This window comes from Cervus canadensis, chromosome 4 (genome assembly GCF_019320065.1).
Source record: "Cervus canadensis isolate Bull #8, Minnesota chromosome 4, ASM1932006v1, whole genome shotgun sequence".
Taxonomy (NCBI): domain Eukaryota; kingdom Metazoa; phylum Chordata; class Mammalia; order Artiodactyla; family Cervidae; genus Cervus; species Cervus canadensis.
The window spans coordinates 37807474-37951652 of record NC_057389.1 but is presented as its reverse complement, the minus strand read 5'-3'; the positions used below and the strand labels follow the sequence as shown (position 1 = coordinate 37951652).

The window sequence follows — 144179 nt, the reverse complement described above, 5'->3', positions numbered from 1 at the left end:
ATGCTGAAGCTGCAACTCCAATACTTTGGCCACCTGATTCGAAAAACTGACTCATTGGCTTTCCTGATGCTGGGAAAGATTGAAGGCAGGAGAAGGGAACGACAGAGGATGAAATAGTTGGATGGCATCACCAACTCGATGGACGTGAGTTTGAGCAAGCTCCAGGAGTTGGTGATGGACAGGGAAGCCTGGCGTGCTGCAGTCCATGTGGTTGCAGAGAGTCGGATAGGACTGAACTGACTGAAGTGTTAGTTGTGGCACTAAGGATATTCGATCTTCATTGCAGCATGCAAGATCCTTATTTGCTGCATGCAGAGTCCTAATTGCAGTATGTGGGAGCCAGTTCCCCGACCAGGGATCGAACCTGGACCCACTGCATTGGGAGCTCAGAATCTTAGCTACTGGACCACCAAGGAAGTCCCCACTCTTCCTTTATTGACAGTTAATCTTGCTGAGTGCCAAGCACTATCTAAGCACCTGGCAAATATTTACCCATTTCATCCCCCAAATATCCCTGTGTGATTGGTACTATTTTTGCCCCTGTTTTACAGATACAAAAACTAAGGCCCAGAGAGGTTAAACTGTCTGTCCAAGGTCACACAGCAGATAGTCCCCATACCTCCAATTCCAGAGCTTATCCCAGAGCAGAGATTAATAAAAATACAACACATTCTGTGATCAGCTGCCCCTCCAAACTACAGAGCAGAAAAATAACTGCTGATACATCATCCAATGCTAAAGGCTGGCTAGATCTGAGTCACTCAATGGCAGTGACCTAATCAAACATTTTCAGATACATCTGTGAGAACATCTCCTTCCATCCTGTGAGTCCCCTAGGAGCTGCCCAATAATGTATATCACAGCTTAAAAAGGCTTTGGCTCTGGGACTTCCCAGGCTTCCCTGGTGGCTTAGAAGGTAAAGAATCTGCCTGCAGTGCAGGAGACCTGAGTTCGATCCCTGGGTTGGGAAGATCCCCTGGAGAAAGGAATGGCTACCCACTCCAGTATTCTTGCCTGGAGAATTCCATGGACAGAGGAGTCTGGCAGGCTACAGTCCATGGGGTCACAAAGAGTAGGACACAACTGAACAATTAACATACTGGGACTTCCCTTCCTTGGTGGTCCAGTGTTAAGACTGTGCTTCCAATGCTGAGGTGCATGGGTTCAATTCCTGGCTGCGGAACTAAGATCCCACATGCTGAACAGTACAACCAAAAAAAAAAAAAAAAAATAGCTCTGTCTCTGAAGCCATGCTACCTGGCTTCAAACCTTGGTTTCACCACTTGGTAGTTACTTCACTGACCTCCAGAGCTCAGGTTTCTCATTGGTAGCATAGGAATAATAGAACTACCCCACAGAGTTGTTGTGAGATCTGAATGTGGTAATGCATGCTGAGCACTTAGCCCAATATTGATACACAGCATGGGCTCCATAACTGTTTTTGGTATGGTCATTAAGGTACAAGTAAGAACAGGCCTGCAGCCCCTGTGCTATGAAGTCACTCTGCCACACTCCAGCCACTGGACCCCCTCCTCAGATGCTAGGAGGAAGACCAGAGTGTGCGGGCTTAGACAGCATCAGTGACTTGTACTTCTGACAGAAATTTCCAGGTCACTGCACCTGCCAGCAGTGCCTGACACTGCTTCTTTTAGAAAATGGGGAACGTGTCACGTTTATGGGGGCCCTTTATCGCACATCAGAGAGCATTTGCACAAATGTTTGGATCAACGTCTCATGACTCTGGCCCCAGGCCTGCTATGAGTCAGTCATTCAGTCCCAACTCAGCTCCACACTCCTCCAGAGATGGTCCTGCCCCATGGTCCCTCCACCCCTACCTTAGGTTGCCAGCCACCACCCTGAATCCCCCAGGAATCTGGGATGGAAAAGAGAGATGTTGAGTGATGTGAATGACAATTGCCAAAGAGCCACACTGGCCCTCCAGGATTTGTTAACTGCTATTAAAAGATATTCCAAGTCATTATTGCAATTATTATGGGGATTAGCTGATTGCAGCTAATCTCAGACTCCCTTTGTGTTCCTAATGGAGGGGAGCGGCCTTGTGTGAAAAATCCCATTTTGTGCCTTTCTTCTAAAATTTCGTTTAAGAAAAACAACTAGGGGCCAAATGTGATATTCAGCCATTGAAAATGAGTAAGATAAGGGTTTAGGTACAGAGCAAGTGAATCACAGAAGAGTCAGGTAGACAGTAGGGATGGCAGACACACAGGATGAGTTAAGGAGCAGAGGATATTGAATCACTTGGTGAGCAAATTGTCCTCCTTCAATTCTCTTTAACGCCTTCCAATTGCATCACTGAGAAACTCTCCTTTAGATGTGTCTTTAACATTCTGCAACACTAGCTGATGTCCTTTTTTAACAGAAACATCTGGCCCACACTGACAGGCAACACAGGACAGCTTCTTGGATTAAAATCCCAGCTAAGACACACACTGACCTTGACACTTGAGTGAGTTAATCAACCTCCCTGTGGCTCAATTTATTCATCTGTAGAATGGGGTAATAGTCCCTCTTTCACAGAGTTACTGTGAGGATCAAATGAGCAATTTCATGAGAAGCTGACTTGGCTCAGGGCACTCAGCAATGGGAACTACTATTATTTGGCAGCCAACAGTATCTGACTAGAAAATAATAGCTTTGTTCTCACTGTGCTTATTTTTAAGGTTCTCTTCTACTTGGGGGACATGATATGGTTTTCCATTTTTAGTAGCAATATGAAATGAGTTATAAAAGAGATATACTTAAATGTCAGTCAAAAATAGTATACTAACAATAAAACGGGTAATACTGAGCTGTGACAAAAATCACTGAAATTGGGTCTTGAACAACTGAATTTTGGGAAGGCTGATTGAGTCCAGCCCATTCATTCTACAAGTGAAGACCTACAGCCCAGAGACGGAAAATGACCTTTCTGAGATCACACAGCAAGTTTCAGGCAGCACTCGTCTAAAATCCAGAACCCTAACTCTCAGCCAAGTATTTTGCCCAGCACACTGTATTCAAGTCACTAAGTTGATAGTGTCTTAAGGAAGGACAAGTTAAAAGGCACCTTTGAAGTGAGTAGCCACTCCCTTTGAAGCCCTAGAATTGGCGCTGTTATAATGGAAAGCCTCAGCTACAATGAGACACACTTTGCACACACACACAAAAATGGAAATAATATCGTTTTTGAAGTTTTGAGAGAATTCAAGCAGGGCACAAACACAGCTCAGAACCCAAGATGTTGTTTTCTTTGGAGCATGTGCAAGATATGTCTTTAGGTTCCTTTTTTTTTTTTTTTTTATAAAAGCATATTCAGACTAAAGTAGAAAGTACTGTAATGATTGTTTTTATAAAAGCAAAAAAGCAGGCAAGAGGGTGTTTGTCTCATTGGAGAACAAGGATGAACTTACATGGTCCAAGTGTAACCACAGCATAACAAGATTACATTGCAGGGGGAAAGTCAGTCCAGTGGCAGTTGGAGAGCAAAAAACAAATTGGTATCTAGCCATGGTCTGAGTGCTTACTGGCTCTGAAACTGAACACTGAACTCCCAACCCTCTTTATCTTTTCTCTTTACTTGGTAGGACCTGGTGGGGTTGGGGGAGTCTTTTAATTTCCACTATTCTTGGCATTGATTATTGATGAATGCTCTGGAGGCCAGGGAATGAGCTTCATTCTATTAGTAGGAAAAACCACCTCCACCCATACCCACTGCAATAAACAGCATACTGAACTTCACCTCTGAAGAGGTCCTTCCTTCCCTTTAGGAAGCTTGAACTCATGTCTTGTGAATAGAACCTAGAGCAAAGAGAAAGAGCTTGAGGTGAAAGCAGAAAAAAGAGAACAACCTAGGAGTACATTATCCGAGGAGCATGAATATTCCCCAGCTGTACGTCCCACCCATTGCTCTATGAGGATCACAAACTCAAAAGTCTTCAGGGTAATGGCTAGTAATGGAAATGAGAAGGCCAGGCCCTCTGGGGACAGTGGGGACCTAGAAAACATGGAACCCTCTAAAGGGGCCACAGCACCCCAGCTCCACCCACCCGTTGCCTTGTGATGTGGACCCAGTATTGCCACACCTTGCCCAGATGGCTCAGCAGTAAAGTATCTACCTGCAATGCAGGAGGCACAAGAGATTCAAGTTTGATCCCTGGGTCAGGAAGATCCCCTGAAGAAGGGAAGAGCAGCCCACTCCAGCACTCTTGCCCGGAGAATTCCATAGATAGAGGTGCCTGGTAGGCTACAGTCCATGGGGTCACAAAGAGTCAGACACCCCCTGAGCACAGCTAACACACTCCTTCCATCATTAAAGAGAAGCCAGAAACCTAGATTTTTATGTACCTTTTTTTTTTTTTTTTTTTTAATAATGGCTTCCCTGGTGGCTCAGCTAGTAAAGAATCCACCTGCAATACGGGAGACCTATGTTTGCTCCCTGAGTTGGGAAGATCCCCTGTAGAAGGGAATGTCTACCCACTCCAGTATTCTGGCCTGGAGAATTCCATGGACTGTATAGTCCATGGGGTTGCAAAGAGTTGGACACGACTGAGCGACTTTCACAGTCACAGAGCACAGCACCCACTGCTTCCATCATTAAAGAGAAGCCAGAAACCTAGATTTTTATGTACTTTTTTATTTTTAAATGTCAGTGACTAATTCAATTTTTTCTAAAACTTAATGTAGGCCTCACACAAGCATCTGAGCCCCAGATCCAGCCTGCAGGTACCTCTGCTCTGTAGCCTCTCCCTAAGCAGTCTCATTCCTTTCAGAGCTTAGAGCACAAAGTATGAGCAGTGACCTGCCACCCACCCCCCACCCCCAGGCTATACTTCAGCTTCACCCTCAGCAGTACTCTAAAGATCTGCATTTCTCAGCTCAGGCTCTCCTCCTGTGCTTTGCTGTTTATTTTGGACCAACATTAAAGGCATGGATGAAGGAGAAGGAAGCATCGAAGGAAAGAGAAGAACCTAATCCATGGCATCCAGCATGGTGGAGCTCAGAATGGCCTCTTGTTCTTCCTGGTAACCCCAACCCTGAACCCAGTGCCTGGTGCACAGTAGATATATAGTAAATGTTTGCAAATGTATGAGAAAATGATGACTTCCCTGGTAGCTCAGATGGTAAAGCATCTTCCTGCAATGCGGGAGACCTGGGTTTGATCCCTGGGTTGGGAAGATCCCCTGGAGAAGGAAATGGCAACCCACTCCAGTACTCTTGCCTGGAAAATTCCGTGGATGGAGGAGCCTGATAAAATGAAGGAGCAAACTGAAAAACAAATGGAGTCACTATGTTGTCCATAAGGAATAATAACCAGGATCCAAAGTTATCAGCCACTGTAATGGGATCATGAATGGAGAGACTGAAGCTTATAAAGTCAGAGGTCAAACTAGGGAAGAAAAAAAAAAGAGAGACTTTTAAATTCCATAGACTACATCACAGTTAGGACATATCATTTGGAGACCAAAAGCCTGGATTTGAGTCATTGTTCTGCAAATTATTAGCCACATGATTTGGGTCGATTCATGGAACCCCACTGGATCTTGATTTCTTCGTCTGGAAACTGGGGCCAGAATTATCTAGCTCCTAGCGGTGACTTGGGAATCAAATGAGATAATGGAATTTACAATGCTTTGAAAACTGAAAAACACCCCAGAAGTGGGTGAGGGAAACAGGAGAGTCAAGTCACACAGAGGATGATGAGTCAGAAGGACAGTGCAGAGCCAACACGTTTCTTGGGCTGTCTGCATCATTTAATGTGTCAAGATGGCTGTTGGCTTAGCTCTTGGCTTAAGTCATCCTGATTAACAGGTGCCTGGCCAGCCAGGAGCTGGACTCCAAGCTGATTGGATAACTAAATGAGGAGTTCCTGAACTTGGACAGTGAAAGAAGACAGCTAAGGCAGCAGCCAAGAGAGAAAGCAGCCTTTCCTATCCAGTTCAAGGACAACTGGGTTGTCTATGAAACATCCTACAGTCTGTCTGCAAGAGTACACAGATCACTTTTCTTCTGGAGGTCTCACTGTTGATGAAGAGGGTGTGCCAATGAACAAGCTCATTCAAGGTGTGAATTATTTATGTTCATAACATGCAAGTTTACACAGATCCATTAACAAAAATTGTATCTGGCAACTACTTCTAAGCAATTACAATTACTGGTTTTAAGCAGTGAGCAAGATAATAAAATAGAGCAGCCATCCTCAAGCCTCTAGCGTATCCTCTTGACCTCAGCAGCTAGAAGCTGGATAAATGGCTAAGAACATGGGCTCTGGAGACAGACAGACCAGTTCAAATCCTAACTCTGTAACCTGAGGCCACTTAGTCAACCTCTCTAAGTTTCAGTTTCCTCAAATGTAAAGTGGGAATAATAATAGTAGCTACTTTTGAGTGAGATTGTTAGGATTAAATGAACTGGCCTTTGCAAGACACTAAGCTTGGTGTTTCCTTCAGAGAAAGCAGTCCAAAAATGATATATAGGATGTTTTCTTCAACAGCCCCTTTGAAATTCTATCTTAGATCTGCTCCCTTTCTCACTGGGATCCGGAAGATTTCTAAACTGTTAAGGGCAGATGTATCATTTAATTAAGACTAGCGAGGTCTTCCCTGGTGGCTCAGATAGTAAAGAATCTGCAATTCTTCTTCTGCAATGCAGAAGACCTGGATTTGACCCCTGAGTCAGGAATATCCCCTGGAGAAGGGCATGGCAACCCTTCTCCTGTATTCTTGCCTGGAGAATCCCAGGGACAGAGGAGTCTGGCGAGCTACAGTCTGTGGATTCACAGAGTGGGACATGACTAAAGTGACTAACACTTTCACTCATTGAGGACAAAGGGCTTTTTTCCTTGGTGCCAGAGAGTATCTTAAAAGTCCATAAGAAGTTTTTTAGGGAGACAAAGAGGACCCCAAGTTAGAAAAACTCTAGACAAGACATGGGCTCTTCACCCAGAAGGGCTCCACTTCAACCTGTTTTTTTTTTTTTATTGGAGTTCAGTGTAGGACTTTTGCTTGATGAAAATTGTTCAGTAGTAAAAGATTCAACCTCTTTGTTGTACAAAAAGAACATCTGAGAGCCAGGGTGAAGAGACTTGTCCAAGGATACCTTGTGAATATAAAACAGACATAGGACTGGCCTTTATGTCTCCAAACCTCCAAACTTTTGTTAAATATAAATAACAATTAGTCTAAATGATTAGTTATTGGATAATTACTATCCCCAGTGCAACTATTCTGTCTTTAATCAGATCAAAGTTATATCAGTTCAATATGCTCCTTCTACTTTGAGACATGGACTAAGAAAATATTATCTCTCATCCAGGGATATAGGGAATCTCACTTAAATATTAATATGCATTATGTACCTTATGCCTGGTATCTGCACCTTATATTCCTGTATTTTGGCTTCTATTTTCAAAATAATGGAAAATCAAGCCAAGTCAAATTAAAGGAGATAGGGAGGAAGTGAGGAGGAAGAAGAAAAAGAAGGCATGAAATCCCAAATTAGAAGTATTCTGGGCGTGTACAGTGTCTAACCCCCTGAAGCACCATTAAAGTATCACTAATTTATCATCATGTGCATCCTCAGACCTGCAGTTATTGAGTGTTTTGGGGGTTTTTTGTTTGTTTGTTTTTGAGCCAGCCATGTTCTAAGCACTCTATACATGTTTTCTCATTTGAATCTCTCAAGGACCCTATAAGGTAAGTATTTATTATTCCCATTTTACATATGAGGAAAGAAGTAGAGAGAGAATTAAGTACACAGCACAAGATGACAAGACAGAGGTATAGACTGGATTCACTCTACTCCCACATGAAAATTACACAAGTTCAGCTAATGTTCAAACACTCAAACAAATAGATAATACAATAGTATAGGTGGTCCCACCTGTCCTTCCCACTATGGACCCCAGGGAGAGCATCAAATAGACTATGTTGTTGTAGCCACATGCCCTTCGTAACATCATTACTATAGCATATAGAGAATAATTATAGACATGATTTTTCATTTAACCTGACTGTAAGCCAGCAATATCATTTGAGAAGCAGCAGCAGTCAAGTCCAATATTGGGAGAAAAATGACTGTGTTTTGACTTCATCATTCTCCAACCAAGGCAAGTCCTTCAAAGAGATGGTCAAGAAAAATTTTGACCACAAACAATTTTTCTCCTTCCTTGCTCACTTTAGACCCTAGTTTCCTTAAACGTTATGCCTCCTTATCTGGACCAGCTGAGAGCCTGATGGGAAGGCAGGAGAGCCAGCTTTTGGTCCTGACCAAGCCACCAGTCTGGAGAGCCAGTGCCTCCTCACTGTCTGCCAAATGAGGGATTGGACTAAGCTGGTCACTGAGGAGCCAAATGATGAAGAAGCATGGACCTGGTATTTGGGCCTAGTCTCTGAAGGCTGAGGGAACTAGGTTAAGCCAAGTTGAGCTCTACAAGGGGTTTGTCCAGACCCTCAGGAGATTTTGGGCCTCACACAGCAGGCACCTACCAGCACCCCGCCCCCTTGCTGGGAGCTCTGAATTGTTTAGCAACTGGGCCAGCCTCTTCCTGGATATGCTGGGAAATAAAAGGAACAGCTTCCTGGCCTGGAGGCACAGCCGCAGCTGGGCTGGGACTTGGACTTTGAGCTGAGGAAACAGGCTTAGGCTTCGAAGCCTCTCTCCATCCAAACCAGCCCCGCCTCTTCTGCCCCAGCCACCAGCCACATGATAATTCATAATCTCGATGACAGGAGAGAGGTGGGGGAGCCAAGAAAAGAAAAAGAGATCCTTCCCAGCCAACGGGATCTGAGCTGTTGAATCCAGAAGTTTGTTTTATTCAAAATAAAAAGGGGAAAAAAATTGACCAAGTGTGATTATAGAGTGTCTGAGATTGCACGTGGCTGGGCCGCCTGTGAAGGATGAGGACTTCTCCGTCAGCCAGTGGTTTTGTCTACATCATGCCACACAACCTGCCACATTCTTTGTTTTCTTTAAATGAATTGACCCATTTTATTTGCGCCAACAAACAGACCAATTGTTTGAGTGCCAGGCAACAAAACCTTCATGCTCTCCTGCAGCTTAGCAAAGTTTCTCACAAAACAGCTTGCCTGCCTTTCTGAGCTGATGAAACATACAGCTTGATCACCTAAGGCCATGGGCCAAGGTGACTGCAGAGAATACAGTCAAATACAGCAGCCTGTGTGTAGTGAAGGTCCAAGGCTCTTTGGAACTCAGTGGAAAACAATGCTCTTTGGCGCCTCACCCTATTAAGTCAATAGGTCTTCTCCCAGTGAAATTTAACTTGTAAATACTGAAAGAACCAAGAGGCAAACAATTCTAGACTACTGAACCATTCTGCTGCTAACACTGAACTTTGTAAAGCAATACCCCCTGACTTCTAGGTCTGCCCTTTAGAGAGGCTCGCTCTGCCCCTAATCAGATGTGCTCTGCAGACCAGCCTGCTTAAGGAACCAAGCCTCTCTCTGTCTCCAAAGTCTAAGACAGGTACTCATTTGCTACCGGTGCACTTATTCCCCAGTTTTAGGAGGTAGTGTGTTTGTATATACACATATGTGCTTGTAATTAATATTGATTAATATTTTATATCTTTCTTGTACCTGTGAACTGTAATACAACCCAAAAAACTTTATCTCTTGTTGCCACTCTTTTCTTCTCGAACTTGGCCTTGAGTAAGTCTTTCCTTTTCTTACCAGACTATGAATATCTCTCATTTTTCTAAATCAAGAGAATTACAGTGGATGTTAAAGGCACATTTCCACATCCAGCGCTTGGCTCCCTGTCTCCCCGTCCCAGAGCCCAGTGCAAGACCATCTTATACTTGACGCTCAGTCAATAGTTAGCAATTCAATTAGAAGTGAAAGTATTAGTCACTCAGTCGTGTTCGATTTTCCGCAACCACAGGGACTGTAGCCCACCAGACTCCTCTGTCCATGGGATTCTCCAGCAAGAATACTGAAGTGGATAGCCATTCCCTTCTCCAGGGAATCTTCCTTACCCAGGTATTGAACTCAGTTCTCCTGCATTGCAGACAGACTCTTTTACCATCTGAGCCTCCAGGGAAGCCCACAATCAGAAGGTTGGTTAAAAGACTGACTGGGGCTTACCCCAATCAAAGGCAGCTTCAGGTCTTGGCTCTGCATCCTTGACTAGACTCGAACTACTGGGTCCTCTGCCACCATCTAATAAACATGATGTACACACACAATTGTAAGCTTCACAAGGACAGGTTGGGATCCCCTTTTCCCAGGGCAGCTGCTGGGTCAAGGACGCAAGGGCAAGTGCTTCATTTGGGAGGTGATTTGAAGCAGCACCCATAGGGTGCTTACTTCCCTGATCAGGTAAGCAAGATGGAAAGGAAGGCAGCCAAGGCGAGGTGTGTAAGTAAGCAACTGAGTCATATTCCCCATGGAGACCTCTGGGAGAACATGGAAAGCATGCCTCAGTTTGCCCCCATGTCGGGGGGGGGGGGGGCAGCAGGTATTGGTAGAAGGGTAGAAGGGTATCTTCTACCAATTCCCATCTGTGAATTAAAGGCTAGTCCTGCAGATAGCAGAATCCAGACTGCCTTGCTTGTAGACTGAGCATGCAGCCCAAGAAAGCATCCAGGCAGAATCACACATGCAAGCAGTAAGAAGCTTGTGAACAAGAGGAATCTGAGGGTAGGAGCAGGGTACTTACTGATACTGATAGTGGCTGATTAGCTGGACTCCCCAGTGCCTATAGCCGTGCCTGGCATATAGCTGGTGCTCAAAGCAAAGTTGCACAAATGCATTTATTCTGTTGGTTTTATGAAGAAAATTTTAAGGAGGACACTTTCTTCAAAGGAAATTTTATAAGCGAAGTTCAGAGTGTAAATGAGATTAAAAAGGAGTTGCCTGATTTAAGGACTGAAGCCCCCATCACCTCCTCTCACAACACACAGACAGCTGTGAGGAACATCCAGTGTGCCTCAGAGTCCTGGTGAGAAGCCCTAATTTAATTCCTCCCATTTTACTCATGAGACAGTTGAGGTGCCATGTCTCTGCTGACACCATGTGTTAGTGCTAGGAGCCAAAGACAGTCCCAGAGAGTTTGTCGATACGGGTGGGCACAACCCTGAGCATTGGTTCAGTGTCAGCGGGACCCTCCCTGGAAGCACGTGGGAAGCCCTTGCTGAGAGCTGGGATGCTCTTCCCCCAAGACTGGCAGAGGAAGAGAGAACCGTCTGTCACAAAGTCATGACACCTCATCAGTCTCCAAGAACACAAGTGATTAAATCTGTTGTCATTCACGTCCCATCACTTCAGAACCAAATGTTAGCAGCCAAGGGGGATGTTAGCAGCCAAGGGAGATGTCAGCACCTCCAGCTGTTGCCATCACCCGAATCTGCTTTCCACATCTGCCAGAAAGACTGTCAACTTGGACGTCCAGATTCTAAACCCCCATGCAGAATTGGATCTTCTCATTCCTAGGAAGGTATATGGAGCAAAAAATCCTGAAGAACTTTCAAACGCAAGTTCCTGCTAGAAGGCCAAGTCTGAGGCCACTAAACTGAAATGAACTCACAGTTTGGACAGAAAGAAAGAGATTGACATGTGGAAGGGAAGATTTCAGCATTGACTTCCAGGAGCTCTTGGATTTCCTGTGGCAACATTTGGATCTGTGCATGGCGCCCACTCCTCTGGCACCCACTAGGGTCTCTTGCTGCCAGCACTGAAAACTCTCAGCTCAACTGCCTTCCTTCCAGTCTTGACGTCAGTCTGAAAGCCAGGTGAGGCAGCCAAGGCTACCTACCAGTTTTAATCACTGCGAGAGGGAAATCCCTCCTCCTTAGTCTCGCTGGAGCACCCTAACTGGAACTTCCCTCTGCTGACAAGAAAGAGAAAAGAAATAATAAGGAATGGTTTAGTGTGAACCCCAGCGGAAATTAGCTCTTCATCTCCATCTATTCTCCTAAGAGGAGAGCTCAATGGATCATTCCAACTGGGGCAACTTGCCAAACTCCTCATTTTCACTGATGAAAATTTGAGTCCCAAAGAAGGAGAAGCGACTTGCCTAAAATCTCACAGTTATTTATAGAATATCTGTGACCAAAATAGCAGTTTTTCCTAATTCGTTGTCCAGTGCCTTTTTTCTACACTAATTTTAGATAAAATCTATCTTTTTTTCCTTTAGCTGTGCCTTTTCTTTTCGTTCTTTCTTTATGTCTGTTTGTTTGCTTAGTTCTGTCTCTGGCATCTAAACTCTCATCAGATATTTGTTGAATGAAAGATTATATGAATATATGAATGAATCTCCCCTCTAAGGGAAAAACTGGGACTTTTTTTAAAAGATGATTTTTTGACCTTCAGAGATCTTCCAAATAGTACAAACTTAAGCATACTGGACAAACTACATTCTTTCTTTTAATTGAAATATTGTTGACATACGATTTTGTTAGCTTCAAGTATCAGTTCAGTTCAGTCACTCAGTCGTGCCTGACTCTTTGCGACCCCATGAATCGCAGCACGCCAGGCCTCCCTATCCATCACCAACTCCCGGAGTTTACTCAAACACATGTCCATCGAGTTGGTGATGCCATCTAGCCATCTCATCCTCTGTTGTCCCCTTCTCCTCCTGCCCCCAATCCCTCCCAGCATCAGGGTCTTTTCCAATGAGTCAACTCTTCACATCAGGTGGCCAAAGTATTGGAGCTTCAGCTTCAGCATCAGTCCTTCCAATGAACACCCAGGACTGATCTCCTTTAGGATGGACTGGTTGGATCTCCTTGCCGTCCAAGGGACTCTCAAGAGTCTTCTCCAACACCACAGTTCATAAGCATCAATTCTTTGGTGCTCAGCTTTCTTCACAGTCCAACTCTCACATCCATACATGACTACTGGAAAAACCATAGCCTTGACTAGATGGACCTTTGTTGGCAAAGTAATGTCTCTGCTTTTTAATATGCTGTCTAGGTTGGTCATAACTTTCCTTCCAAGGAGTACACGTCTTTTAATTTCATGGCTGCAATCACCATCTGCAGTGATTTTGGAGCCCAAAAAAATAAAGTCAGCCACTGTTTCCCCATCTATTTCCCATGAAGTGATGGGACCAGATACCATGATCTTAGTTTTCTGAATGTTGAGCTTTAAGCCAACTTTTTCACTCTCCTCTTTCACTTTCATCAAGAGGCTTTTTAGTTCTTCTTCACTTTTTACCATAAGGGTGGTGTCATCTGCATATCTGAGGTTATTGATAGTTCTCCCGGCAATCTTGATTCCAGCTTGTGCTTCTGCCAGCCCAGCGTTTCTCATGATGTACTTACTCTGCATATAAGTTAAATAAGCAGGGTGACAATATACAGCCTTGACGTACTCCTTTTCCTATTTGGAACCAGTCTGTTGTTCCATGTCCAGTTCTAACTGTTGCTTCCTGACCTCATATACGTTTCTCAAGAGGCAGGTCAGGTGGTCTGGTATTCCCATCTCTTTCAGAACTTTCCACAGTTTGTTGTGATCCACACAGTCAAAGGTTTTGGCATAGTCAATAAAGCAGAAATAGATGTTTTTCTGGAACTCTCTTGCTTTTTTGATGATCCAGCAGATGTTGGCAATTTGATCTCTGGTTCCTCTGCCTTTTCTAAAGCCAGCTTGAACATCTGGAAGTTCTCGGTTCACGTATTGCTGAAGCCTGGCTTGGAGACTTTTGAGCATTACTTTACCAGCATGTGAGATGAGTGCAATTGTGTGGTTTCAAGTATACTACGTTAATTTGACATTTGCATACATTATGAAATGATCACAAGTCTAACTATCTGTCCCCATTCAAATTTATTACCATATTTTTGACCATATGCTTTATTGCTTATGCATATTACATCCCTGTGGCATTTTTATTTTAAAACTAGAGGTTTGTACCTCTTGGTCCCCTTCACCTATTTCTCCCCTCCCACGTCCCTCTCCTCTGCAACACCACCCATTTTTTCTCTGTATCTGAGTCTGTTTTCATTTTGTATTGTTTGTTTTGTTTTTTATAGTCCACATATAAGTGAGACCACTTAGTATTTTTCTTTTTTTCACTTAGCATAATACTCTCTAGATTCATCCATGTAGTAGTGAATAGCAAGATTTCTTTTTGATGGCCAGATAACATTCCATTGTGTGCATACATATATATATGTGTGTATATATCCATTCATCTATGATGAACACATAGGTTACTTGCATATCTTGACTATTGTAAATAATTCTGCTGTGAACATTGACATGCTTATATCTTTTTAAATTAGTGTTTGTGTTTTCTTCTGGTTAACACCCAGAAGTGAAACTGCTGGATCATATGATAGTTCATTTTTTTTAATTTTTTGAGGAACCTTCATACTGTTTTCCATAGTGATTGCACCAATCAACAATTCCACACAAAGTTTCTCTTTTCTCCACATCCTCACCCACCCTTGTTATTTATGATCTTTTCAACGATAACCATTCTAACAGATGTAAAATGATATCTCATTGTGGTTTTGATTTGCATTTCCCTAATGATTAGTGATGCTAAGCATCTTTTCGCAAATCTGTTGGCCATCAGTATCTCTTCTTTGAAATAATGTATGTTCTACTCCTCTGCCTGTTTTTTAATCAGGTTGTTTGTTTTGGTATTGAGCTGCATGCTGCTTCTGCTGCTGCTAAGTCACTTCAGTCATGTCTGACTTTGTGCGACACCATAGATGGCAGCCCACCAGGCTCTCCCGTCCCTGGGATTCTCCAGGCAAGAACACTGGAGTGGGTTGCCATTTCCTTCTCCAATGCATGAAAGTGAAAAGTGAAAGTGAAGTCACTCAGTCACTCAGGCTCCTCCGTCCATGGGATTTTCCAGGCAATAGTACTGGAGTCGGGTGCTATTGCCTTCTCCGATTGAGTTGCATAAGCTGTTAATATATTTTGGATATTAACCCCTTATCAGAGATATCTTTTGCAAATATCTTTTCCCATTCAGTAAGCTGCCTTTTTATTTTGTTGACCATTTCCTTCACTCTGCAAAAGCTTTTTAGTTTGATGTAGTCCCATTTGCTTATTTTTGTTTTCATTTCCCTTGCCTGAGGAGACAGATCCAAAACAATATTTCTATGACTGATATCAAAGAACAGCCTGCTTATGTTTTCTTTTAGAAATTTTATGGTTTCAGGTCTTACATTTAAGTCTTTAATTCATTTTGAGGTTATTTTTCTTGTGTGAGAAAGTAGCTCAGTTTGCTTCTTTTGCATGTAGCTGTCCAGTTTTCTCAGCACCACTTATTGAAGAGGTTGTATTTTCCCCATTGTTTATTTTTATCACCTTTGTTGTGAATTAACTGTCCATATAAGCATGGATTTATTTCTGGGCTCTCTATTCTGTTCCATTGATCACTGAGTCTGTTTTTGTGCCAGTACCATTATATTTTGATTACTGTAGCTTTGTTGCATAGTTTGAAATCAGGGAGCATGATACCTCTAGCTATGTTCTTTCTCAAGACTGCTTTGGCATGCAGGGTCTTTTGTGTTTCTATACAGATTTTTTAATTACTTGGCATAGTTCTGTGCAAAGTATTTTTGGTATTTTGATAAGGATTGCACTGAATCTGTAGATTTCACTGGATGGTATGGCCACTGTAACAATATTAATTCTTCAAATCCATGAGCATGATGTATCTTTCCATTTGTTTGTATGATCTTCAGTTTCTTTCATCTATGTCTTACAGTTTTTAGAATATAAGTCTTTTACCTTTTTGATTAGGTTTATTCCTAGGTGCTTTGTTCTTTTTGGTGCAATTGTAAATGGGATTTTAAAAAATTTCTCTTCCAGATAATTCATGATTAGTATAAAGAAATGCAATACACTATTCTCTAAATATTTCTGTACAATATTTTTCCATCCTGCAAAATTGAAATCATTTATTTGTTCTAAACAACCTGCATCTTTGAGAGAAGGTGATATTACCGGAATGAGGGTGATGCAGTTCAGAGTTCAAAATTAAAAGGAGTGATGGAGAGTAAGCATCATTTGGCAGCAAAATCACTGCAGTGGCCTCCTCAGAGGGTTCTTAGACCCCTCTTCAAGGCCTAAGACTGGGAGAAAGTCATCAAAAACTTGCCTCTTGGCAAGGTTGAAATTATTTCCGGCTCTAAAATTCTGCAATTCAGTACACAAATTGACTAAAAGCCAGGATCTCTCTGCTACTGTCTATGATCATGTCTACAACCTCAAAATACTTAACTTGATAAGGTGATTTGGGCAAAAAAGAGGTTATTTTGATCCAAACAGCTATAGTGGTTTCCACCTAAGAGAGGAATCTCTAGACATAAGCCTATATCTTTTGCAGCCTAAACTTGTCTTTCTTTGGCTTTATCTGCTTACCATTAGCACTAGAACATTGTAAAGCAAGCAGTAGCTTTTATTTTTGTTGATTTAAAGTTTCCTATATACTAGCCATTCTTTTCTTTTCAATAAAACAAGCTAACTGTTAACACAATTTTTTTCAAGTAGCACAGATGCTAACAAAGAAGAATAAAATCACTGTCAACATTTTTATGAGAATTCTTCTTTTCACTTCTCTGATTCTGTCACCTGACATTTTAACTTCATCCTGCTGCTTCCAGTTCCCTAGAACTACCTTTCTTTGAATCCACTGGGCTGAGCCCCTTATCTTACCTCACCTGATTTTTACAACATGCCCACAATGTGGCAAATTATTATCCCCATTTTACGGATTGGAAACCGAGACTCAGAGAATTTGTGCCTTGCCCAAGAGCACACAGTTAACAAGTGACAGAGCTAGGTTTCAACTCCAGGTTTACCTTATTTCAAAGAACAAGTCTAAAAAATACATAGCAACCATTTTTTATACCTTTACTATGTGCCAGACACTGTGCTAAGTATCTTACATACATTATCTTAAAACAGCAAATTGATAAAGTAGGTTTTATTCTATTGTTAGGAAAACTAAGGCATAGAGGGGCTAAGTGACTTGCCCAGAAACATACAGCTGATAATAGGCAGAGCCAAAAAGCAGATTCAGGATTTTTGACTCCTAAATCCATGCTCTTAACCAGGAAAATATATGTATGGTACCCTCCATTCCACTGGTCTAGACAGATTTATGTATATGTGGAGTCATAGTCTACACACTGTCTGTAACTTGCTTGTTTTTCTCAAAGGTAAAGAGTTTTCAGTCCTTGCTTTTAAACTTGTTATGTTTCAATCCTACTCCCGTTAAGTCAGTGGTTGGCCCTTGTCCCACCTGGTGGCCCCAGTACTCCATCATAGCCCACACCCTGACCACTCATTTCAACTTGCCCTCTCTCATACCTTAGCTCCTCACATTGGTCTCAACTACAGGTGGTCATCTTACACCTATTACTCAAATCAGATACTGTATAGAGACCCACTGACCAGACTTCAGGTTTCAAACAAGCTCTCATCCCCATGATCTGGCTACATCTGTCCATTCTGGTGAGCCATCCCACCCTACCTAGCCTGCTACCCAACCCTCAACACAAGCCTTTTCACCTTCCCTAGTCTGACTCTGGCTTTATAAACTACTCAGCAACAGGGATTCCAAATTCCCTGTAGCTTAAAAGTAATATCCAGTGTTACAACTTGAATAAGGAGATGAGAGTTTTTGGTCAATATGCACAGACCACACTACCCTGAGGTTGAATTACACCATCGCTCTGCTTGAGCTCCTCTCACTGTGTGGCCTCAGGTAAGTCAGTTCAGCTCTCTTGTCATCAGTGTCTTTACCTGTCACATAACAGGTAAAAATAGAAGGTCCCAGTCCCCTGCAAACTCTGAAATTCTATTAGCTCAAAATTAAGGAACTGAAAAGCTGGGTAGATATTATTCCCATCAGTGTTTTTGTCGAATCATCAACCAACCTAATGAGGCTTTTTATACAGTCCATCTTCCAAGTTCACGTTGGGGAAGAAAGGGAGGAATGGGGGCCAATAGACATTTCAGGACAGTGCTGGGAACCAAACATAAAGTTGATGGTAGTGTGCTGGTCACAGTGAGAGGAAATCAGTGGGGGGATCCTTGCGTAAATAGGATGCACTTTGGAATGAGCAAACACTTTCAGTGAGTAAAAAATGTTATCTGACTGAAGCCAAGATGAAATCTACTTAAAAAAAATTTTTTTTTGTTTGTTTTTTAAGTTTGGCTCAATCTCTTGTTTTTCTCTCTTCTTTATGTAATCTTGTGGGATGTGGCGTCAGAACGTCATAAATCATTCATAGTGCTTCAGGAAAAAAAAATCACTTGTGCAAAACAGTCACAATTTGAAGTGTGAGGAGTTTTTTGCATGAAACCCAAAGCAAAACGTAATTTGTATGGTTCACAGCCCATGATGATCGCTAATTCCCACAGTCACTGTGTGGCTTGGTCATTTGTTTTAGGCTTCTTTTGCTTCATTTTAAATGGAGGCTGAGTTAAAGACATAGACTGTTACAACTGTACTGCATTTTTCCAGGAGTCTTAGAAAAGATGCTATAGTAATGGTATTTGTGGAGACAATTGAAGCTGGCAGATTTTATTTCCTGTTTGAAGAAACCAAGAAAGCCCACTCCTTGTCCAAAAATCTTTTTCCATATGTCCCTCACTGCTGTCCCTAATTACTGAGTTAATTAAATTCCTTTCCTAAAATATAATTTTCCCTTAAATCCACATGCATAGACACAAGTAGCCCCCCAGCAGAGGTAACCCATAAAGCTAACTCTCAAATATTATTGCCTTAAATAAATTGGTTTAGTTTTATAATTTCAAATGTGGCAGCTGTTATGAGATTTGTAATAAACAAGCAAATAATGGGGTTCTTTAAAACCTCTTTCATATTCATTAGCTCACTCAAGCTTCACAGAAGTAGCAAGGACTTATGTGCTCACTCATTAATTCATTTCTACAACAAACATTACTGCATCAAGTACCATATATAAGGGGGGCTAAAGATAACAGGCAAGATAACGCTGCTTGCATACACTCACAGTGTATGGGGTGACAGATAGGTAAAAATCATTATAGAGAGACAAGTTAAAGTGAATACAACTCCCCAGAATGAAATGCTTTCCCCTGAGTCAAACAGCTAGAAAGCTCTGGAGCGAGATTTCTTCATAGGTCCCCCAAGTCTAAGCTCAGAACACTCTTAAAGAAATCCTTTAGCTTCTTGTCAATTGACACATTTTGATGGGGAAAAGTGAGGGACAGAAAGCTCTGAGACTGAGGTCCTTTCTCTTAGAAGAATAATCTGGGTTAATTACCTTAGGAACCAATGAGTGACCAACAGAACTGAGAGAGAATTCTCAGCAGAACAGCTGAGGGAAGCACTCCCAGAGGTCAATTTTACAACTTCTTCCTGTTAGTCCACAGAAGATGTCCAGTCTGGCACAGTGCCTGGCGTTGGGTTAGTCCTTAAAAACTGTCTGTTTACTCTTTGTCCAATTGAATTCGAATTAGTCATGTGACCACTTGTGGCTACATCACCAAATGACAGATGCTTGACCCAAAAGCTTTTGAGATCTCAGTGACATTGCCTTGAACTCCCAGTTCCTCAGCATGGGAAAGCCTTAAACCATCCTCAAGATCTTGGCTGTTTCCTGATGCTGAGAATCTTATTGTTTAATTCACTGCTACCATTCTACTCCCATGTCCCAAGGCACAGTCTTTTCCCATTTTCCAAGAGAAAGCTGTACAAATCATTTGCTAGCTTCCAAGAATTGACTAGACATCATACAGTTATGGAGGGTAGTTATATCATGTACAACCCAGCACAACTGATTCACTATCTTGCTGGTTCTACTACCCCTTCTCTGACTCTATCTCATATATCCTACTCCCTTTCCAGAGCAACAAATATGCCTTTCCCCTTTGTTCAGGCACAGTTATACTATATATCCAGTTTCTATTGTAAGAGGACTTGTCAAGGTTATTTTTTTTCCTTACCAAGGTGAATCTCTTCTTAGAAAGGATTCTCAGACTAAGATAATAGGAATTTTCTGCCTTTTATTCCACCCAAGACTGAAATCAAAACTGTAGATCACTGCCCTTTATTTTCAGTGTCTCCTGTGGTCATATGTTGAAAAGTAGCAGAGAGTTCCTATCATAATATTTCAATGCAAATGTAAGGATTAATTTCACCTCATCCAATGCCTTACATATTCACCTGGCTTTGATTCTCTGGTACCACATGCTGTGATGGTTTCTGGGACTGTGCAATAAGCAGCAGAAAGAAAAATCATTAAACATCCCCTGTATACAAAACACTATGCTGGGGACTGGGAGGAATAAAGAATCACAACTCTGTTCCTGTCCTCTAGGAAATCAAAAGCTAATCTCTGGCATAAACTTACTATGAAATCTAAGGAAAATGACAGTGTCCAAACTTCAGTTTCCTCATCTATAATTTCATGGTGTCCTAAACATTTATCTTATAGGGTCACTGCAAGGAGTAAATGAAATAAAGGGAAAAAAGGCAGGATAAGTAATGTTCTTGGCTTGGCACGTGGCTAACAATAATAATAAACAGAGGGCAAAAATAAAACTCAATACTGATTGCTGAATGAAACAGGAAAATATACACAATATAAGGCAGACTTGGATACCTTTTATTGGAGTGATACAAAGTACTAGGTTGGTACATGGGAGAGAAAGTTTCACTCTAGTTCAGAGGACTGAGAAAGACTAGTCAGAGCAGATAGAAGTTGAGGGAGGCATGAAAAATGAGTAGGATTTGGACAAATGGTCTTGGGAAGTTCCCACAAGGAATTGGTAATCAGTGTTGAAAAGTTGTATATTTCTGGAAGTGTTTCAGTCTTGAAGGTAATGATCTTGGCTCCTACTGAAGCAGTATTGCTGCATTCAGAAATGATTTGGTTGGTAGAACTCTTCAAAGTTTTATGGCTGAAATTCTACCTGATGCTGATGCAGTCTGTGGGTGACACAGAAGTATAAGCCTAGACATTACATTGCCTGAGGAAACATTTAGACTAATATTCAGTAGATGTCTCAACTGTGTGGGCACAACATCCCTGTGCCAAATTCCTCTAATTATCAGTTCCCACAGCTCTAGTTAAAGGAGGTTCATGGCCAATACAATTTTGACCACAATTAACATGCTGAAAAGAACCAGAGGAGGGGAAATACGCCAGGTTTATGAAAGATCATGGTAAGAAGGACAAAGCTTCCAAAAAGTATAATTTTAAAAGGAATCTTAATTTTACTACTAGCTTGACACTAGGTAAGCCACTCATTCTCTTTCGACCTCAGAGTACCTCTCACATTCTTTGTAGCACTAATATCCTTAAACCTTTGATTCAAAATATAACAGAAATCAAGTATCACATTGCATAGAAAATCAACTGAAATTGAACATGTAAAACTGTTTTGTAATTTTTCAACTATAAAATAAAGATATTTTTATTACTGCTATGAAATCACCCAATTTCAGTTCAACAAGCAGCACACCAATCCCCAGGAATACAAAAGATGAATAATCCCACCCTGCATTTGGCATGCATTGGAAGCCTTGTATCCAGACATGGACACAACAGTTTAATAGAGATACCAGTACTGAATACCCTATGGTTTGGGGAGAAGCTGGAGTTATTGCTGGGTCAGAAGCTGTCATCTAATTGAAAATTCCTATCAGAGCTATGTGGGAGGGACTAAAATTTTTTTTAATTACTTAGGGCATAACAAATATCCACAGGTAGAAGTTCTACAGAAGTGAATTTCAGCTTTGTGTAAGGAAGAACATCCCAATAGCTAGAGTTGCCCCACTGGAAAAATTAGTGAGTCCCCAGTACCAGAAGCATTTCAGAAGGATCTGGAGAACTAATTCTCAGAGTTTCTGTAGGAGACATTTCCACAGGGTCAGCCCAGAAGATGTAAAAATATCCTCCCAGTTCTATCTCAAAATCTCACCATATATAGGAATATTTATCATGGTTCATTCATTTACCCAATAAATATTTAGTGACTGGTTCTGACTTTGGGACCAGCATGACTGGGTTTAAATCTCAACTCTGCCACTTCCTAGCTATGAGACTTTGGGGAGGTTAGCTTTGCTGTATCTTAGTTTCCTCATCTATAAGATGGGAGTAGCAATAGTTTCTGCTCGTAGAGTTGCTGTGAAGATGAAAGGAGGTGATTTGTGTGAAGCACTTTTGAACAGTATCTGACACATAATACACAGTCAAACAATAGCAAACATTGTTAACCATAGTAGTATATGTTAGGCATTGAGCTAGACACTAAATCACTAGGGTTAGGAAAACAGACATGAATCCTACCTTTCTTGAGTGTAATGTCATCCAATAGGGTATAAAAGATTTTAGACAAAAAGTCAAAAAATACAAATACAGTTTCAAACTATGACAATTGCTATGAAGGAAAGAAAAAAAAAGAGGATGCTATGATAGCATACAAGAGAGGAGATGGGGACTCATTTAGACTTGGAGGTGCAGGGAAGAGTTCTTTGAGAACCTGTTATAACAGAGACATCCAAGCACCAGTAATTTAAAGGGATGCCAAATGCCTGGCCTTATTTTAAATCAGCTAAGAAAGAAAACCAGCTATATGCTAGGGTATGAAGTCACTTGTCCGTCTGAGTCCCAATTTGTGTATCAAGCTTCACCTTAGTGTAAACAGGTTCTCTTTGCTTTGGCTATTAGTTCCCATTTGATTTTTTCTCTGGATCTATAAATTCATCAGTCTATCCATCCATCATACATATATCTATTCATCCATCTCTATCGAAGGATTCAAAGATATGTAGATTCCAATCCTAAGGAGCTCCTGTAAGGGAGCCTGAAAAGTGAAAGTGAAAGTGAAACTCACACAATCTTGCCTGACTCTTTGCTACCCCATGGACTTTACAGTCCATGGAATTCTCCAGGCCAGAATACTGGAGTGGGTAGCCTTTCCCTTCTCCAGGGGATCTTCCCAACGCAGGGATCAAACCCAGGTCTCCTGCATTGTGGGGAGATTCTTTACCAGCTGAGCCACAAGGGAGCCTGATATGTACACAAATTCCTGTAAGTGAAGATACATCAGGGAGATGGAGGGAAATGTTATGGAAATTTTAAGAAACTAGAAATTCAGCACAGATTAGGGAATAAAGGGAGAATTGTTTGGAAAAAGTGGTATGTTGAAAGCAAAAGTGAAAGTCACTCAGTCGTGTCCAACTCTTTGCAACCCCATGGACTATACAGTCCATGGAATTCTCTAGACCAGAATACTGGAGTGGGTGGCCTTTTCCTTCTCCAGGGGATCTTCCCAACCCAGGGATCGAACCCAAGTCTCCCAAATTGCAGGCAGATACTTTACCAGCCGAGCCACTGTTGAAGCATGCCAGAAAATTCTAAGCAACATGAATTTAAAGGAATCAAAACTTATTCAGTATTTGGGTTCTAAAATCAGTGCATAAAGCATGATTATATGAAAAAAAAAAAATCATAACTAGATGACAGACAACATTCCTTGAAAATCCCTTCAGCAGGAACCATTCTGGAGAATGACATACCATCTCTCAAGAAAACCAGTAGAGCCAATGTTTCCTCTAGTCTTGAAGTCATTTGCTGTTGGCTTCAGTTGAACATCTGATAAATCTGTGAGCTTCCTTTAAAGTGCTATGTTGAAAAATTAGCAAGGAAACACAAACTTTAAATGATACAATGGACCAGTTAGACCTAAATGATGTCTATAGGACATTTCACCCCAAAGCAATGAATTTCACCTTTTTCTCAAGTGCACACAGAACCTTCTTCAGGATAGATCACATCTTGGGCCATAAATCTAGCCTTGGTAAGTTCAAAAAAATTTTGAATCATTTCAAACCTCTTTTCTGATCACAATGCAGTAAGATTAGATATCAACTACAGGAAAAAGATTACTAAAAATACAAACATATGGAGGCTAACCAACATGCTTCTGAACAACCAACAAATCACAGAATAAATAAAAAAAGAAATCAAAATATGCATAGAAATGAATGAAAATGAAAACACAACAACCTAAAACCTATGAGATTCAGTAAAAGTAGTGCTAAGGGGAAGGTTCATAGCAATACAAGCTTGTCTCAAGAAACAAGAGACAAGAAACAAGAAAAATTAGGACAGAAATAAATGAAGAAGAAACAAAGGAGACCATAGCAAAAATCAACAAAGCTAAAAGCTGGTTCTTTGAGAAAATAAATAAAATAGACAAACCATTAGCCAGGCCCATCAAGAAAAAAAGGGAGAAGAATCAAATCAACAAATTTGGAAATAAAAATTGAGAAATCACAACAACACAGAAATACAAAGGATCATAAGAGACTATTATCAGCAACTACATGCCAATAAAATGGACAACTTGGAAGAAATGGACAAATTCTTAGAAAAGTATAACTTTCCAAAACTGAACCAGGAAGAAATAGAAAATCTTAACAGACCCATCACAAGCATGGAAATCAAAACTGTAATCAGAGATCTTCCAACAAACAAAAGCCCAGGGCCAGATGGCTTCACAGCTAAATTCTACCAAAAATTTAGAGAAGAGCTAACACACTATCCTACTCAAACTCTTCCAGAAAATTGCAGAGGAAGGTAAACTTCCAAACTCATTCTATGAGGCCACCATCACCCTAATACCAAAACCAGACAAAGATGCCACACAAAAAGAAAACTACAGGCCAATATCACTGATGAACATAGATGCAAAAATCCTTAACAAAATTCTAGCAAACAGAATCCAACAACATATTAAAAAGATCATACATCATGACCAAGTGGGCTTTATCCCAGGGATGCAAGGATTCTTCAGTATTCACAAATCAATGTGATACACCACATTAACAAATTAAAACATAAAAAAAAACCATATGATTATCTCAATAGATACAGAGAAAGACTTTGACAAAATTCAACATACATTTATGATTAAAAAAAAACCTGCAGAAAGCAGGCATAGAAGGAACATACCTCAACATCATAAAAGCCATATATGATAAACCCACAGCAAACGTTATCCTCAATGGTGAAAACTTGAAAGCATTTTCCCTAAAGTCAGAAACAAGACAAGGGTGCCCACTCTCACCACTACTATTCAACATAGCTTTGGAAGTTTTAGCCACAGCAATCAGAGAAGAAAAAGAAATAAAAGGAATCCGGATTGGGAAATAAGTAAAACTCTCACTGTTGGCAGTTGACATGATCCTCTACATAGAAAACCCTAAAGACGCTACCAGAAAGCTACTAGAGCTAATCAATGAATATAGTAAAGTTGCAGGATATAAAATTAACACACAGAAATCCCTTGCATTCCTATACACTAACAATGAGAAAACAAAAAGAGAAATTAAGGAAACAATTCCATTCGCCATTGCAAAGAAAAGAGTAAAATATTTAGGAATAAATCTACCTAAGGAAACAAAAGACCTATGTATAGAAAACTATAAAACACTGATGAAAGAAATCAAAGAGGACACAAATAGATGGAGAAATATACCATGTTCATGGATTGGAAGAATCAATACAGTGAAAATGAGAATACTATCCTAAGCAATCTGTAGATTCAATGCAATCCCTATCAAGCTAGCAACGGTATTTTTCAGAGAACTGGAATAAATAATTTCACAATTTATATGGAAATACAAAAAACCTCAAATAGCCAAAGCAATCCTGAGGAAGAAGAATGGAACTGGAGGAATCAACCTGCCTGACTTCAGACTATACTACAAAGCTACAGTCATCAAGACAGTATGGTACTGGCACAAAGACAGAAATATAGATCAATGGAACAAAATAGAAAGCCCAGAGATACATCCACGTACCTATGGACACCTTATCTTTGACAAAGGAGGCAAGAATATACAATGGAAAAAGACAACCTCTTTAGCAAGTGGTGCTGGGAAAACTGGTCAACCACTTGTCAAAGAATGAGACTAGAACACTCTCTAACACCATACACAAAAGTAAACTCAAAACGGATTAAAGATCTAAATGTAAGACCAGAAACTATAAAACTCCTAGAGGAAAACATAGACAAAACACTCTGACATAAATCACAGCAGGATCCTCTATGACCCACCTCCCAGAGCAATGGAAATAAAAGCAAAAATAAACAAATGGGACCTAATTAAACTTAAAGGCTTTTGCACAACAAAGGAAACTATAAGCAAGGTGAAAAGACAGCCTTCAGAATAGGAGAAAATAATAGCAAACAAAGCAACTGACAAAGAATTAATCTCAAAAATATACAAGCAGTTCCTGCAGCTCAATTCCAGAAAAATAAATGACCCAATCAAAAAATGGGCCAAAGAACTAAACAGACATTTCTCCAAAGAAGACATACAGATGGCTAACAAACACATGAAAAGATGCTCAACATCACTCATTATTAGAGAAATGCAAATCAAAACCACAATGAGGTACCATTTACATGCCAGTCAGAATGGCTGCTATCCAAAAGTCTACAAGCAATAAATGCTGGAGAGGGTGTGGAGAAAAGGGAACCCTCTTACACTGTTGGTGGGAATGCAAACTAGTACAGCCACTATGGAGAACAGTGTGGAGATTCCTTAAAAAACTGGAAACAGAACTGCCATATGACCCAGCAATCCCACTCTTGGGCATACACACTGAGGAAACCAGAATTGAAAGAGACATGTGTACCCCAGTGTTCATCGCAGCACCGTTTACAATAGCCAGGACATGGAAGCAACCTAGATGTCCATCAGCAGATGAATGGATAAGAAAGCTGTGGTATGTATACACAATGGAATATTACTCAGCTATTACAAAGAATACATTTGAATTAGTTCTAATGAGGTGGATGAAACTGAAGCCTATTATACAGAGTGAAGTAAGTCAGAAAGAAAAACACCAATACAGTATATTAACACATATATATGGAATTTAGAAAGATGGTAATGATGACCCTATATGTGAGACAGCAAAAGAGACACAGATGTAAAGAACAGACTTTTGGACTCTGTGGGAGAAAGCAACAGTGGGATGATTTGAGAGAATAGCATTGAAACATGTATATTATCATATGTGAAATAGATTACCAGTCCAGGTTCAATGCATAAGACAGGGTGCCCAGGGCTGGTGCACTGGGGTGACCCTGAAGGATGGGATGGGGAGGGAGGTGGGAAGGTGGTTCAGGATAGGGAACACATGTACAGGCATGGCTGATTCATGTCAATGCATGGCAAAAACCACTACAATATTGTAATTAGCCTCCATTAAAATAAATAAATTTTAAAAAATAAAGTACTATGTTGGATGAAAAATATGAATTCTTAAATTCTTACACATAAATTCTTAAATCACATGGTGTGAGGTCCACGGGAGAGGAGAGAAGCAGTCACTGCCACACCTCCCGCATCCTCCAGGATGGCGCTCACCACTTCACATGTGGAAAGGGGCAGAGGTGCCCCAAGAGTTTACCTATTAGTTCACTCTTACTTTCTGCCTCTCTCTACCAATTAACCTTATTTTTTTGCCAAATAAATAGTTAAATTTGCATGCATTATATAGAAATGATGTGCATCCAATGTAACATGATCAAAGACCTGATGTCAGCAAAGAGTTATGCTTTCAGGAAATAGCTTACTTACACAATATAGCTGAAATTTGGGGATCTGTATTAGTTTCCTAGGGCTGCCATAAGAAACTAAGTGTCTTGGAACAACAGAAATTTATTCTCTCATAGTACTGAAGGCTGAAAGTCTGGAATCCAGGTGTCAGCAGGACCATATACTCTCTGGAGGCTCTAGGGCTTTGCCTCTTTCAGCTTATGGTAGCTCCACTTTCCTTGGCTTCTGGCAGCAAAGTTCCCATATCTTTGCCTCTGTCTTCCTGTGGCCATCTTCCCTGTGTCTCAATCTTCTCTCTTCCTTGCCTTAAAAAGACATTGGGTTCAGGGCTCACTCTAAATCCAGGATAATCTCACCTTGAAATCCTTAACTTAACGTCTTCAAAGACCTTATTTTCAGATAAAATCAGATGCATAGGTCCCTGGGGCTAGAATTTGGACATATCTTTGGGGAGCCACCATCTAAACCACTAAAAGATTTAAGAAAGAGAGTGATAAAAGTAGATTGAAGCTTTATTTTGACCAGCTTTGAATGCCAATTTCAAATGTCTTTGAGGGTTCTTTGCAGAGTTGTAATGCTAGCAACCTTGACTTCAACAACTATTCAAACACCTATACTATAGGGTCCCCTTCTCTGCCTCACCACCACTATCTGACACCCTGCAACCCTCCTTCCCTTACTTTAATTACTCACTGGGGTCATTGCAGTTCAGGAAGCATTGACATACTTCAATGTCTGCTTTTCCATGTCCTAATTAAAATTCCCATCCCATATCTCATCCTCTACATGTGGTGGTGTGGTTTAGTGGCTAAGTTATGTCCGACTCATAGGACTCCATGGACTGTAGCCTGCCAGGCTCCTCTAGTGATGGTTAATCAATTGAAATAATCTTCATTAAGGAAAGTACTGGCTCATCAACATTATTAAAAAACCTATACGCAGACTTCCCTGGTGGTCCACTGGTTAAGAGTTCACCTGCCAATGCAGGGAACACAGGTTCAATCCCTACTCCAGGAAGATTCCACATGCCACAGGGCAACTAAGCCCGAAAGCCACAACTACTGAAGCCAGCATGCTCTAGAGCCTGCTTTCTGCAACCAGAGAAGCCACCACAATGAGAAGCCCATGCACTGAAACTATAGAGCAGCCCTGACTCACCAAAACTAGACAAAGCCCACATGCAACAACAAAGACCCAGCACACCCCAAAAATAAAAAAAAATCAAAATAAATTAATAAAAAAAAAATTTTAAACCCTATATGCATAACCCCGAAGGTGTGATACCAGATCCCTCTAGGGAGATGCAGCTGCTGCCAGAGACACCCCCTGAAGCTGATGGGAAGGGGCAAATGCCCTGGTTAGCCCCTTCTTCTTGCCCCCAGATCTCTCACTATTGGCCAAACCCAGCTAGAAGCTAGCTGTCTTGGGAGCCTGGAAACAACAGCTTGCAGAAATCAGTTCCTGAGACATAGAACAGGGGAGGGAGGAAAAGGCATGGATCTGAGGACAAGGACCAACATGTATTATTATCCCCATTTTATACAGCAAGTCATGGAACTCAGCAAATGTTATTAGTTGCCCAGAGTCACACAGTTGGTAAGTATTCGTGTGGATTTTGAGTCCAAGTCTATCTGAATCCAAACCCTGAGTTCTTGCTGTGGTCTGATCTCTCTACCATCATGGACATTTCAGTTGTTTTGTCCAATTGCCTTGCTCCAGAGGCAGGTTGGGGGCTTCCCTGGTAGCTCAGCTGGTAAAGAATCTGCCGGCAATGCGGGAGACCCCAGTTCAATTCCTGGGTTGGGAAGATCCCCTGGAGAAGGGATAGGCTACCCACTCCAGTATTCTTGGCTTCCCTGGTGGTTCAGACAGTAAAGAATCCGCCTGCAGTGTGGGAGACCTGGGTTTGATCCCTGGGTTGGAAAGATCCCCTGAAGGAGGGCATGGCAACCCACTCCAGTATTCTTGTCTGGAGAATCCCCATGGACAGAGGAGCCTGGTGGGCTACAGTCCATGGGGTTACAAAGAGTTGTATACGACTGAGCAACTAAGTACAAAGGCAGCTTGGGGTTCTGAGAGGCTGTTTTAAGAGGACCTGCTCTGGATTTGAGATTTGAATTTTTTGAAGGACACAGAAATGTACTGCTTCATTTCTCACTTCATGGAAGGACTTGCCATGCCCGCTGCTGTGATTGCTATCAGCTCAAGCAGGACTGTCTCAGCTACAGAGAGCCACCTTGCCCAAAGTTGTGCCCTTCACTGGAAGCCCATGGCCAATAACTGATAAAGGCTGGGTTTTTTGGACGCACTGCAGCAGAACAACACAAATGAACATCAGAGTTCTACCTTTCCCACTGCCCAATCCCGAGGTGTTGGTCCATCTCCTTTCCACAGGTGTTGGTCCCTAACACCAACTCTGTCTCTGAACCAGCTTTTAGAGAACTCAACCTATGATGACTTTTGTTGTTACTGTTCTCAGCTTGGCCCATAACCCCTCAATCTACACACACTAGTTGATGGTGCAGGAACATCCATTATAGTGGAAGCAATAGGGGTAATGTCACCTACTTTCCTCTTAGACTGTCTACAGGCTTCTAAATCTGCCCTCACTGAGATTGTTCTGATTGAGACTAACAAGCAATTGAAACAACTCTCAGGTGGGGAAGCACTTGGTCATTTTCCTCAAGTTCATCCTTTGCTGGTCCTCCCAGAACGAATCACCAGGAAAGCATTTGATCAGAACTTCTGTAGAAGCACAACCCCCAGCTCTTTAACCTCACGGCTTGTTCCTTATGCAGAGGGTAGGAAATGCCTTCAGAACCCCTTACTGTCTTGATGGCAGGGATTGAAACCCACTCTAGCATCCCTTAGCACTTCTGCATGTTAGGGTCTTCCTGGAAGTGGACAAGATTGGACTCTGCCTTTCTGGAAAATGCTTGAAGGTGTGCGTAAATTCATTGTTTTCTAACTGCCAGCCCTCTCAGCCAAGGTGAATGGAATTCTAGGAGACATCAAGTCCACCTCTCTGACCTTGAAGAAGGACCCCTCTCTCCAACACACCCATATTTTTCCTTTAAAATGAAAGAAATTTCCTTTTTTCTTGGCTCTCCAATCAGATGGCAGTGAGCTGCAGAAGCTCTGTAACTTCCCCCACACACTGTTTTCTTCCCTGCCAACTAATTCCTGCCCTTAACCTTCTTAGGTGTCAGTACAGCACCTATTATTCATGGCTTCATTGACATTTCTTCTCAATCCCCAAAGCTGGTGGTGACTCATCCTCTCCTGTCACTGAAGGGCATCATTGGGCTGTGTACAATGCACCACATGAAATCCATGCTAGCTCTTCTCTGACGCTTTTCAACAGAGGCACCCTGGAAACTTTTAAATTTGATGACCTAAAGAAAAACAAAAAGATATCCAATTTTATAGCCTGTAGACTTAAATTAAGCCACCTTCCTGGGTCATGCAGGGACCCAAGGATTCTGGACTTGCCTTGGGGGAGGAGAGTCACCAGGTTAGTTTAGCAAGAGTCTAAAATGTCCATAACCTTTGCTTGAAGGATGTCTCCAAGTGCTGTCCACAGCACTAACGACATCATATAGGAAGGCAGCTTCCTAGGAGGTTGCATCCAACTCCCTAACATTATTAGCCTCTTGATTGTTCGGTAGGATAGATTCTCCTCACTCCCATCCTTACAGCCTGAACCATAGTGATGTGTGGATAAGAGAAGGGGGTCTCTGGTAATGGGCCTTAGTAGAGAGAATGACAGTGACCCTTTTAGTAAAATCACAAGCAGTATAAAAAGAGGAAGTTCATCCTGCAGGGCAAAGGTTTGCAGTCTTGCAAATGTAGTGCGTTGATGGCAGGCAAGTTATGGCATTTGTTCTCACTTCCCCCATCCTCTATCTCCCATCTCTGTATCTTCCAAGCCACAAACACAACCCCATCCAACAGCAAAATCAGAAAGCAGTCACTCACAACCCACACTTGAGATCAAACCAAGGAAGAGATATAACTTTGGGGCTAAAGCCAGGACACAAATGTGTGACCTCTAGACTATGCATAGTTCTCAGATGTGTTGGTTTAGTCCATGCAATATCTTTCTTTAAAATTTAAATGCACATATAAAATTGTGAAGTTCCACATAAAAATATAGTTTTCTGATTTCTCTTGAAAAATAAAACCGCCTTACCACATCATGCTAGAATTGCTGATGGCCACTACCAGCTAGAGCTGGTTAATTGACCCCAGCCACTTTACAAGAAACCCTCACTCTCCAATTTGCTTCTCTTACTGAGGGCCTGTTTCACCTTTCTATATGGCCCTTACAGGCAACCAAGTCTTAGTCTCTTGGGTTAAGGCAGAGAACAGAGAGGGGAAGAGAGAAGGTCAAATGAGAAGACGTACTATTTATACAATATATATATCCATGATGTATGTATGTTAAAATGCTTTGGGATACACATAACAACATATCTGACTAAAAGTTGCTTAAACAGTAAGGACTTTTAATGCTTTAACAGGAATTGGCAAGTTGGCATATGCAGGGTTAGATCAGTTGCTCAACAATTTCAAGGATCTGGGTCAGTTTCTCTGAAGTGTTTGTTGCTCCCTCCTCATGGTGACAAGACAGTTGCCACAGCTCCAAATACCACATCCTCACTGAATGACATAGAAAAGAAAGAAAAGAGAGACTAGAGTTTCTCCTTTTGTGTCTCTCATCAAAGACAAAACTCTTTCCAGAAGATTCCAGAAGACTTTGCCACAGGTCTCATTGGTGGGAGCAAGACCACATGACCACTGCTAAGTCAATTGTTAGCAAATGAGAATGGGATCATCATGTTTGAATGAGCCCAAACATGGTTCGTCCCTGGATCTAGTAGAGGAGTCCACTTTGTATATTGCCACCCACCCAGTTCTGCTAAAAAGAAGGGAAGAATGTAGGTGTTTGTAAAACCTACCACCTGTGAAAGATGTGGCCATACAGGACATTCCAAGATTCTACTAAGATGACTCCATGTCAGTTGGGATGCTGGGAAAGGCCTAAAATATGGCTGAGCAGAATCACCCCCTATGGCGTCTGTAGGAGTTGTAAGATAAGGATGGAAAATACAAAGTGAAGGACCATTTGCCCCTTCTTATGGACTCCATTTTGCCTAGCTGACAGTAAGGTCATCTTGTTATGAATTCTATCACCCCTTTCCACAGTTAGGGGCCTGGCATTTTTGTTTCAGATATTCATCTGGCTATTGGGAGGGTTGATTCCCATCCTGACCTCATCCTAGAATTTGCTCTCCAGGTTTTCTTTCCCCTAAGGGTGCGTAAAACAGCATTGCCCTTGGGAGCAGGCCTGGGACTCAGTCCTACAGCTGGAAGGACAGTTTATCTGGCTAAAGCTCTTTCCCAAAGGAACCGATGATGTGGCTTCTGGAATTAGAACCTCAAGTCGTAAATCAGGGCTTGTTGCCTGGTCCCTTTTCGCCTCTTCCTTGGCTCACTCAGTCCCAGGCTCTGGGAAATGGTTAGCAAGTAAAACTTTAGCTCCTGGTCCTATATACCCTCTCCTCTTATAACCTTCTCTGCCAAACTGGAAGAACTGAGCAATGTGGATGGTCCTAGAAGACCCCAGGAAGACCCTGTCAAAGCCCTTTCCATCCCACTGGATATTAGAATATCAGACTAGGAGCCTAGTCATGGGAGTCCTTCATGCACTATTTGCCAGATGCCCAATCCATGTCCAATAGCACATCAATTAGCAAATTTCAAAAACTGAGAAATAAAATAATTATTTCTATACTCTATATTAACATCATGCTCTCCAGGCTTCTGAATACCTTCAAACCCATGGCCTCATCAGATACTGCTGATGACCCTGAGCAGCCACCAGTGATAGGGTCAAAGAACAAGTCTGTCATCATAGCCACCATCTTATTGACTGCCTGCTGCTTGCCAGGCACTGTGCTAAGCACTTTACATCCATCGTTTCATTTAATGCTCTCAACAGCCCTAAGAGGCAGGTATCATTACTGACCCCATTTTGCAAGTGAGAGATCCCAGACTCAGAAAGATGGTGCAACTTGCCCAAGATAGCAAACGACAGAGCCAGGTTTCAAGCTCAGGTCTGTCTGGTTCCAAAGCCTGGGCTTTTAGTAATCACTGTGTTATTCTTTCAGTAGTGTTTTAATAGTGGCTGGAGTGACTACTCTTCATCTCATGGATAAGCTTGGGCACTATACCATTAATGTGACTCCCTTCCACTTCCTGCTTCTTCCTTCTCTCCCCGGACTCACTTCGTGCTCTCTGTTGCCCTCTGACTTTCCCTGGGAAAGCCTTAAAGGCTCAAGTTCTGGGTTGGGTTCTCTATATCCTAGAAGAACAGGTCCAGGGCTCTTCAACTTTGTCCCATCAGGACTCCAAGACAGAACTAGGCCTGAGAATCAGAGGTGGAAACTGGCAGGACCGAACACCAGGCTAGTCTCAGGCAATCCCAACATGTTGGGGAGGTCAGGACCAGCAGCCCCAGAAGGACCCACTTGAATCAAGAGTTCAGAGGTGAGCAGCAGCTCTTACTTATGCCACATTCAGGGCCAGGAGCCAGTGTGAGGGTCAGGGACCAAGAGGAAGAGCATATGAGGGAAGAACACAGGGTCTGCACTTGGACAACAGGTATCTAGTCCAAGGGATCGCCCACCTCAGCTAGGAGCAAAGGCTTAGGCTCACTCATAAGCCAGCTGAGAACCATGGGAGCTAAGAGGGGAACCCACACTCAGAGCAGGACTCGGCCATGCAGAGGGCTCCGAAGTAAGGGGCCAATAGAACAAACAGTCCCAGACAACTTTGGCGGTCCCTGTTCTGCCAGGTACATTCTGACCAATTAGTTCAACTAAAGTGTTATTGACTGCTTCATATTCAAATTCATACCTCTCAGGGGGCATATAAGTAATATACTTGTACCATCTCTAATCCTTAGCATAGCCCCCAAACATAGTAGGTATCAGTGAGTTACCATTTTACAGATGAGAAAACTGAAGGTTGAAGAGCTTAGGTGACCTGCCCCAGGTCTTCTAGGAGAAGAGACAGGATTGGAGCCCTGGTCTTCCTGACTCCCTAGAAAATATTCTTTCCTTTCTAGCCTGTCTCTTACCCAAGAACCATAACTAGCATCCTCATACACCAGGAAGCTAAAGAGATCCTGCATGTATCCAGTTGTCAGCTAAGATCTTCTAGATAAAATCTTATAGATACTGCCTCTGTCAGGAGTGCTCTGGGTGCCTCGAGTGCAACAAGAGATGAGACACAGAGTCTGCAATCGAAGAACTCCCTGCCCACCCTCCCACTGGACTTTTCCAGTGTCCCTCAAAGCCCAGCAAAGAGCCAGCTGCCTCTCCCTATCCTTCCCTAGCCCTTGGGAGGGCAGGTTGAGTCTGGTGTTGCATTTGCCCCCAGGAACTTGCTCTGCCCATTATGAAACCACAGTGTTGACAGGTGCAGGACCATTGGGTAAGTGGATTAGACTGTATCATTTTGAATCTAAACTGCATCCTCTGTGATCAGAGGCTTCTACAGGCTCAGAGAGGTTTCTGTTTGTTTGGAGCTGGGAGGATTTGTTTGGATTAGCATAGAGATTGTCTACGCACCAGGGAAAGGGGCCCAGTGGCTGCCTATGGCCCAGCTAGAACACAGTCAGCTCAACTCCTCCCCGTGGACCACAAGCCTTGGAGTGACACAGCACTTCTGTGGGCTCCAGCAGCAACAGGCGCCTGCTTCTAAAAGAGCACAGTGGTGGGAATGACATCTCTTGGTTATCTTATCAGTCTCCATCACTGAAGCTCCTTAGGAATGATTTCAGCCCCCTCTCCAGAAGCCAGGGCTATAAATAAAGATTCCCCAGGGATGCTGAATCCTGCCCTTTATCCCAATCGCCTCTGTGACTCATCCCACAGGCAGATTCTTCTTCCATCTTCTTGATTATAGGGAGGGGGAAGTGAAAGTCTGTGCCTGTCTGTGTGAGTGGGTATGCATGGCCATGCTTGTCTGCATGCTATGTGCATTTGTTTAGGTGCAGTCTTGGTGCATGCATGCATATCTGTGCATGGAATTCTGTGTGTATACTATATCTATTTGTGACTCAGTATTTAATTTTAAAGGATAGAAAGAACATGAATTCTCACATAAATTTTGCCATAAGGACTGTTAGCTAAGCCTCCATATTAAGTCATATCTACTAGTATTTATTAAGGCCTTTCTTTGTGCATAGCCCTATGCTAAGCAAGGAGAATAAGACATAGCTATATCATCTTAACTACAGCTGCGTAAAGCAAATAAGATTCTTGAATTGGCAGTGGTAGTTGAGAAAGCATTTCAAGAAAATCCTCACCTGTGGCAGAGGAGAATCACAAAAACAATTACCAAGTTCCTTCTCTGTACTAGATCTTTACTAAGTGCCACATCATTTATTTCTCACAACAACATCCCACAAAGGAGAAAACAGCCGCAGAGAAGTTAGGTAACTTACCTGAAATCATGCAAACCATAAAGGTCCAAGGTAAAATAAGAACCTAGAAGTTTGGGGCAGAATCTTAGAGGTCCTCTCATCTAAACTTTCATCTAATATTTGCATCAACCCTATAAAATTCCTAAAAACTGGCCATTTGGCCCCTTGGTAGAGAACTCAACTTTCGAGACAAACTGTTCTATCTATAGACAGTACCAAACTGCTGGAAAGTTCTCTCCTAAGTTGAATCCCCATCAACCCTCATCTCATTTCTGCCTGTCAACTCTTGCCCTCTGGGCCAACAAAGTCTAATTCCTCTTTCTATCACTTCCCTTCAAATAAAGGATGACCACTGTCAAACTGTTTCCTCACCAATGTTTCCTTCAACCATTCCACACTTGAGATAATTTTGAATCTCTAGATATTTGCTCATCACTGTATCCATCATGCTGGTATGCACAGTACTGACACAATTTGGTCAAGTAAACATCAGTTGAGTGAATAAAACAAGCCCTTTCAGGGTAGATGGTACCATGACTTTTTTCATTAAGATTTTTATCTTCATTAAGGATTTTCCGTTGCCAATGTGCCTATTCTGGCTAGTTCAACTGAAAATTCAGGTTTAAAGGAAGCATCCAAGGGACTCTAAAGTAAGCTAAATATGAAAGTATTAAAGGGACTTGTGGAATGAGAACATCAGAGAGCACCTGCCACCCCCTCTCTCTGCTTCCTCATGTTCTCTGATCTCTACTTTCACTTTTTGTGTCTACTATGTTCTCTTCTTGGTATGCTGGTTTCCACTATTGCTCATGGTCCGACATGATGACTATCCCACAGCCATATTCCCATATAGCTCCATGTCCATCAGCATAAGTAACAGGGGGTCTGTGTCTCAGTAGAGAGGAACTGACTGGTCATACTTGAGTCAGGTGACTAGTTCTAGGCCAGTCAGCAAAGGCTAGTAGGCAACAGTGAGTAATCATCGAGTACAAACATGCATCCTTCAGTACCTCTTTGGCAAAGCTTCCAAGAGCACGTTTAAAAGGAAGGGAAGATTCTTTGGAAAAGGAGTATGGGTGAATAGAAATGATGGCATCTCTTGTACACCTTTAAGTATCAGATTATACGTCTATCTATATGGCAAATGATGCTCTCAGGGAAGCAGTTTATCCTTAGGATGTCTAAACATGGGCTCTAGGGACTAGGGACTTTCAGAACTTCTAGTGTTTCTGTAATTCCACTTTAGGACCATTAGCCCCTGAAAAGCCTGACCAGTGGCCATAGGTGGCCTGGAGAGGGCTCAAGCTTTGCATCTGCAGGAGGATGTTCTACTGGAGTCACTGTGCCTCTTGAGATCTTATCAGTAATCTTGGCCATCTAATACAGAAGACTCAGTCAGCAAATAAACACATAAACAGCCCCTTTTCTTCTTCCCTGTATGCAGAGAGAAGGTGTGTGTACCTGGAGTGATGAGGGTTATGTTTAGGGAAGGGCTAGAGAAAAGGGGAATGTGGCTGTTCTATAAAAAGAAGTTAAAATTGATTGAATTATAGACTGGAAAGTCCCTCAGAGATCATCTAGCCCTGTAGACAGTCATCAAACTGTGTTTCTCAGACCTCTGCTGCTGCTGCTGCTGCTGCTGCTGCTAAGTCACTTCAGTCGTGTCCAACTCTGTGCGACCCCATAGACAGCAGCCCACCAGGCTCCTCTGTCCCTGGGATTCTCCAGGCAAGAACACTGGAGTGGGTTGCCATTTCCTTCTCCAATGCATGAAAGTGAAAAGTGAAAGTGAAGTCACTCAGTCGAATCAGACTCTTAGTGACCTGATGGACTGCAGCCTACCAGGCTCCTCCATCCATGGGATTTTACAGGCAAGAGTACTGGAGTGGGGTGCCATTACCTTCTCCGTCTCAGACCTCTGCTACTGCTACTGCTGCTAAGTCACTTCAGTCATGTCCGACTCTGTGCGACCCCATCCCTGGGATTCTCCAGACAAGAATACTGGCGTGGGTTGCCATTTCCTTCTCCAATGCATAAAAGTGAAAAGTGAAAGTGAAGTCGCTCAGTCATGTCCGATTCTTCGAGACCCCATGGACTGCAGCCTACCAGGCTCCTCCGTCCATGGGATTTTCCAGGCAAGAGTACTGGAGTGGGGTGCCATTGCCTTCTCTGTCTCAGACCTCTAGGGTTCCTTAAAAACCAAAGGAAGAGGTAATAGGAGCAGCTGAGTAGGCAGATTTCCACCCACCACCACCACCTGGCTCACTTGCATTTTCCCAGCAGCTCACCTGCATTTTCCCAGCAGCACAGCAATTCTGCTGTTCTTAATATTATATGCTGCATTTCTGTGTGCTATTTCACTCTTTTATAGGTGAGTAAACTGACTGCTGAGAGGGGAATGACTTGCTCAGGGTCATACAGATAGCCAGAGTCCAAGTGGAGCTGCTTCCAGCTGTGCTGACTCCCAGAGCCCTCTCTTTCTGTTGGCACAAGTCATACTGAGACAAGAAAGGGAACAATGATTTTTGACAGGGATAAGTATCATGACAACTAACCATCTGTGTTTTCTTCCTACAGCAAAGTGTCAGGCATTCACTCCTGACACTTTTCCATCACCCAGTAGCCCAGACATACAGCTGTGCTTGGCAATGTTCAAGCAGTAGGACAGTGATGAACTAGTAGCTTCAGGGCTCAAGCCCCCTAAAGGGCCAAAATCACTCCTTGGGTGTCTATTTTGCAATTACCTAATTCATAAAAGGAACTTGCAGCAGTTAGGGTAATTTAATTGCAATCAACAGAGCCCAACTCTAACTAGCATGAGCAAGAGATTGAGAGAGAATATTGAAGAGCCTTCCAAACTGGCAGTGTCAAGTCACCATGGATGGAATGATTGAAGGTCAATCAATTTTCCCAAGATTGCAAAGTCATGGGAGGAGACAGATGGATGAACTTAGGTCACATGACCACCTCCTTAGTATCCACTGACATTCTTTTCTACAACTGTTTGTTCCAGGCTCTCCAGGTCACCATATTTACTGCTTCCCTTGAGCCAAGTCTTGGGAAGCATGGCTCAACCAGTCCCAGGCTACCTATTTCACAAGTGGCCCTTGCTCCTTCTCACCTCTCCCACCTTGACCTGCCTTTTGTCAGGCTTTCATCACTCTAAGAATCATAACACCAAACTATTTTCAGACCTCCCAAGTAGAGTTTCCTTGCTGTCTCAGTATCTTGGAACCTAGTGTTATGAATCCTTCTGCTCACACATACAATTTCTTACTGTGCCTTCTCTTCTGGGAATCTGAGGATGGTTACTTTGGGGCCAGAATAAAGGGCAAGATGCAAAAAACATAGCATTCAGAATTATCCCCCCTTGACAGGCCATCTAAGAACTGGACTCAAATTTAGAGTTGGTTCAATTCAAGAGTTAAGGGGAAACTCTTGTTCCCCATCTCTGTTCATTAATTTTAGCCTAGATCAGTCAGCTCCAACATATTTCCTCACTAGTTCTCCAAGAAGCCTATGGGAACTTCACATAGACTGAATCCCTACATCAGAGTCCCTGCAGCAGACACAATTAGGTTCACCCCAAGGATTTTGCTGCAGAAACAAACACATAACCTCCAAATTCACTTCTAGCTCTAAGTGTTTGTGATTCTCTGAAGAAACAAAGGGAATTTATTTCTAAGAAGAGGGTGATGAATGTCTTACTCAATGAGCCATAATTCACTCTGCCAGATACTGGAGACTTCCTGGCTGATCATTGAGAACACTACCATAATGCTGAGTTTCTGCCATTTGCTTGGGAGTTTATGACATCAGAGAGCAGAGTCTGACCTGACCCTTGGAGGAAAAATGCTATCTAAACCATGAGGTGATAGACTCTGTCTACCCTTGGAACCAAAAACATCACTTTCTGGTTGCTGCTGCTGCTGCGACTAAGTTGCTTCAGTCGTGTCCGACTCTGTGCAACCCCATAGACAGCAGCCCACCAGGCTCTGCCACCCCTGGGGTTCTCCAGGCAAGAACACTGGAGTGGGTTGCCATTTCCTTCTCCAATGCATGAAAGTGAAAAGTGAAAGTGAAGTCACTCAGTCGTGTCCGACTCTTAGCGACCCCACGGACTGCAGCCTACCAGGCTCCTCCGTCCATGGGATTTTCCAGGCAAGAGTACTGGAGCGGGTTGCCATTGCCTTCTCCACACTTTCTGGCTGACTCAGGCCAATTGACCAGCGGCTGAGCATTGCTGATAGCTGATTGAACAGACAGGAAAAATGGTCTATGCCATCTGCTCAACAAGCAGCATTCATTGTGGCCAAAAGCCAAGGGTAAATTAAAAAGAAAAAAAAATCAATTTAATTATGCATGTGACTAAGCTGTGTTTCATCATGAGAGAACTAAAAAGAAATTTGTTGTCCCACATAACTGAAGAATATTTTCCCAATCCCCAAATGGCCTGCCAGTACGTTTTGAGTTGTTTCTCCAAAATGGAACTGGTTTTTTCATCAACCATCCACACTGATTCTTCTTTTTAAAAAAAACGTTAGCCATACAATATGTGATCACAACACACAGAGGCACCAGAAATGTTCAAATGTACCACCCTTCAATCCAAAACACTATTTGAGGTGGGCTTGCCATCTTGGGTAGAGGAAGGATTCCCAGGTATGTTTCTGAAGTAGAGAAAGGCAGGGATTTTGGCACTTAGTCAACTGTATCATCAGCTCAGTTACACAACTCACTGTTGTAAGTGACAGTTGCTGGGATCTTGGAATCAATTTCTGTTGGCTGGTTCTGAGTAACTCCGCACACCTGGAGTGTTTGGCTTGAAGTATTTCTGAGAAGGGAATAAAAGTTGGAAATAGAAATGGTACATTTCGGTTGCCCTCTCATTAGAAGAGGCAGGGATCAAACAGCCCAGCACACACTGAGAATGCTGAGTAAGATCAGACTCATGACTCTCAGAACAGAAAAGAGACAGAACAAGCATTCCAAAGCAAAAACTGATGATAGAAAAAAGTAACAATAAAAACAAACAGTGAAACTAATGGATGGTAGAGATTTTAGTCAAATGCCTAGCCAGCATCCATATGTCCCTTCTTTCCCAGCAGAACTTTAGTTTTCTTTGGACACCCAACCTCCCTCCATCTAGCCTCAGGCGAAGCTGACTGTACCCCTCAGAGCCAAGGTGAGTTACACTGGTTAAATGCTTCTTACAAGTAATTGGTCAAAATGGGCATGTGACACAATTCTTAACAATAAGATATATGCAAACACTTGCTGGTGAGTTTTTTTTTCTTTAATTTCTTTGCTTCAAATAGAGAGTCATAGGACAGACATCCTTCTTCCTCATGATGTATTTAGATATGGTGCCTGGAAGTAAAGCAGCCATCCTGATAACCAGCCTAAGAGTGGAACCAACACTCAGGATCACAAATAGAAATATGGAAAGAGCCAGGTTCTTGATGATGTCACTGAGAAACTAGTTTAACTAACCCTGCAGATATCCTCTCCCTAAACTTTCAGTTATATGAGCTATTACACTTCCTTCTTTAAACCACTCTTGGATAGAGTTTCAATTACTTGCATCCAAAAACATCCGAAGTTAGAGAATGCTTACTATGTTTCAGTCACTGTGCCTGGTACCCTATGAGCCAAAGGGAAATAATTTTCCCTTATTTACCTTGCAGCAACCCTGTGAGATGAATGTCATTGTTATGTGATTCTACAGTTGAGGAAACTAAGTCTTGGGGAGATTAAAAAATTGGTCAGAATCAGCTGGTAAGTGGCAGAGGCGAGATTTAAAATCTAAGCACTTGACTCTAGGGCCTACACTTATAGCCTTTATGCTGTATAACAGAGAAGGAAAAGATTTGCTCCAAACTCACCAGAAGTCAATATCATCCCAGGGTTGAAACAGAGGTCCAGTGCTCTTTCAATGCCCCTGTGGATGGTGAGGATTTCAGAGATCAAGAGACAGTGTGGTCTCTCCTTTAACCAAGACATCCCTTTCCATGGGACCCATACTCTGGCTTAAATGTCTGGCCCTTCTCTTTAATCATTGGCCACATTACCTGGTTCTCAATGCCCTTCCACCTCCTTTTTCATTTCTGCCTTTTCAGCTCATTAAGTGACTATTTTGCAGAGAGGGACATGATAATCCTGGAACACTCCCCATGGCAAGGGTAATATCATTGCCAGAGGGAAGTTCTCACCACCAGGGAAATTAGGCTGTCAACTGGTGACTTGGAGGGTGAGTTGGCAGGTTTCCCTGGCTAATTGATTTCAGTTTTGATTCAGTGGGTCTCCCAAGTCAGGTGACAGCTCTGCAGTTGCCAGAAGTCCCAGACATGGAAAAAAGGCAGACACCTGAAGCTGCTTCAAGCTGAGAATGGGTCACCAGGGCTCCCCCATTGTCCATGTGTAAGAAGACAGACTGACAACAGCTTGACAGACTGATATCACTATGCTAGTAGGACAAACAGAAACAAGGAGCCCCTCCTTACACTGTGGGGTTCTAGAAGTAAATAAGCAGTAAGATGTCATGATTTTGAGCATAGTTTCATAATTAAGTCCATATGGATTTGACTGCCAATACAGTTACTTGTTAACTAGTGAATGCAAAAAAGTGAGTAATGGAACTTCCCTGAAACTCAGTTTCCTCTTCCAGGAAAATAAGGGTAGGATGATTGTGAGGATTAGACATGATGAGCGTTATGCCTGGTACATAGTAAATGCTCAATGCCTTTGAAAATAATGAAACTGGCTACAATGATGATGGCAATAAAGATGAAGCAAGGACATGTGCAGACCATAGTTTGAGCAATGTGTGGGCATCATATTTAATTGGATCACCTACTTGTGCCTAAATGTATAAGGCTGAAATACATAGAAGAGATGATCTAGTGCAGAGTTATAACTTTGCTTCATGGAGCCCTAGAGGAATGGTGAAACTGCTACCAAGGGTTTGGCGCTAGAGGAAGAATAGAGTTCATAGAACTCCAGAATGCCCACCCCTGACTTCCACCAGATCATCTATTTCTGGTTCCCATGTTGGGCTTTCATGTACTATTACTCAAAAAAATTTGTTTACAGTTTGGAAATCACTCTCTTGATTGAACCTACTCATTTTTCAGGAGAGGAAACTACAGCCTAGAGAAGTTCCAAGTTTGCACAGTAGCTACTAACGGAATCGGGACTAGAATTCCAGAGTCAGAGATCAGCACACTTGCCTAAGAAAAGCTACTGAAGCATTCTTTTACATATATACACTTCCAGTCTACATAACTATCACTATGAATATCAACAAACACTATTGTCATATACCTCCCTATGACTGTGTGGTACTATAGGGTTTAGAGGGGCAGAATGCAGGGGTAATATCAGGAAGGCTTCTGGAGAACTAATGTCTGAACAAAGTTTTGAACAGTACGTATGAGTTAACCAGTTGGAAAGGGGGAAGAAATAGGAGCAATTCCAAACATTAAACCTCTTTGAAATTGAGAACTATGTTATAAATATAAGGCCTATTGTTCTGACCAAATTACCAAGTGTATCAATCAGAGACCAGTCAGGAAACACCAAGCATATTAATATTTCAAATCAGAGGATTTAATCCAGCAAAGTACTTACAAAGTGTTGGAAATGCTAGAAGAGTAAATAGGAGGTAAGCTGGAGACTAGGAAAAAGCAAAAGCAGCTACTACTCCAAGGGTTCGGACAGAGACAGCAGTATGTTTATTATCCAAGTGCAGGAATTTACTTATGACTGCATCTCCAGGGGTGCCAGATAGGGTGATAGAATCCTGAAGGAGGGACCTCTGGGTCTGTTGTAGGACCACCAGGGAGGGTTCTTCCCAGCTGGTACTGAACTGTTGTGGCTGAGGTTAGAATCTTCAGAAATGTAGTCACTCCCCAAAATTGCACAAAGAACATACCTTCTCACTTCCTCCCACCTTCCAACATCCTACCACTGCTTCCCCTTGGCTGAAGCTACACAAGGGATATGGAAACTTTGGTTTGTAGAAGTCCAGGCCCTGTAATGAAGATTAAGGCGTGGAAAGGCAAGAATGTTGCTGAGAATAAGCAGGAAATAATCAGCGCACCACACTTTCTGAATGTTACCTTCTTCCAGGAATTTTGCCAGGATCTGTACTCTCTTACAAATACATAATGGCAAAGTGATACACCCACAATAGCAAGCCAGGAGTAGACATTGCAGTTTTTTTTTATCTGTCCAGTACCTGAAGTATCTTCCTTTTTTTAGGAGGGGGAATCCACCACTGTACAAGATGAAATTCTAGATCTTGAATTTCCCAGCTTCCCTTGTAACTAGGAGGTAACATATGACCAAGGCTTCACCAATCAGATACAACTATTCTTAGACTTGGAACCAGGAGCTAGTGACACAAAGAAGAGAGACAGGGAGGTTCCATCCTGATGTAGAAGTAGCCATATCCAGGTTTTCCAGTGCTGTGGCAACTATGTCCTGACCAAACTGGTTAGAAGTGATCTAGATGCCCAGGGATTTTGAAAACCATTTATTTTTCTAATAATTTCATTTTCTGCTTAAATCCTCTAGAATGTCTAATGCTTGCAACCAAGAACCTCTACTAGCATAAACTCCTTCCTTGTTTTGTGACCAGAGATCTTATGTCTTCAGTCTAGCATGTATGATTGCCCATGAGTTTTAGGGAGTTTCATCTCTGATAATATCCAAGAGAAATAGGCAATGGCAAATAAGCATACTGGCCTAGAATCCTCTAAAAGTCCTCAGAGGCTGGAGTGTGCTACCAGCTTCCAGAATCCAGAGGTGTAGAAGCAAGCCGTCTCCAGCCATGGCTTTGAGGAAGAGTCAATCTCCTTGAAGGTTAAGTTCAAAACCCACAAGATTCACCCCTATCCAGGAAGCTCTTGGCTTTGCTGCATCTCCCCCTCTCCCAGACCAAGCACTATCATATATTATTAAAGTCTCAGTTCAGTTCAGTTCAGTCGCTCAGTCGTGTCCAACTCTTTGCGACCCCATGAATCGCAGCACGCCAGGCCTCCCTGTCCATCACAAACTCCCAGAGTTTACTCAAACTCATGTCCATCGAGTCGGTGATGCCATCCAGCCATCTCATCCTCTATCATCCCCTTCTCCTCCTGCCCCTAATCCCTCCCAGCATCAGGGTCTTTTCCAATAAGTCAACTCTTTATATGAGGTGGCCAAAGTATTGGAGTTTCGGCTTCAGCATCAGTCCTTCCAATGAATACCCAGGATTGATCTCCTTTAGGATGGACTGGTTGGATCTCCTTGCAGTCCAAGGGACTCTCAAGAGTCTTCTCCAACACCACAGTTCAAAGCATCAATTCTTCAGTGCTCACCTTTCTTTATAGTCCAACTCTCACATCCATACATGACCACTGGAAAAACCTAGCCTTGACTAGATGGACCTTTGTTGGCAAAGTAATGTCTCTGCTTTTTAATATGCTATCTAGGTTGGTCGTAACTTTCCTTCCAAGGAGTAAGCGTCTTTTAATTTCATGGCTGCAATCACCATCTGCAGTGATTTTGGAACCCATAAAAATAAAATCAATCACTGTTTCCACCATTTCCCCATCTATTTCCCATGAAGTGATAGGATGCCATGATCTTAGTTTTCTGAATGTTGAGCTTTAAGGCAATTTTTTCACTCTCCTCTTTCTCTTTCATCAAGAGGCTTTTTAGTTCTTCTTCACTTTCTGCCATAAGGGTGGTGTCATCTGCATATCTGAGATTATTGATATTTCTCCCGGCAATCTTGATTCCAGCTTCTGATTCATCCAGCCCAGTGTTTCTCATGATGTACTCTGCATATAAGTTAAATAAGCAGGGTGACAATATATAGTCTTGACATACTCCTTTTCCTATTTGGAACCAGTCTGTTGTTCCATGTCCAGTTCTAACTGTTGCTTCCTGACCTGCATACAGGTTTCTCAAGAGGCAGGTCAGATGGTCTGGTATGCCCATCTCTTTCAGAATTTTCCACAGTTTATTGTGATCCACACAGTCAAAGGCTTTGGCATACTCAATAAAGCAGAAATAGATGTTTTTCTGGAACTCTCTTGCTTTTTCGATGATCCAGCGGATGTTGACAATTTGATATCTGCTTCCTCTGCCTTTTCTAAAACCAGCTTGAACATCTGGAAGTTCACGGTTCACGTACTGCTGAAGCCTGGCTTGGAGAATTTTGAGCATTACTTTACTAGTGTGTGAGATAAGTGCAATTGTGCGGTAGTTTGAGCATTCCCCCTTGCAATTTCAGAACCTCCAGCCTCCTTGCAATGTTAGCCAAGGATCTCTAAGGAGTAGGACACTCACCCTGCTCCTCTTATTCTAAATTGTCATCTATTAAATTATTTATCTAATGTTGCATGATAAGTCACTTCAAAACTTAGTGGCTTAAAACAAGAGTAGTTTACTACCTTTCATGGATTTTGAGGGTCAGGAATTCAGTCAGGGCACAGTAGGTATGGCTTATCTCTGCTCCACAATGTTTGAGGGTCTTAGCTAGAAAACGCAAATGTTGGAGGTTCCATACATCTAAGGGCTCATGCACTCATATATCTAGCAGGTGATGCTGGCTGCTGGCTGAGGACCGAGCTGGGGCAACCAGCTGAAAACCTCCCACCCATGCATGGCCTCTCCATGGCTTGGACTTCCTTACAATATGGCACTGGGTTCCAAGAGCCTGGTGGAAGCAGTATTGCATTCTAACCTCAGAAGTCATGTGGCATCACTTCTACCACATTCTATAGGTCAAGGCAGTTACAAAAATCCACCTCACATCAAGGGAAGAAAACAAAGACCTCCACTTCTCAATGGAGAAATGTCACATTGTAAGACAAGCCTGTGGAATGGGAAATACACTGACATGGTTTCCTTGAAAATACTTTCTGCCCAGTCACCTTAAATAATTCTCAGGTTAAAAGGGCCTCTTTGGATTCATTCTCCTTTGATCATGTAGCAGCTCACTCTGCACCTGACCTTCTAAGTATCCCATCCTCAGTGAGTCCATCCACCTTCTAGGAAGGGGACTGCACTCAGTGAGTCCCAGGTGTTGTAGACCCTTCTTCTGAGAAGAAGCAAATAAATGCAAATGTTATCTCAATAGAGGTCTCTGCTACACACACAAACCTGCAGATACAGATTTCAGTAATTCCTTTGAGCTGTGCACTGATTTATGGCTCACTGCACTTTTACTTGCACAGCTTATTTAATCAATAAACTCCAAGATGATTTTTATAATAAAAAAATAAATAAAATTACACAGTATTAAGGAAAAACATGGCTTGAAAATTGCTCACCCTACACTTTCTCCACTCAACTTCTGCCACCTTGAATTATATTCATGAAGACCGAGCGCCTCGAGGGCTGACACCTCAGCATAAAATACATTCTACATCAGCAAACTTGTTGAGGTGGGAAAGGAAACCAGGTAGGATAGTGGCCTCCACAACAGAAAAAGGAGGCCCTAAACTTGAAAAACGTCCCCAAGCTAAGGCTCCTGCAGGAGGTGGATGATTTGGAAGTGAAAAGACACCAAATAAATTGACTGCTTTTAGCTCTTAGGCAAAGCATCAGTGATTCATTGCTGAGAATTTTCACAACACTCTCCCCACAACCTTGCTCCCTCAGTCCTTTGCTTTAGGCTAGGTTTGACTCCATGTGAGATGAGATAAAATAATGAAATAAGACAATGAACTTAAATATAGTCCCTGGTCCACAAGAAGTGTTCCAGCGATGCTTAACAAAGATGAAGATGAGGGTGAAGATGCAGCCTAGAAGAAGGGTCTCCAAGTGACAGTCACATCTGGAAACCAAGAATGAGAGTTGAACATATTTTAAAACAAAATGGGGAACAAGATATGCATGCAGCACATCAAAGGTGAAGGTCTGGGGGTTGCACCAAGCTAGGAAGAAAGGAAAAGGTCAAATATCAAGAAAGATACAATTCACTATTTCTATCATCCATTCATCCATTCAGTCATTCAGTAAATATTTCCCCGTCCCTTGCTAAATGCAAGGTGCTCTGTACTGCCAAGGAACTGGTACTGTCTGAGACAGCTGAGCAGAGAGGCTATATCATCAAAAGTCTTTTGGAAATACCAGTCCAGTGATGTGGGGCTATGCTGGTGGGTCAGGAAACAGAGCAGGGACTTGCAGCCTTCTGCTGTAGTTCAGATAGCCTCACAGGCATTGAATCTGCCACCAGGTTCTAGGAATTGAAAATGCTATGGGAGTCTAGATTGGAAAGGCTTGTCCCATTTGGACCACCCCAAGTAAACCAAGTATCTCTTAGAGCCAAGATCTGAGGCAGACCTGGTTTCAGGGGTCTCAGGCTCACGCCTCACATGGCCAAAAGAGGCAGCAACCTACTTCTGCAAGGGGCCAGCCAGCCCAAAGCCATCCTTGTTGAACTGCCAGAAACTCCCTCACCAGAGCCAGGCTCATAGGGAGACATCTATTCAGTGTCTTGGTCCATGCACATGTACCAAGAATTTACTATTTTCCAGCCTCTGGTCTAGGCCTGGAGATACAGTGTTAAATAAAACAAATGAGGTCCCTGCCCCTTGGGGTATGTGTTCAGGTTGGGGAAACAAACAACTAGAGAGCCACAATCCCTTATCTGAAACAGTCACCACCAGATGTTTTCTGGGGGGATAGAAAATTTTTCACATTTTAGAGAGGTCATATTGTTCAAATTTCATAAGATCCTTTATACCCCATAGAGCCTGGGCCAGCTCTTCATAACCGAACACTTTAGCATCTCTGTAGCTGCATACTTCCACATTTATGCTAAGGCGGATAAATTAAGGAGACAGATAGTTTCACATCAGTTCAGGTCAGATTTTGTTACAAAAACTGAAAATTTATATCAAGAACAAACTGATGAGTGCCAAACCCATTTTTTTTTCAATGTTCCATTTTCAGGGTGTTTGTAATTTCAGAATCACAGAGGAGGACAGTAAACAAGATAATTTTAGATAGTGATACAGACTATGCAGATAATCAAAAGAGGATCATATAATCCTGAGTGAGGCAGTGACAGAGCAGCCTCACAAAGATGGGTTCTTACCTGAAGCACCGTGCAGGGCCCTCATACACACTGTCTCGGGTCAAGCCTCCACTCCCTGGGATGTAATGCTGTCACTTCCATTTGACTGGGACTGGAGAACCGGTACTCAGAACCTCGCTCTAGGCCAGTTTTTTCCCAGATCCCCACAGAAAAGTACTATTTGTGGTTTTACCCTGTTCACATGCCTTAGGGTTTGTCCTTAGGGTTCTCCTTTAAATCAAATCAGTTTGTTTAACTTACATAAATTTATTTTTAAAGGAAGCATTATAGAACCACCATAAATGGAAAGATGGTGTCTTTGTAGTACACATAAAAATGTTGGCCTCCACACCACCTAAAGTTATCTATGTAGACCATACTTGGAGAAATGCTGACCTAGGCCAACAACTGGAACTCAGCCTGAGCCCAGTATTCTTCCTCTTGCCAGGCATTGCCTTTCTAGACCAGGATGGCAGCAAAGACCAAATGGACTTATTTCCCCAGCTCACCCCCCATCTTAGACCCAAAGGAGTCTTCATCTTCCTAGGAATGTGTCTAGAATGAACTCTGAAGGTGAAAGAAGAGAAGTAGCTGCTAGGCACGGTGTTAAGTGCTTTGCAAATATGGCCTTGTTCAAGCTTGACAGCCCTGGGGTAGATGACACAACTACCTTCATTTCACAAATAAAAAAAAGGACACGAAGACAAGGGGCAGCCGAGGTCACAGAGCAACCAGAGGTAGAATTGGAATTCATACTCATCTCCCAGACATTCAAAGCTTGCATTCAATATTTATAACTGCAGCCTTCCCCAATATCATTCCCATCCTCCCTTTGGCATTCCAGAGTGCTCTGCTACACAGCTCTGCTAAAGTTCTTGCATAGTAGTTTGCAGGTGTTGTGGCTCTGCCTTTTTCATCCACCAAGCTGAGAGCTCCTAGAAGGCACAGCCCATGTTTTAGTGCTTCCTAAAGACTGTAAGATCTAAGAAAGCAGGATCATCTCTGTCTTGTTCAGCTCTATGTCCCCTTCACATAGCGCATTGCCTGACACCTGCAGGAGGTACTCAGTAAATACCTCTTGAATTAATGAATAGATTAATGAAAGAATGGCTGAGCATCTACCCATGAATCCTGTATCCCAGTTCCCAGTATAGTGCTTGGCATAGAGAAGGATCTCAGTAAAGATTTGTGGAATCATTAGAGAACATTCCTGTTACTTACAGATTAAGCAGAACTAAGAATTTCTGATTCTATTATCTAGAATTCAAAAGAATGAATTTTAAATGGAACGTTCTTCTGTTTCAATAAACAAGCTATCAATAGGCAAAGAAAGAAGAGAAAACACATTCAATTCAGTTATTCAAGATCAGTTCAGATAAACTTAAAATGTTAAAAGCCTTGGATTTGAAACCAAACCTGAGCCTGAAAAGAGATATCTTTTCAGCAGTGTGCTTCCGGAAGAACATTTGCTATAATTCCCAGCTTTTGTATCAGTTCCCCAGAGATTGATGGCACCAATTTTAAGTGATTAAATGTGTTCCTGGAATTCTCCAGCATACTCCTGACTCAGATGGAAGGTGTGTGCTCAGGGAAGGGAGGGAATATCTGATGATCTCTATTGTTCAGTGAATGTGGGTGTGGAAGGGTGGGGAGGAAGAAGAGCGACCCATGAATCCCTTATTTCACAGGGCTTGAAAATTTAATATAATGTAAAACCAACCACATGTTGAAGAGCACATTAAGTTATCTGTCAAACCCATTCTTGTTTTCTGATGTGATCATCTCAGGAAACACATTCATCAGCCATGCTCCACTGGAATCTCAGATGTAACATCCCCCTGGACAAAATTCTCAAGGGCAGAGGGTACTGCCTAGCACAGGGCAGATCAAGCATCTTATTCCTCCAGGTTGCTAAGACAGAAGCAGGATCATTAAACATATTCAGTGATTGGGGGAAGTGTCTAACTCAGTGCCCAGCACATAAGAATCCAAGAATTCCCTTCTGAAGTGATTAAAAAAAAAACTTTATGTGGGACTTCCCTGGTGGTCCAGTGGCTAAGACTGTGCTCCCAATGCAGGGCGCCACTGTTTGATCCCTGTCAGAGAGCTAGATCCCACATGCCTCAACTAAAACCCGGTACAACCAAATAAATAAAAATAGATAAAAAAAAAAAGCTCCATGTAACCAAACTCTGTCCAAGTCCCAAATAATGATTTATATAATATGGGCAGTTTAGAAATTGCTTGCATTTGTTTCCTTTCATTTTTCTCCCAGAAACCCTTTGAAACCTTTTGACAACAGCTTTATTATCTTCATGCAGCTGAGGAGGCAATCAAGGCTCAGACAATCAAGCAACTGACCGAAAGTCACACAGCAAGGAGGTGGCAGAGCTGGAATTGAAGTGCAGTGTTTTGGACTCTAGGGGCTATTTCCCTGAACTCCTCAGCCTCTCCCACTGGCTCCTATGGCTGTCTTGACCAGCCCCACCTGTGGATGAAACAGGTAGTCATTTAAACAGATTTTAAAAACTTTCTCTGCCTCCAGGAATGTCTCCTCCAATGATCTTCCAAGTTTCCTGAAATCTATGTCCACCTCTCTTCAAGGTCAAATGCCAACAGGTAACTCTTCACAGAGTTGTCCCATCTAGGTCCTCAAAAGGACCCAGACCTGTCCCTGTTGGTAAACATTTGAGTCAAGATTTTCCTTCCAGACCCCCAGAGCTTTCATCTATAAATTGAATAGTCTGGGTCCATGATCTTCAAAGTCCCCTCCTGCTGGGACCTTCTCTGTCACTCTGATCTACATGGATATATAAGTAGTTTGGCCACCTCTTTCTTATCCAGTTATAAAATGCTCAGTAGCAGGATAAAAACAAGGGACACTGGCGCCTGAAAAAACAAGTATGCCTGAGAGCCCAGGGGCTGGCACAGCTGTGATTCCAATGCCATCAAACTAATAACACTCACCACCCCTCCCTGTTCCCTCTCTCTCTCCCTCCCTCTCTCCTCTTCCTCCCTGGCCAGGATGGCAAACCACAGTCAGAGAAGCCCTAGGCAAGGCTGGTCTGTGGTATCTCCACTGTTTCTGCCTATGATTCCACCAGTTGCACTGGTTCGAATGAGAAGGGGAGAAGTAAAACTGTCACTATTTGCAGATGACATGGTACTATGTATAGAAAACCCTAAAATCTCCATCAAAAAACTGTTAGAACTAATAAATCAATTCAGTAAAGTTTCAGCATACAAAATTAATATGTAACAATCCATTGCCTTTCTATACACTAATAACAAACTGTCTGAAAGAGAAATAAAGAAAATAACTCCTTTACATTTGCATCAAAAAGAATAAAATACTCTTAAAAATACAATACAATGATGAAGGAAATTGAAATTGATACAAAGAAATGAAAAGATATCCCATGCTCTTGAGTTGGAAGAATTAGTATTGTCAAAATGTCCATATTACCCAAAGTAATCTACAGATTTAATGCAATGCCTATCAAAATACCCATGACACTTTTCACAGAACTAGAACAAATGATACTAATATTTATATAGAGCCACAAAAGACTTTGAATTGCCAAAGAAATCTTGAGAAAAAAAGAACAAAGTTGGAGATACTATGCTTCCTGACTTCAGACTATACTACAAAGCTGCAGCAATCAAAATATTATGATACTGACACAAGAACAGACATATAGATCAATAGAACAAAACAGAGAACTCAGAAATAACCCATAACAAGGGAGGCAATAATATACAATGGAGAAAAGACAGTCTCTTCAATAAGTGGTGCTGGGAAAATGGGACAGCTACATGTAAAAGAATAAAATCAGAACATTTTCTCACACCATATACCAAAAAAATAAAAACAAACTCTCAGTATGGATTAGAGACCTAAATGTAAGTCCTGAAACCATAAAACCTAGAAGAGAACAGAGGCAGGACACTTTTTGACATAAATCATAGCAATATTTTTTTGAATTAGTCTCCTAAGGCAAAAGAAACAAAAGCAAAAATAAACAAATAGGATCTAATCAAACTTAAAAGCTTTTATACAGCAAAGGAAACCATCAACAAAATTAAAAGACAACCTATTGAATGGGAGAAAATATTGGCAAATTATATGACCAATAAAGAGCTTATATTCAAAACATATAAATAGCTCAATATCAAAAAATCAAACCACCTAATTTTTTAAATGGGCAGAAGACTTGAATAGACATTTTTTTCAAAGAAGATATACAGATGGCCAACAGACACATGGAAAAATGCTCAACATCATTAATCATCAGAGAAATTGCAAATGAAAACCACAATGAAATAGCACCTCATACCAGTCAAAATGTCTATCATCAAAAAGTCTACAAATAACAAATGTTGGCAAGAATGTGGAAAAAGAGGAATTCTCATACACTGTTGGTGGGAATGTAAATTGTAAATTAGTGCAGCCACTAATGTATGTAGTACAGCATTTCCTCAAAGAACTAAAAATAGAGCTACCATGTGATTCAGCAATTTCACTTCTGAGTGTATATCCAAAGAAAATGAAAACAGTAATTTGAAAAGATACATGCATCTCAATGTTTATTGAGACATGCAGCATTATTTACAATAACCAAGATATGAAAGCAACCTAAGTGTCCATCAACATATGAATGGATATATATATATATCACATCTTATATACCATATATATATATACTGCATATATATATATACACACACATATATATGCAGTGAAATAGTACTAGACATAAAAAATAATGAAATTCTGTCATTTGCAAAAATGTGAATGGACCTAAAGTATATTATGCTTAGTAAAATAAGACAAATACTATATTTGATATATGTTATCACTTATATCTAAAATATAAAATAAATGAACAAATATAACAAAATAGAAACAGACTCACAGATACACAGTTAGTGGTTCCAGGAGGGAGAGGGAGGGGAAGGAGCCAGATAGTGGAATGGGATCAAGAGACATAAACTGCTATGTATAAAATAAATAAGCAACAAGAGTGTATTATACAGCACAGAGAAGGTAGTCATGATTTCATAATAACTTTAAATGGATTATAATTTATTAAAATATTGAAACTAATACAGTACTATAAATCAACTATAATATTTTTAAACATTTTTAAAGAAAGAAACAAATTATGCTGGTCTGTAATTCTATCAAACATATTTGGCTGCTTCTGCATCACCCATAAGAACTACTGAAGAATTGTCCCTGTTGACCCCTCTCACCACCACAACCCAACAAGTTCAGTGGTTTCCTGTGAACACAGAAAGCAGGGGAAAAGAGAGAGAAAGAGAGAGAGAGAGAGAGACTCCTGAAATAGTCATAAAGCATAATAACAGAGAATTATGCCGTTAGATTTTAAAAGTCACTAGATCACAGAACCTGATCCCCAGAAAGAGTGTGTGTGTGTGCATGGGTGTGACACAATTGAAACTATGATAAGCATCTTTTTTGGTGGGAGAGCCATATGCTTAACAGGTTTTTTATATACTTAAAAATTTTTTTAATTGGAGGAAGATTGCTTTACAATATTGTGTTGGTTTCTGCCATACAACAGTGCAAATCAGCCATAATTATACATATATACTCTCCCTCCTGAGCCCCGTCCCTTCCCCACATTGCACCCCTCTAAGTCATCACAGAGCACCAGGCTGGCGTCCCTGTGTCATATAGCAGCTTCTCACCAGCTATCTAGTTTTCATCGGATAGTGTACATATATATCGATGCTGCTTTCTCCACTCATTCCACTGTCTCCTTTCCCAACTGTGTCTACAAGCCCATTCTCTACTTCTGTATCTTCATTCCTTCCCTGCAAATAGGTTCGTCAATACCACTTTTCTAGATTCCATATATATGAGTTAATATATAATATTTGTTTTTCTCTTTCTGACTTACTTCACTCTGTATAACAGGTGTGGGTTCATCCACCTCACTAGAACTGACTCAGATTCAGTCTTTCTATGCCTGAGTAATATTCCATTATATATATGTACTACATCTTCTTTATCCATTTATCTATAGATGGACATCTAGGTTGTTTCCATGTCCTGGCTATTGTAAATAGTGCTGCAATGAACTTTGGGGTATGTGTGTCTATTAGAATTGCGGCTTTCTCAGGGTATATGCCAATAGTAGGATTACTGGATCATATGGTAGATTTATTCCTAGCTTTTAAAGGAATATCCATACTGTTCTCCATAACGGCTGTATCAGTTTACATTCCCACCATCTGAAAAGCATCTAATTATCGATTATACTCAGCAAATTATGCCTCTGACTTATGTTCATAACCTAGGGGTTAAATCAAGAATATAGACATTAGAAGCTGTTAGCACGTTAAACATATGTTTATATATTCCAACAAGGTGATTTTTAAATATTTTATTATAATTTTTATTACTAATTATTGACCATTTGCAAGATGCCAGTCACTATCTAAGGATTTTATATGTTACCTCATTTAATCCTTAAAACATTCTATGACATTATCCTGGCATTATTGACTGCTCCTTTTGCTTAGGAGTTTCCTCGCTATCTGATGTTAGTATCAATGAATAGAAGCTAAGCTAGAGACTTGGGAGAGAATCTCTCACTGAGAGATGGGCAACAACAATGACAACAAAAAAGCCCAGAACTTCAAAGCATTTATAATTTAGAAGGAAAAAATTAGGCAGGTGTCCGATCAAACCAAACATTATATGCTGGCTGGATCATAAAAAAAAAAATTTCAAATGTTAAGTGGTTTTCTAGGCAAACTGTCAGGCTCTTCTTTCCTTCATTCCATTCTGGATCCTTACGTGCTCTGAAGTAAATACCTGCAAGGCACCTTCTTACTAAGAACTGTTCCTCTCTTATCTGTATGGTCACCATGGGTGCCATCGCATAAGGATGTGATGCCCTTTCTCTGGCCAGTATTGATGGTTCAGGACTGGTCACCTACCAAAGCCTAGCCAATGACAGAAGCCATTGCCTAGTGACAACTGATTGGTTCATATATAAACCCCGACCCTCAGATTTACCTGAAACCTTCCATGGAAGTTTTGGGGCAAGACTGATGTAAAGGCCCCAGGCTTTTTGTGGCTGCCCACGTGCTAAGGTATAAAAACTAGGACTTTTTGTGGCCTTGTTTCTCTTCTTGTAAATCACAGGAAGAGGGTTTCATCCTGTGGAAAGAAACAAAGATGAAATAAGTTATGTGGGGAGTTATTCAAAGGGTCTTGAACCCTGAGTCCAATTGCTCCTGAAGTGCAGATACATGCCAGGTTTTAAATTGCCTGTGATACTCAACTAACACAGTAAATTGCTGTTTTCGCTTAATCTACTTGGAGCTAGTTTTCTAGAACCAAGGGTCCTTAAAAGCACATGGTCCTGGTAGATCTCACGTCTCTGGTTCCAGTTTAAGTCTACCCAGCCAGATTTGGTCACTCCCTGATTCCTGCATTTAGACCTTCCTAGATGTGACCTACCTTTCAACTTGATGTCTTTTGTTCTCTCAGTTGGGGCTTCCCCACCCTCATCCCATTCTGCAGAACTCCATCTTGAATCTCCTGTGAAGACAGGGGAATAGGACAGGTTCCAAATAAACTGTGACACCCAGGGGCAGGTGTGGATAGTGCTGGAGCTGTGTTGGACAGTGCCGGACCTGCTGTGGGAGAATTTGAGGAAGGAGCAAGCAGAACCAGCTACAAGGGCCAGGGAGGTCCACAGGGAATTAGCTAACCCTCCAAGGCTGGTAGGACTCTAATCAGTGGAGAGGACTGGGATTATTAAGTGGAAGGAAACTTGAATACTTCTAGCAGAAGGAACAAAATAGGCCAAACTGTTTGTGGGGAAATACGTAAGTACAGCTTTAGTGGATCTCTAAGCAAAAAAGCCTTCCATCTTGATTCCTATATTATTCAGTAGATTTGACTCCAATTGACTTCATCCTTTCAAAATAATTTTTGCAGGGGGAGGGAGATAGTTGATTACAGGCCTGCTGTTTGAAAAAAAAAAAAAAAGAATACCTTCAGAAAATATGGAAAATTATGAAATCACCTATAATCTTTCTACCTACTCAGACACAATCTCAGCTAATATTTGTCTATCTGCTTATTACCTCTTTTTAAAGCATCTAAACATTTATATAAAAGTAAATTTGAGCCATTTACAGTGTGGCATCCTAGTTTTTTTCACTTTCAATATTTGATGAGCAAAATGTCATTAAATATACACAACATGATTCTACATCATTGTCATTAAAAGCCCTCATGGCATTCTCTGTGTGGGTTTATGGTAATAAACCAGTTCTTAACCAGTTCCCCCTTGGCAGACATTTAAGCTGCTTCCAATCAGGTTGCAAGCGTGTGTGTGTGTGTGTGTGTGTGTGTGTGTGTCTTTGCTTTTATATAAAAAATCATGATGACAGATCTCTACACATTTGTTTGCTTGTTTTATTAAGATAAATTTCAACAAATGGGGTGCTGTGTTAAAGGACTTTAATATTTTCAAGCCCTTTGATGTATATTGTCAAATGCCCCTTAGTAATGTGCCAGTACATGCCCACCATCACTGTATGAAACAATCAATTTTCCTCACCCTTTTCAGACTTTTAAAACTCAGTTTTATTCTTTACTATCTGTCCAGTAGGTAAAAACCAGATATCATGGTTAAACAATTTCAGTTCAGTTCAGTTCAGTTGCTCAGTTGTGTCCGACTATTTGCGACCCCATGAACCGCAGCACACCAGGCCTCCCTGTCTTTCACCAATTCCCGGAGTTTACCCAAACTCGTGTCCATTGAGTCGGTGATGCCATCCAACCATCTCATCCTCTGTCAACTCCTTCTCCTCCTGCCCTCAACCTTTCTCAGCATAAGGGTCTTTTCCAATGAATCAACTCTTCGCATGAGGTGGCCAAAGTACTGGAGTTTCAGCTTCAGCATCAGTCCTTCCAATGAACACCCAGGACTGATCTCTTATAGGATGGATTGGTTGGATCTCCTTGCAGTCCAACAGACTCTCAAGAGTCTTCTCCAACACCACAGTTCAAAAACATCAATTCTTCGGTGCTCAGCTTTCTTTATAGTCCAAATCTCACATCCAAAAATGACCACTGGAAAAACCTAGCCTTGACTAGATGGACCTTTGTTGACAAAGTAATGTCTCTGCTTTTTAATATGCTATCTAGGTTGGTCATAACTTTCCTTCCAAGGAGTAAGCGTCTTTTAATTTCATGGCTGCAATCACCATCTGCAGTGATTCTGGAGCCCAAAAAAATAAAGTCAGCCACTGTTTCCACTGTTTCCCCATCTATTTCCCATGAAGTGATGGGACTGGATGCCATGATCTTAGTTTTCTGAATGTTGAGCTTTAAGCCAACTTTTCACTCTCCTCTTTCACTTTCATCAAGAGGATTTTTAGTTCTTCTTCACTTTCTGCCATAAGGGTGGTGTCATCTGCATATCTGAGGTTATTAATATTTCTCCTGGTAATCTTGATTCCATTGTGCTTCTTCCAGCCCAGCGTTTCTCATGATGACTCTGCATATATGTTAAATAAGCAGGGTGACAATATATAGCCTTGACGTACTCCTTTTCCTATTTGGAACCAGTCTGTTTTTCCATGTCCAGTTCTAACTGTTGTTTCCTGACCTGCATACAGGTTTCTCAAGAGGCAGGTCAGGTGGTCTGGTATTCCCATCTCTTGAAGAATTTTCCAGAGTTTATTGTGATCCACACAGTCAAAGGCTTTAGCATAGTCAATAAAGCAGAAATAGATGTTTTTCTGGAACTCTCTTGCTTTTTTGATGATCCAGCAGATGTTGGCAATTTGATCTCTGGTTCCTCTACCTTTTCCAAAACCAGCTTGAACATCTGGAAGTTCACGGTTCATGTTTTGCTGAAGCCTGGCTTGGAGAATTTTGAGCATTACTTTACTAGTGTGTGAGATGAGTGCAATTGTGTGGTAGTTTGAGCATTCTTTGGCATTGCCTTTCTTTGTGATTGGAATGAAAACTGACCTTTTCCAGTCCTGTGGCCACTGCTAAGTTTTCCAAGTTTGCTGGCATACTGAGTGCAGCACTTTTACAGCATCATCTTTCAAGACTTGAAATAGCTCAACTGGAATTCCATCACTGCTACTAGCTTTGTTCATAGTGATGTTTCCTAAGGCCCACTCGACTTCACATTCCAGGATGTCTGGCTCTAAGTGAGTGATCATACCATCATGATTATCTGAGTCATGAAGATCTTTTTTGTACAGTTCTTCTGTGTATTCTTGCCACCTCTTCTTAATATCTTCTGCTTCTATTAGGTCCATACCATTTCTGCCCTTTATTGAGCCCATCTTTGCATGAAATATTGCCTTGGTATCTCTAATTTTCTTGAAGAGATCTCTAGTCTTTCCCATTCTATTGTTTTCCTCTATTTCTTTGCACTGATCAGAGAGTAAGGCTTTCTTATCTCTCCTTGCTATTCTTTGGAACTCTGCATTCAAATGGGTATATCTTTCCTTTTCTCCTTTGCTTTTCACTTCTCTTCTTTTCACAGCTATTTGTAAGGCCTCCTCAGACAGCCATTTGCTATTTTGCAGTTCTTTTTCTTGGGGATGGTCTTGATCCCTGTCTCCTGTACAATGTCACAAGCCTCCATCCATAGTTCATCAGGCACTCTGTCTATCAGATCTAGTCCCTTAAATCTATTTCTCATTTCCACTGTATACAATTTACATGTCCTTTATTAATATACAAATTTTATATGATTATTGATCATTCATGTATTTTATTTATGATTTATCCATTCATATCATTTTCACATTTTTACACTGAATGTTACTCACCTTTTTGTGATTGATCAAAAGAATTTTTTAAATATCTAATGTTCTTTGGAGAAATGTCTGTTTAGTTCTTTGGCCCATTTTTTGATTGGGTCATTTATTTTTCTGGAATTGAGCTGCAGGAGTTGCTTGTATATTTTTGAGATTAATCCTTGGTCTGTTGCTTCATTTGCTATTATTTTCTCCCATTCTGAAGGCTGTCTTTTCACCTTGCTTATAGTTTCCTTTGTTGTGCAAAAGTCTTTAAGTTTAATTAGGTCCCATTTGTTTATTTTTGCTTTTATTTCCAATATTCTGGGAGGTGGGTCATAGAGGATCCTGCTGTGATTTATGTCGGAGAGTGTTTTGCCTATGTTCTCCTCTAGGAGTTTTATAGTTTCTGGTCTTACATTTAGATCTTTAATCCATTTTGAGTTTACTTTTGTGTATGGTGTTAGAAAATTTTCATTCTTTGACAAGTGGTTGACCAGTTTTCCCAGCACCACTTGTTAAAGAGGTTGTCTTTTTTCCATTGTATATCCTTGCCTCCTTTGTCAAAGATAAGGTGTCCATAGGTATGTGGATTTATCTCTGGGCTTCCTATTTTGTTTCATTGATCTATATTTCTGTCTTTGTGCCAGTACTATACTGTCTTGATGACTGTGGCTTTGTAGTAGAGCCTGAAGTCAGGCAGGTTGATTCCTCCAGTTCCATTCTTCTATCTCAAGATTGCTTTGGCTATTCGAGGTTTTTCATATTTCCATACAAACTGTGAAGTTATTTTTTCTAGTTCTGTGAAAAATACCTTTGGTAGTTTGATAGGGATTACATTGAAAGATTGCTTTGGGTAGTATAGTCATTTTCACAATATTGATTCTTCCAATCCCCAAACATGGTATATTTCTTCATCTATCTGTGTCCTCTTTGATTTTTTTCATCAGTGTTTTATAGTTTTCTATATATAGGTCTTTTGTTTCTTTAGGTAGATATACTCCTAAGTATTTTATTCTTTTTGTTGCAATGGTGAATGGTATTGTTTCTTTAATTTCTCTTTCTGTTTTCTCATTGTTAGTGTATAGGAATGCAAGGGATTTCTGTGTGTTAATTTTATATCCTGCAACATTACTGTATTCATTGATCAGCTCTAGTAATTTCTAGTAGAGTCTTTAGGGTTTTCTATGTAGAGGATCATGTCATCTGCAAACAGTGAGAGAGTTTCACTTCTTCTTTTCATATCTGGATTCCTTTTATTTCTTTTTCTGCTCTGATTGCTGTGGCCAACACTTCCAAAACTATGTTGAATAGTAGTGGTGAGAGTGGGCACCCTTGTCTTGTTCCTGACTTTAGGGAAAATGCTTTCAATTTTTCACCATTGAGAATAATGTGTGCTGTGGGTTTGTCATATATAACTTTTATTATGTTGAGGTATGTTCCTTCTATGCCTGCTTTCTGGAGAGTTTTTATCATAAATGGGTGTTGAATTTTGTCAAAGTCTTTCTCTGCATCTACTGAGATACTCATATGGTTTTTATCTTTCAATTTGTTAATGTGGTGTATTACATTGATTGATTTGCTGATATTAAAGAATCCTTGCATTCCTGGGATAAAGCCCACTTAGATGATGTATGATCTTTTTAATATGTTGTTGGATTCTGTTTGCTAGAATTTTGTTAAGGATTTTTGCACCTATGTTCATCAGTGATATTGGCCTGTAGTTTTCTTTTTTTGTGGCATCTTTGTATGGTTTTGGTATTAGGGTGATGGTGGCCTCATAGAATGAGTTTGGAAGTTTACCTTCTTCTGCAATTTTCTGGAAGAGTTTGAGTAAGATAGGTGTTAGCTCTTCTCTAAATTTTTGGTAGAATTCAGCTGTGAAGCCATCTGGTCCTGGGCTTTTGTTTGCTGGAAGATGTCTGATTACAACTTCGATTTCTGTGCTTGTGATGGGTCTGTTAAGATCTTCTATTTCTTCCTGGTTCAGTTATGCAAAGTTATACTTTTCTAAGAATTTGTCCATTTCTTCCAAGTTGTCCATTTTATTGGCACATAGCTGCTGGTGGTAGTCTCTTATGATCCTTTGTATTTCAGTGTTGTCTGTTTTGATCTGTCCATTTTCATTTCTAATTTTGTTGACTTGGTTCTTCTCCCTTTGTTTCTTGATGAGTCTGGCTAACGGTTTGTCAATTTTATTTACCTTTTCAAAAAACCAGCTTTTAGCTTTGTTGATTTTTGCTATGGTCTCTTTAGTTTCTTTTGCATTTATTTCTGCCCTAATTTTTAAGATTTCTTTCCTTCTACTAACCCTGGGGTTCTTCATTTCTTCCTTCTCTAGTTGCTTTAGGTATAGAATTAGGTTATTTATTTAACTTTTTTCTTGTTTCTTAAGGTAAGCCTGTATTGCTATGACCCTTTGCCTTATCACTGCTTTTACAGTGTCCCATAGGTTTTGGGTTGTTGTGTTTTCATTTTCATTCATTTCCATGCATATTTTGACTTCTTTTTTGATTTCTCCTATGATTTGTTGGTGATTCAGAATCGTGCTATTTAGCCTCCATATGTTTGAATTTTTAATAATTTTTTCCCTGTAATTGAGATCTAATCTTACTGCATTGTGGTCAGAAAAGATGACTGGAATGATTTCAATTTTTTTGAATTTACCAAGGCTAGATTTATGGCCCAGGATGTGATCTATTCTGGAGAAGGTTCCATGTGCACTTGAGAAAAAGGTGAAATTGATTGTTTTGGGGTGAAATGTCCTATAGATATCAATTAGGTCTAGCTGGTCCATTGTGTCATTTAAAGTTTGTGGGAGAAGGTGAGTGTGGGATAATCTGAGAGAATAGCATTGAAAGAAGTATATTATCAAGTGTGAAACAAATTGCCAGCCCAGGTTGGATGCACGAGACAAGTGCTCAGGACTGGTGCACTGGGAAGACCCAGAGGGATGAGATGGGGAGGGAGGTGGGAGGGGGGATCAGGATGGGGAACACATGTAAATCCATGGGTTATTCATGTCAATGTATGGCAAAAACCACTACAATATTGTAAAGTAATTAGCCTCCAACTAATAAAAATAAATGAAAAAATAAATATCTAATGTTAATTATCTATTATTTAAACAACTCAAATGTATATTTTAAATATATCCTTTGTGTTTTAACTTGATAATGCAGGAGGTTTTGCCACATAAGTTTTACATTTTTATTTATAGTCATACTCTTTTTTTTTATGGTTTCTGATGTTAATGCCATTGCTAAAAAGAATTTCCCTAACCCTAAGAGGCTAAAACTATGCACCTATGCTTTCTTTTAGTATTTTCATGATTTAGATGGTCGCATTCAATCTCTAACTGTGTGGAATTTATATTTTATGTAAGGTGAAAAGTAAAGCTCTAACTTTATTTTTTTCCAAATATCCAAAGTTGACACCATTTGTAAAGAATGGAAATGTCACCTTTATCACATATTAATTTTCATGCATAGTTGATCTTGTTTCAGATGATCTATGCTCTTCCAGTCATCTGCCAGCCTACCCTCTGCCAGTCTCATCATCCAGCATTTTAATCTAGTAGGGCAATTCCCTCCACGTGGCCCTCCTTTTATGGGAAAAAAAAAAAAAAGGCTATTCTTAAGCATTTATTCTTCCAGAAGCACTTTGGAATCATTTTGTTAAATTCCTTCCAAATCCCATTGATATTTTGGATGGAATTGCCTTAAATTAATAGATTAAACTATGGGACATTGACATCTTTGCAAGACTTCCAGAAGCATAATACATCTTTCCATTTGTTCAAGTCCTCTTTCATGCTCCTTACTAAACTTTTGTCATTTTTTCCATTTAGGTCCTGTACATTCTTGTTAAAGTTATTCCTAGGTGTTACATATTTATTTGCTATTGTAAGTTAAATCTCTTAGGCATAATACTTTATAGCAAGTTCATGCTGGTATATAGCAAGCCATTGAGAAATGTATGTATAGATGGAGGTGGAGGTGGAGGTAGCGGGTAGACACTGAGATAGACTTTGTTGAACCTGTCTGGTCAGCAGGAGCTATGGAGAAAGGATGAGAGAGAAATGTCCTGACTTCTCTGTTTCATCCCAACACTTCTAAAAGTTTCTTGAAGGGTTTCTTGTTCATCTTGGCTATCCTCAGCACCTACTAGATTCTAAAAGAATAAGGTGAAGTGAAGTTGAACCTACTTAAATACAAATGATTGACATGCTATCTCTCTGGAGCCCTGCCACACTTTGACATCCCTCCCTGGTGATGGTTCCTTGTTTCATGTCTTCTTTCAGTATTGTTGATGGCAGAGTCTATGTTTTTTCCTTGTTTGTGTTCCCCACATGGTCTAACCCAGCCTGGCACAATGCTCAACCAATGTTCATGTAATCCATGAAGGAACAGATGTCCCCTTCTATAAAGTGGGAGTCTTGAACATCTGCCTTTTGAACAGTCTGTGTGATAGAGTGATTCCTCTTGGTCTCCTAGCTTCAGGGAGGTGAGAAGTGGGTTTTCCTTCCTTCTGTACTGCCTGCATGTGTCTGTTCTCCTCCTGATGAGTCATCTGGAGCCAGACACCATCGCTCTCAGACAGAACATGTCAGGTACTTGCTCAGGAGCAGCGGGGCCATAAATCTGTGCTGCTTCCCTGTGGTTACTTAGGGAACCCTGGGGCCGAGCCAGAAAGAGGGGCACTGCAAAGAAGGCTCTGGCCTGTGTCCCAGCCTCCCGGCGACAGCCCAGCCAGCACTTCCCTCTCTCTAGTTTGGAACCAAGGTCCTGTCCCCTGTAGAGGGCAAAGGTGGCCTCCAGCCAAGAGGTTCTGATACTCACCAAGATCCTCCTACCAGACATTCAGAGAGACAGAAGGGATCAGTTAGCAAAATGACTGTGACAGGAACCAGGGCAGCTGGAATCTGGTTCTGTACTTCATTCCTTCACCATTACACAGGCAAGCATAGGCAGATCCCCCTTCTACTCTCTGCAGGTGTGAGGAGTAAATGAAACACTATTTTAAACTGCTTGGCTTAAGTCCTGATCACAGCAAACAATTAACAGAGGCAGTTGTAAATGTCATCATTATTATTGGTACTCAATAGTAACTTGTTCTCACTATAATCTCCAAAGTATTTATCCCACTTTAGAGATGAGGAAACTGGGCCCAGAGAGATAAAGTGACTTGCTCAAAGTGCTTCTACCGAGATCAAAGTCACTGGTTAATAGCCAGCTAGTTACTATAGTGCACAGAGATTTTTCTACTAAATCCTAGGGGAAGGACAGACACTATCACTCAGCTCCATTCAGCTGCAGAGCTAGACAGGTGCCCTCACTGTCGTTGCATGATGGCTGGAATGCTTCCAGACCTTACTCTAAATGCTTTGTAGTCTAATCCTCAAATCCCATGAACAAGGAGACCCTGGGCTCTCATTGGCTCTGACTGGGTCAGAGTGTCCACTTCTAGAGCTGGAAGGGAGGGTCAGCCTAAGCCCAGTGGACAGCAGCGGGCACAAAGGGATGTGGAATGGAGGCTAAGGGCCCAAGCAGGATGTGTGTGTGTGTGGTCTTAAAACATTTGCCAAAATGTTTACAGAGATGCTCTCTCTGGATAGTGGAATAAGATGTTGATTTCTCTTTTGTTTTCTATCCTTTCCAGAGGTTTACCATAAGCACATAGTTTGATAATTTTTAAAAAGCTATTTTCATTTGCTTAGTGGTTAAATAATGTGAATAATATATAGTTATATTCAGTCAGTCAGTCAGTTCAGTAGCTCAGTTGTGTCTGACTCTTCACGACCCCATGAATCTCAGCACGCCAGGCCTCCCTGTCCATCACAAATTCCCGGAGTTTACTCAAACTCATGCCCATCGAGTCGGTGATGCCATCCAGCCATCTCATCCTCTGTCATCCCCTTTATATTAGGTATGTTGAATTTTAAGAATTTGGGGCTGGATGTTTGAGGCCTCGGTCCCAGTCTGGCTCTGAGTGACCATGGTCATGTCACTTGTCTGACCTCAATTCCACCATCTGTAAATGAGAGAAGGGTCACACAACCTCTGCAGTCTCTTCCAGTTATGATTCTCACCCCTTCTGTGTACATACAGCAAGTAAAAAGGTGCAGATCAGCTGGGTCCAAGAGATCCACTTGAATGTAAAGAGACCCTTGAACAATATAGCTTTGAACTCTGTGGATACTCTTACACAGGGTTTTTTTTTCCCCCATGAATATGTACTATGTAACATAACTACACAATCCCCAATTGATCTATGGATACAGAAGACCAGGGCTGACTGCAAACCCTCCTGTCCTGACCCCTAAACTCCTCCTCAGCTCCCCTCCCCACCCCCATTGTTCTAGAGTCAACTGCTACTTTCTCTAGTTGCAGCAAGCAGGGGCTACTCTTCATTGTGGTGCATGAGCTTCTCATTGTGGTGGCTTCTCTTGATTGAGAGAATGGGGTCTAGGGTAAGTGGGCTTCAGTAGTTGTGGTGCACAGGCTTCGTTGCTCCCAGGCCTGTGGACATCTACCCAATGTCCCCTGCACTGGCAGATTCTTAACAACTGGATCACCAGGGAAGTTCAGTATTTTTTTGTTTGTTTGTAATTTTTTTTTAACTGAAGTAGATTTACTGCGTTGTGTTAGTTTCATGTATACAGCAAAGTCATTCAGTTATTCAAATGTATATGTATATATATATATATTCTTTTTCTGTAATTATTGCTTAATAGAAATCAGTTCTGAATAAAAATGGGCACAGTTATGTAGTTGAGAGAGTTTCTTCAGAAGTTGAACATGCTCCCAGAGCTACTAAAAGAGTGCCCTCCTCAATGGAGACCAGTTAGCTGACTCCAGCCCTGAGAAATCTCTCCCTCCCTAAGAGAGAAGAATTAACATTAATGACTGGGCCTGTTATGTGTCCAGCCTAATACAAAGTGTGTTATACACATCATCTGATTTAAACTCATAAGATTGTTACCATAATTTATTTGGAGTAAAGTCACTCAGTCATGTCTGACTCTTTGCGACCCCATGGACTGTAGCCTACCAGGCTCCTCTGTCCATGGGATTTTCCAGGCAAGAATACTGGAGTGGGTTGCCATTTCCTTCTCCAGGAGATCTTTCTGACCCAGGGATTGAACCCAGGTCTCCTGCATTGTAGGCAGATGCTTTACCAACAAGCAACTAAATACTAAAGTCTCCTGCACCATTATTGAATGCTTGCCTTCCCATAAAGATCCTTGGGAGATCTTTGATAATTAGAAATCATCAAAGATGATGAAGAAGAAATACTCTTTGTCATTTTCATATGTCCCTCAGACCCTAACACAGGGCTCAATAAACACTTGCTGATCATTAGAAACCTCCTCCTATCACTGCTTCTTGGGCTCCACAGAGGATGATTCCTAATATCAAAGGTCCGACCAGCTCCTAGGTTAAGAGAATGATGATCAGATTAAAGGGGAGGATAAGGAACAACAGATTAGGTGATTATCCACTGTTGACAGGAAGCTGTCACTTTAAAGAGTTGTCCTGATATGCACAGGGCATTCAGGAAATAGGACATTGGACAGGTAGACTTTGATCAGGAACAGAGGGTTAGAAAGATCAGGATTAGGGGTGTCTGGAAGCAATCTGAGAGCACTGGGAATTTTATTTTTATAAAATACAGTGGCTATACAATATTATGTTAGTTTCAGGTATGCTCCATAATGATTTGTCATTTACATACATTATGCAATGATCACCACAATAAGGCTAGCAACCATCTGTCCCCACACAGAGTCATTACTACAGTACTGACCGTGTTCCTTGTGCTGGATATTGCATCCCTGTGACTTGTTTATTTTATCACTGCAGATTTGTACCTCTTAATCCCTTTCTCCTATTTTGTCTACCCCATCATCTCTCTTCATTCTGTTTCTTCTCTGTACCTATTGGTCTGTTTTCCTTTTGTTTTGTTTGTTTTTTAGATTCCACATATAAGTGAGATCATGCAGTATCTTTTTCTATCTGATTTATTTCACTGAGCATAATACACTCTAGATCCATCCATGTTGTCACAAATGACAAGATTTCCTTTTCTTATTAGATGGGTAATTTTCCATTGGGTGTGTGTGTGTGTGTGTGTATACATATATCACATCTTTATTCATTCTTCTATCTATGGGCACTTAAGTTGCTTCTGTATCTTGGCTATTATAAATAATGCTGCAGTGAACATTGGAGTGCATATATCTTTTCTAATTAGCATTTTTGTTTTCTTTGGGTAAATACCCAGAAGTGCAATTGCTGGATTATATGACAATTCTATTTTTAAATTTTTATGAAGATCCATACTGTTTCCCATGGTGGCTGCACCAATGTACATTTCTACCAATAGTGCAAGACGGTTCCCTTTTCTCTACATCCTTGCCAACACTTATTTGTTGTCTTTTTGATGGAAAACAAAAGCAAAAATAAACACATGGGACTATATCAAACTAAAAGCTTTTTGCACAGCAAAGAAGACTATCAGTAAAATAAAAAGGCAGCCTACTGAATAGGAAAAACATTGGCAAACAGTCTATCCAGTAAGAGATTAATATCCAAAATATACAAAGAACTAACACAATTCAATATCAAGAAAACAAACAACCCAATTTAAAAATGGGCAGAGGACCTAAATAGATATTCTTCCAAAGAAGACATACAAATGGCCAACAGACACATGAAAAGATGTTCAGGATCACTAATCATCAGGGAAATGCAAATCAAAACCACAGTGATATATCACCTCATACCTGTCAGAGAGCATTGGGATCTCGGACAAGTGTTAGAGTTGAAAGGAAGGGAAGGTTGCAGGAGGAGAATGGTTTTCCAGCACAAAATTCACTGGAAAAATAGAAAGAATAAAGAAAGACAGACAATCAAACAAATCAAACTTCCTTCTACACAGTTTTGCCTACAGGAAGCTCTGGTTTTAGGGATGGGATTAGATGTTGGGATCAAAAAAGTGGGTCAAAAATAAGAACAAAAAAAAAGTGTCTAGAGAAAGTCCATTGAAGGACAAAAGTTTCACAAATTTTTCCTTATTTTGAGTTTCAGTTAAGGCTGAAATCAACCTGCCCTTTTCATTCACTCATTCAATTACTCATCTAATAAATATTTATTGAGCATATAGGATTCATCAGACAGTGTACTGGCTCCTCAGATGAGCAAAAGAAACAATATGCCTGCTCTCGTTGAGTCTGAAGTCTAGAGAGAGAGGCAGATATTGATCCAGTAATCACATGAAAGTGTGAGTATAAAACACAAACCAGGGGGAATGCCATGAAGGAGAGAGATGTGGTTTTCTGAGAGCAGAGAATAAAGGAAACTCACCTAGACTGGGGTGGGGAGGGGAAAGACAATCTTCCCTGAGGAATTGACCCCTGACTTGAGATGTGAAGAACCATGGGCCCCTGGCAAGGAATAAACCACAGCAAGTGGAGGCCAGTCATTTTTAATGGGTTAGCCAAGGCAAGACTAGTAGTACTGGTATGCAGACAATCTAGGGCTAAGACCTACACCCTCCAAGAACCCACCTATGAGACATTCAGCAAAGTCATTTGTACTTTCTGGCCTCTATTTGATGATCTATAAAATGGGAATGATGGACTAAAATGATGTTTCTCAAAATGTGGTCTGCTGATCTGCAGCAGAAGACACATGAAAAATGGGTTACTTGTGAAAAATATAAATTCCTGTACCTCACTTCATACCTACTGGATCAAAGTACCTTGGGCTACAATTCTAGTACCTCCTCATATCTAGAAAAGAACTAAAATTCTTCATGGTGATGTCTGCGCCTTGTGACTAACAGAAACCTCTTGCAAAAAATATATGCTTGATTGCATGTACTCCCCCTTCACCAAAATCACATACGTACTGACCTTCCCCTCTACCTCTTTGGAGCTATTTCTCAGAGCTGTCTGAAATGCTGTCTTCCTAAATAAAATTTAACTCACAACTCAAAAAAAAATTATATATATATATATATATATATATGCGTGTGTGTGTGTATGTGTGTGTATATGAAATATATATATGTATCTGGGGCTAGGTCCCAAGATCTGCATTTTAAGGCTACTCTAGGTGGCTTTTATGCTCAGTAAAGTTTGAGCATCTGGGTAGGCAAACTTTTACCTGCTAAGTGGCTCTTCATTTCTTTCTAAATTCCTAGGTTCCCAATGGAGCAACACCAAGAAGAGATAAAGTGGGCAGTCCTCCAGACTGAGTGAAGGAACCTACTGAAGTTTTCAGGTGACAACAAAAGGTCTGAGCTTTTATACCCGGAGTTGGTCCAGCTGTTTTAGGAACAAGTTCCCCAGACTGACTTGAGAGAAAATAGCTCTAGGCTGATTTTTTTTTTAAGGTTTATGAATGTTTTGTTAATATTTATTTTTGTTTATTTATTTATTTGGCTATGCTGGATCTTATTTGCAGCACATGAGACCTTTGATCTTTGTTGCAATGTGTGGTATCTTTAGATGAGGCATGTGGGATCTAGTTCCCTGACCACGGATAGAACCAGGGCCCCCTGCATTGGGAGTGCAAAGTTTTAGCCACAGGACCACCAGGGAAGTCCCTGAATTTTTTTTTTTTCTTTTTACCTTTCACTCCACTCCTGGGATTTATTTGAAAATATATATTTACTGAAGTCTGTTCCCTGCCCTTTTCCCTCCCTTCTTCTTTCCCTTCTCATGACTCTGGTTCTCTGCAGTTTTGGGGGCCAGTAGAGTTTCACGTAGGTCTCCCCTTCCTTCTCTGCCTTTCTAGGGCATGAATGGTCACCTCTATAGTCTGTGAGCCTCTTTGGTCTGATATGGAAAACTCCTGTTGACATTGATTCTACCAGAGACCAAGAATTACAGACTGCCCTGCCTGCTGGGCCAAGCTGTTTCCCTTTCCTTCTGCACAGCAAGCTCACAGAACCCACCACCCACATACCCCACCCTCTCCCCAAGGCACCAACACTCATACTGGTGGTCTCCAACCTCGTTTTGAGTCTCTGTGTGAAGAAATATTTCCAGCAGGTCCTGAGCTCTCTAGGTGTGGTAGAGTCAGTCTCATAAATTGCCTTTCAAAGGCCAGGTATATTATTTCCACCTACCGGCCAAAATGCTTGTATTAAAATGAAATAGCACATATAAAGCACATAACTCCAGCCTAGTACACAGAAAACTCTCAACAAATGTTAGTGTCCTTTATGTTATTTTTCCAGCCACTGTTTGTTTAGGAGTATTTATAAGGGAAGAAAAAAGAAATCAGTTATGTCAACTGGCAAGTAAGGGTTTGAAAGAATCAGTGAGAGATCAGCTAGGAAAACTGTACCTACATGCTCCAGATACTGAGAATCCTGTTATATGTTTTTAAGATATACAGAACATCAACAATAACCAGCTGAGAGCTTTCTAGGACCAGGCAAAGTTTCATTTAATCCTCATAAGAATAATTAAAATCCACATTTTACAAATAAACAGAAGCTTAACTAAACAAAGTCCCAAAGTGATAAAGCTAGGAAATGGCAGCAACTAGAATTTAACCCAATGTTTAATAAGCTACTTCCTTAGGTCTAACTGACATCTCTCATGCTGTCTTAGGAGGCTATATCTGCTCTCTCTGTCTCTCTGTCTCTCTCTCTCTCTCTGAGATAGACAAATAGACAACAGTTGATTGCCATCGTAAGATTAATAACTTTTGTAGTCCTTAAAGGCAATTTTTAAATTGGGTCCCCTATGCTTCTTCTTGGAAGAAGTAAGGCTCAAGCTTGATACAAGCTCTTGCCCTCACTTGAAGTTCCCAGGGAGGGGTTAGCAGGAAAGATGCAATCCTCAGATCTCACCCAGAGAAGGGCCCACATTGTGTGGTAGCACACAGACCAGAACAACTTCTGTCTCTCTGACCAAGGTCTCTGACCCGCTGAGATACCCAGAAATTCCTGTCACTTTATCTGTGAAGTCAGCCTACAGTCAAACTCAGGTTATCTGAGAGGTGAAAAGTGCCACCTTTGAATCAAACCACCTCTGTTCTAATCCTCTCTGAATAATCTTGAGCAAGTTAATAAATCACTCTTATCCTCAGTTTCCTCATCTATGAACTGGATCCAATAGTGTCTTCTACAAAAGTGTCGTTTGCAGGGTTAAATGAGATGATGCCTGTAAATTAGCTTGACACAGGCTTGATGCGTAACTATACTCATAGTTAATTAACATAGGGCTATTGGAAGAGGGAAATGCTTATGTCTAAAGGGATAGTACTCTAAAGAATTAGGGAGATATTTGGAAGCCTTTCCAAGAACTTGTAATACACACCATGCCCTAACTGCTCTGTGCTATGTGCTTAGCCGCTTAGTCATGTCCGACTCTTTGCAACCCTATGGACTGAAGCCCGCCAGGCTCCTCTGTCCATGGGGATTCTCCAGGCAAGAATACTGGAGTGGGTTGCCATGCTATCCTCCAGGGTATCTTCCCAACCCAGGGATCAAACTCACGTCTCCTGCATTGCAGGTGGATTCTTTACTGTCTGAGCCACCAGGGAAGCCCCTATCTAAAAGTTTCTACAAAATCTTCCACATACCTTATCCCCGAGCACTTACCAGGGCAGTCCCACAAGAGGCAGAAAACCAATGCTCCTCCTCCTTCTCCCTTCATCTTTTCATGACTCCCAAGGCAGCCTTCCAAATCTGTGGGTCTGGCGTCCAGTAAACAGTAGAGAAACGCTGGGTATTTCCTGTCCCAGTGTTCCTCAGGACACGATAGAGATGGGCAAAGCCAACTGCCTCTTTCTCACATGCCTCCCTCCTCCGCCATGTCCACAGGGCCTAAAGTGATGTCACACAATTTCCCAAACATGTCCCTGGGTTCTGCCCAGTCACCTCTGCCAGAGAAGGCAGAGATCACTCTCTGACATCACTTCCTTGCCTTGCTCCCCAGGGGCCCCATCTGTCTACTCCAAAGCTTGGCTATAACACTTTGTCCAGATACAATTTTTAGATGCCCCCAAGGAAAAAGGTTCCCACCACTTCTTTTAGACCTTTCTGAACTTGGTGGCCACCACAAGTGAAAATCCCCCAAAAGAGGTTTGATGGTTTGGTTCAAAGAACCCAAAAGAGGAAGAAGAGGAAGTCAGAGAAACACGAGACCTATGTCATATATTTATGTGTTTCCTTATTTAACTCACATTACTGTTCAATGTCAGGCACAATTCTCTCTACATCCTCAGATGCACACTTCCATTATCCATCTTACACTGTGAACTCCAGGAGGACAAAAAAGGCCAGCATCCATTTACTTTATTCTATGCAAGTTCTCCTCCACAATGAATGGTAAACACTGAATTAGATCTGTTGCTCAAAAGTAGTAGAGGCTACACCAAGATAAAGTTAGCAGGAGCAAACAAAAATAAGAAGCATCAGGGTGGCAATCAATTGATCAAGGGGCCCTGCCAAGAATTTGTCACCGAAGGATCCCCTACTAGGAATTCAGAAAAAGTGTGGAATAAAGCAATGTGTCCATTGCTTTCAGTAGATTCTCAATAAGGTCTAGGACCTAAAAAGATAAGGAACAACTGGGAAGGGATCACTTTTTCTTTTGAAATTTGGAGGGAGGGCAAGGAATAAGATTAATACATATAAAATTATGGGCATGCTAAGTGGCTTCAGTTATGTCCAACTCTGTAGGACCCTATGGACTGCAGCCTGCCAGGCTCTCCTGGTCATGGGATTCTCCAGGCAAGAATACTGGAGTGCGTTGCTGTGCCCTCTTCCAGCAGATCTTCCTGACCCAAGGATTGAACCCGTGTTTCTTACGTCTCCTGCACTGGCAGGAGAATTCTTTATTACTAGCACCACTGGGAAGCTTGATATTACAGAGGACATCAATATAGTAGCAGTGCTGTTTTTGGATGAGTGTTTTTTATGAGCCAAGTCCCAGGCTAAATCATTACAGACTACAGTTCCTTTGAAACCACCTATGTTCCTGTGCATTAGCTCAAGAAATAGAAAGCATTATTCCCAAGTGTCAGATGAAAAAATGGAGGCTCAAAGAGTTTATGTAGCTTGCCCAAGGTCACACATATGGTCAACCGAAGCTAGGATTCAGACTCTGAGTCCATGCCAAGCTTCAGGAATTGATGACCTCAGTGGCATAAAAAGCCGTGGGGGAGGAGTCAAATCTTCAGGCTATGGACCCTGGTTCTGCCCTAGGTAAATCCCTCCCCCTTTCTGGACCTTTGTATCCCTGCATGTGAAATAAGAGAGTGAGACTAAATAAATAAACATTTGATGCAACAGTGTTTACAAAGTATGCAACAGATATTTTCTGTAACGGGTCAGAGAGCAGATATTTTAGGTTTTGCAAGACAGCCTGTCTCTGTTACAGCTCCACAACTCTGTCATGGTACCGTGAAAGCACCCAGAGACATACCCAAGTGAACAGGCATGGCTATGTTCCATAAAACTTTATGTACAAAAATAGGCACAAGGCTAGATTTGGTCCATGGGATTATACTTTGCTGACCCTGGACCAGATGATCCGTAGGGTCCTTCTGAGTCTGACATTTCAGAAGTCTGGGTCCTGATTGTAGCAGTGGAGCCCAAAGGGACCAATGCCTTGAAAAGTCAGCTGTACAGAGCTTGTTGCCATAACTTTTGTTTTGTTGTGTTTGACAGTGTCAATAAATGTGGTTAGAAAGTAAATCCTGGGGCTTCCTGGTGGTTCAGTGGTGAAGAATCTGCCTGCCAATGCAGGAAACACGAGTTCGATCCCTGGTCTGGGAAGATCCCACATGCCATGGAACAGCCAAGCCTGTGTGCTGCAACTATTGAGCCTGTTCTCTAGAGCCCAGGAACCACAACTACTGAGCCCATGCCCCCTAGAGCCTGTGCTCTGCAACAAGAGAAGCCACCACAATGACAAGCCTGCGCACTGCAACTAGAGAGTAGCTCTCACTTGCCGCAACTAGAGAAAAGCCCCAGCAGCAACGAAGACTCAGCACAGCCAAAAATAAATAAAATTATATAGAACCACACCCACATTAAAAAAGAAAGAAAGCAAACCCATTGCTCAGGAAAAAAAAGAAGAAGAAGAAGAAGAAGTAAATCCTGGCAGTGGCAATACAAAGCAGCTCGGAAGAGCTTTAGCTCCAGCAAAATCTCCACTGACACCTGATGTGGACAACTGTTAATACATCTGTCTTGTGAAGAGTATGGTGCAAACACAGCTGTGTGCCCGCTTTTAAACCAGACTGCAACCCAAAGACCATTTCTTGAGAAATGTGGGGGCCACCACAGAGTTCTGAACAAAGTGATGGGCAAAGCCCATGGATGATAATGGCACAACCAGAATCTCTCAAGAAAACGGCATGCGCACCCCTTCACCCTCTCTCTGCAGCACTGTGAGTCGGTGTTGGTGACCCCTTTACCTTGTCCCACAGGAGAAGCTGCTAGGGCATGGGGCATAAGGAAGAAAGGACATGTTCTTGGTTCCAGACTCAATAGGCTTTTCACACTCTGTGCTTTGACCCCCTTAAACCCCACCCCACCCCACCCCCAGTTCAGGGCTCCTGGGCTCTCCTGGACCATGTGATGTGATTTTAGCCCCTGGTGACTTGGCAATTAATCTTCACCAGCTTACTGCAAAGGGCTGCTCTGAGCTCTCTCTCTCTCTCTCTCTCTCTCTCTCTCTCTCTCACTCTCTCACTCGCTTACCAGGAGATGCGGTGCAACTAGAATATCTGGGCTGGGGGAATCATTGCTCACCAAAGATTGACAAACTATAATCACCAGAGAGAAAGGCAAGTTGGCCCTGAGGGAGCTGAAATCCCTCACTCCTGGGAGCCTCTGACCTGCTGTCTTTGGAGGCAGAGGATGCCTCGACTGCAGCCAGGATCTCCTGCTCAGAAGAAGGGTGCTTCTCCTCTCCCTCCTGGACCACAGCAGGGACAGAAATCCTCCTTCAGGTCCCCAGAGACCCTAGTGTACCTCATGAAGCAGAGGCCTCACGCCTCCGATTCTTTTTTCATTTTAAGTTTCATTTACTGGGTACTCTGTATTCCAGCTGTGCCACCTGCCTGCTGTCGCCTTGGGCAACCACTCTGAGACTGCATTTGCTCATCTCTACAATGTCAATAATAGCAGCATCTATAATATTATTATCAGAATTAAACCAGAAAATGTACATAAGGCATTTGGGGCACAATGTCTACTCTAGCACATGGGAAGCACTAAACTCCTGGCTGATAGACTATTACACTGTGCTAGGCACTTCACACAGTATCACATTTAATCCCCACCTCAGTCCTCTGAGACAGGCACTATTATGATCTTCATGTCACAAATGAGGAAACCACAGTTCAGAGTGATTACGTGACTTGCCCAAGGACACACAGCTAATAAATTAATGGGCCAGGGACATAAACCTTGGTCTCTTTGGTGCCATTGTTCAGACTCTTAGTTACTTTACTAGCCTGCCCAAGGTCACATTAGCAGCTACTAAATAAAGGAAGCAGGATTAGTCACCAAGTTGGCGCTTAGATCTTCAGCAGACTGAGTGCCTGCCTGGGAAGCAAGAAAGCCTGACCCAAGGAGCTCCTCTACAGATCCTTCTCACCCGGACAGCTCTGCCATGCCGTCCCTTGCCTGACCTCTGCCTCGCTCAGGAACCTGATCACATTCTATCTTCTACTGTAATTTCCTTCAGGGCTAACACTGAACCTTCTGCTGCCTTTTTTTTTTTTTTAATCTCAATCTGATGCAGAGAGAAGGATGTAAGCTTTGGAGCCAGACAATAATGCTTTGAATACTCATGCTGCTTATTCATTGAATGAGTTTGGCCATGTCAGGACTTCTCTGAACCTCAGTTTCCTCATATGTAAAATGGGGATATTTCCTACCTTGCATTGTTGTAAAGATTTGAGTAAGTGCACACGGAATACCTAAAACAGTGCCTGCCACAGAGTAGGTCCTCTCTGAAGGGCACTTTACCATCATCATCATCTCCTATGGCACTTAGCTCAGTCTAGGTTATTATTTGCTTGATTTGATTCAACTTGATTCACCCATAGTGCCTAACATGGTGCCTTACACAGAGTAGATGCTCCTATGTATGGCTGGCTGAACTGAAAACTGGAGAGAGGTAGAGAGGGAGTACCGTGCAAAAGTGCACGACCACAGTTGAAAGGTCTCTTCCCACAGGTCCTCTAAGCAGATCTCTGAATTTCCCACAGCCTTGGTCTCCCCACAGGTCAAACACAGTGGCATCTTCTCCTAGAGGGCTCACAGAAATGGGAGTTTGCAACATCAGAGGTTTCTAATGTAATCAGATGGATAATGAAAAGGTTCTTCTTCCCTGAGCCTTGAGTGAGTCAGAGCTCTGTGCCTGGCATTGCCCCAGGGAGTACCAAGAAAATGAAATATCCTCATGACACCTAAACAAATGGTCAATTCCGTGGGTCAAATATCAGCCAGAGGGATTAAAAGGCGTCTCCAATGAAGGGAGGAAAGGAGCAGCAGATCATGAGTGGAGTCCTGGTACATGGCTCCTGTTAAGGCTAATACCTGTTTGCTTTATGAAGGGATATGTGTTTTGCTTTCGTGAAAGATGCTGATAAATGACAACATGTCTGAAATCCACATCCAGACACCTAAATCAAGACATAAGTTCTCAATTAGGTAACAAACTATCTTCTTTTGTAACTAGTATAAACCAAATCTGTATCTCATACTTGCTCTTTTTTTTTTTCCTGGCCTTTTGCCACTGTAGAAAAATGTCAGATAGGCTAAGTTTTCACACTGCAGCTGGTTACTGTGATTATGTAGACACAGTCTCTGTAAATTCAGTGTGTGTTGCTGGCTGTTCAATAGCTGGTAAAATTAATGCCCAGGGAAGTGGGAAATGGGCCGCCACAATCAAAATGTGGACTTCAAACTTGCTCATCATTTGCCCCACTCTTTCCTTCCCACATCCCTGACTTTGTGCTAATCGCCAGCTTTCTGCCAACTTACTGGCGTTCTCTTCCTCCTCCCACTCTGCCTTAGGAGTAAACCAGTTCAAGAGAAGCACCATCATCCTAGACTTGAAGATACATGAAGATGATGGGAGCTGAGTGTATGAGACCCCGCTCCCACCCCCACTATGGATGATGCATGGGAGAGGGGGGGAGTCAGGTTGCTGTCAGAGGCCTTTTATCCAGCAAAGGAAGCTGACCACTGGAAACCAGAAAATCTCAAAAGATCATCTAGCCCAGGCCCTATCTCCAGACAGATCACTACGTGAGCCACCCAAGACAAAGGACAGCCTCTCCTCTTCACAAGGACTCCTGGCAGAGCCCTGCCTAAGTTGTCCCCATCTCACATCTCACTGTATAAGTCATGAGTAGCTGTCATGTGTGGCTTCCCTCTGCTCCGTGGGCCAGGGAAATGGATTTTGAGAACCAGCTCTGCACCTGAGTAGTTATGGGAGTTCACCAACTTCCTCTACCTCCTGGACTACCTCCAAAATGAGAAAATGGGCAAGTGAGGGTTCTGCCAGCTCTGGAAGACCTGAATCACTATAAACCTGTGAATCTCTTATTTTAAAATCTTCAAATACAACTTAAGCCAGTCTAATTGAAATAGAAAAAGTGTTTTCAGGGCTCTCTCAACCACAGATTCCTTAATCTTAGGGAACTCCTTGAAATTCCATATTTTATGCATTTGAGAGTCTGTAAATTTTGGTGGGAGAAGAGTAAATCCTTACATAGGTGTACAATATCCCCCAAAAGAGATTAGGGACCCACCTCTAGGATGAAGAACTGAAGTGTAAATCTTCTTGAGTGGTTTCCTGGTTCCCCATTCCTGGACACCAGGCTATAGTGATTATCAAGGGCAGTAAGTATGAAGATGCAAGATTCTGAATGAGAATAAAAGAAAGCATCAGGCTTTACTTTTCAATCTCCAGCTATTAGTACCCATTGCTCTGCTGCATGTTTGCTAGCCATACAACCTTAGCAATGCACTAACTCTCTCTGAATCATGGTTTTCTCAACTTTCAGTGGAGCATGGTGTGCTTCTCTTAAAGGTTGTTGTGAAGAATAAAAGAAATTGAGTAAATGCTTGATTATCAGTGGAAACTCAATAAATATAAGTTTTTTCCCACCACTAGTGGCTCGGATCCCAAAATTGACTATTTCGAAGATAGCTCCTTCTATAACAATTAACCCTTATCTCAAATGTAAATTGGTATAGTTACTATAGAAAACAATAAGGAGGTTCCTCAAAAAATTAAAAATAGAGGTATTATATCACCCAGCAATCCTGCTTCTGGGTATATATCCAAAGCAAATGAAGACAGAATCTCAAAGGGATATCTGTACCCCCATGTTCAGTGCAGCATTATTCACAAGAGCCAAGACATGGAAATAAGTGTCCATCAACTGATGGATGGATGAGGAAGATTGATATATATACACAATGGAGTATTATTCAGCCAAGATAAAAAAAGAAATCCTGCCATTTGCAACAACATGGATAAAACTTGGGGGCATTGTGCTAAGTGAAATAAGTCACACAGAGAAAGACAGATACTACATGATATCACTTATATATGAATCTTAAAAAAAAAAAAAACCTCATATAAACAGAGTTAAGTGGTGGTTACCATGGGTTGGCAGGGAAGGACCAGGTGGGGAGACGTTGGTCAAAGGATATAAACTTCCAGTTATAATATGAATAAGTTCTGAGGATCTAATGTCCAGTATGGTGATTGTAGTTAGTAATACTATATTATATACTTGAAAGTTGCTAAGAGAGCAGATTTTAAATGTCTCACCACAAAAAAAAAGAAATGGTAATTATGTGACATGTTGGAGGTATTAGCAAACATTATGATAGTAATCATTTTTCAATTTGTAAGTGTCTCAAATCAACTTACATATAACTTAATGTTATATGTCAGTTATATCTCAATAAAGCTGGGGGTGGGAATTCACCCCCTTCTTTCTTCTGGGGGAAAAGCGTGACATAGCAGCTAAGTGCTCAACCTTGGATAGATGTGCATTTGAGTTCAGTTCCCAAATTCTCTACTTGATGGCCGTGTGAATGTAGGCAAACTGTTCAATTTTGCTGCACCTTAGTGTCCCATCTACAGAATGAAATGGTTATGAGAATAGTCTATCTTTCCTAGTGTTGTAAGAAAATATGAAAAGTACTTAGCACACTGTCTGGGACTGGGACATATGGATAAATGTTAACTAACGTGAGGCTCTCCCTCAGCATCCTTAGCCACACCTTCTCTCCTAAGTACCATTCATCCACCTTGAGGAGTGTGTCCCTATAGCTGAATGTCCAACATGGATATCAGGCAGAAAGGGGAAAAAAATCAACAAATAATATGGATTCTCCAAATCCCCTCCCTACCCCTACCCCCACTGCCACCCCCAGATAGCCTACAGTTTGTTGCCATTTCTTTCAGGTCGTGACTCAAACATCACTTCAGTAAAATCCTGAGCACCCAGATAAAATTTCAGATGTGCCCCCAAACCATTCCTTGCTTTATTTCCTGTTACACCTGTCCACCTAGGGCACATCTCAGAATCTGCCTCCTTATTTTTGTCTGTCTCCTCCCACTAGCATGTAAGCTCCCCAAGGACAGAGGGGTCTTTATCTACTTGGTTCAGTTGCTATACCCACAGCACCTAGACGAGAACCCAGAGCAGACAGTGTATGCCGGATTAACAATCTGTTTAATGAATGAGTGAGTGAGTGAGTGAATGAATGACAAGAAGCTTCCCACCAGAAAGGCTGCACAGGGAGGTAAGGATGGGGGTTGGTCTCAGACCTGACTCAAGGACCTCTAACCTGCCTAACCGTGGAATTCTACCTCTTTTAGGTTCCACACAAGTTGCCTAGCCCCTTAAATCTGGGTGCTTACTCCAGATTCCCCTCTTTAAAAACAAGCACCCCCACCCCAATTTTGAAACTGCGCGGTGAACAAGAGGGAAAAGAACCCCAGAGAGTCACCCGGGGGGAGGAGGGGAAATGGAGGGCAGGGGGAATCCCCAGGCTGAGGTCGCCCTACCCCGCCCTGCTCACTGCACACCCTACCGGCTTGCCCCCGGGGGGCGGCGGGGGCGCAGCCGGCCTCGGGGCTGGACTGGGTGGCGGCGTCGGGGCTGCGGACGCCTTCGCTGGACCCGCATTGCCCCCTAGTGCCGCGCGGAGTCAGGGCGCCGGGCTCCCCCGCCTGATGTCACCGCCGTGCAGTCAGCCCAGAGGCGGCTCATTGAAAGCAGACCCTCCTCGGCGCTGGCTGGGCGGAGGCGCCGCTGTCCGCAGACCTGCCGCGAACCGGGCAGAGCCGGGCGCCCCCTGCCCGACCACCCGCTCCTCCGCGCCGCTCCCCGCGAGCCCGGCCTGGTGCGCCTGACGTGGACCATTAAACTTGGAGCTGCCGCTCGTCCCTTCTCTCCTCCTCCTCCCTCTGACAGGCGAGCGAGCGGCTCGGTGCAGGCAGGAGACGTGCTGCCGGGCTGGGCTGCCCGGGGGAGATGACTTCTCGCCAGGAGGGCACCTCTGGGAAGAAGACCACGGGGGAAGCAAAGTTTCAGGGCAGCTGAAGAGCCTTCGCCGCAGCCCTTCTGAGCCCTGTCACCCCCTGGCTATGGAGGGTGGACTCTAAGATGAATCCCGATCTGGACACCGGCCACAACACCTCAGCACCTGCCCACTGGGGAGAGTTGAAAAATGCCAACTTCACTGGCCCCAACCAGACCTCGACCAACTCGACACTGCCTCAGCTGGACATCACCAGGGCCATCTCCGTGGGCCTGGTGCTGGGCGCCTTCATCCTCTTTGCCATCGTGGGCAACATCCTAGTCATCTTGTCTGTGGCCTGCAACCGTCACCTGCGGACGCCCACCAACTACTTCATCGTCAACCTGGCCATTGCCGACCTGCTGCTAAGCTTCACCGTTCTGCCCTTCTCTGCTGCCCTGGAGGTGCTTGGCTACTGGGTGCTGGGCCGGGTCTTCTGTGACATCTGGGCCGCCGTGGATGTCCTGTGCTGCACAGCCTCCATTCTGAGCCTCTGCGCCATCTCCATCGACCGCTACATTGGGGTGCGCTACTCTCTGCAGTACCCATCACTGGTCACCAGGAGGAAGGCCATCTTGGCGCTCCTTGGTGTCTGGGTCTTGTCCACAGTCATCTCCATTGGGCCTCTTCTTGGGTGGAAGGAGCCGGCACCCAACGATGACAGGGAATGTGGGGTCACTGAAGAGCCCTTCTACGCCCTCTTCTCCTCCCTGGGCTCCTTCTACATCCCTCTGGCGGTCATTCTGGTCATGTACTGCCGCGTCTACATCGTTGCCAAGAGGACCACCAAGAACCTGGAGGCTGGAGTCATGAAGGAGATGTCTAACTCCAAGGAGCTGACCTTGAGGATCCACTCCAAGAACTTTCATGAGGATACCCTCAGCAGTACCAAGGCCAAGGGCCATAACCCCAGGAGTTCCATAGCTGTCAAACTTTTTAAGTTCTCCCGGGAAAAGAAAGCAGCCAAGACCTTGGGCATTGTGGTCGGCATGTTCATCTTGTGTTGGTTACCCTTCTTCATCGCTCTACCACTTGGTAAGTTGGGGACTGGCCGAGGGGAACTGGGCATCCTCAGCTTTGGGGATTACTGATGAGCTTACTATAAAGTTTTCGTGGGTTTTGGTTTTATTATGCAGTTTGTGTGTGTTTGGAGACTGGGGAATATTGTTTGTTCTGCAAAGGCTTTGCAGATTGGGTAGCTGGCTAAGAACCAACTCAGGTGTTAGCAGAACACGCTAAGGGGAGGTACAAGTTACTCGAAATAGAACCATGGGAGGAAAATCTGGTATGTGGAATGACTCATTCAACAGCCTTGGTTTAATAATTAAAAAGGACACTGGACTTGAACATCATACCAGCGTTATTTCAGTTGTAATGATGTGTCGGCTAAGGCAGTGTCTGTCACTAATGCAGCATACAAAATAGTTTGTAGTTACCGCAGACACGGCATTTGGGAAGCAGGGAGACAGCTCGGACACGGGAAGGCAGTTTTCATTCAGCATTTCCAGGGCTTTTGCAGAGACCTGTGGTCCTCTAAGCTTTGCAGAGGCTGCGTTCTGCCCCCATCCCTTACCACTTCCTCTCACCTCCACGTACTCCCTTCATTATGAGTTACTAAGAGCATTTTATACCTCATACCCTCAACCAACATTAATCTAAAGCTTTGAGATTTGAAAGAGAAGGATGATGGTCAGAGGGTCACCCAAAAATATCCCCAAATGTCCCAAACTCTGATGATTGATGGAATGCCCAGAATTAAATTATAGTTGCCCCTCACCTTCAGCTACTAGACACCAAATCCTGCTAGTATGAAACTGAGCCCTTCCTAGCCTATAAACATGTGCCCATCTTCATTTGACTGGGGAGTCCTACTAAGTGAGGTGTTCAAAATACTACCTGACTTCCTCTAAGGATGAAGCCGAGGTATAGTTAGGAGGTAAACCTAGAAGAGGATACTGTGACATCCTGTCCACACAGCTCAGGAAACACTTGTCCCTTCTCTGAGGCAGTGATCTGCTTTAGTTTCTTTTCCTGCCCCTGGGGGACACTCCAGAAAATGAATGGAGGGAGGTGATCATGGCAGTCATGTGCTGCGATATCATAAGAGGCCACGGCTGCTACGTGCCATGGACCACTAATGCTGCAGTCACACCAGGGGCTCAGCTGGAACCAAACATAACCAATCCCTCAAGTCACGAAAATCCTAGACACACTGCTTCCAAAAGAAAGAGCCAAATAGAAAGAGGGCAAGCAGATGTCAGGAGTTTCCGTTTAAGAATGACAAAGAAAAAAAGCTGTTTAACCTACTCTCATATTGTAATTTCTAAGGCTAGCTTTTGAGCAGTGCCTTTCAGAAATATTTTCATTGTGTTGAGCAGAGAGGGTTTTTAGCTCTATACCCAGTAGCGGTCACATCCCACTGCCCAGCTTTCTTTTCTTTCCTGAGGTCTCAGGGCCCTTTTGCAGGCCTGTTCAGTTAAAGTGGATGACAGTTCACACTGCACTGGACCATACAAAGATCATGGTCACACATGGGGTGATTTGGCTACTAATTAGCCTTGGGCAAATGATGACTGCTCTGTGAGCCTCAGTTTCTTCATCTGCAAAGTACGGCTAATTACTATTTGCTGCATGGGGTTTGCACTAGTACATGGAAGGGACTTAATACAGTGTTTGGTGCGCAGCAAGAGCTCGATTATAGGTATAATCTTATATCTGTTATTAGAGGCTCAGAAGGGAACTATTGACTAGATCTTATCCTTTCTTCCTTCTTCCCCTGATCCTCAACGATAGAGGCTGTGACCAGAGCATCCTCAGGAAAGACGAGGTCCCAGCAAGATGCGGGAATGGATCACAGTTGCAGACTTTCACTTTAGGGGCAAGGGAAACAAGTGAAAAGGCTGCCATCATGTTCCAATGGAAAGAGCACTGCTCTGAGGGTCAGGAGCAATAGAGTATGTACGTGAGCTTTGCCATCAATTAGCTCTGTGACCCTAGGTGTGTTGCTTTACCTTCTGGGCTTCAGGTCTCACTTCCAGGGAACACCGAGGGCTGGCCTAAATCAAGGGCTCTCAAACTTTAATAAAGATCAGAATCATTTGTGGATCTTAGTAAAAATTCACCTTCTAAGGCCTAACACATAGAGAAGCTAATTCAGTAAATCCCAGGAATCACATGTTTAACCAGCCCACCACCAGGCTTTGAGAAGCACCAGCCAGGGGATCTCTCAGTTGCCTTTAGCCTCCAGCCTCCTGGACACCAGGGTTTTTAAACACTGCACATGTTCGCACTTCCCCACCCACACGGTGGTGCAGGGCAATGTAGCTGCTGTCTGCATTCTGCTCTTCATGCCCACCCTCAGTCTTCTCTCCCTTATACTCTTTCAACTTCTGCCCTCTTTCTGCCCATCCCTTTCTGAGATCTTATCTTCCTAACAGCTCAGGTCCTTGGCTTCCATGCCACAGAAAGTGAGGCATTCTTGCCACCCAGAGATTTATCAGAGCTTGTTTCTCTTCTGCTTGACTTGAACACTTTCTGGCCGGCCATTATCTCCCAGTGTGCTGTCCCTGAGCAGACTCCATCCACACGCTTCTCCCCAGGACCTCCAGCCCCTGGAGGGTAAGGAATAAGGACTCCAGGCATTGAGTTTGGGATGGACTTCAAAAGTTACTCAAGAGTTTCAAACAGAGAAGGTGCTTGATTATCATGTTCTTACTAATTTAGAAAGAGCATCTGAGCAAAATGGAGATATGGACTTCTACTTCCTCCGAGTTCAGATAACACCCAAATAAAAGTAACATGATATAGAACAATAACCCCTTTGGAATCTGAAGCAGATTCTAAATTCTAAATTTTCCATGAAAGGCTTTTCACTCTAAAGAGGAGAAAGCAGATCTGGGGGGAGACAGCGGCTGGCAAACAGAGAAGTCCAGGTAGGAGTAGACTTCCAGTGGTGATAGACAGCCAGGTGCCTGGGCGGCACCAGATTTCTGTCTCTGTGTTTTTCTTCTCCATGGGAGAGGAGGGTTGGGATTCCTCCTGGGAAGGAAATAACTTTGCCTCCTACAGGGTCCTGGTTAGGGGTTCCATTTGTTTTCTTTCCTCCCTTATTTTTATTTTGGAGAGCATGGTTGGGCTGCCTGCAGAGACAGGCCTCCTATCTCCCTGTGGAGCCCTCCCCACCTGTAACAACCTCCCTATCTCCTCCCCACCCTTTCCCTGTGGCTTCAACAGAGTTGGGCCAGGGACCAGCTCTCACTTACTCAGGAGCAGGGATGGATCCACCAAACAAGAACGCCTTTATTCAGCCCCTGGAATCAGGCCACGGAGGGACAGGAAATAATTGGAATATAATATAGCAGCATTTCTACTTGATGGGCCATGTGCAAGATGTCCAAGCAGTCTTCAGCTGCCTGGCATTATAATGAAGGCCAACTCCCACCCTCCTGGGGTGGTCAGGGTTCAAGAAGTGCCTGGCCTATTGAGGGAGGTGCCTTGCCCTGGGGAGGGTGGGGGAGGGATTTAAGATGGGCATGGGGTGGGTAGCAGGAAGCGCTGGGCAGCCAACTGGTAGCTGAGCTTGGTGTGTTGTTTAGAAAACACTGGAACCTTGCCTCGTTCCAAATCTTTCTTCCGTCTTTTAAAATGCTGAAAGGCACCAGGAAGCCATTATTGAACTAACTGCTTTCCCCTCCAAATAAATGAAGGTCAATTTCAAAGAAACAGTTGTGCTCTCTGTAGTACTGGAACCAAATCGGAATCCTTCTGTCCATTGATTTGTTTCTCCAGTCCTCTCATTCAGATGAGGCCTGATGAATTTCCACCTCCCACAGGAGCATAAGGGAGGGTGGGGGTCTCAGGGATGACTCAGGGCAGAGCCACCCCCACAAACACATGGAATTTCTGGTTCTGAGGTCTCAAAACACAGGGATTTGAGTTGCTCACAAGGAAAGTAACTGGGTTTGAGTGAGGGGAAATTTTACACACAGGGAACCCTTCCTAGGGGCTTCCCAGGTGGCGCTAGTGGTAAAGAACCCAACTGCCAGTGCAGGAAACATAGGAGACATGGGTTTGATCCCTGGATCAGGAAGATCCCCTGGAGAAGGGCATGGCAACCCATTCCACTTCTTGCCTGGAGAATCCCATGGATGGAGGAGTCTGGTACACTGTAGTCCATGGGATTGCAAAGAATCAGACACCAGAGAAACAACTTATAAATGCATTCAATCCTTCTTAGAAAAGGGAAATCTTACTGAAGGAAAATATATTCAACCACCTTTGAAGTCATTAACGAAGACTTCCTAAAGCACCTACTTTGTATTAGACACTGTACTAATCTCTGGGTTCTTGAGCCAAAGCAAACATGGTCCCTGCCTGCAGGAGGCTCGTAGCCCATTGAGGTCGTATTATCATAGAGCACATATGATGTACCAGGCATTCTGCTAGACCCTCTACAGACATTATCCCACTAATCCTCTCAGCTACCCTGACAGGGGAGCTCCTTCTTGACAGAAGATACTGAAGCTTGGAGTGGTTCGACTTCTTGCCTAAATTCACACAGCAAGTAAATGATAGAGACAAAACTTGAATCCATGTCTGTCAGAACAGGTACTTACCTGGTCCAGTGCACAAAGAAGATGTCTGATCTTTTTGCTTTCTGGTCCCAACCTGCTCTCATAGCAAATGTTCTCAAGGAACCCCAGAGCCACCTTGTGAAAAGCTGATTATTCTAGTTCTGTTACAAAACCCTGTTACAAAACCTTCTATTCCCTTTTTACCCCTGAAAAAGATTGACTCATAAAATGTTAGAGAAGTTCATCCACATTCTACTTCAAGGCTAGGCCTTCTCTTACCTCCTGTACTGTGTAGGATGTGGGTCTCTCTATGCTGGGCATCTAGTCACCCTAACCAGGAAGAAAAAGTGGGATCTTGACCTTCATCTGGAAACCTGGTTCCACATCTTTATCATGCAATTCATTCATTCACTGAATAATTACATATTTATTGGAAGCCTACTAGGTCCAGGCATTGTACTGCAGATCCAGTGGTAAGCAAAGCAGCTGTGTTCCATGTGCTCATAGAATTTAATTCTAGTGGGGAACACAGGTAATCTGAAAAATACACACATGCAAATAAACATAAATGATTTGAAGAAAAGGGGTGTGCTGCTATTAGAAGTATATACCAGGGATCAGTATATCACAGGGGTTCCTGAGTGGCATTTAAGCAGAACCCTGAATGGTTTGAAAGAGTTAATTCAGTGACAGAGCAGGTAGAAGAAGAGAGCTCCAGTCAGAAGGAAGGGCACACTCGAAAGTCCTGGGGCAGGAGCTGGCAGGGAACTAACAGAGCCTGGAGAATAGAGGGCCTGCAGGGATGCGTCAAGGCTGGAGGTGTGGGCAGAGCCAGGCCATGCCGGGGCTTTTAAGCCACATTAAGGATTTCAGGTTTTATGATAAATTGCACCAGCCACTACTGAAGGATTTGAAGCCAACAAGGCATACAGTATGAATTATGTGTTTAAAAGATGACTCAGGCAGCTCTATGGGGCACAGAGCAGAGATGGGGCAGTTAGAACATAATCCCAGTGAGAGCTAATGGTAATTTAGACTAGGCTGGTGGCAGTGAAGGTGGAAGGAAGATGGTTTGGGGACTTGGGGATGGATTGGTTATGACACAGGAGAGCAAGAGATGTGTCTGGAATATCCTTGAGGTTACTAGGTGAAACACAGCCCAGAAGATTGCTCCCAGGATCTCCTCAGATGCCATTTATCAGGGCTCACAAGACACCATGCTAGGAGGGATATGCCAGACACTCTTATGAGTTGAGTAGGGGCTTCCCTGGTGGCTTAGACAGTAAAGAATCTGTCTGTAATGCAGAAGACTAGGGTTCAGTCCCTGGGTTGGGAAGATCCCCTGGAGAAGGGAATGGCTACCCACTCCGGTATTCTTGCCTGGAGAATTCCACACACAGAGGATCCTGGTGGGCCACAGTCCATCAGGTTCCAAAGAGTCAGACACAACTGAGCAGCTAGCACTTATGAGTTGAGTAGAAAAAATGTCCCAACCCAAAAGTCAGAACCCATGACCATCAGCAAACCCAGATGCTCAGTAGAAACATCTGGCAGGGAACTGCTTTCAAATGCATAGATTGTTGGAATTCCCCTTACAGACCCTTTGTATCAGTCTCTCTCATATGGGACCATGAGTCTCATTTTTTAACCAGTTCCCACAGGCAGTTCTGTCATCAGCATAGCACTAGTCCTCCCCATGCCTGGTACCTGGAATGAACACTCCATGGGGAGCCAAGAAAGTTTGGTCAGACTTCGCCCAGTGTAGCCAGAAGCATCCTCAATCCTGCCCAGTCCTTCAGGCCAATACATATGGCAGAAGATTGGAGGGAAGGTGAATTCTTCAAACTAGAGCCTCCCTGGAGAAGGCGAGTTGAATGAGCACTGTGGAAGCAGGTCTCCAGTGTAGCGGGTACACTGCTCAACAGTGAATATTCTGTACAGCTTATAATTCTCTCTGCCCCTCTGCAGAACCAGCATCATCACCTGTGTCTAGAGTTCAGAGAGGTTCAGTAAATTTCCCAAGGTCGCACAGCTAGTAAATGGAGTCTATCGGACTCCATATTTGGCACTCAATAAACATTTGTTATATTATTCTTGCTATTACTACAGTACTTCCAGACATTTGTCTGAGGTCTAGTGCCCATGAGTGATAAAATTTTTACTGGCTCATGACAAAAATAAGAAAAAAGTTAGGAAAATTCTGTGTTTTTCCAAATGTACTCAATATAAATGACTGTTCTTTTATTCTAAAGACTATGTCCTATTTTGGGAAACTGAAATAACATTTCTTTAATGGAATGATGGTAATAAGTGGTGATGATAGCCATTGTGTGTGTGTGTGTGTGTGTGTGTGTGTGTGTGTGTGCACGCATGCGCGCAGTGTTCTACTTGGCAAGATAAAATGTTGGTAACCCTATGTTTGTCCCCAACAAAATTTTTTTGAAATTTCTCTGTGAGTTTCCTAAAGTCTTAGAATCATGGAAGACACCCTGATGATTAGACATGAAAAATATTCGTGGAAGAAAAAAGGAGGATGATTTATCCTCTCGGTGATGGATAAACAAATTAGCCTCAGCTTTGCTGTGAGAGTCAGAGGCCTGGGGCAGAGGTTGGGGACGGGGAAGGGTGATGTGTGTAGGGCCATGATTGTCAGATATGATAGTTTGGGGGCCATTTGTGGCAGCACCCAGTACTGCTGGGATGGAACAGAACACAGAAATGCCAGCGGGTGTGTGTGTGTAGCTGCAGTGCCGTCACAGATGGCCCTCATAAGATCTGTAATGCAGGCGATGCCTTTACCTGAGAGTATGTGGCTCATAAAAATAACGGATGGCCGTCAGGCCACACTGGGAAATTGCTTTCTCCCACATCTGCAGGATGTTTCCGCAGTCACTGTGCTCCCTAACCATGTCTGCTAATAATAATACTAATAGCTCCATTTATTAGGCCTTGCCGTGTGCCTGGCTTACACCGCAATAAGAGTACTTTCCGTGTGTTCGCTCATTCACTCCTCTCCAGGGACTTACCAAGTGGATACTATTGTTGTCTTAATTTTACAAATGAGGAAACTGAAGTTCAGAGAGGTTGAGTGATTTGCCTCAAGCTACCCAGCTGATTGAGGTTTCCCTGGTGGCTCAGACGGTAAAGAATCTGTCTGCAATGTAGGAGACAGGTTTGAACCCTGGGTTGTGAAGATCCCCTGGAGAAGGAAATGGCTACCCACTCCAGTATTCTTGCCTGGAGAATCGCATGGACAGAGGAGCCTAGTGGGCTGCAGCCCATGGAGTTGCAAGAGTCGGACATGACTGAGCGACTAACATGTTTACTTTTTCACTTTTTTCACCCAGCTGATTAGTGCCCGAATCTGAATTCACATCTAGGCAATAAGACTAAAAGGGTTCATTACCAGGGGGATCCTAGGTGTGGGACTCTAAACCCTGATTTTTGGAAGCTCAAAGAGGCCCTAGGGAAAGCAGAGTCTATTTTGAGACGGTGGATAGGAAGGGCGAGTGGCTGCCTGTTGTTATTCAGCCACCAAGAGGCATCATATCCTGGTGAGAACATAAAGAGTATAAAAATAATTGGGTCTTTCCCCTAGCAAGCTAAGTCACAATTTCTCTTTTATTATGGGTGCTTTAGACTTGTTTCAGCTTCTTAACACATGAGTGATGCCAAATACCTTTTAAGGCTTTTATCAAATTTGGGCTTTGGGGTTAAACACATAAAATTTAGAACACTTTTCACAGCCTTATTTCTGGCTGTATACATTTCAGAGCTGGATTCACCTCTGCACCACATGCACCATAGAACTCTCTCCTACCTTGAATCAGCCTCTGGTCCTACCACTTGATGTCACAAAGGCTGGCATCATGGACAAGAGAGTATTTCTAAAAGCTGGTTTCCCACTTTGCAGTAAATCCTGACTAGTGATAACCTAGCTATACAGGAAGAAAATACTGCACACCACACGTGTATTTTCAAGAGAACCCAAGTGAAACATATCTTTAACTCTTAGCTGGTTCCCCAAAATGTCCATGACCCCTATACTAACATGCACATGAAGGGAAATAGAGCAGAGGGAAGTTGGATGGAAATAGACAGTGGTCCTAACACGTTGCAGGTAATAGATCTTACTCACGAGAACTTTACAAAGTAATACAACCTGGAGGAGACACACTGGGATCCTTCCTGGGGCTTTGGAGGGCCCCATGAAGAGAGGAGCCCCGAGGTTAAGGAAGTGCCCGTGTTCCACCCCAAACACTGCAGCAATGCTCTCTCTCGCAACCTCGTGACTTACATGTGAACTTCTTGTAGACAGGGACCACATCTTTCCATCTTGCCTAATACAAGTGCTAGGTGAGTGCTGTGACTCAAGTGGTTTGTCGTTTCCCCAAGTACACCTTGTATTTTCCTCCCCCATGTGTTTCTTCGTACTATCCCCTCTGGAAGGAGTACTCTTCCTGTACCCTTGAATATCCATCTCCTGCCCACCTGTAGACCCCTGATTTTGTGGGCACCTCTCTTAGGAATCTTTCCTGGGCCCTGCCTCTCTCCCAGGCAGTGATGGTTGCCTTTACACTTTGTGTGTGGTGCTTGTCACGTTTGTCCATGGGAATCAGGACTGACAGGTACATCTTCAGCAGTGTTACCAGACTGCAAACCTCTGGAGGAAAGGGTCCAGGTTTCACTCATCTTCCTGTCCTTCAGGCCCAGAAACGTGTACTTGCTAGACTCCCTTTAAGAACAGCAACTGTAGCTGTGATTCATACAGTATGTGCCAGACTTCACCTACTATTTGAACCTGCCAATGACCTATCAGATAGGTATTAATGAGGAAACAGATTTAGAGGTTAGGTGACTTGGCCCATTCCTTGAGACTACCACAAGCACGTTGAAAGGAAACTGCCTTGACTGCTTTTGTGAAACCAGAATGTCAGTATGGGTCTGCTTACGGGGCCAATGAAGAAAGATTAGATAGGTGAAGACCAGAGTGGACACAAGGTATGAGCTTGAAAATTAGACATCTTAATTCTTTTTTTTTTTTTTTTCTTAATTCTTTATAAAAGGTTGCCATTCCACTGCCTCTGGGAGACCTGTCTGTTGCCAGTCAGTCCCCATTTTCCCTGACCTTCTCAGCCCTTGTTACCTCCCTCTCACCTCTGGGAGGGCTGTGGTCAGAGTTGGTCACCACAGAAGTAGGAGAGAAGGGCACAATTCTGGTGACTCTACTGCTGCTGCTGCTAAGTCACTTCAGTCGGGTCCAACCCTGTGCGACCCCATAGATGGCAGCCCACCAGGCTCTCCCGTCCCTGGGATTCTCAAGGCAAGAACACTGGAGTGGGTTGCCATTTCCTTCTCCGATGTGTGAAAGTGAAGTCACTCAGTCATGTCCAACTTGTAACGACCCGATGGACTGCAGCCCACCAGGCTCCTCCACCCATGGGATTTTCCAGGCAAGAGTACTGGAGTGGGGTGCCATTACCTTCTCCAGGTGACTCTACATCAGGGCCCAATTAAGACCTTTAGAAAGGTCCAAGATACTGAGAAGTGAATGCTGCCCCCCACTTCCAAATGTAAAGTCTAAATTCTGTCTCAGGCACACACACACACACAGCCCTAAAATAAATGGGAAGAAGGCCAAGATTCTAATTTATCCCAGGAAGTCTACTTTGATTTCTTTAATATCAAAGTGAAAGTGAAAGTTGCTCAGTCATGTCCGACTCTTTGCGACCCTATGGACTATACAGTCCTTGGAATTCTCCAGGCCAGAATACTGGAGTGGATAGCCTTTCCCTTCTCCAGAGGATCCTCCCAACCCAGGGATCGAACCCAAGCATCTCCCAAAAAAGTGAAGGTGCCCAGCAGCTCTGCTAACACTCTAAAGATACACTAAGTCTGTTTGTGGGTGACATAGCATTGCTCCATAACGGGGTGACCAGACATCCCACTTTGCCTGGGCTAGTCTCCACTTACGTCTGTTACCAAGGGCTCTGATGATTACTATAACCCTCTCTTATTCTCAAAAGTGTCTCAGTTTGAATGATAAAAGTGCCTTGATATTTTAACTCTAGGAGTAACAGCGTTTGCAGGAGAACAGCCAAGGGTGCCTTGGTTTCCCTGAGAAACCTGAGATGGGGGTGGGAAGAGTATGGCACCCAGGCCTCAGCAGTACAGAGAAAGATTAATAATGAGAGAATGAAATGGGCATGAATTTAAGGAGGAAAGACACAACTTCATGTGTGCGTTTTTGTGGGAAACAGATTAATGTAAAAGTTGGTTGGAAATGTTTGTCTTCATCAGTGAGTTTACCGTGTGTGCACAAGTGAGTCAGTGAGCTGGAATCTGAATCCATGGCTGTCTGACCCTGAATACTTCATGAGTGGATCCATTTCAGCACAGGCAAATGGTGTTATCTGAATGATGAGTGTCTCCAGAATAGAAGAGACAGAAAGAAGGTGGGCCGAAGTAATATTTGAGGGAGGAGAAGAAAAGCGAGCTATGTCGTAGGGACTTAGCAGGCTGGAATGACAGGAGGGGTGGGGCATCTCCAACCATCCTTCACGCCTGTCCTGGGACAGCATAGGTCAGCTCAGGGTACCGTCCTCACTGGGAGGCTTGTGTTGTTAGGATTCTGTCAACAGCACACTCGTGACCACACGCAGGGGCAGGACACGTGAGCCCCCTCAAAGCACTCAAGTGCCCCTCTGTGGTGTGAGCACACAAAGTGCACTATAAAAGTCACGCCAATGAACAGTTCACACTGAAACGTTCAGAAACAGAATGTCCTAACACATGCAAGTGGACCATTCCTTTCAGAGCCCCATTTAATTTTTTCCGGGGGTATCTGCCCACAGTGCCTTGTTCCCCTGAAGCTGGGATGCATTTCGGGCTTGGCTTAGCACACTTTTTAGAATTCCTCTTTAAGATGGAGTTTCGTGCCAAGCTAACATGCATCACTTAGGGGCTGAGCTCAGCACCCTGGCCATGCCCCAGAAGGAGGTTAAAATAGGACCAAGGGCAAGCCGGGCTCACTGTCATTCGCAAGCACGGGCCCCAGGGCTCACGCTCAGGGCCGGGCATAGATCCAGAGAGGCAGCTGGCAGGGGAGGACGGGGTGCCACCAACTGGAACAAACAAAAAAAAATTGCATCTCTGATTTCTATATTCAGGCCATCAATCACCCCCTGGCATCATGAGAAAGTGGTACCTGCTTCCAGGTACACCCTCACAGAGTCATTTGCGGCTCCTTGTCCCCAACTCTTCAGAATTTATCCTAAACAAGGGCTTTTGGGCTTTTCTGTTCCATGGACCCCTTTGGTAATCTGCTGAAGCCCCTTCTCACAATAGATACATAAAATAAGATACACAAGATTTGAAAGAAAATCAATTATGTTGAAATAGCTATTATAATGTTGAAAAAAACAAATTTATTGTGGAGTAAAACAATGTTCTTCTTTAGTAACATATTAAATAAACAAGACCTAGCAGGAAGTCAAATAAATAACTGCTATAATTTGAGGTAGTGACAAGTGGGAATATTTCAAGGTATCTGCAACAAATGTAATATAACATCATAAATCTGATTTCTATGGGTGACAAACCCTGCTAATTCTTCTGTGGCTGGTTGCCTGCCTTCCTGCTGAAGAAAATGCTAACTTTCAACCAAAGGTTAATTTAAAAAAAAAAAAGAGAGAGAGAGAGAATTTTTCCTATCCTAATTCAGAGACTCCCTAACCCCAGAACAAGAGCCCTGTCTTATGACATTATAAAGATGTACTTCAGGACATGAGGTTTTCTATACTGGGTTCTTTCAAAGTATATAGTCTTAGGACCACAGGGAACTTGTACACCTTCGTGCTTTATAACTATCTGGCATGTTTACTCGTAGCAATTCTTAAATCTCATTTCTTTATTTAAGCACTGTAACAAAGAAGTCTGTAATAGCACATAGACTTTTATTTAAAACAGAAAGCAGAAAAAAATAGAAAAATTATTCTAACCACACCAGACCCCAGGTCCCCCTCTATCCAGCACCCTCAGTCTTTTTCTCTAGGAGCAAACATTGTTACCAGATTGCATATAGTTCCAGAAATATTCTATTTATTTATAAGTATCCACATACATACGTGTGTATGTATAAATATTTGAGTTGTATGTGTGTGGAATGTGTGTATGCATCCTGTGTATTTTTACAAACAGTATCATTTTATAAACACAATAGTGGAGGTTACGTTTTACACTCAATAGCATATCTTGGACATAGTTCTCTGTCAGAATTGTATAGTTACTGTTTTCCTTTTCATGGCTGTGTAATCCATTTATGGAGTATCCTACTTTATTTACATTTTCCCAGTTCATTGAAATTAGGTTAATTTTGGTTTTTCCGTACTAAGAACAGTGCTGCAATGAGGACTCTTATCTCTATGTCTGTGCCCACATACTCAGGATAAATTCCTAGAAATTGAATCACTGGAGCAAGAAATATTTGGTATTTTAGGTTTAACCTGATTATGTTTGAAAATTTACTATCTAAGGAATTTAAAATATATTAAAATGTAAAGTTGTTAATATGAATAGGTTAGATTTATCATGCAGGAGGGTTGTTCATGATATTGAAGTGAAAAAGATAATTCACAGGATTAAATATAATCTTATTTTTAAAAACTATTAACTTAGTCACCTTCAGGAGTATCATGAAGTGAGGAGGAGTAGATTTTAACTTTTTATACGCCTCTGTGTTACTTCATATTTCACTTTATTTCACATGCGTGCCTTTGTGTATATACACAAATAGGACCACATAGTGCTTTTATCACTAAATATAAAGTGTGGACTTCCTACCATTTCAATAAATCTGAATCACTTCAGTTTTTAATTTATATTTCACATCTTTTTAATGATGTATTGCAATCCATAATGGAAAGTGTGTGTATTTAGTCACTCAGTTATGTCTAATTCTTCTTGGCTCCATGGACTATAACCCACCAGGCTCCTCTGTCCATGGGATTTTCCAGGCAACAATACTGGAATAGGTTGCCATTTTCTCCAGGGGATCTTCCCAATGCAGGGATGAAACTCATATCTCTTGTGTCTCCTGCATTGGTAGGCAGATACTTTACCACTAGTGCCATCTAGGAAGTACCATAATGTGATTAACCATCCACTTACGGCAGTAGTGGTCAGATTTATCTAAATAGGTAAGACACACACAAGGTATCACATTCACAAGGCCCGAGTGTAGAATGCAAAGCATGTCCCTCTCATTTCCTTGGTTCCCACCTATCTAATTTCCCCCCCACCTATCTAATTTTCCTCCCTGGAGGCAACTATTATTACCAGTTTCTTGCACATCCTTTCAGAAATATTCTAGGCATATAAAAATATATTTATATGCTCTCTTTAATAGAAATAACATGCTGTTCTGCACTTTGCTTTTTCACTGAATAGTGCATCTTGGAGATGTTTCCACTTAAGGATAAACAGAGCAACTTCATTCTTTTTGTTAACTTCATAATATTCCTTTTTTTCCCAAATAGACTTCGATAGAAGAACGTTTAGGTTGTTTCAACCCTTTAATTATTACAAACAACATTGTAGTGAATATTCCTATACATACTTCACTGTTCCCCACATTATATGATTAAAATCCTGGAAGTGGACTATTCTGAGGAAATTTTTAATTTTTTATAAATATTTTCAAATTGTTCTTCATAGTGATTGTACCAATTTGTATTTCCTTGACTGACATTTGAGAGTGACCACTCATTCCCTAATAGTTTGCTATCAAACTTTTTGATCTTGCCAACTTGATAGGTGAAATTTCTGTGAATGAAGTTACACGTCTTTTTGTATGTTTGATAATCCATCCCCTCTTGACGGACAATTGCTTTGAGTTTTTAGCTGTGACAGACTTTCTCATACATGTATTTTTCCTTTAATATCTTTTGTACACTTGCTCTTCAGGATTGCCTTAGGATAAAATCCACTTTGAATGGTTAGCATCCAAAGGTAGACTCATGTGAAAGGCCTCAGACACGGTTATCAGATCACCCTCTGGGAAGGATGTAGCAATTTGCACTCCCACTAAGTGTGTTTCTGCATAGCTGAAGAAACCACTTTTTATGCTGATAGCTCCTCATGCCTGGGGAAGCTTCAGACATCTGTGTGACAAGTCAGCTTCCCTTCAGAGGTGATAAGATGGCTTGAAAGTTTCAAATCCTTCCAACTAATTTGGTGTCAGCCTTCCAGAGTTCAGGCTAGCAAGCTGTCCTCTTGGAATGCAACACCCCATCCATCAGGGGAGCTGAGCAAGCGGCAGCCTTGGAATGTGTGTATTTCACACAGGACCTGAGAACAAAAAGCGGTCACCCACAGTGTTTAAACGGATTTGATCTTTCACAGGGCTGGCAGACCCACCGCGATCCACATCAATGGTTCGAGGCCCTGGGGCTGATGTACCCATTAAAAACAATAACTAAACAAGATACTCCCCCACCTCCCTGCCCACACGCCCCAGGAAAACAGTCGGCTTTGAGGCACTCAAGGATGAGTTAATAAGGAAGGATTCCTTCGGGCATCCAAGCTTGCCACACCCGACCATGAGGGCCTGTGTGGATCCAGGAAACGCAGTGGACAGTCTATATTTAGACGAGGGCATTGCAAGTGCACCACATTTTAGTTGCAAAATTCAAATTGACTCTGGAATATGCCAACCTCACGAAATGAAAATTGAATTGAGCGTTACTTAAGAAGCAAGGAGAAGGGCTGTCAAGCAGATCCTGCTGGGGAAGAAGGCTTTTTGAGAGGCAGTCCAGGGGCCCTGGTCATCAGGGTGGTGATGTACTCTTGACCTTGAACTGCTGGTCTGGATGGAGAGGCAGGGTTATTTTCAGACTGTACTAAATCTAGAGGTGTTGGAACCAGCATCCTGGACAGGGAAGGGAGGAGGTGAACTTTGACCCACTGCCACCAAGTTGGGGGATCAAGAAGATCCTAAGCCAGGGATTCTCAGAACCTCAGGAAAGCCTTTCCAGTCATCTGTCTGTCAAGGCCATGGCACCTTCCCTTCTCTGCAACATCCTTGTGAGCCCTTCACAAGTTCTGTTTGACTGGCAGCCTAGAGTACAAGAAAGAACAGGGACATTGAAATCAGGTGAATCCAGGTCTGAAGTCCTGACTCTGCAGCTCATCTCTCTAAGCCTCAGTTAATACATCTGTAAAACGAGACTGAGACCATCTCATAGGATTAGAGTGAGGAATAAATAGGAAAATAGATGAAAAGGACTCAGCTGGGTGCCAGACACTTGTAAATATTTCAAAAATATTAACTATTAATATTTCAGCTATTAACATTTTGAAGCCTCTAAAAATTATCAACTTTGCAGAATATATTTAATAAGTATCTGTTGACAAGATGGGCTATATCTTTGGGGGAAATAAAAATGGGATCAGTTCCTTCTCATTTAAAGGTTAGAAGATCAAAAACAAATTGAGACACCATGATACCTATGACAGCCCTCCTTGCAGCTTCCCTGGCGGCTCAGGTGGTAAAGAATCCGCCTGCAATGAAGGAGACCCTGATTCGATTCCTAGGTTGGAAAGATCCCCTGGAGAAGGGAATGGCAACCCACTCCAGTATTCTTGCCTGGAAAATCCCATGGACAGGCCATGGAATCGCAAAGAGTCTGACGCGCCTGAGCGACTAACACACACATGATTCCTATACCCAGATTTAACCAATGTTAACATGTTGCTGATTTTGCTACCTATCTTCTTTCTTCTTTTAAGAAATAAAATGTTGCAAGTACATCTGAAAGGCCCCACTCCTTGTCCCATTCATCTCTCTCCTTCTCAGAGGCAACACCAGGCTGCCCCCGATTAAGTAGATTCTCTTCTCTGCGTTTTCCTAAATGGGTCCTCTCAGAAGGAAGGAGGAGAGTGGTCCAAAATGAGGCCTTGGATTAGGTCAATTCTGAGTTCAAATTCTGCTCCTACTCCTTTACTAGCCGGGTAGTCTGTAGCAAATTGCCCACCCTCTCTGTTCCTCTTCTCCCCCGGTCTTCTCTAAAAGTGGGACAAATAACACTTCACTGGGTTTTGTGAGAATGAGATAAGACTATTCATGTAAAGCAGTGATTCACAATCAAGGATCAGTTTGCCCCACAGGGGACATTTGGCAGTGTCAGGAGACATTTTTGATGGTCATGACTGAGGTGTGCTATTGGCATCTCGGGGGAGAGACCAAGGATACAGCTAAGAGTCCTACAGAGCACAGAACAGCCCCCACAACAAAGAATAACCTGTCCCAAGATCTCAGTTATGCCAAAGTAGAGAAATCCTAATAGAAAGCATTCTATCATTTTGTAAGGGCTTTAAAATATTTATTCAATAAACATAATAAACTATAATTTTGTATTTGTTACGATATTGTGTTAGACATTTCCACATGCATTATCTCACTAGTAGTCAGTGAGTTTCTTCTTCTTAGTAAAAAGAATGACAGAAGGCAAACACTGTTGCTTCTGCTTATCTGAGGATATCTTATTCTACTTGTTAAAGTGGTAAACTTACTTAAAATATAAATTTTCAGGCTAATAGATTAACTGGAAGTTGTTACTCAGATTCTAACCCTTGCTCCCTGTCTGTAAAGAACAAATTGTATCAGCACTTTCAGCCACAAAATGGGTTCATTTAAACCACAAATATTCCTTCAACCTAAGCAAGCCCAGGGACTAGCATAGCAAAAAATTAAAGCATTGTAATTAAGCTAGTCTTTGTGGCTCCTGTTCACAAGAACTGGCTCCCAAAACCCCAAGAAACCCCAGAAGCGGGGTAGAATATGGGAAAAGGAGAGAGGCCGTAGCGCTGCTTCTCTGATTCACCGCAGGCTCAGGTCTGGGCTACGCGCAGAGAGCACCCACTAGGAAAGGCCTTTGCTCCGAGTCTCTAAGGTGGTCCACAGCCCAGAGGCATCCACATCACCCAGGAGCTAGTAGAGATGATGCCCCAGACCTACTGAGTGAGAAACTTGGAGTGCAGCCAGGCAGTCTGGGTTCTCAAGTTCTCCGGGTGATTCAGATGCACTCTCAAGTTTAAGAACTACTAATCTAATAAGATGGCTCGGTGGTAAAAAAAATCTGCCTGCCAATGCAGGAGACGCAGGAGACCGAGGTTGGATCCCTGGATTGGGAAGATCCCTTGGAGGAGGAAATGGCAACCCACTCCAGTATTCATGCCTGGAGAATCCCATGGATAGAAGAGCCTGTCCACAGGGCTCGCAAAGAGTCGGACACGGCTGAGCATACACAGAACCTAATCAGGCCACATCTCACATTCCCTGTGGGTCCATTTCCTGTTGCCCAAGGCCCTCACTGCTGTAACAAAGCTCACCAATACCTGTTCAGAAGTGGAGAAGCTACTCTTTATTGGCGTTTCTCTTGGGCTGGAAGCTTCACATATATTCTTTAACTTACATGAGAATATGAGGGAGAGACTGTTATCCCTTTTTCCAGATGAGAAAATTTCAGCTGAGAAAGCTAAACAGCTTGCCCAGGGTCATAGCTACAGAAAAGGACTGCAATCAGGATCTGAATCTAGGTCAACCTGCCACCAAATCCTATCCTCTTAACAATGACATCACACTGCCTTCTGATGATGAGGAGAAACAGAACACGAACTCCTCAGCCCTGCTGGGGCCAAACTGTAAGCCTTGCCAAGTTAGTCTTTAGAGCCCCTCTGTCATCTGTCCTGGGATTCACCTGGCCATAGGTAATCCCCTGGGATGCTTAACCCCCAGTGACCTGATTCTTCCCCCTAGAAGCCAAGGCTGCCCACACTATCATGTTCTTCTAGCCCTTGCCTCATATTCTGGGACTTCAAATCCTCACTCTTCCTCTTACCAGCTGTGTGTCCTTGAAGCTGACTCAACCTCTCTGGGCTCCTGTTTCTCATATGTAAATCAGTTATTGTAATACATTCATATCAAGGTTGTTAAGAGGATTAAATGAGATAATAAATATGAAAACATCTAGCCCAGTGCCTGTTGCATAGTAAAAACTAATTAACTCTTGTTTTCTTCCCCATGCTTTACACACCAACAGCTATCAAAACTACTCAGTCCACGGTTGATTCTATTGCAGTCTCATTTATTGGCCAATTAGCTACTATGAGGAGCTAATCTTCACTAAGGTATTAATTCATAATAATGGTTTTCTGTGTTTGCCTCCACCATACCATTTACGCTTCAACAGAAGCCCTTAGTCCTTGAAACTGTGCAGCTTGGGAGTGATTAAGGATAGAAATATTAGGGAATATGGAAAGCCAGTGGGAAGCCTTTCCCTATCCTTCATATTGCTCCATTGCAACTCCAATAGACAGGGAATCCTGGAGAAATGAGAAATGGAACAAGAGAGGGAAGTATGCCTTCAAGGTTGCATCTGGCTTTGAAGAGAAACAATGAGCTACTGGCATCTGAATATCAGGATAGGTGGGAATGATGCAAAAAAAAAAAGTGAAATCAAAGACTAACAAGCCGTTTGCCAACATTTAATACAATTGCTTGGTATCTGCGTGGTTGAATGTAATAAAGCTTCATTAAAAAGTAGTTATAACAACTAATAAGACTCTAATTAAATTATCTTTCACTGGGCAAGCTGCTTGTGAGGTCCTAATTAGGTTATTTGCTGCCATTGGCCTAGCCTGGGAACAAAAGAAGATTCTATTATGTCCTCCATGATCCCTAGAAAGCCAGATCTCTTGACTCATGCAGAAAATGCTGAGAGGCTCTGAATCTGAGGGCAGCTAGTCTCAGACTATCTTAGTTCTCCAAAAACCATGATGTGTGGCCAGAGTGAAATCCCTTAATAGGTCCCACTGCTCTTAGGAGCCAGACAGTTTAAAAGATGGAAAGGGCATTTAAAGATGGAAATTCTAAGAACTTCGTATTACAAAAGAGGGCCTGAGAAGTGATTTATTCAAGGTCTTCCAGCCAGGAGCAATGTCCCCTCTCCACAACCTCCTCCTGCTGTAGTCTGGAAAAGACATAGAACTCAAGCTGCTAGTATGGATTTTCATTGGGGAAGAGAGAGAGAAACAAAAGGCACTGGCTTCTCAGAGGTTCCTGTCTGTGAAGCTCTGTGTGTGTGTGTGTGTGTGTGTGTGTGTGTGTGTGTGTTTGATGTGTTGAAAGTAATTCCATCTCAGGTAATTGAAGACCTACTTACAGTGTGGGTTGAGCTCTCTCCAAAACCACCAGTGCGTTGCTGCCACAACGATCTTCCTAAAACACAGATCCAGTCACACCAGCATCCTGCTGAACTACGGGGGGGTAACTTCTGAGCTTCTGAGCATGGCAGAAATATTTTTCCGCAGTTGGGCTCCATCACTCAAGACTGAATTTTCTGAACTGCCAGTAAATGCACCAGGATTACTGTCACAAAGTTGCCTCATTTAAAAATATTAAATATAAAAGTTAAATTGAAAAAAAAAAAAGGCTAAGCTTTATGCTCAACAAACGGGAGTCCCAGCTTTGCCCTCACTAGTGGGCAGCCTTGAGCAACTTACTTCCTCTCTCAGCTCCCACCTTCTGCCTATAACATGGGGATGACATTTGACTTATCTCATCAGGGAAATAGGAGAATTAAATGACAGTGAAGCACATGAGCCACAGGGGACCCTGGTATTACCTCTCCCACCACACGAGAGCACTCTCCCTTCCCTGAACATGGCTGCTCCCTCGTGTCCAAAGCCTTTGCACACGTTCTTCTCTCTGCCTGTCGTGCCCCTCCCCCTCTTCTCTGTGTCATGAATTCTTCCAACTCAAATGTACTCAAATGTACGTTTGCCATCTGCTACAGCTCCCCACAGTGTAGGGGACTCTCCCGTCCTGTGCTCCCCTATCCTTGCTTCACCTCATCAGAACCTTGTCATCCTGGGCTGAATGGATTCTTGATGTCCCTCTCCCCCAGGAGACTGGGTCTCTCCCAGCCCAAGCCCAGGACACAGGAGAACACAGTAAGTGAATAGCACCTCATCACAGGAACTATAAAAAGGAGCTGTGAACAAGAAACAAGATTGGTTGGTTCCACTGTCACTTTTGTTCCTGTCCCCAAAACTGAAATATAAATAAATTCCATTCATAATTACACACACATTCAAACACACACACACACACACACACACACAAGATATTAGCAGTAATTACCTGTAGTTGTGTTTTCTTCTCATGCTTCTCTATGCCAAATATGTGTAGCTCTTGTAATAAGAACTAAATAACAGAGACAGTACTTCAAATTGAGTGAGCTGAAAGGAGATACGCAAAGAGCCAGTTTTCCAAACATATCTCTGAAAAAGTTGGGAGATTGCTGAATTTCAATGTGGTGCAGTTCTGATTTAAGACCTTGAAGTCTCTGAATTTCTTCTCTATTATGTCTGTGACAGGAGCTAGTTTGGAGCTCAGAGATACAGATCAGGCAGAAAGTCACTTTCTCAGTATCTTCAAGGTGACTTTTGGGGGGAACTTAGAGTTTTTACAGAAAGGAGAGAATAAGTACTCTGCTGTCCAATACAGTAGCCATTGGCCATAAAACATGAATCAAACTTTATTTACTCATTAAAAGTAAATGCATAAAGGGTTGTCGTTACCATCTTTCTAAATTCCATATATATATGTGTTAGTATGCTGTAATGTTCTTTATCTTTCTGGCTTACTTCACTCTGTATAAACAGAAAAAGAGACACAGAAGTACAGAACAGACTTTTGAACTCTGTTGGTGAGGAAGGTGAGGGTGGATGTTGCCGCGAAAGAACACGGATGTATATTATCTATGGTGAAACAGGTCACCAGCCCAGGTGGGATTGCATAGCAACGTGGCTCGGGTCCTGGCTGCATGGAAGACCCAGAGGAATCGGGTGGAGAGGGGGTGGGAGGGGGGATCGGGATGGGGAATACGTGTAAATCTATTGCTGATTCATGTCAACGTATGACAAAACCCACTGAAAAAATAAATTAATTAATTAATTTAAAAAAAAAAGTAAATGCAATTAAAAGTTCACAAAATTAAAAGTTCCTAAGTCACAGATTCAGTAGCCATATGTGTTCAGTAGCCATATGTGGCTGGTGGCTGACATATTGGACAGCACATCTTTGCAGAAGGTTCTATCAGACAGCGCTGAGTTAGTGTGTTTCTCAGCTTGCTGTCAACGTGGTTGGTGATATCTCCAGAGAATAAACACATCCATTTACCCCATGAATATGTTACATCTTACTTTAAAAAATATGCATGAATATTAGTTGCTCAGTCGTATCCAACTCTCTGCAACCCCAAGGACTGTAACCTGCTTGGGTCCTCTGTCCATGGAATTCTCCAGGCAAAATACTGGAGTGGGTTACCACTTCCTCCTCCAGGGGATCTTCCTGACCCAGGGATCGAACCCAGGTTTCCTGCAATGCAGGCAGATTCTTTACCATCTGAGCACCAGGGAAGCCCTTAAAAAATAATATAAATGTACATATTTTTATATTTTATATTATATATATTCAATGCAATGTAAAATGATGCAGTGACTTTGGGAAACAGTTTGGCAGTTCCTCAAAAAGTTAACCATAGAGATGCCTTATGGCCCAGTAATCCCACTTCTGATATATACCCAAAAGAATTGAAACCATGTGCTCACACAAAAATCTGTGCATCAACTCTCATGGCAGCATTATTCATAATTGATGAAAATTGGAAATAATTCAAATGTCCATCAGTTGAAAAAATGGATAAACAAATTTGATAAATACATACAATAGAGTATTATTTAGCCAAAGAAAAGAATGAAGCACTAATACATGCCATAACGTGGATGAACCTTGAAAAGGCTAAGAGAAAGAAGCCAAATAGGTCACATATTGTGTGATTTCATTATACAAAATCTCCAAAGTGGGCAAATCCACAGACAGAGAAAGTAAATTAGGGGTTGCCAGAGGCTGAGGAGAGGGGGGATGGAAGTGACTGCCTATGGGTACGAAGTGTTTTTTAAGGGTAATGAAAATGTTCTGGAATTAGATAGTGGTGATAGTTGTACAACTCTGTGCATACACACAAAACCACCAATTGTACACTTTAAAAGGATGAATTTGTTGTGATGTCTCAGTGAAGCTGTAATTTGAAGAAAAAAAAAATACTCTTCTAATTGGGAAGCAACCTAAATGTCCACCTGTAGGCAAGTAAGGAAAAATCCCTGACACATCCATACAGTGAACTTCAGTGTAGCAGTTAGAAACACTGGATTCGACCTAGTGAAGACAGATCTGCAAGACAAACTGTTGCAGGGCAGAAACAAGTTTCAGAGAGTTGCATACAGTATAAAATGTAACATTTTTTTAAAATCCCAAATATTTTATTTTCTATGAGTGTATATCTAAAAATGCAGATATTTTGGTGCATTACTCTTTATTGCACTCAGCAGATACTGTGCTTTTCACAAATTGAAGGTTTGTGGCAAAACCGCATCGAGTCTATGGGCACCATTTTTCCAACAACACTTGCTTACTTCGTGTCTCTGTGTCACATTTTGGTAATTCCCACAGTGTTTCAAACCTTTTCATTATTGTCATATCTGTGCTGGTGATCTGTGATCAGTGACCTTTGATGTTTGCTATAGTAAGGAGGGGGGCAAAGCACAAACCATGCCTGTGTAAGACCTCATTGTTGTTGTTTAGTCACCAAGTCAGGTCCGACTCTTTGCAACCTCATGGACTACAGCATACCAGGCTTCCCTGTCCTTCACTAGCTCCCGGAGTTTGCTCAAACTCATTTCCATTGAGTCAGTGATGGCATCTAGCCATTTCATCCTCTGTTGCCCCTTCTCCTCCTGCCCTCAATCTTTCCCAGCATCAGGGTCTTTTCCATTGAGTCGGCTGTTCGCATCAGGTGGTCAAAGTACTGGAGTTTCAGTTTCAACATCAGTTCATCTAATGAATACTCATGGTTGATTCCCTTTAGGATTGACTGGTTTGATCCCCTTGCAGTCCAAGGAACTGTCAAGAGTCTTCTCCAGAACCACAATTCAAAAGCATCAATTCTTTGACACTCACCCTTCTTTATGGTCCAACTCTCACATCCATACATGACTTGCTTAATTGATAAATATTGTATGTGCTCTGACTGCCCCACCCGCTGGCTGTTTCCCTATTTCTCTCCCTCTTCTCAGGCCTTCCTATTCCCTGAGACACAATAATCTTGAAATTAGGCCAATTAAAACCCTACAGTAGCCTCTTAAATGTTCAAGTGAAAAGAAGAGTCACACATCTCTCACTTAAAAGTTAGAAATGATTAAGCTTAATTGAAAGGCATGCAGAAAGCCAAGATAGGCCAAAAGCTTGGCCTTTTTTTTAGCCAAGTTGGAAGGTAAAGGAAAAGTTTTTGAAGAAAATTAAAAGTGCTACTCCAGTGAACACAAGAATGGTAAGTGAAACAGTCTTATTGCTGATGTGGAGAAAGTTTTAGTATTCTGGAGAGACGATCAAACCAGTCACAACATTGCCTTAAGCCAAGGCCTAATCCAGAGCAAGGCCTTCTCACCAGTTCCACAAAGTCTGTGAGAGGTGAGGAAGCTGTAGAAGAAAAGCCTGATGCTAACAGAGGTTGATTGATGAGGTTTAAAGAAAGAAGCCAACTCCACAACATAAAAGTACAAGGTGAAGCAGCAGTTGATGACGTAGCAGCTGCAGCAGGTTATCCAGAAGATGTAGCTAAGACTGTAGTGAAGGTGGCTACACTAAACAACAAATTTTAAATGTAGAAAGAACAATCTTATATTGGAAGAAGTTTCCATCTAGAACTTTCATAGCTAGAGAGGAGAAGTCAATGCCTGGCTTGAAAGTTTCAAAGGACCAACTGAGTCTCTTGTTAAGGGCAAAAGCAGCTGGTGACTTTAAGTTAAAATCCGTGTTCATTTCTCATTCTGCAAATCCTAGGGCCCTTAAGAAATAAGCTAAAATCTATTCTGCCTGTGCTTTATCAAGGTAGCAACAAATCCTGGGTAACAGCACATCTGTTTACAGCATGGTTTACTGAATTTTTTAAGCCCACTGTTGAGACCTACTGCTCAGAAAAAAAGATTCCTTTCAAAATATTACTGCTCATTGACAATGCACATGGTCACTCAAAAGTTCTGATGGAGATCTATAATGAGACTAAGGTTTGTTTTCATGCCTGCTAATACAACATCCTTTCTGCAGACCGTGGATCAAGGGGGATTTTCAGTTTGAAGTCTTATAATTTAGGAAATGCATTTCATAAGGCTGTAACCAGCATGGACAGTAATTCCTCTGATGGATCTGGACAAAGTCAATTGAAAACTTTGGGAAAAAATTCACTATTCTAGGTGCCATTGAGAACATTCATGATTCATGGGAAGAGGTCAAAATATCAATATTAACAGAAGTTTGGAACAGCATGGTATTGACACAAAAACAGACATATGGCTCAATGGCACAGAATAGACAGAACAGGAATAAACCCATGTACCCAAGATACCCAAACTCCTGTAGTCAGTCTTTTACAAAGAAGGCAAGAACATACAGTGAAGAAGAGATGGTCTCTAAAACAAGTAGTGCTGGTAAAGCTGGACAGCCAAATGTAAATCAAAGAAGTTAGAACACACCCTCACACCCTGTATAAAAATAAATTCAAAATAGCTTAAAGACTCAAATATAAGATATTCAGTTCAGTTCAGTTCAGTCCAGTCACTCAGTCGTGTCCAACTCTTTGTGACCCCATGAATTGCAGCACACCAGGCCTCCCTGTCCATCACCAACTCCCAGAGTTTACTCAAACTCATGTCCATCGAGTCAGTGACATCATCCAACCATCTCATCCTCTGTCGTCCCCTTCTCCTCCTGTCCCCAATCCCTCCCAGCATCAGGGTCTTTTCCAATGAGTCAACTCTTCGCATCAGGTGGCCAAAGTATTGGAGTTTCAGCTTCAGCATCACTCCTTCCAAGGAACACCCAGGACTGATCTCCTTTAGGATATAAGACATGGCACCATAAAACTCCTAGAAAAGAACATAGGCAAAACATTCTCTGACATAAATCATACCAATATTTCCTTAGGTCAATCTCATAAGGCAATAAAAATAAAAGCAAAAATAAATGGGATCTAATCAGATTTATAAGCTTTTTTACAACAAAGGAAACCATAAACAAATGAAAGGCCAACCTATAGACTGGGAGAAGATATTTGCCAATAATGTGACCAACAGGCTTAACTTCTAAAATATACAAACAGCTCATATAACTCAATAACAAAAACAACAAAACAGTCCAACTGAAAAATGGGCAGAAAATCTAAACAGACATTTCTCCAGAGAAGACATACAAGTGGTCAATAGGCATGTGAAAAGATATTCAACATTGCTAATTATTAGAAAAATGCAAGTCAGAATTACCATGAGGTATCACCACACACCAGTCAGAATGGCCATCATCGGAAAATCTACAAATAACAAATGCTGGAAAGCGTTTGGAGAAATGCTACCAACCAGGAATGTAAATTGTTGCAGCCACTATGGAAAACAATATGGAGATTCCTTTAAAAAATAAAAATTGAGTTTCTATATAATCCAGCAGTCCCACTCCTGGATATATACAGATCAAACTGTAATTTGAAAAGATACATGCACCTCAGTGCTCACAGCAGCACTGTTTGTAATAGCTAAGTTGCTTCCAACATGGAAGCAACCCAAATGTCCATCAACAGATGAATGGATAAAGAAGATGTGGTACATATACATAATGGAATACTATTCAACCATAAAAAATAATAAAATAATGCCTTTTGCAGCAACATGAATGAACCTAGAGATGATCATACTAAGCGAAATAAGTCAGAAAGAGAAAGAAAATACTGTATGGTATCACTTACATGTGGAATCTGAAATATGACCCAAATGAACTTATCTATGAAACAGAATTGGACTCACAGACATAGGCAACAAACTTACAGTTACCAAAGGGGAAAGGGGGTAAGGGAGGGATAAATTAGGAGTTTGGAAATAACAGATACAAACTTCTATATATAAAATAAACAACAAGGTCCTGCTGTATAGTACAGAGAACTATATTCAATATCCTCTAATAAACCATAATGAAAAGAATATGGAAAAGAATATACATATATATGTGTAAATGAATCACTTTGCTATACATCAGAAACTAACACGACATTGTAAATCAGCTATACTTCAATTTTTAAAGTTTTTTAAAGCCCACAAGTTTGCAAGAAGTTGATTCCAGCCCTCATGGATGACCTTGAGGGGTTTAAGACTTCAGTGGAGGGAGTCACTGCAGATGGGGTGTAAACAGTAAGAGAACTGGAATAAGATGTGACTGATGGGCTGAATTGCTGCAGTCTCATGGTGAAATTTTAATGGATGAGGGATTGCTTCTTATGGATGAGCAAAGAAAGTGGTTTCTTGAGATTGGATCTGCTTCTGGTGGAGATGCTGTGAATACGGTTGAAATGACACCAAAGGATTTAGAATATTATGTAAGCTTAATTCATAAAGCAGCATCAGGGTTTGAGAGGACTGACTTCAGTTTTAAACAAAGTTCTACTGTGGGTAAAATGCTATCAAACCACATTGCAAGCTACAGAGAAATCATTCATGAAAGGAAGAGAAATGACACCAAAGGATTTAGACTATTATGTAAACTTAGTTCATAAAGCAACAGCAGGGTTTGAGAGTACTGACTTCAGTTTTAAAAGAAGTTCTACTGTGGGTAAAATGCTATCAAACAGCATTACATGCTACAGAGAAATTGTTCTGAAAAAAAGAAGCCATCGATGTGGCAAACTTCATTGGTGTCTTATTTTAAGAAATTGCTTCAGTCACCCCAGCCTTCAGCAACCTCAGTCAATGGCATCAAGGCAAGACCTCCACCAGCAAAAGGATTATGACTCACCGCAGGTTCATGGTGATGATGGTTAGTATTTTTTAGCAGTATTTTTAATTAAGGTACTACTTGTAGTTTTTTTGACATAATACTATTGCACACTTTAAAATAGAGTGTAGTATAATATAAGCATAACTTTTATATACAATGGGAAAAAAATCAGGTGATTTGCTTTACTGCATATTCACTTTGTCACAATGGACTGAAAGTAAACCTGAAATATCTCCAAATACCTGTACAAAGGGGGAAAATACTATAAGGTTATTCACCAAAAAGATATCAATAGCTACATAAAGGAAGTACTCTGAAATTGAGGGCAGTTGTCAAAGATAGGTTCTTAATTTTTACAAAGAAAAAGTACTCATTTGTGTGTGTAATTAATGATTTTTAAAGCTCTCTTTATTAAAATCAAAGCATAAATTAGATCATCCCTATAGGAACAAAGAGAAATATAACAAAGAGCTTGCTTCAAAGAAATAAACTACCTAAGTATAATCAGATACTTTGTTAATTAGCCTCTTATATTCTCCCAGGTAAAGCAAACTACCTTTTTTTTCTTTAAATTGGAGTATAATTGCTTTACAGTATTGTTTCTGCTATACAATGAAGTGAATCAGTTATCTGTATACATATATCCCCGCCCTCTTGGGTCTCCCTTCCACCCTCCCCCCATCCCACCTATCCAGGTCATCACAGAGCGCTGAGCTGAGCTCCCTGATAAACATATTTGCAGGGCAGGAAGAGACACAGAAGTAGAGAGCGGACTGAGGGCCCACTGGGGGAAGGGGAAGGTGGAATGAATTGGGAGATGAGCATTGACCATATATACACTACCGTGTATAAAACAGGGAACTCGTGGGAAGCTGCTGTATCCAACACTCACACTTTACCTATCCCTGAACTCTCTAGGGCTGGAAATTCTCCTGTGGGGCTACTTCCTCTGGTTTCCTTGCTGAGGGTGCCCCAGACCTGAAGGGCCTGCACTCCAACCTGATTAGATTTGTTAGCTGGGTGAGTTCCTCTCTCTGTCACTATCATCACCTCTCACTAAGAGGTCAATCTCGGTGAAACCCTGAGATTCTTTCATGCTTCCTGTAGCCTGTGCCTCTGCTGAGATGGTTGAGAACACTGCATGTGACCCTACTTAGGGGATTTTTTTTCCCCCAGAGTTTGGGAAGAAGAGAGATCCTTTTCATTCGATTTTTCTGAATTTTTTTCCAATCTTTTCTTTTTTTTTTTTATTAGTTGGAGGCTAATTACTTTACAATATTGTAGTGGTTTTTGCCGTACATTGACATGAATCATCCATGGATTTACATGTGTTCCCCATCCCAATCCCTCCCCCCACCTCCCTCTCCATCCCATCCCTCTGGGTCTTCCCAGTGCACCAGCCCTGAGCACCCATCTCATGCATCCAACCTGGGCTGGTGATCTGTTTCACCCTTGATAGTATACTTGCTTCAATGCTATTCTCTCAGAACATCCCACCCTCACCTTCTCCCACAGAGTCAAAAGTCTGTTCTGTACATCTGTGTCTCTTCTTCTGTTTTGCAATTTATAGGGTTGTCGTTACCATCTTCTAAATTCCATATATATGTGTTAGTATGCTGTAATGTTCTTTATCTTTCTGGCTTACTTCACTCTGTATAATGGGCTCCAGTTTCATCCATCTCATTAGAAATGATTCAAATGAATTCTTTTTAATGGCTGAGTAATATTCCATTGTGTATATGTACCATAGCTTCCTTATCCATTCATCTGCTGATGGGCATCTAGGTTGCTTCCGTGTCCTGGCTATTATAACAGTGCTGCGATGAACATTGGGGTGCACGTGTCTCTTTCAGATCTGGTTTCCTCAGTGTATATGCCCAGAAGTGGGATTGCTGGGTCATATGGCAGTTCTATTTCCAGTTTTTAAAGAAATCTCCACACTGTTCTCCATAGTGGCTGTACTAGTTTGCATTCCCACCAACAGTGTAAGAGGGTTCCCTTTTCTCCACACCCTCTCCAGCATTTATTGCTTGTAGACTTTTGGATAGCAGCCATTCTGACTGGCATGTAATGGTACCTCATTGAGGTTTCGATTTGCATTTCTCTGATAATGAGTGATGTTGAGCATCTTGTCATGTGTTTATCAGCCATCTGTATGTCTTCTTTGGAGAAATGTCTATTTAGTTCTTTGGCCCATGTTTTGATTGGGTCATTTATTTTTCCAATCTTTTCTTCCCCAAATCACAAGGAAAAAAGATAAAATGAGAAAGAACACAAAGGAATACTTTCTCATTATGTAGCTAAAATTCCATGGTGATTCTCTTCCAATCAGCATGTTATTACTGAGAGACTGACTTACGACCACTGTTGGCTCCCATTCTCCTTCATTCTCTCTCACTTTCTCTGACTCTCATTCTCCAGTTGTATTTTCCTGTGTGTTCTCTTCCTTTCAGATCAGTAGCTTTTTGTCTTTCAGTGAGGATCTTTACTCAAGATGTGCCCATTTATTTACATCATCATCTTACAGAGACCATGTTTACCTTTAGGAACTTCTTAAACCAGACAAGTTCTGTTCCCTCTGAACCTTTCAAGCAGCCTTTCCTTTTTTTGACAAAACATTTCTAAAGATAGCAGTTTACTCAGGATGTCCCAAGAACAAATGATCCCATTTGTTAGCAGAGAGCCTTGGCAATCTGCTTTCTCACCGGCCAACATCTCCTGGCTGGAGTCTCCTGCTCCTGTGTTTTCATTTCTTACATCTGACCCTGGCACAGTGTCCCACAGGCTGCTCATTCTTCTAAATACAAATTTCATCTGCCCTGCCTTTTGAAGGATGATCGCACCACAAGGTCTCTGTTAATCAGTCAATAATTGATTAACATGCAGAGAATGGCAAACAGCCAAAGAAGCATCAGGATGATGTTGGGAAACCTGGTCCCTCAACATACCGTGTTACAATTTTGTCAAAATGTCCCTAATAAAAGATGACTACTTGCTCATGATAAATGAATCAGAGCCCTCTAGTAGGTGTCAGATTAACAAGACCCTGCTGTTAGCACCAGCCAGCACAGCCACCATTGCCTCACATACATTATCTCCTGCAGTCTCTACAACAACCCTAGAGATGAGAAGAGAGGCTTACTAGGAACCTAATTTTACAGATGTCTGGACATTGAAGTTCAGAGATTGAGAGGCTTATAAAACTCACACAGTCAGCTCACATGTTAAACACCTACTTTATGTCAAAGTCTCTTCCAGGCACTGCAGCTCTAATGAGACAGGCAAAGCCTCCACTTTCCTGAAGCCATCATTCTTGGGGAGTGGGTCTGGACAAATACTCCATATATAAGTAAACAATATGGCCAGTCACTGTAACTCCTAGAGAGGAAATAAAACAAAGTGGTGGACTAGAAGGGTACAAGAAAGTGGCAGCCAGAGTGCCAGAGTGAAGAGAAAGAGAGAGAGGTGACAAAGGATGTCAGGTTGAAAGACAGCATGGACATTTTGTATGGTCTTCCTGGTCATGATAAAGAGTTTAGTTTTCTCTGAGTGTAGTAAAAAATCATTGGAAGGTTTTACAGGAAATAATAGAATCTGATTTATGTTTTTTAAAGACCTCTGTGCATAAATGGAGAATTGATTTTAGAGACTCAAGAGTGGAGGCAGGAAGGCCACTTTTGGGAGGCAGTTTAAAAAGTGGTCCAGAAGAGAGGTGATGGTGGCTTGGGACTGTGCTCTGTTTTTATATATAAAAAGTGAAACCATCCAGAAAAAATAAACGCAATGTAGGATTTACAGAGAACCCTTCCTTCCTTACTAAATTGACTTGAGACATCTTTAGGCCTTGTCCCATCTCATACTAAATGTGTGCAAAGTATGTACCACTTGTTTTTCTTTACACTTTTTATTGAAGTGTGACGTACATACAGAAGAGTGCACCAGTCCTAAGGACAGGGCCCTGTTGGTTTTCATAAAGTGAACACATCGCTGTAAGCAGCACCCAGACCAAGAAAGAAAAAATTTTCCACACCCCAAAGCTCCCCGTCCTGTCAGTCTCTGGCATTCCAAGTATGTTTTTCCAGAATGACATTCTGGAAATCAGTTTTCTCAGTCTTGCCTAACCCATGACCCCTTTTTCCAAACTGAAAATTGCATGCCCTCTGCCATCAGAGATTCTCTTACATAGCCAACCAAGAGATTTCAACCTTGCATTCTGTGATTGGTAGTATGAAAACAACAGTATTTTCATGTAAACAGAAATTCTAATATAATGTTGAATGTGCTTTTTTCAAACCTGACATAAACTCCCACTCCCAGATTCTGTTAGGCCCCCCTCTTGAGAATCACATGTCCAAATTCTGTTAAGACTGCAAGTTGCCATTGTCTAGAACAGTCTGGAAATCTAACAGCATGGACTATAGGACTGGAATACATGAGTCTGTAATAGGACAAAGCCATGATTTCCGGGGTTTGTTCAGGGAACAAGACACTGGCAGAGAACCAATATTTACTGAACACTTGTTATGTCTCTGACACTGAACTAGGTGTTGCAGCATGTTTTCTTATTTAACCTTCACCACCCTTTGAGGATGGAGTCATTCTCTCCATTGAATAAATAAGAAAACTGAGGCTGTGCTGTGCTATGCTCAGTCGCTCAGTCGTGTCAACTCTTTGCGACCCCATGGGCTGTAGCCCACCAGGCTCCTCTGTCCATGGGAATTCTCCAGGCAAGAATACTGGAGTGGTTTGCCATGCCCTTCTCCAGGGGATCTTCCCAACCCTGGGATTGAACCCAGGTCTCCCACATTGCAGGCGGATTCTTTACCATCTGAACCACCAGGGAAGCCTAAAACTGAGGGTAGGAAAGGCGAAACAATTGGGCCAAGTTCTCGGGACTCATAGTGACCAGACTTGGAACCGGCTCTGTCTGCCTCCACATCCCATGCTCATTTCACTCAACCAAAGCAGCCTCTCTCATTTTTTTCCCTCTGATCTGTACTTAATAAATTGAAAATGTTGTTCCTGCAATAAGCCACATTTCTTCTAATTGTTTCCCATTTACATTTTTTAATGCATTAAGTTTGAAATGAACGGTGAGGCAACAACAACAATTTGTAAATGAAATGGGAAACCTGGCTATAACTTTGCTTTCCTCCAGAAAACAAGGGCTCTTTAAGCCTGATGAAGTTTAATGCTTGCTGTAAATCCAGGAAAAGAATGAAAGAGCACAATTTAAATCCCCCAACTCAGAGCCTGGCCACTTGAGGAACATAGGAACCACACTGTGTCCGTTATTGAGAAGGGAGCCAGCAATTTACAAACAATCTAGATTAACTGCATTAACATCTCTGGCAGAGCAATTCATGTTCTCTGGCTTTCTGGAAGCTCCAAGCTCAAGCTGTCCCTAGGTTCTTTGGCTTTGCGTCATGAAGGGAATTGATTTGATCAATTACATTGCTGCTGCCTAATTAGTAAGCATGGCCACACTTGCCCATCCGTTTCACAGAGATTAAACTTGGGATCCTGACTGCAGACCAATTTTCGTAGCTAAAAGTCACTGTGCCTTTCATCCTCAATCCATACCAAGTTCCCAGAGTTAAGCATAACAGGACTTTAGTCCAGAGCTGGGGGCAGGTTTTCAGAGTCCAGACAACTGGGTCTCCGGGGCCCTCTTGCATGACAACGCAGATTATTTTGGGAAAGTTATTCTGGTTCAGAACCCCTGCCTTTCTGTGCATGTCAGGTATCACCCTTCGCAAAGCACATCCACCCCCCCTTTCATTTGGGTTTCCCAGTTTCTCAGGAAGAAAGAGGTACAGCTCTCATTTTAAACACAAAGAAAGGAACCGTCACAGAAATAATTACTCAAGGCCATACAGTATTTCTCAACTAATATTAGTCATCTGTTTTTATTTTTTATATAAGTAACTTTTATTGGGTTAGTTTTATCTTATTGTTCATTTTTAGAAGATACAAAAAAACAAAAAGGTAATGAAATGCCATTGTTCACACATAACCACTGAAACGTTTGATGTATATTTATTTACTCAGCCATTTTTCTATGGGATGATACCATACATGCTATTTTGTAACCTATTATTACGAACATTTTTCCACCCATATTCACTAATTTAATCTTTAATGGTTGAGATATATGGATCATTAAACCAAACACTTATATTGAATATTTGAGATTGGTTCAAAATTTTTGTTATGATGAATAATGTGGCAATAAAATTCTTATATCTAAATAATAATAACTAACATTTATTGAGTATTTATTACTCAGATTCTGCACTAAGCATTTTACATGTATTATCTTTATTTATTGATTGATTTTTATTGAAGTATAATTGATGTACAGTGTTGTGCCACTCTGCTATACAACAAAGTGACTCAGCTACACACATATATATGTATATATGTGTACATTTTTAAAAAATTCTTTTCCATTATGGTTTATCCCAGGAGACTAGATATAGTTCCCTGTGCAATACAGTAGGACCTTGTTGTTTATCCATTCTATATATACTAGTTTGCATCTGCTGATGCCAAACTCCCAGGCCGTCCCTCTTCCCCCTTCCTCCCCCTTGGCAACTGTAAGTCTGATCTCTATGTCTGTGAGTCTGTTTCTGTCCTGTAGATGGGTTCATCTGTGCCATGTTTTAGATTCCACATACAAGCAATATCATATAGTATTTGTCTTTCTTGTTCTGATTTACTTCACTTAGTATGATAATTTCTGGTTGCATCCATGTTGCTGGAAATGGCATTATTTAATTTTTTAAATTTATTTATTTTTAATTGAAGGATAACTGCTTTACAGAATTTTGTTGTTTTCTGTCAAACCTCTGAGTAGTATTCCATTATATGAAAGTGAAAGTGAAGCCTCTCAGTCGTGTCCAACTCTGCAACCCCATGGACTGTAGCCTACAGGCTCCTCCGTCCATGGGATTTTCCAGGCAAGAATACTGGAGTGGGTTGCCATTTCCGTCTCCAGATTTTGCCAATCCAGGAATTGAACGTGGGTCTCCCACATTGTAGACAGATGCTTTACCATCTGAGCCCCCAGAGAAGTATATTCCATTATATAGTACCACATTTTCTTTATCCATTGATCTGTTGATGGACAATTGGGTTGTTTACATGTTCTGGCTATTATAAATAGTGCTGCTATGAACATGGAGGTGCATGTATCTTTTTGAATTATATTATAGTTTTGTCTAGGTATATGTCCATGGTAATTCTATTTTTGGTTTGCTGAGGAGCCTACATACTGTTTTCCATAGTGGTTTCACCAACTTACATGCCCACCAACAGTGTAGGAGGCTTCTTTTTTCTCCATGCTCTCTCCAGCATTTGTTACTTGTAGACTTTTTAATGATTGCCATTTTGACCAGTGTGAGGTGGTACCACATTTGTATTATCAAATTTAACCCTCCCAAGAGTCCTATGAATAAATAATATTACCTTCATTTCATAGGTGAGGAAACTGAAGCCTAGAGAGATTGAGTAATTTGCCCACAATGACATAGATAATGACTCCAGAGGCAGCGCCCTTAATCATTAAGATAAAGTATTAGGATTGTAATTTCAGGATAACTAAATACATCAGGTTATAAGGTCTCTGGGTCGTATTGCCCAATTGCCCTCCAGAAAGCATGTCCCAATTCATATTTACACCATCAGGATATGAATACCCACTCACTTGCATCATCACCAACAACTGGTCATTATTAATTTGTGTTGTCCTTAGAGAAATAAAGTCCAGACTTCTGATAGCTTATTCATGCTCTTTAGAGCATGCGTGCAACCTGGTTCCCAATCAAAACATTGATATTCTTTAAACCAATTGTTTTTATCCTTTTTTTGGTATGTGGGCCCCTTTGAGGATCTAATGGAAGCTCTAAAGCAGCTACACAGAAAATGCACACATGCACTTCAGATGACCTTGTGTTTTTCAGGAATTCACAGACACCATTAAGGACTCCTATGCTTTCAGTGAAACCAAAACTAAAAACAGGGCTAATGAACCTCATCAAATGCTGGTTTGACCAGATGATTCTCTTTAACACTCCTGCAGTGTAAGGAACCAGATCAGAAGAAGCTGTAATAAAATGCCCAGGCACAGTAATGGTCCATTTACCCTGTGGAGGGGCGGTACCCAGGTCAAAACTCCCTTCTGAGGTTGTGCTGTCCTCCACCAAACCAGCAAGACCTCAGAACAGATGGACAGGCCAGCCCTGGCCTGCCCCCATTCCTGCGCTTCAGCAGCCTCCGAAGAACAAGGCTGGGCTCCTTCTGCCAAATGCACTTCTTCACACACCAGTGTCTTTCATGATCTCCCCTCGCATCCTGCTCCTTTATGGTTTGGAAAACCTCATCCCAGATCTATCAAGCCTCTCCTATCACCAGCAGTGGAGGAAGGCAAGAGGGGAGGGGAGCGTGAGGGCCGGGACCTTGCCTATCCATCTGCTGTGATGCCGCTCTGCCAGGAAGGTTTTTTCTGGGAACTTCCCTTGGCCAGAGCACATGCTTTGAGGGCCGTTTTTAATAATGATCCGTTAAGGCTCAGTGGCATTTTCAGAATTAGGGGTGGAACATCTGGTCCTAGCCTTCAAGGAAGGAGAGGGACAGAGGCATCGGCACTCTTGAGTGCACTACCCTTTGGGGTGACCCAGTGGAAAGTTTAGCTCCATCTGGATAGACAGGCTGGGGCCACCAGACCACCAGGAGGCACACACAGAGGCTGCCGGCAGCTCCTCAGGCTGAACCCTGGGCTCCCTGTCCTTGCTGCCTGTCCGTGGCCACCTTGGAGGTCTCATTCTGCACAGGACAGCCATATTCTTGTCAGAAACCTGAGGAGGAGTGGTAATGAAAGGGAGCTGCTCTGCCCTTTTATTGTCTGGCTTAGCTCTTTCTTTTTGTCTCTGTTCATTAATTTTTGTTCATCCTAGGCCCTATCCTCTCACGTTGGTTCTCAGCATTGCAGGTGGTGGAAGGGTTCGTGGGTTAAATGTCCCTTTACCCCCCACCTTTTTGGGTCCCTGGGGCTTACTTTCACAGGGCCAGGAGCTGACAGACAATGACTTTTCAATTCTAAATAATTACAGTTCCTCCTGGATTTGGCCAGGAATATGAGTCATCTGAAAACTAATATACTCACACCCCATCATGGCTCTTCTGTTTCCCCTGCACCCTCTTGTACCCTCTTGTGGAATCTGCTCCACTTTTTAAAATGTCCTTTTAGTCCTTGGTGTTTTGGTGGCTTTTCTCATGAGGTCCAAATGGCAAAAGATAGGAGAGCAGAGGCTCTACTACTTAACATCTCTGTGACTCTAAAGAGGTAACTTCTCTTCCAAGCCTCAGTTTCAGTATTTGTAAAATGGGGACAGTAACCGTACCTCCCGCACTGAGTTGTTTTGGGTACTGAGATAATGCACGTTAGGGGTTCAGTACAGTCCCTGCCTCTTATATGCTCCCGGTAGATGGTAACGGCTATTATTATTGTTGTTGTTGTTAAATTCAGATCACCACCATCTTCTGTATCTTCTTAGGCAACATCATAAAGATTGAGTCCATTTCTAGCTATCATGAGAGTCACCCCAACTTCTCCACCTTCCTAGTGATCAGGACACTGCATAGGACATCAGTTCAGGCCTCCCTACTAAAGCACTAAATAGTCTAAGGTCACTAGCTCTCTGAAACACACCCACCTCCCGAAACACACCTGCCCCACTGCTGTTATACCCTCACTCACAAAGGGAATGCAATTCCCTGTCTTTTCAGCTCCTGTCTCCTAAAAATGTGCAAAGATGGAATTGGTTTTGCAGGAAATTTCTCTGAAAGTAGCAAAATCTAATGAGGTGAAGTGAAAGTCACTCAGTCATGTCCAACTCTTTGTGACCTCATGGACTATATAGTCCATGGAATTCTCCAGTGTGAATACTGGAGTAGGTAGCCATTCCCTTCTCCAAGGGATCTTCCCATCCCAGGGATCAAACCCAGGTCTCCCGCATTGCAGATGGATTCTTTACCAGCTGAGCCACCAGGGAAGCCCAAAATCTAATGACCCCTTCCCAAACTATCACCCACAAACACCTCTCCATCTTAGCATGTAACCAGCATCTCCTGGTTTTCTTCTAGGCCCCTTCACACAGAATGTTCCAGGAAAATAGCAAGTCTCTGGTCTGTGGGAATCAGCACTGAGGTGCAGAAAGATCAGATGCTCTGGGATTATGCCTGGGATTGAGTCCTATCTCCACCACTATGTAATCTTTAATTGCTCTAAGCCATAATTTTCTTCATCCATAAAATGGGCATGATGGTTGTGTTAAACTCACCGGCTCAAATCTCCTTGCTTTCCCAGTCAGTGTTAATTTCCTGGATTAAATTCTCAACCAGTTCCAGACACCTAGGAGATGTTGTTCAATAAAGACTCTGTGAAGTGGAGCAAAGTTTGGGGCCCTCCCACTGTAAGCAGTAACCTGAAAACCTACATCAAACTGAGAATGAAGCATTTATTTACATGAAAGAGGTGAAGAAATTGTATTTTCTGAAAATCTTGTTCTTTAAGGAAAGGAACTGTCTTTAGGAAAATATCTTAATTAGAGCTGAAGGTGGAAAGTGAAACCCATCTCCTCACATCACTACCCACATCCCATCTTCCTCATTGCCCTCAATAATGCCGATGCCAAAGCTATCAGAAGAGAGAACAGAAATTATCGCCTTAAAAACAGAAAGAATTTGGAACTCCTGAAGCAATGTGGGAGGAAAGGAGTTGAGGTGAGAGAGGGCAAGGAGTGGGGCAGGGAGCCCAGCCCTGAGCACTACTTTAAATACTTGGTGCTGGTGACTTTCCTCTTCAAAATCACTGCTTCAGGGTGCTATAAGCAGAGCAGGCATCTAGGGAAATAGAGCCCAAGAAACAGGAGAGACAGGGATGAAGTTATCCCCCCTACCCCACCCAGGATCCCGGAACATTGAGGGAGAGTTTCAGACATCCCGGGGTTATGGAAAAGGGACATTCAAGATCATCTTGCCTAGCTTTCAAGGGAAGGAAAGGCTCCAACTTATGTCAGGGCTACATATATATATAAACAGCATAGGCAGTAAATACTGAACTACATCCTGTCCCTTCATGGAAATTCTCAGAAAACATTCTTCCAGGCTCTCAGCAAGCCCAGCCAGCTCTCTGGCTTACAGGCCATCTCTGAGTTGAGCTCTGAACGGTCCCCTAGGCACTTGCATCTGCAAAGTTTCCTAGCAGTGAGAAGCCTTTGAGCTGTGAGAAAGGGCAGCAGTTTGGGGGTCATTGTATGGCAGGTCTGTGAACCTGGACTGAGGAACAGGAGGAGGATTTGCTGAAATCTGGACAGCAGCACGTATTCAGCAGCAAAGACTAATCATTTCATCATACAATATTCATGACACCAGTGATGTCCCTGGCCCTCAGGATACAGAAAGACAGGCGAGGGCTCTGGTGAGAAGGCAAGACGTCCTAGATAGAGCGGGCTGGCATCACACACCCTGAGGGCCGCAGGCGACAAGGGAGGCGTGACGCCCGGGTGTGGTCCCCTCTGGAGGAGTGCGTCCTAGACCAGGCCAGACCAGTGGAGAGGAGATGCAGAGCTGTCCAGGGGTCCTAGCCTGGACCCAGCAAGCCAGCAGATAAGATTGGACTCCCACCAGCTAAAAGACAGAACAGAGGGATGAGTCAGAAAGAAGGCGGCAGTGGGGGTCAGCAGACAGCTGCTCAGAGAAAGGATGAAAGGCATCGCACAGTGCCTAATGGCCTAAGTGGTCCCATCTCAGTGTTTTACCTCCTGATTCCCCAAGGCTAGTAATGGTCCCTGTTCTCTCTGGAGCCTTTCATCCCAAGGCTCTGAGCGTCTCGGCCAGGCAGCAGGCTATCTGCTCCTCAGAGGGCAGGCTCCAGTACTTCACCACCTGTTTGTTACAGGCTTGAAGGCGCTCTGGCCACAGGTGTATTCCTGCCTTCTTCTCTAGTCTCCCTTTCACCTCGACAGTGGGGTGAACACAGCTGAGAATCCAAGAAGCCGGGAGCACAGGTGCTAATGCAAGCCCCTTGTTTCACACATGAGGAAGTGGGGCCCGGAAATGTGAAGAACGTGCATAAATGTCAGTCAGCTATTTAGCCCTAGGCTGGCTTTTTTTGCTAATATTTTCAACTTCCCTTTCTCTCTCTCCTTTTCCCATCTCCCCCTCCCCCTATTTCTAATTACAAAAGTAATGATTATTCATTGCAAAAATAATTTTAGATAAAAAGTGAAAATCTTAAAAAAAAAAAAAAAAAGTGAAAATCTTCCCATAAAGCCTTCCTCCAAAGATAACTGTTACAAAGTTTTTTCCACCTGGATTTTTTCTATGAACATACGTGCATATGTGCTCAGTCGCTCGGTCATATCTGTCCAACTCTGCAACCGCATGGACTGTAGCCTGCCAGGCCCCTCTGTCCATGGAATTCTCCAGGCAAGAATCCTGGAGTGGATTGCTATGCCCTCCTCCAGGGGATCTTCCCGACCCAGGAATCAAACCTGCGCCTCCTACATTGGCAGGTGGGTTCTTTACCGCTGAGCCACCTGGGAAGCCCTATGAACATACACACAGACACATACACACATACATCACACATGTGCACACGCGCACACCTTTTTTACAAGAATCAGATCATACTAGACTTTCTTTCCTGAAATTTGCTTTTTTCTACTTAACTGGGTCATGAGCTTCATTCCAGGTAGACCTAGCTTACCATTTTAATAGATGTATGGTTTTTCAATGCATGAATGTTTCATGGTTTATTTCACAATCCCCTATTGATGGAATGAAGGTAATTTCCCATCTGGGGACAGACATTACTGGAGTATCCTGTACTTTTAAAAAATATTTATTTATGTATTTGGCTGTGTTGGGTTTTAGCTGCAACACACAGGATCTTTGATCTTCGTTGCAGTATGCTCACTCTTAGTCGTGGCAGGTGGATCTAGTTCCCTGACCAGGGATCAAACCTGGGCCCCCTACATAGGGAGTGCAGAGTCTTAGCCATTGGAATACCAGGGAAGTCCTCTGTACTTTTACCTTTGTTCTGTTTACAAGTACTTGTGTAGGATATATTCCTAGATGTGGAGTATTTACATCAAAAGCAAAAGCTATGATCATTTTAACTGTATTAGGTAACACCAGGTTTTTTTTTACCCAAAATTTGCACTCCCACATAGAATATATGAAAATCTTTCATATATTTGCCAAACTAATATACCTGAAATATTTTGCTGCTTCTTAATTTGCATTATTTGCTTGGTAAAGGAATTTTATGGTGTTTTCATGAATTCACTGGCTACTCATTGTACTTACTCTTGTTATTTGCTTATCCATATGGTTTCCTTTTTTTTTTTTTTGAGTTGTTTTCTCTTCTTGATTTGGAAGAGAGTTTTGTGTATTAGAAATATTGTTGCTTTTACTGTTGTTTGAGTTACAAATGTTTCTCTCGGTTCTTATAGCTTTGTTTTCAAAGTTTGTGACCTTATAGAAATGTCCAGGCAAATACAGCAATACTTTACAAATCCTGATCTCCTGTCATGCTTAAAAAGGTCTTTCCTATTTCAAAATCATATAAAAATGTTTACTATATCTTCTAATATTTTAATAATTTTAATATTTAATATCTTAGATCCATCTGCGTTTATTTTAATGTAAGAAATAAAGTAAGGATCCAGCTTTATTTGTTTCTAAATATCTAGACTGCTGTCCCAACACCACCTATAGAATAATCTTTTTTCCCACAAGCATTGAAATGACATATCAAATTCTTGTGGATATTTGGTTCTCTTTATAAACTATATGATTGCATTGATCTATCTGCCCTAGAGTCTTTTAAATACTTTTATAATGTGAGATGACTTTTCGGTAAGTTTTACTATCTATACAGGTAAGTTTCCACATTTTCCCCACACCACTCCTGTCATTCCTCTTTACTTATTTTAATTAACCTGGATATTTTTTTCATGGTTATTCTTTTATCATCTATATTCTTCCATATATTTAGTTTGGGATCATTTAGGTTCTTCTCTCTACCCACCCCAACCCCTAAAAAATACGCTGATGGTATCTTAATGAGACTGTCTTGAATTTACAGATGAATTCAAGGAGAACTGAAGTTGTCTTGGATAGAGACTTTCTATACTCATTAGAAAAGACCATGATGCCGGGAAAGATTGAGGGCAGGGGGAGAAGGTGCAACAGAGGACAAGATGGTTGGATGGCATCATCAATTCAGTGGACCTAGGTCTGAGCAAACTCCAGGAGACAATGAAGGACAGGGAAGCCTGGCGTGTTGCAGTCCATGGGGTCTCAGAGTAGGGCATGACTTTCAACTGAACAACAACAACTAAAGCAAGCTATGTCTCTCCCTCTGCGTGTTTTCCTTTTATGTCCATTCATAAAGTCATATGGCTTCCTTCACATAGATCCCATCAATGCTCAGTTTTAAAAGGGTTCTATTGGGAAATTGCCATTAAGGTAAAAGTGTGGAACACACTCAGTTTGGCATCAAAGATAGACCCTTAAGTGCTACAGAAACCACTCCATCCCATCTGCTCCCAACTCTGGGCCTAAGCCAAGAGGTCGCTTCCCTCTTTGAAGTGGGAATGGGTCCATCAATTAACCAGTGGGCACTTGATGTCACTGACTTGATCCCCAGTCCTGTGCTAGAAATATAGGACAGATTCCATCTTCAAACAGCTTTGATGCTGTCTAAAGAGACAAATGGCACTTAAGAATGACATTCCATATTGATCTATGTGATATGGCCTGTGTTTTGATGGAAAATACAGGAGAAGAGGCCTGGAACAGTCAAGAAAGATTTCAGGAAGAGGACAAAAACTGAACTGGGCATTGGCCTGTGGTTACCTTTTAAAAAATATTTATCTATTTGGGTGTGTCAGGTCTTTGTTGCAGCACACTGGCTTTTCTCGTTGTGGCTCGTAGTGTCAGCCACACTTGTAGGCTCCAGAGTGTGCAGGCTCAATAGTCGTGGTGCACAGACTGTAGAGTGCATGGGCTCAGTTGCCTAATGATGTAAGGGATCTTAGGTCCCTGACCAGAGATCAAACCCATTGTCCTCAGCATTGGAAGATGAATTCTTAACCACTGGACCACCAGGGAAGTCCCTGTGGTTACCATTTAAACATATAAAGAAGAGGAAGGAAGCACATTATAAGCAATAAAATCACCCCACACCTACCATGAATCACATAGATACTGGGTTAGGCACATGAAGAGGAGGTTATGTGCTCAACAAATAGTTTTACACATTCACTATAACCCAGCTCTGTGTTTGGTGCTAGAAAAACAAGATGAATAAGACTGAACCTGGCCTTGAGGAGCTTGTGAACAAGGGAGTTCAGTTCAGTTCAGTTCAGTCGCTCAGTCGTGTCCGACTCTTTGTGACCCCATGAACTGCAGCACGTCAGGCCTCCCTGTCCATCACCAACTCCCAGAGTTTACTCAAACTCATGTCCGTTGAATCGGTGATGCCATCCAGCCATTTCATCCTCTGTCGCCCCCTTCTCCTCCTGCCCCCAATCCCTCCCAGCATCAGGGTCTTTTCCAATGAGTCAACTCTTCGCTTGAGGTGGCCAAAGTATTGGAGTTTCAGCATCAGTCCTTCCAATGAACACCCAGGACTGATCTCCTTTAGGATGGACTGGTTGGATCTCCTTGCAGTCCAAGGGACTCTCAAGAGTCTTCTCCAACACCACAGTTCAAAAGCATCAATTTTTCGGCACTCAGCTTTCTTCACAATCCAACTCTCACATCCATACATGACCACTGGAAAAACCAAAGCCTTGACTAGATGGACCTTTGTTGGCAAAGTAATGTCTCTGCTTTTTAATGTGCTGTCTAGGTTGGTCATAACTTTCCTTCCAAGGAGTAAGCGTCTTTTAATTTCATGGCTGCAATCACCATCTGCAGTGATTTTGGAGCCCAAAAAAATAAAGTCTGACACTGTTTCCACTGTTTCCCCATCTATTTGCCATGAAGTGATGGGACCAGATGCCATGATCTTAGTTTTCTGAATGTTGAGCTTTAAGCCAACTTTTTCACTCTCCTCTTTCACTTTCATCAAGAGGCTTTTTAGTTCCTCTTCCCTTTCTGCCATAAGGGTGGTGTCATCTACATATCTGAGGTTATTGATATTTCTCCTGGCAATCTTGATTTCAGCTTGTGGACAAGCTTGTGAACAAGGGAGACAGACTCTTAAATAAGTTCAGCAGCTGTTGTGATAGAATTCTGTGGAAAGAATAGCAGAGACTCTTAATCTGGTGACTTTGTTTCTCCTGGGCACCCATGGATGGGATTCAGTGAGTCTGTGAACTCCTGAAATTGTGCAGTGCTAAATTACTTGCATAACCAGAATATTTAGGTTAAGAACCACTGAGGTACAGTGCCACAAAATTCTTGGTTTCTGTGTTTTAATGGTCGGATAAAATATATGTAAAGACAGCATTACAAATAGAAAGTAAATAATCCTGGTCTTCCCCCAACTTTGAAGTATTTTAAGTGTTCAGAGGCTGTATTGTCTGTTATGAAAAATGCCCAGCTTTGGGACAGGCAATGAAGTGAAGTGTTAGTCATTCAGTCATGTCTGACTCTTTGCGACCCCATGGACTGTAGTCCTCCAGGCTCCTCTGTCCATGGGATTCTCCAGGGAAAAATACTGGAGTGGGTTGCCATTCCTTTCTCCAGGGGATCTTCCCAACCCAGGGATCAAACCCGAGACTCCTGCATTGCAGGTGGATTCTTCCCTGTCTGAACCACCAGGGAAGCTCATGCAGAGGTGGGTTTGAATCCCAGCTCTTCAGTTTAATAGCTGTGTAACATTGAGTGAGTTCCATACACATGAAGATTTGATTTCCTCATCTGTAAATTAAAAATTGAGAATTACAGAACCCACTCCTCTCTCCTGCCTTATTGTGAGAGCGAGATTAGCTAAGCTGTGTCAGTTACCTGGATCTGAGCAGGTCTTCAGAGCCTGCCCCTTCCTTCTACTTTCACACTTCAGAGGAAGCTGGGCATGGTGGGCTGAGTTTATGAGAAGGAAGAATTTGAGCCAGGCCTAGAAGGGATGGAGAGGAGGAGGGGAAAGGAACCGACATTTCAGACCAGTTGACAGAGTAGATGAAAGGAAGAGAGCAAGAAAAGTCAACTCTTACGTTGCAAAGAATCAGTCCATTGCAGCCGGGTTGAACAGGTCTTAAATTGCAACCTAAGCAGTTTGAACTTTATCCTATAAACAATGGGAGCCACTGGAGGGTTTGGGACAAGGAAGTCAGTCCCATGGTGAGGTGGCTTTTGGCCCAACCTTTGCTCATTCATGAATTCCAAGATACCCAGGAAAACAATTTTAAAAATAAAATTGTAATGTGGACTGAGGCAATGCTTCTCACCTCAGGATCTTGTTAAATAGCAGATTCTGATTCACTGGATCATTGAGATTCTGCATTTCTAACAAGCACTCAGGTGATGTTGATGTTGTTTATCCATGAACCTCACCTTGAGTAGCCAAGGGCTAACATATTTTGGCTTGCTGTCTTTATTACTAATTATTATTCTTGCAACACATGTTGACTGAGTAGCTATTCTGTGTCAGGCACTGTGTGAGGCCCTGAGTAGAAAGAGAAGAATTAGACATGAACTCTCTTTTCTAGAAGCTCACAGTCTAATCTTAGATGAGGCATAGCCCTAAGCAACTGTAATTCAAGATAGAGAGTGATAAATGCCATATTTTAGCTTCAGATAAAATACTATGACAGTTTAGTGAAGAGAAAGATTGTTCCAGTTGAGGGGGAAATTGCCTAGTGCTTAAAGAAATGAATAGAAGCTTCTTTTTCTTATTATTAAGCAATGAGTAAGAACCTAGACTTTAGAGTTAGATTTTAATCCTAACTCTACCTCTCACTAGACATGTGACTTCATTAATCTTTTAAACCTCAGTTTCCTCATCCATAGAATGAAATATAATAATAGCAATGCTTCTGGAAGGATTGGATGAGAGAATGTTTGTAAACATAGTACCTAATAACTGGTTCTTAGTTCATTATAAATGGTGGCTTTGGTGATTATTATTGTTTTCAACATTTGCTTTAAAACTTAACATGGGTCTGTTTGGCCCTGAGGATATTGTATTTGTTGGACAATTTTGTGATCTCTTTCCAGGTTTAAGTGGCAAAGAAAATGGAAAAACCTCGAAGGGAATTTCCAAATCCAAGGAAACCTCCTTCTCAAAGCCAATGCTGAAAGAATTAGTAACTAGTCTTTGACATTTTTTGTTTGTTTGTTTTTATTGGGCAAACTGTTTGCGCTGGGAAGACTTGGCTTGGCTGAAGGTGTAACCAAATGCTCCTAATAACAGCCCCATTGAAAGGGAGTTCCACTCTATTTACAAGCTGATCAAAATGGTTTTACCACCCACTGGCTCCCTTGAGGTCATCTGCTTGTGTGATGCTGACTGTGAAATAAGTCAGATCAAATTTATAATCCTAGAGACCCAGATTGTCAGAACTCAGAAGGATGTTACCACCCAGCCCTGGGGGGACCAGACAAATGATGCTCTGCCTCTCTCTATGCCTTGGTGCAGTCCCCACCTGCTGGTCATTCCTTCAACCAATATTTGATGATGAAATATTACAGGGTCCATAGTAAGAGAATAAGGCACATCAGGGGACCACAGACACATCAGGAACTAACAGAGGAGGCTGCTGGGCTTAACAACAAAAGGTCTCATTTCAATCCCCCTCCTCCCCTTACCTGTAGAGAGCCTTGAACAAGCGCTGCCTTCTAGTTACAGCTCTGTTTCTTCATCTGAAAAGTATGGATAATCCCACTTTGCTCATAGAACTGTCATGTGGATTATATTTAAATAGAACATTAAAAAAGTATCTTTTGGTTCATTTTTTGTCTTTTAAATAATATTCATTGGATTTTTCCCAATTACAAAAGTAATTCATGTTTGTGGAGAAAATGTTGGAAAACACCAAAAAACCCAGAAAATAAAAATTCACCCGTAATTTCAACACCGAAGGATAAACACAGTTGATGTCTCCTTTCATGTCTATTTTTCCTGTCCCTTATACACATTAGCACGTGTATTTTGTTTCCCCATGAATTGTGCTGGAAGTGATTAACATCCTCTGTAAGGGCTTCCTGGATTCATATTCAAACTCTGCCCCCATTAGCTCTATGGCTTGGAGCTAGTTCCGTTCCCTCAAGTGTAATAAAATACCCGTGGCCTCCAGTGAGTGCCCTTAGGTTGGACTCCCAGACACCGAGGAGTCCAAGCGGGCAGAATGGCGCCCCCTAGAGCCATGCAGGGTGCAGTCATGCTGAGCTGTCTTAGGAACAGAGATGGTTGAAGGAGTGAAAAAGGGTGTAAAGATGGTTAGGCATTTGGCCAGTGATTGACACAGGAGTTGTTGTTGTTGTTTAGTCACTCTGTCATGTCCAACTCCTTTGTGACCCCATGGACTGTAGCCCATCAGCCTCCTCTGTCCCTGGGATTTCCCAGGCAGAATGCTGGAGTGGGTTGCCATTTCCTTCCCCAGGGGATCTTCATAGTAGCTACTATTCCACAAACAAACTTTGTGGTTTTGAAGAGTGGGGATTCACTGTTCAGGTTCATTGAATAGCACCTTAAGGATGACCCACCCAGACCACGGTCCAGCCAAGAAGTGCTTCTCCTTGCGCTGATCCTGCTTCACTTTAGCTTTTGGATCCCTGTGCTTCACCATCCCTCTAAGTCACCCTTCAGCAGGCAAAGCCCATGTGATATGAGTGGGCTCACTGCACCATCTGCTTGCTGCTTTACCCCTTTCCTCTCAAGTTCTACCTCTTAGAACTTGCCCCACCCAGATGTGAAGCTTTCAACCCCTCCAAGCCCTTTCAGAGGTGTTGTCTCATCTGATCTGTTTAAAAAACCTCAGTAAGAGACTAGCAAGCGGCATCCTAGTGGAGCCATGGGGCCTCCTGCAAGTGGTTTCCCAGAGCTGTGCCCACAGTCACTGCTCAAAATTACTACAGATCTGAGTGATGTACAAGATAGCTTGAAATGCGAGCCAGAGATGGCACCAAAAAACTGAATCACATATTCAGTCAGTCAATCAGTGCACAAATATTTATTCAGCACTATTATGTGCCAGGGGCTCGGTTCTCTAGTGAGGAAATATTCCCTGTTCACTTCTCTTTCAATCCTTCAGGTCCTCAAAGAGGAATGAATGCCCCTCAGTTTAAGGCCAGCAAGTCTCAACACCGCTCAACCCGAGCTAATCTCCCTCTTTGAAAAAGAGAGGAGGCTCAGACACACTACACTATGGAGCCTTCCAGAGCTACTAACAACGTTTTGTCTTCATCTTCTTTTTCTCTGCCATTGCATTCTGTTTATAGCAAATAATGCAGGCTTTTAAACAGTAATAAAAAGCTTTCTTTTAAAAAAAAAATTAGATACCAAAAGTGAGTTGATTTAGAGAAAAGCATTAAGTAATGGATGGTCCAAGGAGTAGAGTGACTAATGCTTAGCAAGCTCTAGACTTGAGATGGGTGAGGCTTAAACCTTTGAGGGTTGCTGACCCCATCAAGCCCATGATAGCTATGGATTCTCCCCCAGAAAATTGCATGAATATCACGTACAGTCTCATCAAGCTCCAGAACCACCTGGAGCCCTATCCCTGGGCCTGTACTGGAAAGAGCAGCAGGCTGAGGGCCCTGACACCTGCTCTGCACAGGAGATCTCATCTTCATCTCCATTTCCTTCATCTTGGTAGCAGTAGTGCTGGCAGCAACAGCAGCACTGGCAGTAGTAACAGTAGTTGTGTTTGCAGCAGTCGAATAGCTGTACTTATTGAGTACTTTCAACATGCCAAGCACTTACCAAGCCTAAGCTCAACTCATCCATTCAGAAAAGAATTATCACCATTCCTGTTTTCCGAGAAATGGAGCTCAAGCAGCTTCTCCAAGTTCACCCAGCTAAGAAGTCTTGAACCCAGCCCTTGAACCCAGGTGTACCTGCCTGTGTTAGCCGAACAGGTCCTTAACCACCGAGCTCCCCTGTCTCGATAAATGTTTTTTTGGATCAACTGAAGGACATTTGAACAGGTTCTGGCTCTCGTACTGCCATTCACCAGCCAAGTGACCTTGTACAAGTCACTCACCCTGACTGACCTTCCCTTGAGGAAGAGGGTTTCCCAGTTCTGCCAAGTCATGACGCTAAGACGCAGGGCTAAAGCACATGGGAACTTTTCATGGGCAGGAGATGTGGAGCCAGGCTCAAGGACACGCACTGAGAGTTGGTAACCCTGGCAAAGAGCAGACGCCAGCCTTACTTCCAGCAGAGAGAGCGGCTTCCAGGAACCTACATTTCCCATTGATATGTGCTCCCTCTTTTAGCATCTTCATGCTTGTTGCTCAGTTGTGGCTGACTCTTCGCGACCCCATGGACTATAGCCTGCCAGTTCCTCTGCCCAAGGGCTTTTCCAAGAAAGAATCCTAGAGTGGGTTGCTCTTTGCTTCTCCAGGGGATCTTCCAAGTGACCCAGGACTGGAACCTACGTCTCCTGTGTCTCCTGCATTGCAGGCAGATTCTTTATCCACTGAGCCATCAGGGAAGCCCCTTGGCATCTTCATTGGCGCCCAAAGGTCTGTTTTTGTGCCCAGAGAAAAAAGGATTCCTGTCACCAACATGCTCTCATGCCCGAGGAGGCTTGGCACCTTCCCTAATTAATGAGGGCTCTTGGCTCCCACGAGGGCGTGCTGGTCTTGCAAACAGAGCCCCGAATCCCAATGGCTACTGTGCTGCTGGCAAGAGAGAGAGGAAGGAAGGGGCCGAAGTATGTGTGGAATCCGAGGCGCATGGCAGTCCAGTCCCTGACCCGCACTGCCCCTCTGTGGTGGGTCTGGAGAAGCAGGGATGGGCAGGTTTCTAGCACTAGCCTCATAGAGACTGTGAATGATACGGCTGGACAGGACTTGGATCAAACCACTCAACTAAAGGAGGGAAACTACGTCAAATTATTAGGTACTGAACCTGAAACTAACATAATATTGTCCATCAACTCTATTTCAGTAAAATAAATAAATACATTTTTAAAGGAGGGAAACTGAGGCCCAAAAAGGGAAAGTAACTGACCCAAAATGATACATCAAGTTAACAAACATTGATTTCCTGTAATTAGATTTCTAGCTCAATGAGTGGTTTATAGGAATAAATTATCATTTGGTTAATTAGCATTAATGCAGAGTTGATTTAGGTGGCAAGAACCTGGTACCCAGCATGCTAATAAGAGCTTTTCATGTTTTATCTTGTTTAATCCTTAAAACAACCCAGGGAAGGTGATACTCTTATTAGACCTATTTTACTGATGAGGAAACTGAAGCTTAGGGATAGTATGAAGCTTGCCCAAGGTCACAGGTCTGGTTGGAGAACCAGGACCAGGATTCCATCCCAAGAGTCAGAATCTAATGAGAAAAGGGCAGTCCCTGCCAGAAGTCACTGAGGGTGAGAGCCATTCTGGTCGCTGGAGGACAAAATAAAGGAGAACGCAAGTGGAACAAGAGGGCGGGCAAGGTCATTATTCAGCTCCCAGATACACGAGGATTAAAAACTGACCACACCACAAAGTTGTGGAGATGTGGGGAAAATATCACACTCATTTCACAGTCAGTGGGATAGTAAATTGATACAACCAGTCAGAAGGTGGTTTGGCTAGCTGTCAGGACTTAAATGTGGAATCCACCCAGTGCTTCCTCATGAAGAATGTTACCCTGCAGAAACACTCAAGTGTGCAAAAACACAAGATGCATGAGGCTTTTCATTGCTGCAGTTTGCAGTAGCCCAAAATTTAAAATCACTTATTTGACAACTATCAGGAAAGAGTCAAGTGAACTACTATATATCCAGACAGCAGGATGTAATGTTGTGACATGAGGAAATGTCTTTTATATATTCTACATGAAGAAATAAATTTGGGGAAAGGTATGTGTATGACCCCATTTTAAAAATCCATCTGAAAGGATAAAAACAGAACTGTTAACTTTGGTCATATCTACTTGAGAAATAATTTTCACTCTATATTATATAGATTTTTTTTGTAGTGTGTAATTTAGCAGGTGTCACTTTTTTAATGTGACAGGTTATTTAGTAGAAGTTTAGGTAATTTATAATATTTGTTACTTTCAGGTATACAACAAGGTGATTTGTTTATAAATATATACTCTTTTTCAATTCTGTTACATTATAGTTTATTACAATCTATTGAATATAGTTCGCTGTGCTATACAGTAAATCCTTGTTGTTTATTTATTTTATATATGGTAGTGTGGATTTGTTAGTCCCCTATTCCCAATGTATCCCTCCCCTGCTTCCCATTTAGTAACCGTAAGTTTGTTTTCTATGTCTGTGAGTCTGTTTCTGTTTTGTAAATAAGCTCATTTGTGTTATTTTTTATTTGACTGCTCTGGGTCTTAGTTGTGGCATGCAGGTGCTTTAGTTGCAGCACGTGGGATCCAACTCCCTGACCTGGGATCAGACCCGAGCCCCCTGCATTGACAGTGCAGAGTCTTAAGCAGTGTATCACCAAGGAAGTCCCATTTGTGTCATATTTTAGATTCCACATATGAGTGATACCATATGGTGTTTGTCTTTCTCTTTTTAACTTATTTCACTTAATACAATCATCTCTAGGTCCATCCATGTTGCTGCATATGGCATCGTTTCATTTTGTTAATGACTGAGTAACATCCCTCTGTGTGTATGTGTGTGTGTGTGTGTGTGTGTGTGTATGTGCGTGCATGTGCACCCACATTTTCTTCATCCATTCATCTGGTGATGGACACTTGAGTTGCTTCCATGTCTTGACTACTGTAAACAGTGCTGCTGTGAACATTGGGGTGCAGGTATCTTTTTGAATTATAGTTTTCATCTTTTCCAGATATATGCCTAGAAATAGGATTGCTGAATCATATGGAAACTGTATTTTTAGCTTTGTGAAGATGTGTGTATTGTGTGTTAGTCACTCAGTCGTGTCCAACTCTTTGCGGCCTCTGGACTATAGCCCACCAGGCTCCTCTGTCCATGGGATTTCTCAGGCAAGAATACTGGAGTGGGTTACCATTTTCTTCTCCAGGGGATCTTCCAGACCCAGGAATTGAACCTGGGTCTCCTGCGTTGCAGGCAGATTCTTTACCATCTGAGCCACCAGGGAAACCCTCTTTTTGAGGATGTGGGTTTTTTTTAATAGTCTTAAATTTTTAGAGCAGTTTTAGGTTGACGTCCAAATTGACAGGAAGGTACTGTGGTGGACCTATATTGACACATAATCGCCCTAAGTCCACAGTTTACATTAGGGATCAATCTTAGTGGTGTACAGTTTATGGGTTTGGACGAATGTATAATGACATATATCCACCAATATAGTATCATACCAAAAATTTCACTGCCCTAAAAATTCTCTGTACTCCCCCTATTCATTCTCCATTGTGTCACTTTTATAATAAAAATATAAAATATTAATAAAATGTAATAAAAATATTCTTTTCCTGGAATGGGAAAGAAATAAAGATATGGTTTCTGCCCAGGAGTTTAGAGACTGGGTGGTAAACAAGGACTTAGCCAGTCCTGGGATGGCTCAGCAACATTAACAGATAAACAATAAAATAACAGAATAAGACCTGATTGTGTATGTTCTGAGGGGTACAGAATAAAGGAGTCACTCTGAGTCGGGTAGGGTTAATCAGCAGAGTTCCTGGAAGATGGCAATGAATGGGCCAGGATATAAAGTATATTTGGAAAATGGCCACCATTTATCAATTTTCAAGGTGCCAGACCCCATATCAAGTATTTTAACATGGATATTTTCATGTATTCAGAATAATCCTATGAGGCAGATGTTATCCCCAATTTATGGACAAGAAAATTTAGCCTGAGAGAGCCAGTTAACTTTTCAAAAGTCAAACAGCCAATACTCTAAAAAAAGGGATGCAAACTCTGAGCTCAAGTCACCAGGCCACATTGCCTAAATTGACTAAAGGCAAAGAATGACCTTCTTCTCAGAGGAATAGGCATCTCAGGGAGCCCAAGCTCAAATTGTGGCTGTAAGTGAATGCCATGAGAAAATCAACATCACCCGCCTTCCCTTTGGCTGAGCACATCTCAGCCCACTGGTCCTTGGAGAGTGCTTTGTAAGAAAATAAAGACAAAGTTCCAGCCCATCTTTAACCCTAACAAGGTGCTTTCAGTGTGATGCAGGTGAAGAAGAACATAGGAAGAAATGCCGTGTGGCACAGAAGGAGAGAATGGCATTCATGCCCCACCATAATGCTATGTGTGTTACGGTGCAATGAACTGCCTCCTCACAAGCCTGTGGGCTGCCACAGGGCAGAAACACCCCTAATTGTATCCCCACAGGTTGGCCTCCTGCCTGGCACTTAGCAGAGCTCCATATTTGTGGAATGAATGAATGAAAGAATGAATGTATAAAAATGTAAAAAGCTACCACTCATATGCTGGTGTCCTGATTCATAATATGGAACCAACTATAGTCCCTTCATCTAGAGATTACTGTGATCATTAAACAGGTGAATGGTATAAAAGGTTTAGTGTAGGATGTGCATAAAGCACACACAATGTGACTGATGGTTCTGATGAATTTTAGCTATTAGTATTATTGTAATTTTTGTAATTATTTGTAATTATTGTAATCCTTTAAAAGCTGGTCCTTCAGGATACATCCCCTTTGGGCCATTTTACTATCATCTTCAAAGGGCTGGCAAGCAGAGTTACAAGTCTGTCTTCAGCAAGGATGCTCTCCTGCTCTGGATCATCCCCACCTTTGCCACAATTGTCTGTGCCCCACCCCCCAGCTCAATCCCAGGCCTTAACATGTCCTTATGGATGGTGTGCCTACCTGTGCACATGCTCACTAGCATTTACCCTCCGGAGTAATGCACAAGGTTTCCACGTGTTAGCTCCCTCTCTCCACTTCCCAGATTTATTCTTCAGTTTCCCATTTTTGTCAAGACCATTTTAACTATTCCCTTTAGACTCTGTGACAGAAGCAAGACCATTCACATGGGCAGAAACAACTCACCCCATCATGGATACTAGGTGTTCACATGTCATATTTGCATTTTCACTGGAGCCTTCTATCCAAAGGATAATCTTGGACAGTCAGTTTGGTCGCTCAGTCGCGTTCAACTCTTTGCGACCCCATGGACTGCAGCATGCCAGGCTTCCCTGTCCATCACCAACTCTCAGAGCTTTCTCAATCTCACGTCCATCGAGTCGGTGATGCCAACACTGGGACAAAAACCCAACGGTGCAGACCTTATCACGAATCAGACCACGAGGTGGCGCCCTCATTGGCCTCACCTAGCCCTAAACCAGAATTGAGAAGTCAGCGTACTTATAGTTAACACTAGATGGCACTAGTGGTAAAGAACCCGCCTGCCAATGTAGGCGACGTAGCAGACGTGGGTTTGATCCCTGGGTCGGGGAAGATACCCTGGAGGATGGCATGGCAACCCACTCTAGTGTTCTTGCCTGGAGAATCGTATGGACAGAGGAGCCTGGTGAGCTATACAGTCCATAGGCTCACAGAGAGTCAGTCACGACGGAAGCAGCTTGGCGCGCACGCAACAAGTATGGATAACCCTCTTTCCAAGTTTAATCCCTCTCTGATTTAACCCTGCACCAGGAACCTGGCCAGCCACCATCCCTGCATCGCCAAGCAGAGAATCGGGAGGCTCCCTGTAACAACAAACCAGAGCTCAATAATCAAGAAGGTCAAGTGCTGCAGGGGGTAAACTCAAGTGCAATCCAAAATAGGGATTCTTATGGCATCTATGCAACAACTGTGGGATCTTCAGCCATTTTCTGGGTCTCAGTGTCTCCATGGATCAAGTGAGGAAGTTGGATTTCGAGATTTGCTAAGATTTCTCCCACTCATACACTCTTCCTTCAAATGGATTCAAAGGTGATCCCAAAGACCAGGCTCTTAGGAAGCTCACAGTGTAACAAAGGAGGTTAAGACAGGAACACCAAAGTCACTGTGCTGCAGGTGGAGTGGCTGGCTTAGGGACATGGTTTGAAGTTACAGAATGTTCTGTGAAGTATAATTGCATTTTAAAAACATTTACATATGTATATACAACAAATATGTGTTCATTTACATATGTATATGTATATACAACATTTACATGTACATATGCAAACATTTACATATGTATTTACGTGTGTAGTGTATACAACAGGAAAAAAATCTGGAAGTTTATGTACCAAAATGTGGTATCTCTGCATTGTGGGTTTATTTGTGCTTTTAAAATATTTTTTCTTTTCTTTTTGCTTTTTAATAGCTTCTCATTTTTCCACAAAAGGAAATTAATAGCATTCAAAACAAACAAACAAGCAAAAATGTTTCATATTCAAACTGAATTGAGTTTAAATCCCAGCTATATTACAAACATGCTATGTGGCCCGGGGCAAGTCATTTAACCTCTCCAAGTCTCAGTTGCCTTGCATTTAAAATGGAAATAGTTTTGAACTTAATTTTGCATTAAATGCTTTTGGACCTCAATTCAGACACGAGTTAGTCATGTTTCTCAGCTATCAGCACCCCATCATCATAGGTCTAAGTCTGGTGTCTCTCTTATTTTATTGATTTATTTCCTTTTATTCCTATCCCCTATTCTGCTTTCCCTCTGCCTCACCCTTAGACACCCATTTGCATTTGATATGTATTTTTTAACTTGAAAGTGTTTTTGCAAATGAGCTTGGTTGTTTGGTGTGTTACTTGAAAGATGTTATGTTATAAAGCTCATTCTGTTTCCTATTTTTTTTTTCAACAAAGGACAAGGTATTTGAGATCTTTCCATATTGCTATTTGGACTTTTAGGTACTGTGTAATTGCTCTGCTATGCATGTTCCAAACTCTACTTTTCCATTATTCCCAGTGTGGGGCACCCAGGTGTTTTCCAACTCTGTCACTATAAACACCATCACCCTGAGCATAGTCACACATGGCCCCTGATGACCTGTGTGAAAATTCTTTCACATTCCTGCCCTGGAGCAAAATTGCTGGGTCAGGAGGTATCTGTATACTTAATGGGATCAGGTCTTCATAGCCTGTGCCCACCACCAGCAGGAGACTCCCCATGTTTCCAAACCCCTGCTTGAACTTGGCACTGTCGAGCTTTCTAATTTTTGCCAATGTAACAAATATGTTCTCTCAGTTTGTGGCTCTCACTTTATTTGGCTGCCTAATATTTCCAGCACTTTGGCATATGCCCATTAGCCTTCAAGTTTTCTATTTTGTAAATTGCCTGTTCCTTTTCTTTGCCCACGTTTCTACTGGGAATGCTGTCTTTTTCTTGTTGACTTTCAGGAGTCCTGCTGCTGCTGCTGCTGCTAAGTCACTTCAGTCGTTTCCGACTCTGTGCGACCCCATAGACGGCAGCCCACCAGGCTCCTCTGTCCCTGGGATTCTCCAGGCAAGAACACTGGAGTGGGTTGCCATTTCCTTCTCCTTCTCTTCAGGAGTCCTAATATACGCTAAATACCAATCCCTTGACAGTCTTAAGACATTGTAAATATCTTCCCCGACTCTTGCCCCATAGTTTATCTTTTTGAAGTGTTAAGTCCTCTTCCTTCACCTCTCCATCGGTAAGACTGTCATTTACCTTGTCTTCTGTTACCTTATAAAGGTTTACCTTTCACCCTTAGGTCTTTAACACATCTCATATTTCCCACGGAAATACTTCATGGCATTCTGAGAACGATAAAAGAGTAGGTGAAGAAGCAACACAGTGCCGTTCCAACAGCTGTAGAAGAGCTGTGTGTGATTATTATTTTTCTCACTCACGAAGACAGTGGTAAGCGCTATCCTAGGAACGTTACAGATACAGTTCTTTGAATCCTGTTTAGCTAAATCAGGAAAGATTTTATGGGCGAAGGTGAAGAGATGGAGGGTGGACTTTAGAAAAGCATGTAGGAGTCAAGTGTTTTGAGATGGAAAGGCAGTATTCCAGGTAGAGGAGCTGGCCTGAGCAGGAGACAGGAATGCCACCGGTTGACAGTCTGTGGGCAGAACACACGGAAGAGAGGGTCTGACTGCTCACCGATTGTTTGTCTTTCTGCCCGTGCCCACCCCACCCCGTCCCCCTGCAGGCTCCCTGTTCTCCACCCTGAAGGCCCCCGACGCCGTGTTCAAGGTGGTCTTCTGGCTGGGCTACTTCAACAGCTGCCTCAACCCCATCATCTACCCGTGCTCCAGCAAGGAGTTCAAGCGCGCCTTCGTGCGCATCCTCGGGTGCCAGTGCCGCGGCCGCCGCCGCCGCCGCCGCCGCCGGCGCCTGGGGGGCTGCGGCTACACCTACCGGCCGTGGACGCGCGGCGGCTCGCTGGAGCGCTCGCAGTCGCGCAAGGACTCGCTGGACGACAGCGGCAGCTGCCTGAGCGGCAGCCAGCGGACCCTGCCCTCGGCCTCGCCGAGCCCCGGCTACCTGGGCCGCGGCGAGCCGCCGCCCGTCGAGCTGTGCGCCTTCCCGGAGTGGAAGGCGCCCGGCGCCCTCCTGAGCCTGCCCGCGCCCGAGCCCCCGGGCCGCCGCGGCCGCCACGACTCGGGTCCGCTCTTCACCTTCAAGCTCCTTGCCGAGCCCGAGAGCCCCGGGACTGACGGCGACGCCGGCCACGAGGCCGCAGCCGACGTGGCCAACGGGCAGCCCGGCTTCAAAAGCAACATGCCCCTGGCGCCCGGGCAGTTTTAGGGTCCCCGCGCACCGCTTCCTTTCCCTGGGGAGCCCATCTTCGTGGGGGGAGGGCGGGCGGAGGGGGGAGGGGAGTGTCGGCGCCCGGTAGACTCGGGGCCCCACCGGGAAACGGGGGGAGGGGGGCGGGAGGAGGGGCAGCTGCTTTTCTGGCAGGGGCATGGGTGCCAGGTACGGCGCGGAGAGCTGGGCCGAGCATGCTGAGAGCCTGGGGGACCCGACGGCGGCCGGGATTTCCGCCTCTCTCTCTCTCTCTGTATATATCTAAACGAGTCCCTCTGTACATGTATTTAACTGTGGGGTCACGTGCGTGTGTCTGTGCGATGTGCTTGTATTGCGTGTGCGCGTGTGTGGGGCCGCCCGCGACGGGGGCAGGGCGAGTGTGCGTGCGCCCAGGAGGCGCCGGGGCGCTGTCTGTCTCCTGATTTCTTACCTCTCAAGCCCCTCCTGTACTTCCCTGAAGGGTATCACTTTGGCGGGGTTGGAAACAAAAGTCGGACATTAAAGGTCGTTTCTCCTGTGCGGCTTTGAGTGGTTTGTGAATACGGTGGCAGGTAGGCTCTCGACTTTCCTTTACCTTCGCGTTCAGGTATGCCCCTCTCTCCTGGTCTTGTGCTGGCCCCGGTTTGTGCCTTTGCTATTCCTGCCTTTAAGGGCTGCACTAATCTAACCCTGTGGCTGAAAGTGACCCCCTGGACTTGTCCCATAAATCCTGCTTGTCTGTTTTTGACCCTTAAGAGTTGTAAATCCTCCTGCTGTGGGCAGGATGGGGCAATGCCTGCCCTGGTCCAGATCCCCTGGACCCTGATCCTAGCTGGGGCTACCTAGGTGGGCCTGTCACCTGTGAGGGGATGGGTCCCTTACCTCCTCCAACATCTTTGGACAAAACACCGCATTGTTCGCCTGTGCCCATGGAACTGGAAAAAGAAAGCCAGACTGCAGAATTTTCTGGACAAGATAAGGATCCATGTGTGGATACAACACATGTGGGTGTAAGAACTTTCCTAAGCTCTGCTAACTGAAGAGCCCGCCTGGAAGAGAATCACTGAGGAAAGTTTCGCAGAGAGGAGGAGCATACCTTGAAGAAGGTAACTTCTGTTCTACTCTCAGTGCGGCTTCCAATTTAGTATATGACCTTGAGAAAGTCACATCTCCTCTGGATCTTGGTTTCCCATCTGTGTGATGTCAGGATTGATTCTAAGGTCTTTTCTGCCTCTAAAAGGCACTGGTTTGCTAAAAGAATAAAGGATGGGGAACAAATAAGGAGCATTCTTCTTCTCTGAAATTGAAAAAAATAAAAAACCTAAGAAGAAACTCCCTCAATCCCTTTCTCTTCCTGTTTTGCTATTTTTATGTTGCGATTCATTAATTTTTCAAATGGCAGTAGCTTCTTCCAATAATATTAGCACATCAGTCATTTATCCTATAGATGATTGAAATAGAAAATGCCTTAAGGAGGGAGGAGCAGTCATTTATTTAGCTGAAAAGTGTTGGGGTATCAGGCATGGCTGGATCCAGGAGCTTAAACAGTACTGCCCGCTTGCTCACAGGCTCTTACTCATTGATCTAGCTTCCATCTTTTAACTCTGCTTATCTTTATAAGTTTCCCTTGTTTCCTTTCTCCAAATAGCTTTCTCACACCATTCTTATAACTTTAGCCCCCTCCCTAAGGAGAAATATGATTCCCCAGAGTATCTGCCAAAAAGAGAAAAAGAAAAAAATCCTGAGATGCTAGATGTTCTGTATCACAGACCCCTTTGAGACTCTGATGAAAGCTATAGGTACACCTTCCAGGAAAAAAAAAATGCATACAAAAAAAAATTACTACATGTTCATCGAATTTCAAGTGACTCAGCTCTGTTTAATATCCTATGAACTAAGCATGATATCCCAGATTCACTGGTGACTTGAATGAAACTGGATGTTCAGAATTATGTAGGCCAATGCCTTCATCTTAACAGATACAGAGGGTGAGGTAAATAACTTGCCAAGTCACACTAACCTAGGGCTAAGACCTGCTGCAACCCTCTCCAGTATGTTTCCCTTCCCTTGAGCTGTCACCTTGGGATTGAGTATATTCTCCAACAAAGAGCAGGTATCTTCCTGCCTCTATAGAAAAAAGGGAGTCCTAGGGAAGGAAGAGCCTGCACCCAATTCCCAGAGAAGAAAGCACCATTTGAGAGAGTCCTCTGGAAATATTTTCTTAGCAACACAAAAATTTCAAACAAGTCTGTCACAGAATCCTGATGTAAGTGTGGCCTGGAGTGAAGTAGGAAAAGGAAGACAGAGCCTCAGCCCCTTGGCCGCCTCCTCCACCTCCTCAGCCCTTTCCCTGGCCTGCCCCAAACACTCAAGGGCTCCACAGCATGAAGTCTGAAGATCACCAGTGAACGGAACTTAGAGTCAACAGGACCTGGGTTCAAGACCTTGGGCAATTTACCTTGCCTCTTCTCATCTGTTTCCGCATCTATCAAATGGACACCATCATCAGAGCCCAGCAGGAAGCACAGAGAATTCAATGAGCTCATTGTGGTGTAAACACTGAACTGTGGATCCCTGGGCAGACGCAAGTTATAATTTGGACCTTGGGTATCTGAAGCCACAGTCACCAAAGGTATTCCTTGAGTTGCTCAGTTCCAATGACCTCAGACATGATTGGTGTTTGGAGGCCACCCAGGCAGCACAAAATAGCAGTGACAGCCTCATACCTCTTTCCAGAAGGAAGGTTGACCAAGCCATGGCTCACATCCCCAGAGAATGCTAGGTTCCAGATCTGCCCCCAGCCAGGGCCTGCATTACACTGACCTCTCCAGGAAGCCTCACTGCGGTATACCCCAGCCAAGGCCAGGAGTTCATCAAGAGCCCTTGGGAAGAGTGGGTCCTCTCTGCTCTGACCTCACAACTGGCCGTAAAGCAGCCCTACTTTATCATCTCCAGCTACCCAACCACTGCTGGGTCATTTGTCACCCCTGAGGCATGCACAGGGATACATTTTTACAGCAACTAAAGTAAAGAGGCCAGTGGCTTGGCAAGGGCAGTCGTTAATCCTGCAGTTCTGGGCTCAAATCCCACTCCTGCCACAACCTCAGTTTCCTTAACTATAAAATAGTAATAATAATAATAATACTTACTTCATAGAGATATTAGAAAGATCAAATGAGATTATGAGGGTGAAACAACACCATGCCAGTCACTTGGAAAATATCCAATAAAGGGTAGCTATTCGCAGAGTATTAGTTATTCAATTCATTACTTTGATATATGAAGTTTAGAAAATCTGAGTAAAAGGACAAAGAAAAAAATTCAGTGCTATTCATCAGATGTCAGGGTTTTAGGACTCAGGTCCAACTTGAGGAAAAAGACACAAGTTTATGACAGAGTAAAAGAATTTTGTGTCTTATAGCATGAAGAAACATATTACTCAAAGCAGTGATCAACCCAAACTAAAAGAAAAAGTGAAATTTAATTTAAAAAATTATAGAAAATTATAGAGTGACAAAGCCAGAATATGTGTGTGAGGGAAGCCTGGATGTCTTAGGGATAGTGCATCCCGTGATAAAGGAGTGGGAGGAGGGGACACTGGGCTGCTCTGAACATGTACCTAGGTTCAAGGCCCATCTCCACTGTCTGAACCAGCTACTCAGGCCTGAGATTGATCGCCCTGCGTGAAAAGAGTGGATACAATTAGCACTGACCACATTGGGATAAGACAAAATACAGAAGAGCTTGGCCAGACTGGGCATTATTTTTAATATCTGTGGGCCACCTTATGTGTACTGAACCTTCTTAAACCAACAGCTCCTTTAACAGTCTGATGAAAACTGAGCATAATAGCCCAAATCTCCCAACAGATACATGGATCTCAACAGATTTTACTCCCTTGATATATAAAAGTTGCCAAATCCAGAGAGAAACATACACAGGAGAGGTGGAGCCCTCATGGAGCCCAGCCCTGATGAGAGGTGGCTGAGGGAATCCCCAGGGAATCCCATTTACATTTGTGATAGGATTTGGGGTGGGGGGGTGTCTACCACCATCCTCTCCTGGTGAGACCCCAAGTGTCAGGCTTCATCTACCATCTGGGGCATGGAGGTGATAGGTAAGTGCCCTGGGACTTTGGGAGGGGAGTGCATGGGACCTAGGCAAAGTACTGAGCATCACTTCCCCCAGATGAAGTTTGGCCTCACCCTGCCTGTTATCCCCAAGAGGTCCTCAGCAGATGCCAAAAAGGAGAAGAGCAACAAACCCTCAGCTCAGATTCTGGGGGGCCTTCCACCTGGCCCTGGAAACAGACACAGTAGC

General features: G+C 42.6%; 1 protein-coding gene and 1 long non-coding RNA gene across 3 annotated transcripts; one reads left to right on the top strand and one right to left on the bottom strand.

Moving 5' to 3' along the window:
- Nucleotides 1–30510: 30510 nt before the first annotated feature.
- Nucleotides 30511–72780, bottom strand: LOC122439618. 2 transcript variants are annotated; one of them, XR_006268941.1, is made up of 5 exons: nt 72567–72780; nt 64784–64931; nt 56626–56706; nt 56179–56322; nt 30511–30953 (listed from the first exon to the last, which is right to left on the bottom strand). It is a non-coding gene; the product is annotated as an uncharacterized LOC122439618 (long non-coding RNA). The 2 variants fall into 2 exon arrangements; XR_006268940.1 differs by lacking the exon at nt 64784–64931.
- An 8382-nt stretch (nt 72781–81162) lies between these two features.
- Nucleotides 81163–140398, top strand: ADRA1B (adrenoceptor alpha 1B). The gene is made up of 2 exons (XM_043464827.1): nt 81163–82574; nt 139279–140398. Exons 1-2 carry the CDS (start codon nt 81626–81628, stop codon nt 139875–139877), a joined length of 1548 nt encoding a protein of 515 aa, XP_043320762.1. The 5' UTR covers nt 81163–81625; the 3' UTR covers nt 139878–140398.
- The last annotated feature ends 3781 nt before the right edge of the window (nt 140399–144179 follow it).

Excerpts from the sequence above, each read along its gene's own strand:
- ADRA1B (XM_043464827.1), top strand. The coding sequence starts at position 81,626 with ATGAATCCCGATCTGGACACCGGCCACAACACCTCAGCACCTGCCCAC. Across the intron at positions 82,575-139,278 it reads CTTCATCGCTCTACCACTTG|GCTCCCTGTTCTCCACCCTG; the intron begins GTAAGTTGGGGA and ends GTCCCCCTGCAG.